The following is a 121896-nucleotide window of genomic DNA, read 5'->3' as shown; positions in this document are numbered from 1 at the left end:
ATAATACATGCCCCTGCCTTCCAAAAATTCATAGACTCATTGTGAAGACAAGACATACTCACAAATGAAACACTTCCAGAAAAACATCGCTTAGTATAGAAGAAAGGATAAGACTTGAAGTCAGGAGTAGAGCTGGGGACCTATTGGCTATTTACGTATTCATGACCTTGAACAAATAACCTCTCTGAACATGTTTCCTCTTCCTTGCTCCATCTAACTTACAGGGTTATATAGCAGTTCAGATAAGTGAGAGTATTTACACATGTGAGAAAAGTAAAATGCCATACTAAAGCACCACGTAGTTAGAATATCAAATTGCTATTGTGCTAAGTAGTGTGGCTCAGATTGTAGGTATGCCCTTTGACTGTACCATCACCACAACAAGAAACCCAGGCAGGAATTTCAACAAGAAAGAGGTCAGTTGCCTCCCCCCACCACCTTATTTACCATTTCTTAAAAACTATTTTCTGAGATATGATTGACACACAAAAAGCCGTATATATTTAATGCATGCAACATAATAAGCTTGGAGATAAGTATACACCCATGAAGCTATCACCACAGTCTATGCCATAAACATATCCATCACCTCTAAAACTTTCCTCCCATCCCCTTATTTATTATTTTTTATGATAAGCTAATATAAGATCTACCCTCTTAGCAAATACAATACAGTTTTGTTAACTATTGTATTGTGCACTACGCTGCACAGTAAATCTCTAGGATTTATTCATCTTGCATAACTAAGACTTTGTGCCCATTTCTCCCTCCCTTCAACCCCTGGTAACTACCATTCTACTCTCTGCTTCTATTGACTATTTTAGATTCCTCATATAAGTGGTATCATGTAATGTTTGTCCTTCTGTGTCTGGCTTCTTTTACTTAGTATAATGTCTTCTAGGTTCATGAGAATGGAGAGTTCTTAAGAAACAAATAACTCCTTGTCTCCTCCATTCTCTTTTCTGGCAGCCTCTCTCCACACACACAATTTATATCCAGATGAAATAAATTTTTAATGAAGGTTAAAGGTAGACTTGAAAAGTTGTGACAGGTAGTCACAAAAAGATATACCTTGAGGTATATGGATGGGAATTCCTAATGCCTTCTCCCTACCATTTCCTATTGGAGATAAAGAGATACTGAATCTGACCTAGGCCCTGCCTTTAAATAACTCTAGTTGGCCAAATACTTTCTGGGGTCCAAAGAAGTAATATAAATGAATTAAGATACCAGAGAGAAGACAGTAGGGAGTTGTAGAGACTATGAACTAGAGAACGTATGCTCCATATGATGACATTTTTATTTAAAACTTGGGGCAACAGTAAACCTGAACACTAAACCTCAAAAGACCTGTCCACTTACCCAAAAGGTCACCCTAGAAAGGTACTTGGTTGCTCTCTTGTCTCTTTCTTGACCAACTGGCACACACACAGCCTAATCCCTTTCCAACACTGCAAATTTTTAACTTAAAGAAAGTGGAGTCCAACAGTGGCAATGAGGATCATACTGGATTGGAAAACTGGAAACCTGAATTTTTAGCCTCAGCTTTGCCCCTGACTTTCCACATGCCTATTCCCAAGTACCTCATGCTTATTTCCAGGTACCCCAGCCTGAATATTCTGCCCAGCAAGTGAGGGTATGTCTTTGAGCCTCAGTTTCCTTAACTATAAAAACAAAGGATTTAGATTTGGATCCCTAATTGCCTTTTAACTGAGACATTCTATATTTAAACTTGGGGTGAGGAAGGTAGAGCACTGATAGTTTGTTTTTTTGTTACCTGTGCCAGCATTGCCTCCTTTCCCTGGTCTTGGGAACAGCCCAACTTAACTTTGAATTGGCTCAGACTTAGAGGAGTCAGCTGTCACTGAATAAAAATATTTTTTCCTTGCAACTTTCCCATCAGTCAGAGAAGAGGGCTACTCTTGCAAAAGACCAATCAATACCTCCTTGACCACCTACTGCTGCAAGCAGGGGAGAAGGATTGGATGTAGAAGGTGAAAATGAAGAAGTGACACTTGAGGAAAGAAATGGCAGTGGCAGTATGGAAGATCTCTAAGAGATCTTTGGCTTTGGACCCCTTTGCTCTGCAGTCATGTGGCCCATATCCACCTCAGTCATTTCTTAAGTTTTCTGCCAACTTTCACCTGGTGCCTATTGCAGAGTATCCCATCCTGTTTACCCCACCCAAAAGAAGCATGAAGATTGTTGTGCCAGGGGGAAGCCAGGTAGGGATTGCCCTGAGAATATGTGTATTTGGGGTAGGGAGACAAAAGGCAATGGAATCTAGGGGTCACCTCTCCTCACCACACAATGAACAATTAAAAGGCCTGGCTGATGGGGAGACTCTCCGGGGGGAAGGCAAGGGAACTTTACTGAGAAGGATGGCACCAATCAGGTTGAAGTGGGTGGTGAGTTCCCAGAGCCCATGGGTAGTTTATTTGCGCAGGAAACTCACAGGTCGGGGGTTGGGGCTGAAAGGGGGAATGTAAGTAGTTGAGCCTGGTCCAGGGGGCAATAGCTCAGAGAGATGGAATAGCATTGCCTCCCCTCCAAACTCTACAGGTAGTTCAGCTGCCTGGGGCAAACAAAGCTCTAACTCAGTAATGCTCTCCAACTCCAAGCATCTGTTCTCCATGGAGGGGAGATGTATAACTTTCCCTACAGATTCTGTTCTATCCTGGGGCTTGGTTAAGAACTTTTTAGGAAAATCACCATTCTCCAAGATTTACCTGTCTTAGGATGGAACAAAGGTCTATTCAGCATCAAACAAGGCAATCCTTCAACCCAAGAAACTGACCTTTCTCCAAGGGCTCCTAAAAGGGAAGTCAAGAGGAGAGTAGGGTAGCATAAAGTGCTGTCTTTACCTTGTTGTACAGCTCTGGGGCTCAACTTTCTCACTGATCCTTTTATTGGAGAATATGAGGCCAAAACTGATCAGTGTAGCTCCTGAGGCTTTTCTCACCACTACCCTCCTCAAAAAACAGGGAACAGATGCCTCGTGGAGAAGTTTTTATAAACTTCCTTTAGTTCCTCTTCTATCCTCTTCCCCTCCCCATCTAGAAATTCCTGTACTTTATTCCTCTTCTTTCTCTCTAACCTTTGTGCCTGTACTTCACATGAAGCCAAAACATCAAAAGAGGTGAGGCATTCAAGTCCATACCTTCTAATGGAAGGGCAATCTCCCCAGATCTCCATGGGTCTCCCTCCCTAGAAAATCCATCCAATGATGTGAAGTCAGAGGATAAAATCCCCTGAGGGAGTAAGAATGAGGTAAGGCAAAAGTATATTTTTTTTAGTCAGAAACGGCTATCTAGGAAAGACAGAACACACACACACACACACACACACACATTTCCCCTCTCTGTATGTGTCTTTATCTGCTGTGTGTGAATATGTGTCCAATGTTTATATATATGTGTATTAAAAGTATAGTGTATGTGATTATGGGGAAAGAATCTTAAGTTGTACATAGCATCGCTTTCTTGGCACTCTATGAGTTATGTCAATCATTTTTCTAGGAAGTGATTAAATGGCTCCAAGAGTTATTTTTTTCAGGTTTTCTAGGTTGATACCATAGCAAGCTGCCAGAAGTTGGTAGAAGAAGCATTACCAAGAGACAAGAGAGGTACTGTACTCGAATCCCCAAGGGCAGTGAGGGGTAGACTCACTGCAGCCAGGCTCAGCCAACCCTCTCCCTTATGAAGCTTTCCTCCCTTGGACCTTGACTCTGGGCTGATTACTGCACCAAGATCCACTAAATTTTCTGTGACAAATCAATGGGGATCCCAATTATCTGGATACCATTTTGAGAAGTATCAGCCTAGACCTTACATCTCCAAGGGATAGCCAGGTGTCCACTCCTAAGACTAGACCAAAAGCAGGGTGCTGGTGGCACTGGGTGGGAAAGGAGAAGTGAGCTTCAGGAAAATTAGAAAGCAGGTGAAGCTAAATCCTTGCATCTCTCCTTTCCTGAGACATGCATCTCTCTCAGGCACCTTGTCTACCCCCACCCCAATTTATTTACTTGACATCTAAAACCTAACCCATTTCCTGGCTATTAATGAATGGAATGTGGACCATTTTTTCCACTTAGACAGCTATTTCATATCTGAAAACTCTTAGAGATTATGTGTCCAGTTCCCCCAATTCTTATCTAAGAAATAATTCTATAATATGGACATGATTTGTCCAAAGTTACACAGCAAGTTGTAGAACTGCAAATGTCTCCTGATTCCTTGATCTATGTTTTCTATGACAACAACAGTGAATCTTGACCTCTGTTCTGGTGGTTAGGTGTGCCTTATATTTCCATTGGCTTTCCATGGGTGGGAGAACAGATCTATCTCCAGGTTCAGGATACCCCATTTATGTCTTTCAATGTAAGAGCTTGTTTTTACCTGTCTCCTCATTTTCTTACCTGTATGTATGTCACACTGGCTCCAGCAAAACTCATTTGCCTGTCAAGGCCCCAAGTGCCCAGTATGAGGAAGGAGGGAGGCTTTACAGTCACAACCTGGGAGGGTGACTGCCCTATATAACTCTTCCTATGGCTTGATTCCCAAGGGATTTAATAGACATGTCCTTGGAAGAACAACTGGTTCTGAAACTACAATAAATATGATAGGGAGTTGAAAGCCACCTATGGAGGTCCAGACTCCTCAATATTAAGACTGAGAACTGAGCAAGAAGGCCAGAGATTTTAGATGGGGAGCAAGAGATATTTCCTGTTTAAAACCTCCTTGACATTGCTTATCCCTTATGCCTGCCCCACAAAGTATAAAAATAGTGCACTTCACTTTACAAAAGACAAAATAAGCTCCAAGAGTTTTAGTATATTATTCACAGGCACACAATGAAATTACAATTCCTATTGAATCCCAATTCACTTCACACTTCTCTCCAGACTTACCTCCTAATTTACTCATTAAAGGCTTTACCCATTGCTCATTAACCAAAAAAGTCGAGATGCATGTCTGAGTGTTCAACTATCCTTGATTCCTGTTTCTCCAGCTATTTCTTCATTTAGCTTGAGTGGGTAGGTCATACTTTTCACCAAAAATACTAGATTGTTCCTTAGTGTTTGATGCCACAACCCTGATTTTAGCAAATAATGCCACTTCTTTTTTTTTTTTAAGATTTTTTTTATTTAATTGAGAGAAAGATCGAGAGAGTGAGCATGAGCAGGGCGAGGGAGAAGCAGGGTCCCCACTGAGAACTGAGGGGCTCAATCCCAGAACCCTGGGATCGCAACCTGAGCCGAAGGGAGACACTTAACCAACTGAGCCATCCAGGTGCCCTGCAAATAACATCACTTCTAAATGAAATCTGGAGAAGGAATGGGGAGGAGAGAAAACAGAAGAAAAGGAGAATGGGTTTGGAATATGTTTGTCTTTCTTCTCAGATTGATCTTTTTCTGATGAAGAGAAAAATTGCTATTCAAGTCAGCTCCCACATAGGGCTAGAGATTTGGGATTTTGAAATGGGGGAAAGTAAGGGATGAGAAAAGATAAGAAAGAAAAGAGGAGTGAGTGAAGATAAGGAGTGAGTGTGGATACAGGTGTGGGAAGTTAGTAGGGTAAAATGATAGGAGCAAGTGCTGAAGTAAATGTCCAAGAGTAGGAGGGGAGGTGTGGAGGAAGGAGGGAGAAGTGTTGAGGAAGGAGCTCTAAAGTTTTAATCCAAGAGCAAGTGCTGTACATTTGAGCCACTGTAGCTCAGAAGTACGTGTGTTCATGTGTGTGTGTGTGAGAGAGAGAGAGAGAGACAGACAGACAGACCAGACAGACCAGCCAGAGACAGAGATAGAGAGAGTTTAAAGGCTGGCATCCCAGAATTCAGAGGTGCTCACTGGGACACTCAGGAATGAATCTTTATTCAGACATTTTCTCAAGAAGTAAAACAAGAGAAAATGAGTTAGATGAGTCTGCAAGGTTTTTTTTTTTTTTTTGTAAGATTTATTTATTTGAGAGAAAGAGTGTGTGCGAGTGGGGGGAGGGGCAGAGGGAGAGGGAATCTCAAGCAGATTCCTCACTGAGTGCAGTGTCTGATGCAGGGCCCAAACCCATGACCCTGAGATCATGACCCTAGCCAAAACCAAGAGCCAAATGCCCAACTGACTGAGCCATCCAGGTGCCCTGAGTCTGCAGTTTTTGATTAGAGATTTCCACTTTGGATTTGTCTCAAAAACTTCCAAAATGATATAAACCTGATCAAAGAATTAGTGGTGGAAAATATTCCATTTGTAAATGTAGCCATAACTTTCTAGAGAGGAAGTTGTTTAGTGTTTGTTCAGACCAGCAACTACCTCCATACCCCTCAGCCAAGGAATTTAGAGATGGAGAGTAGGCAAGAACATGCAATATGGACCTGTCAGGTATTTTTCTTCCTTAATGCAGTAAGGATAACTTGTCTTTGTCTTAGATTTTCTTCTCCCTACATTCCTACCCAGGATACTCCTACCTTCAGCTCTACAATTCCAACTCAGACATCTGGACAACGTTGCCTATAAGAACTTCAGGCCAGAATCATGCTGCTCCAGGGGCATCTCTCTGGAGCCCAACCATATTTCATTTTACTTCTCTCCTTCACGTTCTTTTATATATGCAGGAGAACAGTAATGTTGTCATCTTCCCTGAGCAAATCAATTGTTCCCTCTCCTGGGCTGATGGGTTTGTCTGTGTTTACCCTGTCACTGACTATGAGAACTATGACCTCATGTGCCCCCTGTTTCAGAACAGTCACTTGATCAATCTGAGCCCCAACATCCCTACGTTGACTGGTAGCCAACAGGAGTGACATGCTGTGGAATCCCAGAAGGGATTATGTAGCTTCCCAGTGATCTGGATAGTATTTACTTCAAGCTCTCTGGCAGAGAGTATGTTTGATACTTCCCAGAAGCTATGTCAGGAGGTTCACCACAGGCATATTTAGCCTGCCTGACGGGGCCAACAACAACACTTGGGTCAGTGGGAGGTGGCAGCACTAACAGTTTGTGAAGAGCAGCAATGGGGGCAGTGGGGAAAAACACAGGAGGAGGCTCCTTTCTCACACCAAGTCCACCAACATACACACAGGCCCTGACCTCTAAGAGCAGGGCATTTATTATCCATACCTGAAAAGTCAGAAATGGTGAGCTGAGAATTAGAGCATTTTTCTTTCTCTTCCTCTGTTACTAAACTTTCTAAGTTTATGGTTTTCTGTTCTTATTGGTTATTTCTTATGGAAGCAGAAACCCTCTGAGAGGATCCATCCCTTCATACCTCCTGATGCCTTTCCATCAGACTACATCTTCCTTTGGCTTGGAAAGGGTAGAATTGGGTCCCCTGAAATTGTCACTATTGCTCAGTACTTTAGGGAACCCCCCAGTTGTGGCTGCTCTTTAGGTCTTCTTTTCTCTTTTCCGAATTATTCATTTATTTCTTAAGTCAAAGGTATGACCTTACTTCTGAGATTTCATTTGATTTCATCTCTTCCTTTCCTCAAGATGATCCCAAGGGTCTCCTTTCCAAAGCTGGTAAACAACTCAGCATCATGGTCTAGTGGTTCTGAAGTCATATTTTCCCTATTCCCCCCAAAGCCCTGTTGTGTTTTCTTGCTTCTGTTTCTTAGCTGTTTTTCTCCTGCCTATCACTCCTCCCAGTTTAAGTTCTCTGGGATATGCGTGATAAAATGAAGAGGGAATCTAGATGCAAGGCAGAATATTGCTATCATTCTTTAGCCTGGTATCAGCTAAATTTCTGTAAGCGTGTGTATATGTGTGCATTTATGAAGGGTAGTATTTGGCTCTTAAATTTTGATATTTTCCCAAATAAGTGGATGCAAGAAGAGGAACCATTAAATGGCAAATATATCTTGTTTTTCAATAAAATACATTATAGCTTTACCACTATCTTAGTGAGTCTGTCAGTTTGACTGAAATGCTATTTTTATGGAAACTCATACAATTTTCATTACTGATAAGAAATAAGAAGGGAAAGATGCTGAATAGGGTCCATCTGTTTGTATTTTTCAAGGTTTGAATAGACTTTATTGTCACAAGGAGGATCCTACCAAGCAGGGCCTTATAAACCAATATATGTAGTTCCAGGATGTCACCATGGAGAAATCAAGAGGTCATGATCGCAGAAGAGGTCACTATAATGGAAGGACATGATCCAGGGAAGGCCGGCCAAGAATGCAGCAGACATGATCAGGACAGGCCAGAAGTGGTCAGGTTACAGGGTGAGGGACAGGACAGCACCCTTCACTCCCACTTCTTATAGCTCTCCAGATGTGACAGGACCCAGCCCAATGGCAGGAGGAAACAGAGGAAGCAAGAAGTGAGCCCAATGGCAACATCCATGGTCCTGAGCTGCTCCCGTGGTGCCCAGGAATGGATCTGGGCACACAGCACCAGGAGCCTCCAGGCTAGGCCTGTCAGGCCCCTCAGCAGCAGCGGTGTCAGTACAGACATGACCACACAGAATAACTGCAGACACTGGCCACAGGAGCCCAAGATTGGGAACCATTTCTTTATTAAAGAGTTCCCACTTTGTGCCAGCCACTGGAACTGGAGCCAATGATACATTCATATATGAATAAGCCATGGCTCCTGCTTTCAAAGACACAGCACTGTAAGCATCCTAGAGATAATGCTATTTAAAAATTTTTTAAAGATTTATTATTTGAGGAGGGGCGGGGCAGAGGGAGGGAGAGAATCCTGAAGAAGACTCCCTGCTGAGCACAGAGCCCAAGGCAGAGCTTGATACCAGGACCCTGAGATCATGAACTGAACCAAAATCAAGAGTTGGCTGCTCAATTGACTGAGCCACCCAAGTGTCCCAACTAGAAATAATTTTTAAAATGCTACAAGAGTCAAGAGAAGGAAACAATTACTCATGATGTGATCATCAGAGAATGCTACAAGGAGAAGTAAGACTTGAATTGGACTTTATATTCAAGTGAGCACATTTCATGTAAAAGAATTGAAATAGAAAGATGCAAGGTTTGGCTGAAGTAGAAAGCACATATATGTGAAAAGTGGGAGATAAGTGAAAAAGGTGGAAAGAGCATAAGCTGGAAACTCAGAGCCCCAAGGCCTGTCTTATTCATGGTGCTGGTCCTTAATTGGACAAGCTCTAAAGCTCCTAGGGTCATTACCATAAAACTTTGTCCAGCTCAGATAAGTGACAGAAACTGTAGTCTTTGGCATAAGCTCAGTGAGTGGAATATATAAGGGTAAGCAGAGGGTAAGGAAGAAGAGTATTTGCATAGAAGAGGGCATCTGATCTGGGGCTAGTTAATAAATGCATTGGAGCCTAGGGTCCTGAAAGCTAGAATGAAGGCAGGGGGTTAGAAGCAAAAGAAACATGAACTTTCTCAGTACCACACAGAAATGCAAGCAGCAAAGAAGATAGTGTAAGGGGAAATAGGAAAACCACTGTTCTGGCTTTGCTAGAATTTGCTGCAGGACCCTGGGAAGGCCACTGCTTCCGTCTTGGCTTTGGTTTCCCCATCTGTGAAACAAAAAAGTTTATTCAGTAATCATTAAAATACCTTCCAATTTTGACATTGTATGTTGGGTAGTTGGAGACCACCTGTCTACAATGGGAGTATAGGAGTGGGACAGAGCAGCCCAGATAGCCCTGGTGCCTGCCTTAAATCCATTTTGTAGAGGACAAAGCCTTCCATCCATTATCGTATAAAGATAATGTCAGAAAAATCTTTCCTGAAACTCTGAAGAGAGGGATAAGTCCAGAACATTGCTGCTTGTGTGGCTCAGTGGGCAGGGAGCACCACAGGGAGGCCCAGAAATGAAAGTGTCTGTGCATGTAAATCAAACATCAAGTTAACAGTCTACCTTGGTCCCTTCTGTGATCCAATCAATCCCTCTACTGGTTATAGCAAGTCAATGAAGGGTTATCTGACTCCAACATGATTCCCAGAGCCAGGTGGTTGTGGCATACAACATCCTGTATCACAGGGTCAGCCCAAATATGGGAAGAATAGGCAGCCACATATACACACCTATATCTGGAATTCCACCTCAATCAGGTTTTGCCAAAATGCAAATATTTTGGGGGCGCCTGCCTGGCTCAGTCGGTAGAGTATGTGACTCTTGATCTCAGGGTCATGAGTTCAAGCCCCATGTTGGGTTAGAGCTTAATTTAAAAAAAAAGTTACAAAATGCAAATATTTTATCTGAGAGTGGTAGGCAAACGTATTAACTCATGATTAGTCATCAAAATCTTAGCTCTATTCAAATTCTCTGATTTGGCTTGAGGAAATGGTGCAGAACGGGTGGGTACAATTTAATAGAGGAGTTGGGCTGAAGAAATGTCTGAAAGGCTCTGGAACGTGGGACATTGGCTGGGTTGGACAGTATGCCAGAGTGCAAAATGGCATGAGGGAGGGGAGGGACTCCCCCCGTAAAAAAGGGAAGTATTTATTTATTTATTTATTTGCATAACATTATAGTTAATTTTGTAGACTGTCTTTCCAGCTGAGCTGTGAGTAACTTGAGGTTCTAATATGTTCATGGTTATTTCCACCAAGTGTCTAATCTGTTATCTCCAATTGCTGCTACTGAATTAGGAGATAAGCTTCTAAGATTCAGTCATGAATGCCTTTCATGGACAAAGGAGCTTGTACTTTATCTTGTAAGCAGGCTTAGAAATGGCTTCTTCCCTTTCTAGGGGTGCTTATTACTGTCTCCTCTCTGTCGGATTTTAACTTCCTGAGACCTCTTCATTAATCTATGATCTGAATAGAGATATTAAGAGTAGGACTAGAAAGGAGAGGATGACCACAAGAACAGTTAACAGCTTCCTACCTTGTCTACTTCCAATCAGTCCATCTTTTAAAAATATATAGTATATGTTTATTTACTTATTTTTAAAATTCCACTGTAGGGTGTTATACGCAACTGTTGAATTATTGAACATTACATCTGAAACTAATGATGTACTATATGCTGGCTAATTGAATTTAAATAAAAAATTCCAGATAATTAATATATGGTGTTTTAATAGTTTCAAGTGAACAATATAGTGATTTAACAGTTCCATACATTATTCAGTGCTCATCAATAACTATACTGTTAATCCCCTTCACCTATTTCACCCACCCCCCACTTCTCCTCTGGCAACCACTAGTTTGATCTCTGTATTTAAGAGTCTGTTTTTTTGTTTGTCTTTTTTTCTTTGTTCATTTGTTTTGTTTCTTAAATTCCACATATGAGTGAAATCATATGGCATTTGTCTTTCTCTGACTTATTTCATTTAGCATTATAACCTCTAGATCCATCCATGTTGTTGCAAATGGCAAGATTTCATTTTTTCATGGCTAAGTAATATTCCTGTGTGTGTGTGTGTGTGTGTGTGTGTTTATCACATCTTCTTTTCCCATTCTTCTATCAATGGACCCTTGAGTTGCTTCCATAAATTGGCTATTGTAAATAATGCTGCAATAAACATAGGGGTGCATATATCTTTTCAAATTAGTGTTTTTGTTTTCTTTGGGTAAATACCCAGTAGTGGAATTACTGGGTCATATAGTAATTCTAATTTTAATTTTTTGAGAAACCTCTATGGTGTTTTCCACAGTGGCTGCACCAGTTTGCATTCCCACCAACAGTGCATGAGGGTTCCCTTTTCTCCACATCCTTCCAGCAGTTGTTGTTTCTTGTATTTTTGATTTTACCTGTTCTGACAGGTGTGAGGTCAAATTGCATTGTGGTTTTGATTTGTGTGTCCCTGATGGTGAGTGATGCTGAGCATCTTTTCATGTGTCTGCTGGCCATCTGTATGTCTTCTTTGCAGAAATGTGTGTTCATGTCTTCTTCCCATTTTTAGTTGGATTATTTGTTTTTTTGGTTTTGAGTTGTATAAGTTCTTTATATATTTTGGGTATTGACCCATTATTGGATATAATCAGTCCATCTTGCCAGAAATGTCAGATTATTCACCCCAAGCACTGAAATCTGTTGATAAAAAAAACCCTCTTCTATACTTTTCCAATGCCTTCAGAATAAAGTTCATCACCAATTTCCAATAAAAGTTTTCAGGAAATGGGGAATAGAGGGGAACTTTCTCAACTTGATAAAAAAACATCTACAAAAACACCTATAGATGACATTATACTTAATGGTATAATGGTAATGGTTACTAAGAATGGGAGAAAGGAAACAATGTTTACTCTTATCATTCTTATTTGATATATTACTGGAAGTTCAAACCACTGCAGTAGGGCCAGAAAAAGAAATAAAAGTCTTTCTAATTGGAAAGAAAGAAATAAAACTGTCTCTTTTGCCAGAGGACATGATTATCTATGTGAAAATTCCGAGGAATCTACAAAAAAATCTCATAGAATTAATGGGTTCAACAATGCATCAGACTACAGAATCAACATACAAATATCAACTGAATTTCCATACACTGACAATAAATATGTAGAAATTAAGTTTAAAACACTATAGCATTTATAAGCACTAGAAGAAAATAAATAATGTTTAGGTATAAACTTAAACATTAACAGGATCTGTATGCTGAATATTACAAAGTATTGATGAAAAAAAGCAAAGAAGACCTAAATAATTGGAAAGACTTACCATGTTCATGAATTGGAAAATTCAACATAGTATGTCAAGTTTCTCTAACTTATCTATGGGTTTAATAACATTCCTATCAACGTCACAGCACATTTTGTAGACATAGAAAGATTATTCTAAAATTTATATGGGAGGACAGAAGCAAACCACATGTTTCACAGAGGACTAGAATATCTAAAACAATCTTGAGAAAAAATAGTCTACAAGTAATTATTCTACCTGATACATGCCTACTATCTATCTAGAGTAATCAGAACAACATGGTATTGGCAAGAGAGACAGCTACATAGATCAGTGGAAGAGAATAGAGAACCCAGAAATAGACAGACAAAAATACGTACAACCGGTTTTTGTTGAAGTTGCAAAAGCAATTAAATAGAGTGAGGATAACTTTAAAAAAAAATTTGTTTGGAGATTTATTTATTTATTTGAGAGAGAGAGAGAGCACAAGTGGGAGGGGCAGAGGGAGAGGGAGGGTGATTCTCAAGCAGACTCCACACTGAATCAAGAGTCACTTAACTGACTGAGTCACCCAGGCACCCTTGGTCTAGGATTTTTATGGTTTCAGGTCTCACATTTAGGTCTTAACCCATTGTGAGTTTATTTCTGTGTATGGTGTAAGAAAGTGGTCCGGTTTCATTCCTTTGCATGTAACTGTCCAGTTTTTCTAATGCCATTTGTTGAAGATGAAAGCCATTTTTTAAAGATTTATTTATTTTTTGAGAGAGAGCGAGAGAGCAAGCGAGTGCATGAGCTGAGGGAGGGTCAGAAGGAGAAGGAGAGAGAGAATCCTCAAGCAGACTCCCCACTGAGCCTGGACCCTGACGCCAGGCTCGATCCCAGGACCCTGAGATCATGACCTGAGCTGAAATCAAGTCAGCCGATTAACCAACTGAGCCACCCAGGCACCCCAATGAAAGCCATTTTTGAAGCAACTTTATGTAACGCTTGTTTTCTGTTACACTGAGTTGGCATACAGAGCATACAACACTAAATCTCAAAAGGCCATGGGGTTAAGCTCGGATGATTGTGTCACACGTTACAAATTTTGTAAAAGTATAGGAAAATCAGAAATTAATTTTGGTTTGGGCCTCCAAGGAAGCATTCTTAGACAAGGTAAGATAGAATTATGTTTTATGGGGAGGGTATGTGCTATGGTGAGTGCTGTGAATTATGTAGGACTGTTGAATCACAGACCTGTACCTCTGAAACAAATAATACATTATATGTTAAAAAAAGAAAAAGAAGATGATAGCAGGAGGGGAAGAATGAAGTGGGGGAAATCGGAGGGGGAGATGAACCATGAGACAGTATGGACTCTGAGAAACAAACTGTGGGTTCTAGAGGGGAGGGGGTGGGGGCATGGGTTAGCCTGGTGATGGGTATTAAGGAGGGCACGTTCTGCATGGAGCACTGGGTGTTATACGCAAACAATGAATCATGGAACACTACATCAAAAACTAATGATGTAATGTATGACGATTAACATAACATAATAATAATAATAATAATAATAATAATAATAATTAAAAGAAATGGAAAAGAAAAAAAAAGAATTATGTTTTAAAAAGGTGGAGTTGGGAGCTCTGAATTTAAGATCTTACTTTGTCTTTTTTTCCTTCCTGACTTTAAGAATCCACAGTAGGGCCTCATGTGGCAGTTTGGTGTGGTTGGCACCCATGGGATAGGATAGGTTTTTAGAGACGATGTGAAGTAGTGCTTCTATCATGGACTCTGGCATTAAGACAGATTAGGTTTAAATGTCAGTACTTTCCATTTCTAGTTTGTGTGATCCTGGGCAGATCACCTCACATCTCTGAGATTGATTTCTGCATCTGTATGTTGAAGACTACTTATAATGCCTTTTGTAAGCATCAAGTGGAATAATATATTTAAAACTTTTGCATGGAATACGTGTTCAATATATGGTGGTAGTTATTATCATTGCAGAGAAAGGAACCCAAAACAAACAACTTGAAATAATTCTGATGCTGCTGGTTTGCCGGACCTACCACTCTTTGAGAACCACTGACCTAGTCTATTAGCCTATTAGATTGGTAGATATATAAATAAAAATAGCTATGCGAAACCATCAAATATCACAATTTGAATAGAATTAATCTGAGAGGTGATAAGAAAGACTGTATATGCTTCTGAGTGGCAAGTATTGCCATTCTTCTTTTACTACTGATTGCCTATGCTACTCAGAATTGGGACCGGGTCAATTTCTGGTGGATTATTTTGTTCAAGGTTATGCTTATCTGTTGAATCCCTTTTTAAGAGGTGAGCTACAGGGGCACCTGGGTGGCTCAGTTGTAAGCGTCTGCCTTCGGCTCAAGTCATGGTCCCGGGGTCCTGGGATCAAGTTCCACATCGTGCTTCCTGCTCGGCGGGAAGCCTGCTTCTCCCTCTCCCACTCCCCCTGCTTGTGTTCCCGCTCTCGCTGTGTCTCTCTCTGTCAAATAAATAAAATCTTAAAAAAAAAGGTGAGCTACAGTCTCTTCCTATTTCATCCTTTCTGGAGGAGTAAACTTTGATGTGCCGTCAAATCACCTGGGGCTACATTATGTTTCTATTTTTTTTTTTGGCTTAAAACATCAACAATTCATTATTTCTCATGATTCTGTGGATTGACTAGGCTCAACTGGGCAGTTCTGATTAATGTGGCATTGTCTGGAGTCACTCACGCAGCTTCTTTCAACCAGGAGCTTGACTATGGCTGGAAAACCCAAGATAGTTTTGGTCACTGGTTTTGTACCTTAGCTGGGGTAGCTGGAATGGCTGGAAGCTGCTGGACTTCTCTCTATCAGGATAATCAAACTATTCAAATGGTGGATCAGGGCCTCAATATGTCCGTGACCTCCCCCATTTTTGTCAACATTTTCTTTTTTAAATTGTTATAAAATACACGTATCATAAAATTTACCATTTGAACCATTTTAAAGTGTACAATTCGGTGACATTTAGTACATTTGAATATTGTGCAACCATGTCCAATATCTAGTTCCAGAATATTTTCATGACCTTAAAGGAAACCTCTTCTATTAAGCAGCTCCCCATTCCCCTCACTCCCTCCAGCTCCTGGCAACCATGAATCTCCTTTCTGACTCTATGGATTTGCATTATCTGGATATTTTGTATAAATAGAATCTTGTGATATGTGGCCTTTTTGTGTGTGGCTTCTTTGAATTAGCATAATGTTTTTGAGGTTCATCTACCATGTACCATATCTCAGTACTTTGTTCTTTTTATTGTTCAATAATATCCCATTGTATGGCTATACCACATTTTGTTTACCCATTCATTAGTTGATGGACATTTAGGTTGTTTCCATCTTTTGGCTACTGTGCATAATATTCTTAATTTCCTTTTCAAATTGTTCATTGCTAATGTATAGAAATACAACTGATTTGGTATCCTGTATCATTGCTGAATTAATTTATTAGCACTAATAATATTTTTGATTGCTTTAAGATTGTACATATATATATCATCATGTCATCTATGAATAGAAATAGTTTTGCTTCTACTTTTCCAATTTGGATGTCTTTTATATCTTTTTCTTGCCTAATTGCTTGGGATAGATCTTCTAGGACAATGTTGAAAGAAGTGGTGAAAGTGGGCATTCTTGTCTTGTTCTTGGTTTTAGAGAAAAAAGTTTCAGAATTCTACCATCGAGTGTGATATTAGCTGTGGGTTTTTTTTAATTAAAAAAACAAAAACAAATGCCCTATACATGTTTAGGAAGTTCCCTTCTATTTATAGCTTGTGACTGTTTTTATGATGATAAAATGTTGGATTTTATCAAATGCTTTTTCTATATCAATTAAGATGATCATGATATTCAGGGATACCTAGGTGCCTCGGTTAAGCATCTGCCTTTGGCTCAGGGTCCTGGGATCAAGTCCTGCATTGGGCTTCTTGCTCAGCAAGGAGCCTGCTTCTCCCTCTGCCTGCTGCTCCCCCTGCTTGTGCATGGTCTCTCTCTGACAAATAAATAAATAAAATTTAAAAAAATAAGAAAGGTGATCATGATATTCAGATGTTGAAATACTCTTGCATTCCTGGGTTAAATTCCAATTGGTCATGGTGTATAAACGTTTTAAATGGTGCTGGATTTGATTTGTTAATATTTTACTGAGAATTTCTACATAAAGAATATTGGTGTGTAGCTTTCTTTTTTTTGTGGTGTCTTCATCTGGCTTTGGTGTCATAGAATGAGTTGGGAGGGGTTTTCTACTCTTGTTTTTTGGAAAAGTTTGAGAATGATTGGTGTTAACTTTTCCTCAAACTTCTGGTAGATTTCCCAGGGAAGCCCTCTGGTCCTGGATTTTTCTTTGTTGGGAGGTTTCTCATTACTGATTCAATCTCCTCACTTGTTATAGGTTTGTTTAGATTTATTATTTCTTCTTGAGGCAAATTTGGTAGTTTGTGTGTTTCTTGGAATTTGTCCATTTCATCTAGGTTATCTAAATTTTTGGCCTTCAGTTAATCATAAGAATCACTTATTACTATGTGATCATAGTGGTCACTTATTATGTGATAATAGTAACCACTTATTACAACCTTACAAAAATAGAAAAGGTAAGATCCAATATATAGGATCTTGAGCTAGTTCGAAGATCCTTACAGGGCATGGGACCCAACTTTTCTGTCTGATGATTCTCCTCATAGCATACCCATGAAATCCATAATTGGCTTTCCTACCTTTAGAGATTGTCATCTCACCAGTTTTGGGGGTAGTTTGTTCCATCTTTGGACAGCTCAGAGTATTCAGATATTCTTTTTTTTTTTTTTTTTTTTTTAAAGATTTTATTTATTTATTTGAGACAGAGAGAATGAGAGAGAGCACATGAGAGGGGGGGAGGGTCAGAGGGCGAAGCAGACTCCCCGCCGAGCAGGGAGCCCGATGCGGGACTCGATCCCGGGACCCCAGGATCATGACCTGAGCCGAAGGCAGTCGCTCAACCAACTGAGCCACCCAGGCGCCCCCAGATATTCTTATTTATATAAAGTTACACACAACAAAGCTCATCATTTTTCTCCCACTGTAGACAGTCCTTATGAATTGTAAAGAGCGCTTCTCCAAGTATACTCATGTCCATAATATGTCCTAGTTTCTTTCTGTTTTTCACTAATGATGGCTTTCAGGGCCCCCACCAGTCTGCTAATTTGACTCTGAATGCTTTATGAAAGTCCTCTTTAAGTGGCACTGCATTGAAGCCAAGGACAAACTCTCACTCAGGGGGACTGTTCAAATTAGAGGGATGTGAGTATTTTTCTTTCACTCTTTCTTCTGCTACTGAACTTGTATGAATAAGATGTTTCCCCCTTCAACTCAGACCTTAGTTGGGGTTACTATAAGACCTTGGCTCCTTTTCTGCCGTCTGGCTCAGTGTTTCTTTGATAATTTCATGCTGCCATCTGCTGGCTACATCAGGTAGTTCTTGCCTTTTTTTGAACTAGTTAAGCAGGGGAGAGGAAGTACAGGTTAACAAAATGACAAGCCTAGAAGTAGAGTAACTGGTTAGAAAGAGGTCTTGAGGGCGCCTGGGTGGCTCAGTTGGTTAAGCGACTGCCTTCGGCTCAGGTCATGATCCTGGAGTCCCGGGATCGAGTCCCGCATCGGGCTCCCTGCTCGGCAGGGAGTCTGCTTCTCCCTCTGACCCTCCTCCCTCTCATGCTCTCTGTCTCTCATTCTCTCTGTCTCAAATAAATAAATAAAATCTTTAAAAAAATATATTATTAAAAAAAAAGAAAGAAAAAAAAAGAAAGAGGTCTTGATTCCTTCCCCCTATATAATTCCTGTTGTATTCCATGCATTTGGGGCCCCAAAGTAGAAGATGTGGACATAGCTAGTGTATGGGCACAGAAAAAAGCCAAGTAGTAGTAAAGGCAAAGGAAAGAATGTGAAGTAAAGGACTGAGGTCTGAAGGTGGGGGTGGGGGAGGAATAATTAAAGCCCAAAGGTGATAAATGACAGGAGAGAACAGGGCTTCTCCAAAGCATGCACAATCTTAGGCAAAAATTTGGAGGAGACCTTTCTATGTAAGTAATTCAATTAACATATATTATAAAATTCATGGACCCATGTGAGGTGTAGTAATTTAGCAATGAAAATTTAGAATAATGGGTAGAAAGAGGTAGCTACAGATTTTTTTTTTTATTCAACAGTTGTGTGAAAATTCTTCATAATGACCATGTACCACCTCTTCCTTTTCAGGTCCAGAAACCATTTCTTCAAGTTCTTTACTGTCAAATGCACCATACCTGGCTAACTTTATACTTCCCATTATAAGAAAAGGTAGCAACACTATTACAGCTTCCAAGGCAATGACTCTTTAGAAACTTTTGTATCAGAAGAATATCGATTTCTTGTTTCTGCAGTTCTTTTAGCCTGTGTGGGTTGTGGATCTTAGTAGTCTAGAGCCTGAAAATGTCCTGTGTCTGATGTGAGTGAGAGTCGTCCAGAATCAGCATGTCGTCACAATTTTGGTGGTCTAATCTCACCCAATCGCATGAAAGAAATTACTGTGAGAGCCAATGGGAGTAATCTGCTGACTTGGCTGCTGTCCAGGAACCAGAGCCTGGCGGCAGAACTCCAGGACAACCAGTTTATAGCTTGTCTTTTACCTTTTAAGGTGTTTTTGTGAAACAAAACATTTTAATTTCAAAAAGTCAAATTTATCAATTTTTTGTAGTTGATGATCTGAGTCTTGTTTAAGAAAAACTTCTTTAACCCAAGGTCTAAAAAGTATAGAACATTACCACAATTGTAGAAAATTCTATTGGACAGAGCCGTATTAGGCAGGCCTAGTTACCCTAATGATTGGTAACCTATGCTAAAGACACAACAAGCTGAAACACATTAAATTCTATGGGGGGGGGGGTTCAGATTCTTGGTGATACTATTAGTTCATGTCCTATAGAAAAGGAGTTTAAGATTGGTTCAGGTGACCTGATAGTGTTGCTGCTGATGGTAGTTGGCTTGCTTTTTAAGTCCTACTGGTGAGTCCAGGCTGAGAGCCCAGGTGTTAAGGAACTAGTACTCATACAATCATTGTTTTTCTCTGATAACTGAGTGATATCAAAGTGGTTGTAAATACTGACTTTTACAGGTATGGTTGTTATTTTTGAAATACACCATGATCATTATGGTGATTTAGAACTCCACACAAATTCCACAATTCTCTCTAGAGAGATCTAATATACAAGGCAATGTTATCAACAGAATTATTTCACTAAAGTGCAACCAAAGCTATGAGTCCATTGACCTCTACTCTGGGATCCTCATGCTGTCACTAGCTTTTAAACCAAACGCAAAAACAAATAAACAAACAAACAAAAAAACAAAACAATATCCCTTGATCTCAATTTACCAACCTATACATTAAGACTCCTCTCCCCCTATTTCTTTCACTAGAAACTTGTGAAAACTTAAATTAGGGTGAAATCTTAAAGACATTCAGAATTATAATCCCATTTCCTGCCCCAAATCTGGGAAGCATAGCAGGTCTTGTTTGTAGGCTTTTGCTCTATAATTAATTTGGGGGTGTTCAGGAAGGCTCCCATGGAAAATTATCTTTCAGACTGAAATTCTGTTACTAGATTCCCTTTGTGTTAAGCATCGTCTTCTCAAGGGTACCACTTGTACAACACAATTTCCCTCATTTGGAATGACAAGTCAGATAATTTTTTTTGTGTCTGAACCAAGAGCACTTAGAAGATGGAGTGTATCCTTTAAGGAAAAAAAATTTACATACTTTATTATTTTCTGGAGACTGGAGGGCATGCTTACCTGATAGTATTTGGGTTAATAGTTACACTTTCTAGTTCAGCCAGTGAGAGGGCAATGTATCCTCTGACTTTCTAGGAGTCATTTTGTGATACTTAGTTTTCATTGTCTCCCTCTGGTTCTCCATTGTTTCTTTGATAAACAACACAGGGCAGTTTATGAGATTAAATGCTTCTCACTGAAATAGCCAGGTTTCTGGGGGGCCACTTTGACTTTTATATGAGCTTTTGCCTATCAGCTACTGCCATTGAATGAACTTCACTGCTGTGCCCTTATGATTGGTTCAATGTTGGGGGTCATCAGATTCATGGAGGAAACAGGAAAATACTAAAGATTAAGGACTCAACGGTTTAAAATTGCAAACAGAAAAAAAAAATTGCAAACAGGTCAGAAACAGTACAGCTTCTTGATTATTTAGGAGCCAAAATGACATTCTGTGAATTACCTTCTGTTCCTTCCTTTCTCTTGCTCACCATTTGACTTGGTGGGAGGGATGGGGTGGCTGGGTGATAGACACTGGGGAGGGTGTGTGCTATGGTAAGCAGTGTGAATTGTGTAAGACTGTTGAATAACAGACCCATACCTCTGAAACAAATAATACATTATATGTTAAAAAAAAAAAAAGAAAAGAAAAGAAGATAGCAGGAAGGGAAAAATGAAGGGGGGGGGAATCGGAGGGGGAGACGAACCATGAAAGACTATGGACTCTGAGAAACAAACTGAGGGTTCTAGAGGGGAGGAGAGTTCGGCGATGGGTTAGCCCGGTGATGGGTATTAAAGAGGGCACGTACTGAATGGAGCACTGGGTGTTATACGCAAACAATGAATCATGGAACACTACATCAAAAACTAATGATGTAATGTATGGTGATTAACATAACATAATAAAATAAAAATAAATAAATTAATTAATTTTTTTAAAAAAGCACTTCTAATCTCTATGACCAGAGGCCATGCAAAGGTTAGAGTGTTGAAGTAGAAAATACACTGACTCAAAATCATGCCGTGTGACCTCATGCATATCATGTAACAGCTTCATTATCTATAAAACATAGGAATAAACGGGCACTATCTCATTAGATAATGGAAGGGAAAGTCCCTTGGAGAGGGTTCTAACCTTAATGTAGTACCCTTCCTAGCTTCCTTGGTTCAAACGTTTGGTGGGGGAGTTACACATTCTGGCTGAAAGAGGTATTGGGATTCTTTATCAACATATCAAAGCTTTACCTCCCCCTTCTTCCCATTTCAAAACCAAACTAAATTAAAACCCTTTCACTTGCTATGCTATTTGTGGAGAATTTTAGCCTCAGTTATCTAATTTGATTTACTCAACGTCCCTATTTTATAGATAAGAACCCATTGAAAACCCATTGAATTTGTGGTCAAGAAATGAAGCCTACTTCCAGTCTAGTGTTCTTTCTAACATGTTGCTGTTTTCTTGAAATCTCCCTTTTTCTTGTTACTGGTTAAATTTTGAACCAGTTAAACCACAAAGATGTCTGGCTTTCAATCTTCTAGGCCACTCCTCTTCTACTCCCTCCGCCCTCAGGTCCCCTCCCCCTCACTTCTTAAAGCACCGCAATTTGCTGCTGCCGCCATATTTCTTCCCTTCCCGGCTTGGAAGCTCGATAAGAGTGGATATCTTTGCCCGTGTGGTTCTTTCTGGAACATTTTCCAGCCCCAACCACCTCTTATGGCGTATTTCTTTAAGAAAATTCACCAAAATTCCATAAAATATTTTGATAATCCTAAACTTTCTTCGAGTGCTTTCTTGACACCTCCTCCCTATTTTTCAGGTATTTGGGATATTTTTAGGCAATTTTCAGTTTTAAAGGAATTTTTCATTGGAATGATTTTTGGTTGATGTATCTTTTTTCGTGGTTTAGTTTTCTTTTTCCTTCTCTATTCTGTATTTTGCCCATCGGGGCTGCGGATACCGGGTTTCATTATTATCATCATCATCATCATCATTCTTATTATTTTTGCCCAACGGGGCTGTGGATACCTGCCTTTTAATTTTTTTTTTTTTAATTTGCCCATCGGGGCCGCGGATACCTGCTTTTATTATTTTTTTCCCCCTTAGCCCATCGGGGCCTCGGATACCTGCTGTGTCCCCCTCTCTCTCCCCAACCCCCTGGCCCATCGGGGCAATGGATACCTGCTTTAAAAAAAATTTACTTTTTGGCCCATCGGGGCCTCGGATACCTGCTTTTATTATTTTTTTTTCCCTTGCCCATCGGGGCCTCGGATACCTGCCTTAATTTTTTTTTTTTCCTTGCCCATCGGGGCTGTGGATACCTGTTTAGATTTTTTTTTTTCTCATTGCCCATCGGGGCCTTTTATGGATGAAAGTGTTGGTTGTGCTATCTGGAATGTCTACAAATTTATGCTGCTAATCGTTTGGTGTTGTGTGAGTGAACCTACGGCTTTGGCTGGGAGATGACTTTGCAGTTAGGCTAAGGGGTTAGTTAGGTTGGGGAGGAAAGATGGCGGCCACTTTAGCCGGTCGGTTGGGGGCTGGTTGTTTGTGCCAACTATAAATTAGGGAGCTAAGATGGATAGCGGGACAGGCAAAGGCAGTTATATGCGTTGCATTAGCTAAATGTTTTGAATGAGCTGATTTGGAGCTTGTTAGGAGCTTTGCATGAACTGTGGTATCATGGGGTAGAAAAACAGGATGGTCTTGTGTCATGTTACAAGAGGCTGGTCGAAAATGATAGGGAGAAGACTTAGGCACAGGGTTCAAAATGGCGATTTTGGGTTTGCGGCATTGCTCAGCATGGCTCTCTGCTTTGTTAGAGTGTCCAAAATGGCGGACCCAATTTTGCTGCAGTGTTCATGTGGCGGGAAGGCCACATCATGGTGGTGTCTTTGTTCTAGTACACAGCATGGCGGTGCAAATATTCTGTTACATAGTAAAAGATGGCGGCTGGAGTACTTGCCGCAGTGTAAAACATGGCGGGCTTTTTTCTTTGCCGTATGCATTTCCTGACAGGTTTTGCCGCAGGGACAATATGGCAGACCTTGTCATTTGGATATCATGGCAGTTTGTCACGTGGACGTCGTGGCGGGGATTTTTGCCCGGTACATTCTTGGCGGGCTTTGCACCAGGTGGGCCTGCCGCATTGTTAAAGATGGCGGGCGTTGTCGTGTTTGCCGCGAAAAGTGAGAGAAAGGTGGGATGGACAATGTTGGATTGCCTCATGACCCACCCAATCAGAAAGGGTGGTAGAATTGGGCATAGCCAATTACTGGAGGATGGAATTAGACTGTGTGAGTTAGCATAGCACCTCACTGCCGTCTTTATTCAGCCAGTCAGGAGGAAGCAGAGGAGCCATGTTTGTACGTCTTCTCCTCTCAGTGGGTGGTACCCAAGGTCTTTCCAAGGACACTTGCCTTTACCACTTCCCTCCCCTCTCACTTGCTCCCTCCCCTCTGATTTGCTCCCTCCCCTCCAGCACTGCCTCTTGCAGTGTTGGATGTTTGGCTCTGGGCTGAACCTAACCCCCATTTCTCTGCATTGGTGCCATGGCCTATGGCTAGTCTACCCCCCTCCCCCCGGGCCTTTGCTCTTCTGCAATGTGGCCAGGGGCAGTGCTCCATGCCTGCCAGGTGTGAACATGGTGGTGAGTCCTGGCAAGAACCAGAATGGATCACAGATGATCGTTGGCCAACAGGTGGCAGAAGAGGAATCCCTGCCTTCCTCAAGAGGAACACCTACCCCGTGGCTAATGCTGGGGTCGGATTTTGATTTATATTTATTTCTTGGATGTCAGTCTTACATAGTTTGATTATGTGGTTTGCTAGTTTTAGTTTTAAGCTTTAAGTGACTATTTTGGGAATGTATTTAGGAGCTTATTTGTAGAATTCAATTACATTAAATGAGTTTTCATTTTTGGGTTCCTTAAAATTCCTTAAAGTTTTCAGTTTCTTTTTTACAAATTGCTTAAACTATTTTTTTTGGCTTTAGATATTCAAAGTCAAATTGGCGTTTAAAAACTTTTTGCTACTTTTTTACTTTGAAATTGACTTAATAAACTACTTCCTTTTGGATTTTTGAAAAGTCATAACACAGAAATAATTAAAATTTTAACTTTATGGTTAAATGTAATAAGGAATACTTGAAGGTCCACTCCAGTCCAGGCCTTGCTTTGTTGCCATCCTGAATGCTGCACTAATTAATAACTTACCTATCAGGAAACTTGACTTGCTGTGGACTTGTTCCTCTAGTCAAACATTATTGAAAGTTAATGCCCACAGTTTCAATTTTCTGTGGTTCCTTGTCTCCACAGCCCCCAGATCCTCCCCAGCCCTCCTCCCAGCAACCGACCCCCCCCCCACCGCCGACCATCTGGCACCAGCCCTTCCCCTGCCCTGCGTCCTGCCCCAGCCCCAGCCCCAGCCCCAGCCCCAGCCCCAGCCGCCCAGTCCCAGCCCCAGCCCCAGCCCCAGCCCCAGCATCAGCCCCGCCCCCAGCCCCAGGTCCATCCCCAGTCCCAATCCCAGTCCCAATCCCAGCCCCAGTCCCAGCCCCAGGCCCAGGCCCAGCCCCAGCCCCAGCCCCAGCCCCAGCCCCAGGCCCAGCCCCAGGCCCAGCCCCAGCCCCAGGCCCAGCCCCAGCCATCACCCCTAAAGTCATTCCCAATTTGCATTGATTTGGTGCTAAAAATAAGTTGTCCATTGCTGGTCCATAAGACTGGAATACCCTATCTGCCTCTCTAGCATTGCTAATTTTCTGAGTTGACTACTTGAGTCATTTTCAATTAATGTACACAATCCCATTTGCCCACTGTCCCATGTTAGAACAAACAGTCCATGTACCTTTGTGTTAATGTTAGAAAATGTTATTTAAGAGCTTCATATCAGACACCTATTGTTCATAATTTTGGTTATTCATCATCTCTCCCGTGCCCTTCAGGAAGGAGAAACCATTCCTCTGTCATTGCTGCAGTAGTCACAGTCCCAGTTTTCTGGGCAGTGTTCATAAATTGTGCTGATCCACCTGAACTCTACACTGAGTGAAATTTTAATTGTCCATAATCCTGCCCATTGGATTAGATCCCAGTCCAATACCCTTGTGCTGAATTCAGGAGTGGGTGCAGAGAACATGAGTCTTTAAACGGTTAACATGCTCAGTCCCAATTGTATCAGCCTTGTTCATTAAACAAAGGCACCCTACCATTTTTGTCCTGCTTCTGGGATTAAAGTACCAAATTGTTATTGTACATCGTCTTGCCCAGTAATCAATGACCCTCCATCCCCTTTGCATTGCTACTAGGAAGTGCTGACTACCTGGGATCATATTCCTTGAATGAGTAATGAGTATAATCCCAATTGTCCACGCCCCTGTTCATTACACAAATCCTTTGCAACTTCTTTGCATTATAGCAGAGGTGCTCATCCTCAGAGTCCTTTAACTTTGGGATATTAATGAGTACAATTATTATTGTTCATGGTCCTGTCTGAAAGACAAGACCCACCCATGCTCTTTTCATTACTTCTAGGTAGTGCAGACTGCTTACTACCTTGCATTAATATATAAAATCCTCATTGCCCATGGCCCCACCAGTTAGTTTGGGATATAACCTTATCTTTATGCCATTGCTTATGAGGAGTTCTGATTACCTGAGGTCAATTCTTTTAAACAGTTGGTGTGCATAATTGCATATATCCATGGTGCTGTGCAATGAAAAATGAAATCCCACCCCATCCTAACCTCTTTGGGATATTGCTAGGGAGTGCAGATTATTCAAGAACTCAGTTCTTGGACAGTTAATTTGCACAGTTGCAGTTGTGCAGAGTCCTGTCCATTTAAAAGGGCCACTATATCCCATTTGCATGCTATAATGTGGGCTGATCACTCAAGGATCCTCTTGAATTGATAATTTTCATAATTGCATTGGCACGTATTCTGTGAACTAGCCACACGCACTCCCTTTGTATTCTAGCAGGGGACCTTTACTAAAGAACTATACACTTAGGATACTTTGTGTGTACAATATTAATTGATTAGACTGAGCCTTTTGTATTAGGAACTCTGCACCATCTTTACATCTAAAAGGTGCTAATTACCTAAGGCTCTTCTCCTAAAATTGTTCATGTGCAAAATGGCGATCTCCGATGTCTCCTGTGGTTAACCTAGAATCCCATTTCCACCTAACTCCCTTTGCATTACTGCAGAGGCTGCTTGGGCCCTTTAAGGGGCTTAAGGCAGTTATAGTCCCTTCTGTTAGTCTATGTTCTCATCCCCTCCTATTTCCTTTGCATTACTGCACTGAATACTTGGAAATGTTAATGTTCATAATTGCAGCTATAATTCCTTCTGTTAGTCTAGGATCCTGTCCCTTTCTACTCATTTTGCATTAGCATAAAGTGTACAATGGGACTGTTAACGTGCTTAAATGTAGCTCTGTCCCTTATGTTAGTGTAGGATTCCATCCTCTTCAACTCCCTATGCGTTACAGCTGAGGGTAGTTGGGATCTTTAAGGTCCTCAAAGGCGGCTATGGTGCCTTCTGTTAGTCTAGGATCCCATCCCCTCCTACTTCCTTTGCATTTCTGCAGAGGATACTTGGGACTGTAATGTGGGTAATTGCTGCCAGAGTTCTTTCGGTTTGTCTAGGATCCCAGTCCCCTCCCTCTTACTGAGTTTGCATTACACGGAGTACAAGGGACTGCTAATGTGCTTAAATGGCAGCTATGGTCTCTGTTAACCTAGGATCCCTTTTTCTCCATTTAAATGCAGAGGGTACTTGGGACTGTTGATGTGCATAATTGCAGTTATGGTCCCTTCGGCTGGATCCTATCCCCACCTACTCCCTTTGCATTATCATGAAGGGTACAATGGGACTATTAATGAGCTTAATTGTAGCTATAGTTCCTTCAGTTAACCTAGTTTCCCATGCACTCCCACTTCCTTTGTATTACAACAGAGGGTACTTGAGACTTTTAAGGTGCTTAAATGCAGCTATGGCCCTTTCTGTTTATGTTCCCATCCCCTCCTACTTTGCATTACTGCAGAGGATACTTGGGACTATTAATGTGCCTACTTGCCACTGTAGTCCCTTCTTTTGTCTGGGATCCCATCCCCTCCTACAGGGTTTGCATTACCACAGAAGTTACAAGGGCCTATTAATGTGCTTAAAGGCAGCTATGGTTTCTTCTCTTAACCTGGGATCCAGTCCTTGTCTAACTTCCTTTGCATTATTGCGAAGGGTACTTGGGACTGTTAATGTCCTCTAAGGCAGTTATGGTTCCTTACGTCACTGTAAGATTCCATTCTCTCTAACTCCCTATGCATTACTGCACAGGGTACTTGGGCCCTTTAAGGTGCTTAAATGCAGCTATGGCCCTTTCTGTTAGTTTATGTTCCTATCCCCTCCTATTTCCTTTGCATTCCTGCAGAGGCTACTTGGGACTGTAAATGTGCTTAATTGCAGTTACAATCCCTTCTGTTAGTCTAGGATTCCATCCCCTTCTATTCGCTTTGCATTAGCACACCAATGTGCATGGGACTGTTAATGTGCTAAATGCAGTTCTGTCCCTTATTAATGTAGGATTCCCTCCTCTCCAACTCCCTGTGCATTACAGCAGAGGGTACTTGGCACCTTTAAGGTGCTTGAATGTAGCTGTGGTGCCTTCTGTCAAGTCTAGGATCCCATTCCCCTTCTACTCCCTTTACATTACATGGCAGGGCATTTGGGACTGTTCTTGTGCGTAACTGCAGTTACAGTCCCTTCTGTTCGTCTAGTTTCCCATGCCCTCCTACTTCCTTTGCATTACAGCAGAGGGTACTTGAGACCTTTAAGGTGTTTAATTGCAGCCACGGTCCCTTCTGTTAGTCTAGGATCTCACATCCTTTAACTCCCTTTGTATTCCCTGGGATTGTCTTTGGGACTGTTAAAGTGCTTAGTTGCAGCTATGGTCCCTTTCCTTAGTCTAGGGTCCCATCCCTTCCTATTCACTTTGTATTACCTGGAAGTGGATTTGGGACTATTAATGTGCTTCTTTGCAGCTGTGGTCCCGTTTGTTAGTCTGGGGTCCTGTGTGTTCCAACTCCTTCTGCACACAACAAGGACTACTTGGGACTATTAATATGTTTAATTTTAGCTGTGGTCCCTTCCAGTAGTCTAGGTCCCCTCCATCTTCTATTCGCTTTGCATTAGCACACAGTGTACACGGGACTGTTAATGTGCTTAAATGAAGCCTTGTCCCTCATGTTAATGTCGGATTCCCTCCTCTCCAACTCCCTGTGCATTATAGCAGAGGGTGCTTGGCACCTTTAAGGTGCTTGAATGTAGCTGTGGTGCCTTCTGTCAGTCTAGGATCCCATCCCCTCCTGTTTCCTTTGCCTTTATGCAGAGGATACTTGGGACTGTAAATGTGCTTAACTGCCACCAGAGTCCCTTTAGTTTGTCTAGGATCCCATCCCCTCCTATTCAGTTTGCATTACAGAGTTTACATGAGACTGTTATTGTGCTTAAATCCTATCCCCACCTAACTACTTTTGCATTATACGTAATGTATATGAAGTCTCTTATATGCTTAAATGAAGCCTTGTCCCTCATGTTAATGTCGGATTCCCTCCTCTCCAACTCCCTGTGCATTACAGCAGAGGGTACTTGGCACCTTTAAGGTGCTTGAATGTAGCTGTGGTGCCTTCTGTCAAGTCTAGGATCCCATTCCCCTTCTACTCCCTTTACATTACATGGCAGGGCATTTGGGACTGTTCTTGTGCGTAACTGCAGTTACAGTCCCTTCTTTTAGTCTAGGATCCTATGCCCTCCCACTTCCTTTGCATTAGAGCAGATGGTGTTTGGGACTGTTAATGAACTTAATTACAGCTATAGTCCCTTCTGTTAATCTAGTTTCCCACGCACTCCTACTTCCTTTCATTTCAGCAGAGGGTACATGAGACCTTTAAGGTGCTTAAGTGCAGGTATGGCCCATTCTGTTTCTGTTCCCATCTCCTACTTCCTTCGCATTACTGCAGAGGCTACTTGGGACTGTTAATGTGCCTAATTGCCGCTATAGTTTTTTCTGTTTGTCTAGATTCTTATCCTCTCCTGCATGGTTTGCATCACCAAAGAGAGTACAAGGGACTGTTAAGGTGCTTAAATGCAGCTACTGTCTTTTCTGTTAACTTAGGTTCCCATCCCCACCTAATTCTCTTTGCATTATTGCAGAGGGCACTTGAGACTGCTAATGAACTTACCGTAGCAGTGGTCCCTTCTATTAGAGTAGGAACCCGTTCCCACATACTCCCTTTACATTGTCATGGAGGGTACATGGGACTGTTAATGTGCTTAAATGCATCCACAGACCCTTAAGTTTGTAGGATTCCATCCTGGCCAACTCCTTGTGTATTACAGCAGAGGGTAGTTTTGACCTTGAAGGTGCTTAAATGCAGCTGTGGCCCCTTCTGTTAGTTTATGTTCCTATCCTCTCCTACTTTGCATTACTGCAGAGGATAGTTGGGACTGTTAGCATGCCTAATTGCTGCTACAATCCCTTCTGTTAGTCTAAGATCACGTCTCATTCCACACCGTTTGCATTACCACAGAGGGTACAAGGGATTGTTAATGTGTTTAAACGCAGCTAAGATCTCTTCTATTAACCTAGGACCTGGTCCCCACCTAACTCTGTCTGCATTATTGCAGAGGGTGCTTGGGACTGTTAATGTGCTGTAATGCAGCTATGGTCCCTTCTTTTAGACCAGGATCCCATCCCTACCTACTCCCTTTGCATTATCATGGAGCATACGTGGGACTGTTAATGTGCTTAAATGAAGCCATGGTCCCTTATGTTAGTGTAGGATTCCATCCTCTTCAACTCCCTGTGTGTTACAGCAGAGGGTAGTTGGGTTCTTTAAGGTCCTCAAAGGCAGCTATGGTGCCTTCTGTTAGTCTAGGATCCCATCCCCTCCTACTTCCTTGCATTTCTGCAGAGGATACTTGGGACAGTTAATGTGCCTAATTGCCACTAAAGTCCCTTCTGTTGTCTATGATCCCATCCCCTCCCAAATCGTTTGCATTGCTACAGAAGGTACAAGGGACAATTAAGTGTTTGAATGCAGCTACTGTCTCTTCTGTTAATCTAGGATCCTGTCCTCTTACTGGGTTTCCATTACCACAGTAAGTACAAGGGACTGTTAATGTATCGAATTGCCACTACAGTCCCTTCTGTTTGTCTAGGATCCTGTCCCTCCTACAGGGTTTGCAATACCACAAAAAGTACAAGGGACTGTTAATGTGTTTAAAGGCAGCTAAAGTCTCTTCTGTTAACCTAGGATTCCATCCCCACCTAATTGCATTTGCATAATTGCAGAGGGTACTTGGGACTGTTAATGTGCTTAAGTGCAGCTATGGTCCCTTATGTTAATGTAGGATTCCATTCTCTCTAACTCCCTGTGCATTACAGCAGAGGGTAGTTGGGACCTTTAAGGTTCTTAAACACAGCTGTGGGGCCTTCTGATAGTCTAGGATCCCATCCCCACCTAACTCCCTTTGCATTACTGCAGAGGATACTTGGGACTGTTAATGTGCCTACTTGCCACTATAGTCCTTTCTGTTTGTCTAGGATCCCATCTCCTCCTACAGCATTTGCATTATCACCGATGGTGCGAGGAACTGTTAATGTGCTTAAATGTACTTATGGTCCCTTCTGTTAGACGAGGATTCCATCGCCACCTATTCCCTTTGCATCATGGAGGGTACATGGGACTGTTAATGTTGCTTAAATGCAGCTACAGCCCATATGTTAGTGTAGGGATTCCATCCTCTCTAACTCCTTATGCATTAACAGCAGAGGGTAGTTGTGATCTTCACGGTCCTCAAAGGCAGCTATGGTGCCTTCTGTTAGTCTAGGATCCCATCCCCACCTCACTTCCTTTGCATTACATAGAGGGTACTTGAGACCTTTAAGGTGCTTAAATGCAGCTGTGGCCCCTTCTGTTTATGTTTCCATCCTCTCCTATTTTGCATTACTGCAGAGGGTACTTGGGACTGTTGATGTGCCTAATTGCTGCTATAGTCCCTTCTGTTTGTCTGGGATCCCATCCCCTCCTACAGGGTTTGCATTACCACTGAGGGTGTGAGGGACTGTTAATGTGCTGTAATGCAGCTATGGTCCCTTCTTACAGACCAGAATCCCATCCCTACCTACTCCCTTTGCATTATCATGGAGCGTACATGGGACTGTTAATGTGCTTAAATGAAGCCATGTCCCTTATGTTAGTGTAGGATTCCATCCTCTTCAACTCCCTATGCGTTACAGCTGAGGGTAGTTGGGATCTTTAAGGTCCTCAAAGGCGGCTATGGTGCCTTCTGTTAGTCTAGGATCCCATCCCCTCCTATTTCCTTTGCCTTTATGCAGAGGATACTTGGGACTGTAAATGTGCTTAACTGCCACCAGAGTCCCTTTAGTTTGTCTAGGATCCCATCCCCTCCTACTCAGTTTGCATTACAGAGTTTACATGAGACTGTTATTGTGCTTAAATCCTATCCCCACCTAACTACTTTTGCATTATACGTAATGTATATGAAGTCTCTTATATGCTTAAATGAAGCCTTGTCCCTCATGTTAATGTCGGATTCCCTCCTCTCCAACTCCCTGTGCATTACAGCAGAGGGTACTTGGCACCTTTAAGGTGCTTGAATGTAGCTGTGGTGCCTTCTGTCAAGTCTAGGATCCCATTCCCCTTCTACTCCCTTTACATTACATGGCAGGGCATTTGGGACTGTTCTTGTGCGTAACTGCAGTTACAGTCCCTTCTGTTCGTCTAGTTTCCCATGCCCTCCTACTTCCTTTGCATTACAGCAGAGGGTACTTGAGACCTTTAAGGTGTTTAATTGCAGCCACGGTCCCTTCTGTTAGTCTAGGATCTCACATCCTTTAACTCCCTTTGTATTCCCTGGGATTGTCTTTGGGACTGTTAAAGTGCTTAGTTGCAGCTATGGTCCCTTTCCTTAGTCTAGGGTCCCATCCCTTCCTATTCACTTTGTATTACCTGGAAGTGGATTTGGGACTATTAATGTGCTTCTTTGCAGCTGTGGTCCCGTTTGTTAGTCTGGGGTCCTGTGTGTTCCAACTCCTTCTGCACACAACAAGGACTACTTGGGACTATTAATATGTTTAATTTTAGCTGTGGTCCCTTCCAGTAGTCTAGGTCCCCTCCATCTTCTATTCGCTTTGCATTAGCACACAGTGTACACGGGACTGTTAATGTGCTTAAATGAAGCCTTGTCCCTCATGTTAATGTCGGATTCCCTCCTCTCCAACTCCCTGTGCATTATAGCAGAGGGTGCTTGGCACCTTTAAGGTGCTTGAATGTAGCTGTGGTGCCTTCTGTCAGTCTAGGATCCCATCCCCTCCTGTTTCCTTTGCCTTTATGCAGAGGATACTTGGGACTGTAAATGTGCTTAACTGCCACCAGAGTCCCTTTAGTTTGTCTAGGATCCCATCCCCTCCTATTCAGTTTGCATTACAGAGTTTACATGAGACTGTTATTGTGCTTAAATCCTATCCCCACCTAACTACTTTTGCATTATACGTAATGTATATGAAGTCTCTTATATGCTTAAATGAAGCCTTGTCCCTCATGTTAATGTCGGATTCCCTCCTCTCCAACTCCCTGTGCATTACAGCAGAGGGTACTTGGCACCTTTAAGGTGCTTGAATGTAGCTGTGGTGCCTTCTGTCAAGTCTAGGATCCCATTCCCCTTCTACTCCCTTTACATTACATGGCAGGGCATTTGGGACTGTTCTTGTGCGTAACTGCAGTTACAGTCCCTTCTTTTAGTCTAGGATCCTATGCCCTCCCACTTCCTTTGCATTAGAGCAGATGGTGTTTGGGACTGTTAATGAACTTAATTACAGCTATAGTCCCTTCTGTTAATCTAGTTTCCCACGCACTCCTACTTCCTTTCATTTCAGCAGAGGGTACATGAGACCTTTAAGGTGCTTAAGTGCAGGTATGGCCCATTCTGTTTCTGTTCCCATCTCCTACTTCCTTCGCATTACTGCAGAGGCTACTTGGGACTGTTAATGTGCCTAATTGCCGCTATAGTTTTTTCTGTTTGTCTAGATTCTTATCCTCTCCTGCATGGTTTGCATCACCAAAGAGAGTACAAGGGACTGTTAAGGTGCTTAAATGCAGCTACTGTCTTTTCTGTTAACTTAGGTTCCCATCCCCACCTAATTCTCTTTGCATTATTGCAGAGGGCACTTGAGACTGCTAATGAACTTACCGTAGCAGTGGTCCCTTCTATTAGAGTAGGAACCCGTTCCCACATACTCCCTTTACATTGTCATGGAGGGTACATGGGACTGTTAATGTGCTTAAATGCATCCACAGACCCTTAAGTTTGTAGGATTCCATCCTGGCCAACTCCTTGTGTATTACAGCAGAGGGTAGTTTTGACCTTGAAGGTGCTTAAATGCAGCTGTGGCCCCTTCTGTTAGTTTATGTTCCTATCCTCTCCTACTTTGCATTACTGCAGAGGATAGTTGGGACTGTTAGCATGCCTAATTGCTGCTACAATCCCTTCTGTTAGTCTAAGATCACGTCTCATTCCACACCGTTTGCATTACCACAGAGGGTACAAGGGATTGTTAATGTGTTTAAACGCAGCTAAGATCTCTTCTATTAACCTAGGACCTGGTCCCCACCTAACTCTGTCTGCATTATTGCAGAGGGTGCTTGGGACTGTTAATGTGCTGTAATGCAGCTATGGTCCCTTCTTTTAGACCAGGATCCCATCCCTACCTACTCCCTTTGCATTATCATGGAGCATACGTGGGACTGTTAATGTGCTTAAATGAAGCCATGGTCCCTTATGTTAGTGTAGGATTCCATCCTCTTCAACTCCCTGTGTGTTACAGCAGAGGGTAGTTGGGTTCTTTAAGGTCCTCAAAGGCAGCTATGGTGCCTTCTGTTAGTCTAGGATCCCATCCCCTCCTACTTCCTTGCATTTCTGCAGAGGATACTTGGGACAGTTAATGTGCCTAATTGCCACTAAAGTCCCTTCTGTTGTCTATGATCCCATCCCCTCCCAAATCGTTTGCATTGCTACAGAAGGTACAAGGGACAATTAAGTGTTTGAATGCAGCTACTGTCTCTTCTGTTAATCTAGGATCCTGTCCTCTTACTGGGTTTCCATTACCACAGTAAGTACAAGGGACTGTTAATGTATCGAATTGCCACTACAGTCCCTTCTGTTTGTCTAGGATCCTGTCCCTCCTACAGGGTTTGCAATACCACAAAAAGTACAAGGGACTGTTAATGTGTTTAAAGGCAGCTAAAGTCTCTTCTGTTAACCTAGGATTCCATCCCCACCTAATTGCATTTGCATAATTGCAGAGGGTACTTGGGACTGTTAATGTGCTTAAGTGCAGCTATGGTCCCTTATGTTAATGTAGGATTCCATTCTCTCTAACTCCCTGTGCATTACAGCAGAGGGTAGTTGGGACCTTTAAGGTTCTTAAACACAGCTGTGGGGCCTTCTGATAGTCTAGGATCCCATCCCCACCTAACTCCCTTTGCATTACTGCAGAGGATACTTGGGACTGTTAATGTGCCTACTTGCCACTATAGTCCTTTCTGTTTGTCTAGGATCCCATCTCCTCCTACAGCATTTGCATTATCACCGATGGTGCGAGGAACTGTTAATGTGCTTAAATGTACTTATGGTCCCTTCTGTTAGACGAGGATTCCATCGCCACCTATTCCCTTTGCATCATGGAGGGTACATGGGACTGTTAATGTTGCTTAAATGCAGCTACAGCCCATATGTTAGTGTAGGGATTCCATCCTCTCTAACTCCTTATGCATTAACAGCAGAGGGTAGTTGTGATCTTCACGGTCCTCAAAGGCAGCTATGGTGCCTTCTGTTAGTCTAGGATCCCATCCCCACCTCACTTCCTTTGCATTACATAGAGGGTACTTGAGACCTTTAAGGTGCTTAAATGCAGCTGTGGCCCCTTCTGTTTATGTTTCCATCCTCTCCTATTTTGCATTACTGCAGAGGGTACTTGGGACTGTTGATGTGCCTAATTGCTGCTATAGTCCCTTCTGTTTGTCTGGGATCCCATCCCCTCCTACAGGGTTTGCATTACCACTGAGGGTGTGAGGGACTGTTAATGTGCTGTAATGCAGCTATGGTCCCTTCTTACAGACCAGAATCCCATCCCTACCTACTCCCTTTGCATTATCATGGAGCGTACATGGGACTGTTAATGTGCTTAAATGAAGCCATGTCCCTTATGTTAGTGTAGGATTCCATCCTCTTCAACTCCCTATGCGTTACAGCTGAGGGTAGTTGGGATCTTTAAGGTCCTCAAAGGCGGCTATGGTGCCTTCTGTTAGTCTAGGATCCCATCCCCTCCTATTTCCTTTGCCTTTATGCAGAGGATACTTGGGACTGTAAATGTGCTTAACTGCCACCAGAGTCCCTTTAGTTTGTCTAGGATCCCATCCCCTCCTACTCAGTTTGCATTACAGAGTTTACATGAGACTGTTATTGTGCTTAAATCCTATCCCCACCTAACTACTTTTGCATTATACGTAATGTATATGAAGTCTCTTATATGCTTAAATGAAGCCTTGTCCCTCATGTTAATGTCGGATTCCCTCCTCTCCAACTCCCTGTGCATTACAGCAGAGGGTACTTGGCACCTTTAAGGTGCTTGAATGTAGCTGTGGTGCCTTCTGTCAAGTCTAGGATCCCATTCCCCTTCTACTCCCTTTACATTACATGGCAGGGCATTTGGGACTGTTCTTGTGCATAACTGCAGTTACAGTCCCTTCTGTTCGTCTAGTTTCCCATGCCCTCCTACTTCCTTTGCATTACAGCAGAGGGTACTTGAGACCTTTAAGGTGTTTAATTGCAGCCACGGTCCCTTCTGTTAGTCTAGGATCTCACATCCTTTAACTCCCTTTGTATTCCCTGGGATTGTCTTTGGGACTGTTAAAGTGCTTAGTTGCAGCTATGGTCCCTTTCCTTAGTCTAGGGTCCCATCCCTTCCTATTCACTTTGTATTACCTGGAAGTGGATTTGGGACTATTAATGTGCTTGTTTGCAGCTGTGGTCCCGTTTGTTAAGTCTGGGGTCCCGTGTGTTCCAACTCCTTCTGCACACAGCAAGGACTACTTGGGACTACTAATATGTCCTCCTACACCTTTGTATTACCTGGTAGTATTTGGAACTAAAAAGTTCTTAATGGCACCTGTGGTCCCTTCTGTTGTTACAGGATCCCAGTGTTGGCCAACTCCCTTTGTATTACAGCAGAGGGCATTGGATTGTTAATAGGCTTAACTGTAGCTGTGGTCCCTTCTGTTAGTCTAGTATCCCAAGCCTTCCAACTGCCTTTGTGTTACCTGGGAGTGTATTTGGAACCGTTAAATTGCTTAATTGCAGCTGTTGTCTCTTCTATTAGTATAGTTTCCCATGTCCTCCTATTCAATTTACATTACAACAGAGGGTCCTTGGGATTGTTAATTGCTGCTGTTGTACCTTCTGTAATTCCTGGGTTCCCATCTCCTCCTACTCTGTTTACACTACCTGGGAGGATTTTTGGGACTGTTAGAAGGCGCTACACAACTAAATCGAGCATTTTTTGTTAGTATTGTTCCCATGCCCTCCTATTTTCTTTGCATTACAACAGATGGTACTTGGGACTGTTAAAGTACTTAATTGCAGGTGTGGTCCCGACCGTTAGTCTAGGATCTCATTCCCTTCTCCCTTTACATTATTGGGAGCAGATACGGGAATGTTAACGAGCTTAATTACAGTTGTTGTCCCTTCTATTAGTCTAGTTTCCAGTCCCTTCCAACTCCCTTTGCATTACTTAGGAACAGATTTGAGACTGTAATATGCTTACTTGCAGCTGTGGACCCTTCTGTTAGTCTAGCATCCCATGCCCTCTAACTTTCTGTCCATTACAGCAGAGGATATTTGGGACTTTTAATGGGCTTAATTGCAGTCCTGATCCCTTTTGTTAACCTAGGATCCTATGTCCTCCAACTCACTTTGCATTACCTGAGGATGTATTTGGGACTGTTTAAATGCTCAGTTGGAGCTGTGGTCCCTTTTGTGTGTCTAGTTTCCCATGCCCTCCTACTCTTTTGCATTATAGCAGTGGGTACTTGGGGCTGTTAAAGTACTTAACACTTAAAGTGTAGTCACTTTTGTTGGTTTAGGATCCCATCCGCTTCTACTCCCTTTACATTACCTGGGAGGACTTTGGGGATCGTTAAAGTGCTCATTTGCACCTGTGGTGCCCTCTGTTCGTCTAGGATCCGATGCCCTCTAACTCCCTTTGCTGTATTACAGCACGTGGTACTTGGGACTGTTACTGTGCTTAAATACAGGTGTGGTCCATTTTGCTAGTCATGACCACCTCCTCCCTTTATATTACCTGGGAGCAGATCTCGTACTGAAAGGTGCTTAATTGCAGCCGTGTTCCCTTCTGTTAGTTTAGGATTCTACACCTCCAACTCTGCATTACAGCAGAGAATACTTGGGCCTGTCAAATGCTCACAGCTGTGGTACCTTCTGTCTTGTAGGAACCCATGCCCACCAACTCCCTTTACATTATCTGGGAGTATATTTGGGGAGGATAAAGTGCTTAATTTTAGCAGTGGTTCCCTTTGTTAGTATATTTTCCCATGCCCTCCTACTGTCTTTGCATTATAGCAGAGGGTACTTGGGACTGTGAATGTGCTTAAATGCAGTTGTGGTCCCTCTTGTTAGTCTAGGGTCCCATGCCCTCTCACTCCTTTTACATTACCTCAGAAGATACTTGGGACTATTAAGGTGTATCCCATTCACTCACACCCTGTTAACGTTACAGTAGGGGTTTGCTGAAAACCAAGGCCCCCCCTTTTTTTGCATTGTTAATGTGCATAATTGTATTTGTTCCTTTTTCTCTGCAGTAGATAAGATTTCACTAATTTCCCATGTATTCAGTAGTGGATGCACTTTATTTAAGACCTTTGTACTAGGATAAAGTGAACCATAGTAGTTGACCACACTATGTCTTTCATTTAAGTCCTCTGTACTCTCTTGGAATTAATTACCTCAGTTACTTTTTTCCAGGACTATTTGTGTGCAAAATTCCAATGATTATGGTCCTTCTCTTTAAACTAATTTCCCACCTTTTTTATATTACATCAGGGGATGCTAGTATCTTAAAGTTCTTTTCTTGGGACTCTTAATGTGCATGTGCCCTCTTAATAAGCTAATATCCTTACTTCTTAGTATTATATGGGGGTACTGACCTACAGCCTTTCTGTTGGACAGTTAAGCCAAATTGCACTGGGATCCCACCCCCATAACACCTTCTCTGTGTCAGGGGTGCTGACCAACTATGACTGCTTCTCCTGTGCAGTTTAAATGTGCATAATTAGAGCAATCCATGCTCCCTTATGTTAGAGTAAGATCTCATTTCTTTGCCCAATTTACATTATTCCAGGGGCTTCTGACTAGCCAAGATTCACGCCCTTGGACTGTTTGTGCATACTTAACATTTGCTCTTATACCTGTACACCAGGTAAGCATCCTCCCCATACTATTTATATTCTAGCAGGAGGTGCCTACTACTCAAGATATTACACACTAATGCAGTTAAATGTGCACAACCTTGTTGTTTTGTACACACTCAGTTGTCCACAACTGTGCCTAAGTTCAGAACTTTGCACTTACTGAAACAGAGGTGACTGATCACATTAAAGCCTTTCTCTTGGGACTGTGGATGTGTGTAGTTTCAGTTGTCCACTGTTCTTTGAGTTAACTTGGGTCCCTGACTCTTCAGAACCTCTAAGCTTTACTGCATGGGATACTGTCAATTTAAGGCCTCTTTCTCAAACTGTTAATGTGCATAATGACAATTAAATTAGGATTCTTACCCTTCACACTGCCTTTGAAGTACTGCAGGAAATTCTGACTCATAAGGTCCCATTTCTTGGCCTGTTAAGATGTATGATTGTATTTGTCTGGGTTCCTGTGTACTAGAGAAGAACACCTCTCCCCACTCCCTCTTATCTATTATCTATTACGCAGGGAGTGCCCCCTCTACAAGGCTGTTACACTTGAGCAGTCAAGGAACACAATTGTAATTGACCACAACCATGCACCATGGATATTAATGTGCACAATTGCACATGGCTCATCCCATTTGAATAAGGTACTACCCTCTCAGACCCCTTTTGTAGTATAGCAGGGGTACTGATCACTAAGGCCTTTATTCATGGCCTGTGGTTATGCGTAATTGCATTTGCACATGTTTCTGTACACTGAATTAAGGACACCCCTCTCCCCACTCCCTTTACCTTTTAGCAGGGAGTGCCCATTACTTTAAGATCCTTATATTTGTACAAGGTACATGGTTTTAATTAACCATACCATATCCCTTAGGCATTAATGTACATAATTGCAGCTTAGTTCGTCCTACCCTGTTGTATGTCATTGCAGTATACCAAGGTTGCTGACCCCTAACTTGTCCTGTTAATGTGCGTAATTGCATTTGTCTGGGTTCTTAGGCACTAGATGAGGAGACACCACCCACCCCTACTTCTAAGCCTTCCAGTAGGTGGTGCCCATTGCTAAGACATTTACATTTGGATAGTTAATGCGCAGAATTGTAGTTTTCCACAACCCTGTCACTTCCAAAACTATCATACCTCCTTTGCACTGCTGCAGGGGATACTCTTTTCTCCCAAAGGTCCTTGTAGCAAACCGCTAACATTCATAATTGAAATTGTTCTCTTGTCTTCAGTAGACTAAGGTCCTATACCCTCACCTTCCCTTTGCAATACAGCAGAGTGTGCTGATGAACTAAGGCCCTCTTTTGGACTGTTAGTACGTGCAATTGCATTTTTTCCTGTTTTATGTACTCAATAAGGACCCTACCTACTTCCTTAGCATGTTTAGCAGGTAGTGTCCACTATTTAAAACTCTTTCACTTGGAAAGTTCATGTGTATAAATGCAGTTTGCTAAGCATGCCTTATACTAGAACCCCTGTACCCTCTTTGCTTTGGAGTAAGGAGATGCTATTTACCTAATGCCCTTTCTTTTGGACTTTAATGTGTATAATTGCAATTGTCCATCTTTTCTGTTGGACTAGGATTGCATCCCCTCAAACTCCCTTTGCATCAGGGGCATGTTAACCATAAATGAGCTCTTCCTGAGAGTATTAATATACATACTTGTATTTGTTTGTGGATTTGTGCAGTGTGAAAGGATGCTTTATGCCCCTACCATTGCCTTTGGATTGCTGCTGAGGACTGCTATCATGACCTCAGCTCTTGGACAATTAATATGCCCCACTAGCAATGATGGGACCTATGTACTCCCTTTGTATACATCAGGGGTACTGACTAAGGTCCCTTTCTTGGACAGTCAATGGGCAATTATCTATGTTCCCTTCTGTTAGATTTAGGATAACATTCCCTTAAACCCCCTTTGCATTACTATAGTAATTACTATACTATTATACTTTGTGCTGACCACACAAAACTTCTCCTGGGACTGTTAATGGGCACAATGGCAATTAGCAATGAGTTTTTCCTCCCTGGCCTTGTTAGGCAAACATTCCCAGCCCCAATTTTGCATGACATAATTTAAGTATAAACATTGCAGTATGCTGTGAACTTGTCTATCAAATAGCAACCCATACTCCCTCTCCTTTTGTATTGCTCCTATCTATAAAATTCCAAGTAGTCATGGTCTTCCCCTTATCCTCCCTCTTCCCAACCCGTGCTCACCCTTGGACCCTTCCTATGGACCTTTGTCACAGTTTCAGGTGTTCATCTATTCAGCCATTAAATAGATTGTCCCTCCCCCCCCCTTTGCATTATTGCTGGGGAATGTTGACTGGGCAAGGCCCTTGCTCTTGGACTTAAAACATTAACAATCCCTGTGTCATTGCCTTACCCACTTTATATTGCTGTAATGCCTCAGTTGTACTTTCCTTAGTCCCACCCATCGGACATGGACCCCTCCACTTCTTTGCATTGCATTGCTGACTACCCAAAGTCCCTTCTGTGTTATTGACACAGTACTGATTGTCCCATTTTCCCGCTCATCAGCCCACGATTTTCCTACCACTTTGATGTCAAGTGTGCAGTACTGACTACCAAAAGCAGACCTGAATTAAGTGGATGGGCCTTCACTCCTTTTTCTGCATTTGTTAGTGATCCAATTCCAGTTGTCACATTCTGGGACAGGAACCGTCCCTACCCACCTTTGTTACTGCTTTACTGAGCAAAATGCTCAAGGCAAGTCAGGCCTAGAAAGCCGGATTGCTGCCCTTTATTATGGATTTTCAATATAAGTATCAGTTGAAAATTGTCTCCCCAGGAAGAAAGGTTAGCACCATCTGTGCATTCTTCCTTCCAGAGCAGATTGCCTGGCCAAGAATCTCTCTTCCCCTCTTGTATATTGCTAGTGTACAGTGCCGGTTGCCAGGATACAAAAAAAAAAAATGCTGTTTGCAAGATGGAATTGTAAACCTGGTCATTTAATTTTTGAAGTCCAAAAACCCATTTATACTATGTACCTGATGACCAGTGTCTCTCATTTTACTATGGGTGGTGGGTCTGTGGATAGACCACTGTGAATCTTGCTATTTTCGTATTCCCAAGAGTTCTAGAGCAGAACTCTTCAGACACATATCTTTGGGCTCTACCACCATTTTAAAACCATTCTTTATTCGGGCTTTACCACCGTTCACTTTTAGAAAAACTACCTAAACTTTCTAATCCTTAAATTTCTTCATCTGGATCATCAGCCACACTTATTTCAAGAAGATTGCTATAAAAGAATGAACTGAGAGAACATATGCTGAGGCACTTTGGAAAACCATAGTTCACTTTACCTGATTAATCTATTACATAAATAAAATGCACCCTGTTTAATTCTGCTAATTTAAAGTAGCCTGAAGCACTACACTGAAGTGAGGACTTAGAAATGATGGGACCAATTTCCCTGTTTTATATTAAAGGAAAAATAAGCCAAGATCTAGTCATTCTTCTGGACATAAATTTTCAACAGTGAGATAGCTTCCTGGTAAAATGAATAATATCCTAGCCTCTAGTGTGCAGGGTGTGGCAGAAAAGTATCTAATATGGAACTGCTGAAGCAAATAACTAGTCCTCACAACAGCAGTTCTTTGTAATCACTGAAAAAGGATACTATTCCTCTAACAAGGATGTCAAAAGATCGGCCCAGCTCAGGGTGCAGTATGCACTACTAGCTCCTTGGACCGCTGTAAGAAGAGTCTCTGGCTCTTTAGAATACTGTAAGTACTACTTTGTAGTTATTAAGTAATCTTTTCCCTGTTCTATTTTCATTCTCTTAAAATGATACCTGTAGAAAAGTCAAGAGGGTCCTGTAAGTCTCCTTCCCTGTTCCTACCTCATCTGCAATTATATATATATACATATATATATCACCATATGAGTTAACCAACAGAAATACTGTATACCCCGCCCTATGCTGGGTTACACCAAAGTGAGGGGTAGAAATGATGTGGTCCTCTATAACCTCATTCCTGTGATGTATTGCCGAGGAGCTAATATAAGCACACTTGAAATACCTTTAGGAAATGATAATCAAGTGCTGCATTGTGTGAATTATAAGTTACAGAATTTTAAAAAGGGAGCCCACTAGGGTTTGAAGTTAGTTGGATAAACTTAAAGAGGGAAGTGGGTTTACTTTTTCGCTTTGGTCCAGGATATGATTTAATATTGCAGCCATAGGTATAGTCCAGTTGGTTTATTTTAATGTAATTTGGTTTTTACCTCTTTTGGAAGTATGAAAAGTGATTAAAGAGATAAGGCCTAGCTACTGTGTTTGGCTATATGCCAAGGCTGGGAAATTGTTCATTGTTAAATCTCATTATAAGCTTGAGCTTTTCAAGGTTCAGGGATTGGGGGTATAAATATGATATATTGGCCTTTTGTGCCTTTTTATTCTATCTCTGCCACAAAACATGAGAGTAGCGATGCCTTTTTAGTTGGAGGTATTTGTGGAACCTGTTTGGCAAGAAGGCAATGGAGAAGTATAAGTTTTATAAGAAAACTATGACATTGCCCACTTTATGAAGTCAATTATACCCTTTCCCCTTCATCTTTTTATACAGATACATTGGTAAGCTAAAAAGCTTAGTGTCCCTGATGTAAAACAAACACAGAGGTCCAGCTGAAAAAAATATTAACATCATATTTGAGACTTTTTGGTGCACATCCATGCATCCTGGCAGGAGCAAGAAGAACCATTTTGAGTGGCATTGCTTACTGCCCATTTTAATTCATATCCATATTTCCTCATGGCTTGTTTCCCACCAGTGCCTGAAGACATCCCCCAGTCTGACTGATTGGGGGTAGTGTAGTATACAAATGGTCCTGAGCCTTCTTGGAAATGTGGTCTATGCCATTGTTTCTCAAACTGAAGTAATTTGTCAGGATAAAATGCCTTTTAAAGGAACAAAATGTTTTGAGGAACACTGACTTAAAGTTATTTGAAATGTAAACGTTTTCCAGTTTTAAGATACCTTTATTAAAGATATAAATGTTTTATATAATTTATATAGGATTTAGGGATCCATGAAGATATATCCACAAACCCCCAGGGTTCTTATCACCCCAATTTGAGAAACACTGGTCTATGCTTATGAGATCTTCTATTGTTACTAATCAAATTATTCTATATTAATATACAAGTATAACTTTATTGGAATTTGTTTTAAAGGGATGAATTCTGAGCTGGTTTTGTACCTCCAGTCAAGAGGAAGGATGGATCAACTTTAAGTGGATTGAAGCCTGCACTAGACAGCATCCAAAGGTGAATCTTGGAGTTATATTTCAATTCATTGCTTGAAATAAAGTCTTTAGCATTTGTAAAATGGGATTCTCTGCGAATGTGGGCATCTTCAAAATTGAGATAATCCTTGTGTTAATTCCACAAACTTTGTTGGGTCACACTGGAATAAATAAAACCAAAGACATGATTCTTGATAAGGAGGATCCCCAAATTAACAAATCATTATGGTATTGGGCAATTTGATGTGTACCATAAAAAATGTTGGGAAGTTCTGTGGGGCACAGAGGAAGAAGAGTGGAAGAAACATCCTTAATGAACAAAGTGGCAAGGGGAAAATGAAAAGTGTGACTAGGGAGCACCCTGGTCAGTTTACTCGGGATATATAAGCTGAGGGTCTACAGACCCTACACCAGTATTTCTTGCTTTTTGCAAATGCATTTTAATGAAGCACATAATTTCTTAAATAGAGTGAATCACTTTTTTAAAAAGATTTATTTATTCCAGAGAGAGAGAGAAAGAATGTGAGGTTGGGGAGGGGCAGAGGGAGGAGGAGAAACTCAGACAGACTCCATTCTGAGCATAGAGCTTGATGTGGGGCTCAATCCCACCACCATGAGATCACCACCTGAACCGAAACTGAGTTGGATGCTTAACTGACTGTGTCACCCAGGTTCCCCTGGAATGAGTCACTATTTTTTTCATGGGTTTGGGGGCAGAAGGAATGAGATGCTGGCAAAATTATGAAAAAGTTCTGAACTGGGACTAAGAACACCTGACCTTTGGTTCTGTCTCTAACCTTAGATCAAATCACCATCCATCTCAACTTCAGTGTCTAGGGATGGTTGATGAATTAAGACAGAGACTTGAATTGAGTATCTCAATCTTTAAAAATGACATTTTGTCATTTGGAAAATTGAAGGCACTTAAGTTTCTTTCTTTCTTTCTTTCTTTTTTCTTTTTTTTTTGCATTTCCCTACATGGTTATTGTGTTTTCCTTTCTGACTTTCTTCCTTAGAGAACCTTAATATACAGGATTGGAAGAAGTTTTCTGACCCTGGTTTTGTGCATCTTCTCCCATATCCCCCTTTACTTTTTCTACCTATCTTTCTGTAACTTATCTACACATTTCTCTAACAACCTCCCTAAATTGTAGGAAATCGTAAGACCTGGGGCTGCTATGATAAAGCATTCATAATTTTTCAGGATATCTGGGCCCTGGTTAGCAAATGTATACCTGCATGGGAGTTTTTGACTTAAGAATTTTAAAAGTTGATCTCTGGTGGCTGCTAAAATGTATACCTGCATGGGAGTTTTTGACTTAAGTAAAGAATTTTAAAAGTTGATCTGTGGTGGCTGCTAAGATATTCTTATTTGTGAAAGCATCCTGGGAGAATTTTTTACCAGCTTAAAGAAAGAAGAAAACTGATAGCTGAACTGAGCTAACTGTTCCCCCAAACCTTATAAATTTGGATGGTGAAGACTACTGATGTGTATGATTAAACAGAGCTAATGCCTTCTTCTGCTTCGAGTCTTACAGATTGGATTGGATGAAAACTCAATTTTCTCACGATAGTTTTGGCTATAGACAAATAGCACTTAACACTGGTGTCCCTCAAAGTCCAACTCAAGTTGGATGTCAAGTATTTGAGACTTAGCTGATCCACTGAATTTAACAAGTTAAACTTCAGTGGCTCTGCACAGTTACATATCATTGTATTGATGGCATTGAGTTGCCTATTTTTATTGGTGATTTAGGCTTTACTTGATTTTCCTTGACCTCTCCAAATTAGAGCACTGAGACATTGAATATTAGGCTCCGTGTGCACCCTATACAAATGAGTTTGATAAAGAACTCTTTCCTTTACTATTTTGATGACTATGTTGGAAATGAGCTTTTGATTTCTTCATGTTAGGGTGAGAGATTGAAGGAAAATTTAAATTTTACTCATGCTAGATTTCTTAGATGATGGATAGACTTAAAGAATTATTTTGTTTGACCAACTGGAATGCTATTCTTCTAGTTTCCCTAGAAATATTAGAAGCTATACAATAGACCCAGTACCTTCTTATTGCATAAAATATGTAATTGAATGCTTGTAACAGTTTCAAAATAGGGATATGGCTGGGAGATCAGTGTACATTACGGGGTTTCATTATAAGATGTCTAAGTTACCTTATCCATAGCTCTGAAAACTTTTGGCATACTGTATTTTTACATTACTGGATCTAATTATAAAATATCTAGGTGACTTTAATCAATAGCTTTGAAAACTTTGGCATACTGTATTTTATGTTTGTTAGTATGCTTGCTGCTGTATAATATAATCGATATGCAGTTACTCTTATGATCATTAGAGTTTTCTGGCCTTACATGTCTCCCTTGACTGAAAACTGCTATAACTGCTACCTTCATTTTATAAAATGTATTGAGTAGGTCCTTCCATATGGTCTGTGATGAACAAGAACAAGAGTTCAAGTTGCTAATTTTAATAACTTTTTGATATTATGGATTCTTGATATTTGGGCCTCATATGTTTCAACTTAAAAACTGACTACAATTAAATCCCTATAAACAGAAAAGAAAAAGCAAGTCTTTAGGCCAGATTTGCCAACAATGATGTTACGTACTGTAGCAAAATCTGGAAAACAGAATTACCAGTTCTCAGGTTCCATTTTGCTTGCTTTTTTTTTAAATTTTATTTTATTATGTTATGTTAGTCACCATACAGTACATCATTCGTTTTTGATGTAGTGTTCCATGATTCATTGTTTGCGTATAACACCCAGTGCTCCATGCAATACATGCCCTTCTTAATACCCATCACCATGCTAACCCATCCCCTCGCCCCCCTCGCCCCCCTCCCCTCTAAAACCCTCAGTTTGTTTCTCAGAGTCCATAGTCTCTCATGGTTCGTCTCCCCCTCCGATTCCCCCTCCTTTGTTTTTCCCTTCTTTCTCCTCATGTCCTCCATGCTATTCCTTATGTTCCACAAATTAGTGAAACTATATGATAATTGACTTTCTCTACTTGACTTATTTCACTTAGCATAATCTCCTCCAGTCCCATCCATGTTAATGTGAAAGTTGGGTATTCATCCTTTCTGATGGCTGAGTAATATTCCATTGTATATATGAACCACATCTTCTTTATCCATTTGTCTGTTGAAGGGCATCTTGGCTCTTTCCACAGTTTGGCTATTGTGGACATTGCTAAGCAAGAAAGAACAAATGTTGTAGAGGTTGTGGAGAAAGGGGAACCCTCTTAGACTGTTGGGAATGCAAGATGGTATAGCCACTTTGGAAAACAGTGTGGAGGTTCCTCAAAAAATTAAAATAGAGCTACTCTATGACCCAGCAATTGCAGTACTCAGTATTTACCCCAGAGACACAGATGTAGTGAAGAGAAAGGCCATATGCTTACTTTTTTTTGAAAAACAAAAACAAAAACAAAAAAAAACCCAAAACCCCCTGCAATTTGTAAGCCTTCAGCATCTAGTTGGCAGATTTAAAAGAAAAAAAAACTTATTTTAGAGTATTACAGAATGGTTTTGAAGATAGTACAGAGAGAGTTCCTATATACCCCATACCCATTTTACCTTATTATTAACATTTTATAGTACTATGATACATCTGTCACAATTAGTGAACCAATATTGATACATTATTAATAACTAAGGTCCATACTTTATTTACATTTCCTTAGTTTTTCTGTAATGCTCTTTTTATGTTCCAGGATCCCATCCAGGATACTACCTTGCAGCTAGTAGTCATGTCTTCCTTAGGCTCTTAGTTATGACAGTTTCTCAGACTTTCCTTGTTTTTGATGGCCTTAACAACTTTGAGGACTAATGGTCAAGTATTCTGTAGCATGTCCCTCTATTGGGATTTGTCTGATATTCTTCTCATGACTAGACTGGGCTTGAGTTTTTGGGAAGAAGATCATAGCAGTACACTGCCACTCTTCTTTCTCGAGTACGTACTATCAGCGTGACATACCACTACTGATGTTGACTGTTATTACTTGGCTAAGGTACTGTTTGCCAAGTTCTTCCACTTAACATTTAAAATTATTTTTTTCCCCTTCCCATACTGTATTTGAAGGGAGGCCAGATGTGCTTAAAGAATGGGAAGTTATCCTCCACCTCTTTGATGGTTGAGTGTCTACATAAGTTATTTAGATTTCTTCTGCACAGGAAATGTGTCTGGTCTTCCTAAATTATGTATTTATTTGAGAATTCATTTATATCAATATCGTTTCATGAATATTTATATTCTGATAATAATTCATTACTACTTATTTTTGTTCAGATTGTTCTAGTTTTGGCCTTTGGGAGTTCTTTCAGTTGGCTCGTTGGACATAACCCCACCCTTGTGGGTTTCTTTTTTTTGTTTGAGCACTTTCTTTCTTTGTGGCATTACCAAGATGCTCTGGGCTCATTTGTATCTTTCTTATCCCAGTCCTAGGATCTACCATGTCTTCAAGGAGTCCTGATTCTTCTTATTAGAGAACAGTATTAGAAATCAAGATGTGATGAGTACTGGGTGTTATACTTAACTAATGAATCATTGAACACTACATCAAAAACTAATTATGTGGCTAACTGAACATAATTAAAAAAAAAGAAACACATTTCTAAAAAAAAAAATCAAGATGTGAGTGTTATGTGTGCTCATTGCTACTGGGGTGTCATTGCTTCAACACCTGAGTTGATAAGAATGAGGAGGTATACACATGCATATTAACTCGTGCATGTATTTATTAATATTTGTATATGTAATAATCTGTATCTATTTTAAGCTAAACATGGGTTTATACAGATGTTTCCAACTCTGATCTATTACCCCAGGAATTGTTAATAGTATCCTTTGCTTATCTGTTACTTCCCACTCCCAACAACCTGGCTTGGTTGGGAGATTTTTTTTATGTTCATGTTAGGGTAGGTGAGAACACTGACAGTTGTCTCTGTGGTTGAGTTTAGGGAGAGTTTAGCTATAGGTTGATTAAAAGTTCCTGAAACTAAAAATGACTAAGAGTTCCTGATGTTTCTTTTAGTTTTGAAACTTATAATAGGTTACAGAAACAAACCTTTCTTAAGAACTAAGATCTACCCAATTTCCAAATTTGCACCTCACTTTCAGATTAAATTACTCTGATACAGTTAGGTAATCTGTTCCTTGGTTATGCATTTATTTTCTCAGTTTTTTTTTTTCTGATAATTACAGTATCTTGAGAACACTGGAGGTGGGAGGAAGGAGAAAGACGTGTTCCTATGTGAGGTAGGGGGAATCCATTTAGTGATCTCCAGCTGGTTGTCCAAAGTACCTATATCACTCAAAGAGTAGACTTATTTCTTGGCAATATGTAATCCAATTGAGATTTTCAACAGTTTAATTTTATTTGATTTTATTCAAGCTAATGTATGCTAATTTTAAAGTGTTCTGATTAATGTTACAGGTATTGCATATAGAGTAGTAACAAAATAATACAAATTTGTATTGGGCATAATTTTAATATTTTATGTCAAATATTTGAGATACTTTCTGAAATCTGTATAACAAGTTTGACAGTAGGGAGCTGTTGTCTCAAAGTTTTCCTTTTTTCCCTCCAAAATTTATTATGAACATCTTCAGAAAAGTTGAAAAATTTGTTCAGTGAACACCAACATGTTCCTCTCTTAGATTCTACAATTACCATTTTGCTGTAATTTGAGTAAACATTTTTTTTTGTAATTTTGATTAAGCTTTTCCTTAAAAAAGTTCTTACGTCCCTTTGAGTTCATGGAAATAATTTTTTTTAAAGATTTTATTTATTTATTTGAGAGAGAGAATGAGATAGAGAGCATGAGAGGGGGGAGGGTCAGAGGGAGAAGCAGACTCCCCGCTGAGCAGGGAGCCCGATGCGGGACTCGATCCCGGGACTCCAGGATCATGACCTGAACCGAAGGCAGTTGCTTAACCAACTGAGCCACCCAGGCGCCCCATGGAAATAATTTTTAAGCTAAGGGTATGAACAAAATAAGAAGAAAGTCTTTCTGCTTAGGTCTATAGTACAACTGTAAAACAGCAAATGTGCAAAATAATAGTAAATAAATGGCTACTAAAATGGGTAAATGGTACTATTACCACATTGCTTCTTTGTAGCATGGCATGTCTCCTCTTTCATGTGCTTTGTTAATGCCCTTAACCAAATTATTCTTTTCAAGCTGCAGCAAGATCTTGTTATAGCACATACCAATGCTATTTTTTTTTTCATTTGGCACAAACCTCATTTATATATTGGTTTCTTCTGTTCTTTAAGCTCTAGGCAACAAAAATAGGACCACTTGCCACCAATCTGGCACTGGAATTCTCCATTATAAGGTAGTCATCTAGATGATCTAGACTGTTTTCATGGTGAAATATAAAAATGTTAAAAAATTTTATAGAAACCTCCTATACCCCTGAGTGTCCTTGCCCATATCCCAGAGGCAAAAGACCTGAATTGAGAGACGACATGGATTTAAGTACCATTTGGCCACCTACTTACTAGTTGTATAACACTGATGGAGTCTCATCTTCAGGGCTTCCAGTTTCTTTATGTAAAGAATGAAAATGTCTGATTACATGATCATTAATACCCCTTTTTAGCTGTGATGCTTCTGTGACTTGGCTAGTGTTAGAGTACTTGAACCAGATGGCCAGGTATGCCACTTGGTTTTTATGTCTAAAGTATTTTGACATTTTGTTGAACTATGAGATGACAAATCAGGAATTTCAAAATTCTTGTCAATGAATATGGAACCCTAATATATGGTTCTGTACCAGTTCCAAAATGTGACCACTTTCTCTGGCCTTAGTTTCCCTTTAAGGGAGAGGGAATCTCCTTGAATATTTCATCACTATAACAACAAACAAAACTAGAAGGCTTTGATCTAAAGCAGCCATACTCAGTAAATATGGTTCAGAGCAGCTCAGAAGATCTGGGGAGACTGGAATAGTCATTTCCTTTTAGGTATCTTAACTAGGGTGTGTATAAATGAATTTGTACTTCAATCCATTAATTTAAAAATTCTTTGGGTAAATTTGCTTGTACATGGAGTGTCCATTTACTGTCATTAATGGGATTTCAGGAAGGAGCAGAATAAATATGTATAAATATGTATGAACTGCCATGTTTAACTTGGAAGTCCATATTTGGAGATAAACTATCTAATCTTAAATAAGATAAAGATGGGGAAGGATGTTGCCAAGAGATTTTGAAGCCTGTTCTGCTCATATTGAGAACATCATAGAACACTGGTTTCACTGGACATCTTATCTAGAGAGTAGAGTTGAATAACTGACCTTTCATACACTACTGTTAGAACTTGTTTGATATTGATATAAAGGTCCTTATAATAAGGGAATTCCTGATCAGGAATCTGGAAACCATACCTGCTGCTTTCCACATCATACAAAGTGCTTTCAGGATTGCAAACCTGGCTTAGACCTGCTTCAGTGAGCTCCTATCCTATTGTAAAGGTGACTAGTGAATTAGTAAAAAAGATCAAGGCAGTTGTACTTTAAGGTAGTCGTAGCAGTTGGTCTGCTACCTTGTATCTTATATTTTCAGCAAAAGGATGACCCTTAGGCCACAAATTTGGTTAGCCCTTAAGGTGGGTATATAAACCCATATAAAAATATGAGTTTGACCCATGGTTTTCTTTTATTTTTCTGCACTTGCCTAATCCTTCTGTGATACTGCCAGTCCTTGCTCTTATAAGACCTTAGGGAGACCAGATAGGCTAAAGAGGAGAGACAGGACATGCCTATATCTAATACTTCAGGTTAATGCGTCCTAGTTTTTGTTTGTTTGTTTGTTTTTGAGGGTTTCTCAGCAGTTCTGGTATCCTCCTGAGCCCTGTCTTTCTTCTCAAGGACATTCAGAGCATGTGAAGCCTGAGGACTGCAAGTAGGTGTAAGCAGCTTCACATTCAGCAGATCTTTCTTTTTGAGAATCTGGATAAGCTCCAAATAATATTTAAAATGATGGCTATCAAGCCACCTGGGGAAAAAAAGGTAGTTTGGGGAGCTCATCGTTGTGGGAATTCTGTCTTTGGCTTTATAGACTTTAACTTCCTGCTGCTCTACTTTTTAAAACAGAAAATGAGCCAGTTTTTATCAATTCCTACAGTGGTTTTTTTTTTTTTTTGCATATACATATATATTTTAACATTACAGATGAGTTTGGCCTATCATTTCATTTATCCTTCTGAGTTAGGCTCCAGTGAGGTCTGTAAGGACAAGCATACTTGATCCCCATTTCATAAACAAAGAATGAGAGATGCAAAACAATAAATTACTTCCATTCACATCTCAAAGCTACTTAGCAGGAAAGACCAAACAAACCTATATCTGATTAGCAGCCCTTGAAATTATTTCCACCTTCCTTTAGCAGACTGGTAGTTAAGTGTTGTGGATTTGTTGATGCAAAGTACCAACTCAATATGTGTCAAAGCCCCGATTTGGCAGGCCCAATTCTATTGTCACTGTCATTTCCTTGTTTTAAAAAGTTGAGGGGGGACGCCTGGGTGGCTCAGTCGGTTGGGCGTCTGCCTTCGGCTCAGGTCATGATCCCAGGGTCCTGGGATCGAGTCCCGCATCAGGCTCCCTGCTCCGTGGGGAGCCTGCTTCTCCCTCTGCCTCTCTCTCTCTATCTCTCATGAATAAATAAATAAAATCTTTAAAAAAAAAAAAAGTTGAGGGTTGGGGTACCTGGGTGGCTCAGTTGGTTAAGCCTCCGACTCTTGGTTTTGGCTCAGATCATGATCTCAGGGTTGTGAGAATGATCGAAACCTGTGTTGGGCTCCACACTGGGCATGGAGCTTGCTAAAGATTGTCTCTCTCCTCTCCCTCTGTCCCTTCCCGCCCCCCCAACCTCCCTCCTTGCTCACTTTCAAAAAAACAAAACAAAAACAAAACTTGAGGGTTTTTTAATTTGAAGAATCATAAAATTGTTGAAAGGTGGAAAAACAAAGACCCAAGGGTCTGTGTAAGCTATTTATTGGTTTCCTAGCTTTCTGTATCTTTTTTCCTTTTGCATAGATTTGCTTAACTGTTATAATAACTGGTGTTTTATATGCCTGTAACCATTCTTGACTTCTCTGAATATCCTGGGACTCTGGTGGTGCCCCATTTACATAAGAGTTCAAGAAATGTACCATGTGGATTGAGTAGAAAACAGTTTTGTTTACCTTGGCAATGCTCCAGCAACTTACTGCTTGACATGCAAGTTTTAAAAGAGGGGAATGCTATAAAAATAAAATAGAATGAGAGGCCCTCTGATTGAGGTAGATCACTCAGTTCTTAAAATACTGCTTTATAAAAGAAGCCTGAGGCAATGTGAAGAAGAATTCTTAACCCATAGGGTCAGATCACATGGGAGCTTTTCTAAGTGACTTGATTGGCTCACTTGGTTGAGAAAACTTTATTTCTACTATTTTCAACTCCTTAATTTCTTGAACTCCACTATTTTATGATGAGAATACCAGGGTATTAATAATACCCTCTAGGGAAATGCTCATCAGTGGAGACAGTACAGTATGGGAATTTTGGTAATCAGCTCTAAATTGCTCCTGGAGATGAGGGGAGGTGCAAGGAATGGAGCTGGAATAAACAGAAGAATTTATGTGTTGCTAGGCTCGTAGCGAGGATATAGAGCACTAAATCTTCACCCCTCAATCCATCTGAAGCAAAGGGTAGACATTGTTTAATTTAACTACTAGTTGCTAATTGGGGCAGACTTTCCCAGTGTTCTGCATTTCAGTAACTTACTTTTCTTTGATCTCTTCTCCAGATCTTCCTCAGAAGAATAGGCTTGTTGCTCTATAGTGTTAGTGACCCGTTCCCTTTGACGATCCCTAGGTGGAGATGGGGCATGAGGATCCTCCAGGGGAAAAGCTCACTACCACTGGGCAACAACCCTAGGCCAGGAGGTTCTACCAAGATTCTTCCCTGGGCCCAGGGAGGAAGATGAAGTCTCAAAACAACCACCACCCATCAGAGGTGGGTAAGTTGTCTCTAAAAGCATAACTAATAGCTATTAATTCTGACCTTGTTTTATGCTGCACATAGCTTTCCACTGAGATTGTTTCCATCATTATCGACTGTGTCTGGTTTGGTAAAAATAGCTTCCTAACTAACTGTGTGTGAAATGGGTGAAAATGATGTGAAGAGAGTAGCAGGCTGCGTGAGTTAGGATATTTAGGGTGGGACTAGTGTGTGGTAGAAACTTACAGCTAAATTATTCTTTCTTTTAGGAGAACATGGGCAACAAGTGCCACATCTGTGACCTTGATCATGGGCAGATTACCATTTTGGACCCTCTGGTCCCCAGAGTCTTTCTTGAGGCCCTGTTGGGGAATTTTGACAATCATTTACATACTTCAAGATGGCTTAGGATGTCTTTGGGATAAAACACAAAACAAGCTGTTTGAGAAGATAAATAGGAATTGTATACTTGCTGATTAATGGAACCTGACCAGAAATGGCACAAAGTTTCTGTTGTCAGGTAAGAACCAGAACCTTGCATACTCTGTGTTGGTGATAAGAGAAGCTGATTGGGGGGTGCAGGTTGGGAGATGGAGGTAACCATTCAGTAAGTAGTAAACCCTAATTATACAGATTTTGTACAGATTATTCAACCAAAAGACTAAGACTGTGATTGATGGTGTTTCCAGTGACTCACTAAGTGTTATTAGGCAAGACATTTTCCTGTGATTACCATAGTTTCCTGTTTTTTTGAACAAAGAACTTGTATTCGTTTTATCTAAGGACTTAAAGGCTTCAACTTTATGTTTCTAAGCTTTGTAGAGATAGTTTTCTATAGCTCATTAATTTGAATCTTCCCATAACTCTTGCACAGTACTCAGTGAATACTTTTATATGGCATTTACATGGTTTCCCTCTCATTTTTTATAGCTCCTGATTGTTCCCTTCTTATCTGCCAAATCACTGTCTCCCAAAAGCAGTGCAGAGTGCAAGAAAGTGGAACATACCAAAGGAAGATCAACATGCCTGGCATGCTACCATTTTAGAACAGCAGAATGAAGTAAGTTGTTGGTGTTGTAATCCTGTGAGGTTCACTTTAGAGCTCATAGCTGTTTGTTGTAGGTTTGTATGGGATGAGGCATGATGGTCTAACATGGAGGGGGTGCCCAAGGTGAGATGTGAGGATAACCAGTAACCTGTATTACCAACTGGGTTCACTGAAGCAATTCAAAGATATTACAGTCTGCGTACCAGTTGTGTCTGAGTAATTGAGTCTCACCTTGTCTCTTCTTTGTCTTCACTGCATAAATGCTTTGCCACTCTTAGAGGCCTAAACTGTGGAAGCCTAAAACAAAAAGAGGGTTTTTTTTTGTTTTTTGTTTTTCCTGAAAGAGTGGCTCTTTCTCACCTCCTCTTGTGAAAGAAACTATCTGCAGTTAAGATTTAGTGTTAAAGGAAGCCCAGTCCATGAAGCTGCCATTATAGTTGTGAAGCATGTGAAAATGAAGTTAGTTTTTTAAAGGATGGAGAAAAACGAAGATATAAAGTGAGGTGATTGACTAGATGCTCTCTAAGGGCCCTTTATTATAATATTCATGCATGTGTGGCATCTTGTTTGGCTCTTTTGGAAATCCTTGTAAACAGTTGAAGCAGAATATTAAAAGTATACATTCTGTGTTTAAATCTTCTGCCACTCATTAGGTGTATGGCCTTTGTTAATTTAGAGTTTTTGGTTAGACTTGTAGGTGACAGTTAAGTGAAATCATGTATGTAAAGTGTTCAGTACAGTGTTTGGCCCATGGTAAGTAAAAGGTAACCCAAGAAGTTTTATAAGTTCATTTGGCACAATACAAGTGACCACAAATACCATCTAATGGCAGGCAGAGTTGGCATATTTTGGTTCTATGTAAGAAATTTGTAAGGTAAAAGTTTATAAATAGGAAACATCTAAGTTGGTGGTTGTTATTATAATTATTATTGTTAGTAATATAAGTAGTATTGGTACTAATAATAGCTAATTGTAACTATTAATGTACTTTTTGTTTTTCTTTTGTTGTCTTCTTTTTGTGATGCTTCTCATATGCCTTTTGTGCCCCGTACTGTATCTTGTCTTTACTTATCCTCTTCCTCTGAATGTCTGCCTTTGCTTATCTCTTTCACTCATAAGTGTGTATGTCTTTGCTTGTCTATTTCTTTCTTGAATCTCTTTGGTTTTCTTTCTCTGTCTAAAGTGTGTCTTAGCCATCCCATGATTCTCTTGCTAGTTTCTTCTCTGTATCTTTGTCTCATTTTGTTTTTTGTTCCTAAGAGTGGTCTGTGCCTTGTCTTAGATGTCTCTCTCTAGTTTTGTTGTTGTTGTTGTTGTTGTTACTGATTCTCTTTACTCTCCTAGAACTGGCTCTTCTTTCACTGTTCTTCCCTTTTTGTCTCTGAGTCACATGCTGTGTGCTTTTTGTTCATTTCTTGTTCTGCCTATACCTCTCTTCTTTTACTGTTGTGAACTCTTGATTGTTCGTCTTCCCTTCCCCTTGTTGTTGGTTTGACGTTTCACCTTTTTCTCATTCTGGCTTCCCTTCTGCTTTTTCTACTCATTATCTCACATTTCTCTTTTCTATATATTTGTTCTGCCTCTCTTGGCCATTTTCTGTCTTTTTTTCCCCTGCTAAGTGTCTCTTTGTTCTTTGTGATTTTCCATTTCAGCATTCATCTCTGTTCTTTGTGATTTACTATTTCAGCATTCATCTCTGTTCTTTGTGATTTACTATTTCAGCATTCATCTCTGTTCTTTGTGATTTACCATTTCAGCATTCATCTCTGTTCTCTTGTTTCTTCTCTGCTTTTCCCCTTCTGCTTACCTTTGAGTATTTCAGTCTCTGTATGTGTCTGTGTTCCCCCCCTTTGACTTTATGCAGTCCTCTCTCCTTGCATATTTTTGTGCATCTGTGTGGTCATGTGTGTGTGTTTGTAACAAAGGGGTTTCCTAACCCCTTCCCAATAGGTGCAGAGTGCCAGCTATCAAAATCATGCAGAGCTGTTCGTTATGCCAGGACACCTTGTGAGATGATCTAAGACCTATGATAGACAGAAGGTGGAAGACCCAGAATGGATAGAAGGCCCAATGGTTTGAGACTTGAGACCTGAGGACAAACATGGAAAACCTGTGTTTCAAGATAGATGGAATCCTCAGACTTGAGATCAACAAAGCCCTGACAGCTATGATGTAAAAAGGTGGCTCTTGTTGGAGAGAAGACCTGACTGAGTTGGATGGAAAGTTCAAATCTTGAGTTAGAAGTCCAAAGACCCAGAGTGGGAGACTGTAGGCCTAAGTGTGGGGACCCATGGAAGGCTTGAGACCTAAGACACAAGGTCTAAGACTTGAGATAAAAACCTAAGATCCAGGATGGAAGGCCCCAGACACACAAAAAGACCCAGGACTCCTGCCTGTCTAAATGGACAGAAGGCCGAAGAGAGAAAGATGTCTCAAGGCTAAATTAGGTGGGAAGCTGGAAGCCCATGACACAGCATCTGGGAAGAATAGAAGCCCCAAGACTAAAGGAAATCCCAAGATGAAAACACTAAACCCCAGCTTCTTTCTATTGCTACCCACCCTACCCCTTGACATTTTCAGTTCTCCCTTTCCAGTTCTTATGTTTTCATTTAAGCCCACTTCTTTTGAGGAGCCCTTTTTGATGTTGCTATTACCTTAGGAAACGTATCTTTAGATTGGCAATATTATGCGTGGGCCAGTCTTAAGCCAAATTTTATCACAGTTTTGAGCCATTTATTGTTTATTTTTTAAATTTCCATTTCTCTTCACCTCTGCTCCTTGAGAGACACATATAGGTAACATTGTATTTCAGTCCTCCCTTTTCCTTAGAAGCTCTAGCCTGATGAGCAAAGGCAAGCGTCAGGCTGTTGGGGGAAAAAAAGTGCCAGGCTATCTAGAGGAAATGTGAAGAGATGTTCCAGGCCAATGAGAAGAATTAGACAAGAAATACCCAGATATGCCATCCTGTTGAGAAGCACCAGCCTGCAACACCTTTCTTCTTTGAGCTTGGGTGAGCAGGATTCTTGGGGTTTGGGATTCCTAGTAATGGTTACAAAATGAATGATTGGGCCTGGGATGGGGTGAGGCTCCAAAGAGACAGTTTGAACTCCCTGCTTATAGTAGTGGCCTAATAATTTGGTAGATTGTGCTAGCATTGCTCCTGGGTTTAACACCCACCTCTAGGCTTAAAGGTGAGAGAACTTGGGAATATTAGCAGGTTTAATCCTTTCCTTGATTTTTCCCCCCTTACCACGAGGGCAGATAATTTAAATAACTGAGAATATACGTGAAAGCACTGTAAAGCACAGAAAAAACAAGGCATTCTCATTAATAGTATATTGGCAGCCATGCACAGCTAACATTTAAAGTGCACTGTCAGTTGTGAAGCATTATGTAAATCAGGAGTCATCACGCACTTTCCATAAAGGGTCAGATGGTAAATATTTTAGGTTTTGTGGGCCATATGGTCTCTGACACATTTTTTTCCTTTACAACCCTTTAAAAAGGAAAAACTATTCTTAGCTGGTGAACCAAGTAGATTTAGTCTGGGGGCCATAGTTTTTATCACCCCTGATGTAAATACCAGGGACTATGTGCTGAATAATAATATTTCTGTATGCCTGTCCCTGTGTACTAAGGATGCAATATTTATTTATGATCACATCCAGGTAACTTGAAGAAAAATATGTGAATGTGCTTTGTAAACTATAAAGCACTTAAAGATTTATGAGTTTCAGAGTTGATGAATGAATATTGATTACATAGTATCTATATTCTAAAAGAAGCCTGAATAAAGTACTTTGTCAAAAGTATATAATACTATGCAGATACTAGGAATTGTTTGAAAAATGAATAACTCCTATATTTTTGGCTATCGTGTTTCTGCTGCTCTGGTAATTTTTAGGTAAAAATACAGTATTCCAGGTAGCAGAGAAGCAAACACATGGAAACTGCTTTGAAACCATAAAATATACTGCAAGCACAGGGTATTAAACTATTGTGAGCCCTTAAAATGTGCCGCATACCATGGTAGGTGCTACAGATGTCAAAGGGAAAAGAAGTGTTCTCATTATGGAATTAAAAATTTCAGAGTATGAGGTGCATGTTAACGTGCTTTATATACTAAAGCACTATATAAAAGCCAGTGGGTTACATGTTTATGAATGGATGAATATTAATTGCCTTTTATGGGCCCGGTACTGTTCGGGTACTGTGAAATCTAAAATAATGCTCCCATGTAATAAGAGGGAGGTTTATGTCCTAGACTATTTAGATATAAGGAATTAGATATTGCTTGTTTTAATCAAGACTTTACTGGTCATGTCAAATTAAATGATCAGTATGTTTTCCCAGGTGACGGGAAAATGTAATGATTGAGATTGCCCTTGCACTTTCTAAAGTGCTCTATAAATATAGGACATTATCTATTTTCTGTGTGAATAAAACTTTCTGTGAGATAGGCATTTTCTGTACAAAATTCTCATTGTGTGCTTGACTATGATGAAGGTAGTATAAACAGTTATACAAACTGAGGGTTTAAATACTTGTTGAATGAATGAATATCATCAGTTGCTCACTAGGTAAACTCACTATTAGAGGCACTAAAGAGATAGACTTATCATTTCATTGTGCTTACAGCTGAGAATAAGGCAATACATGTGTAGTATTTTGGAAACTCTAAAGCACCTTGTAAGTTTAACTACTTATTTTCTAATTTGGTGCTGAGTACTAGGCTTATAAAATTATATTGCAGTCGTCATTATACTATGAAAAAAGTTGAAAAATTTTTGAGGAAAAATTACCTCTTGAACACTCTGAATGTAATATATAAAGGATTAAATATCTGATAAATATAAAACTGGATAATAATTGTCTATTATGTGCCAATCTCATAAGTCATTGGCGATGTGAAATTAGACCATCTTTATTGTGTCCTGGGTAGCAGCAGATAATGTATAAAATCAATTTATAAGTCTTATACTGCCAAAACAATATCTGCTGAGTGAACATTGATTATTTACTTTTATCCCCAGAGATAGCAAGTGGGGATGCAAAAATTCGTTATCAGAGGTGTGCAAATTTACAGAGCCTACTGTTCTATACAGATATAAGGAAATAATTTGGCTTAATGAATGATTACTGGTTACTTTCTATGAGGCTCAGAACTGTCCATGCCCTACGATACGAAAATGATTTTATCCTTATGGGGTGTTCATTGGAGGAAATAAGCAAATAGGTGGGAGATCCAGACTAAAAGTTACTTAAGCACTGCAAAGCTTATTTAATAAAAACATGGGGAAAATGGAATTGTGCCAGGCAGTATGCTAAATGCTGACCTCTGTGGAAAGATAAAATCTGAATCAGAGGTGTACTTGCTCCCTGACCTGGCTGAAGAGATGGGAAATATTTTTAAAAAGCAAGGTGTTACAGTTCTCTCAGTCTTTAAAATGCTGAATGCTGAAGGTGGAAGTGAATTCAGTCCACCCTGGTCTGGCTTGAGTCATTAAAGGAGTAAAAATAAATGACTCAGGAGTAAAAAGCAAATGGCTTTGTTTTTAGATTCATTTGAGATGAAAGACATCGTTCTAGGTCCTAAGAGAAGTGAAATGGGCCAAGTCTAAAGGGCATTAGAATACAGATTATGGATGAAGATAAGAAAATACTGAGTTTTGAGCAAATATTTGAGTGCCTGTTCTCCGGAACGTATTATGCTAGAAAAATTAGTTAAGTGGGTCTGGTCCAGAAAATGCACATTGACATGCCTTGGAGATTAAAAAAAATAGAAAAATAAGGCATGGTTCTTTTAATATTAAATGAAGACATTATTTCTAGTTCTAGAAAGTCCCAATGTCACTTGCTCATTGATCTAGTTTGAAGCCCGAAGACTGATACAAGGGCGCTTAGGACTTGTCCTTTTATTCGTTACTTTAATACTCTGTTTTTATTATAGATGAATGATTTAAGATGAGAATTAAGATGAAATAACTGGTTTTAAAAATATTTGCTCATTGACCTGGCTTAGATCCAGGAAGCCACTTGAGCAGATTTTTTCCCTACATTTTCCATATTTTGTAAAAATTTATTTACCCTGAATAAAGTACTGTTCTCAAATGCTGAGAATTAAGAAATAAAAGTCCTAGACCAAAATGTAATTTAATCTCAATAGTCTATGGTGGAAACACAAGAACAAATTTAATAAGAGACTGCAGTTCTTTTATTACTTGAATAAATGTTATTGAGCTTCTAGGATATTAAGACACTAAGAACAAGTGACCACCTTCTCTTTGGCATGTTTTGTAAAGTGGGAATAAGAGAGGGCTTTCTATTAATTCATACTAATACTGAAGGTGATGTTAAATTGGAACAGATCTGGTATAAAATGCACTTAGTTTATCTTGGAGATGCAATAAAACAAAACAACACAGAAAATGGAATGAAATTCTTCCTTAAATGGAAGTGTCTATTTAAAGGTATTCTGTTGCTAGACAGAAAACAAAAAAGATCATGACTGAAAGAAACTGATTTTTTATTAGCTTGGAGACTAGGATATAAGAGGTTACTGTTCATTTCTGCATTCTACAAGTATGTTTGAGTGCCTATTATGTATAAGGTTTTTTGCTATGTTCCCAGTTCTCCTCAGAGACACGAAGAAATGAATGCTTTCCTATAGAACTTTTAAAACTTTCCTTTTGGTCTGTTTTCTAATTAGGGGCATGGCTTAGTCCCTTAATAATGTTGTAGGTTTTAATTCCTGTTCTGTATTTCTTCTACCACTCTGGCCACTACAGTAAGCAGGGTTTTCTATTGAGCTAGCTCTTTAAGTGTGAGGAACTTTCCTTATAGTAGAATTACTTTATTTTTCTTGGCCCATTCCTCAGAAAAAATGGCTGTGACCACTGCTAGGCAGAAGGAGGGATGAGAAACAACCAATTCCCAAACCCCAGTCTCATTGGTACCAGCCTTGGGGAAACATACCCAAGCCACAGTTGGTTTTGAAACACATTTATCAGTTTTATTTGCTTTTAATTCTTTACATTTTACATTCTGACAAATATACACTGCCTAAATCTCTTTTAAGAACAATCTTCAGATGGTACATAACATAATGGGAGAGACATGATTTCTCTTTTGCAACAGCTTTGCAACTTAATCTTTAGAAATCTCACCATCAAAACATGTTCAAGAAAGGATCTCTTATAGTGGAATTATGTCAGTGAATAAAAATAGCTTAATTTTACCATATTTAAAATTATAAAATAATAGAAATTGGAAGTAATTGGCAAAAATTGGAGGTAAACAATAAAAAAATCCTCAATCTAGCGCCCAACTGGGCTTTGACCTTTTCTATTTTTAAATCACTCACAGAGGGTGGGATTAGGAGGAAGAGTGAAAGAGAAGGTCAAACCAGTTTTAAGGGCAGCCTGCTTGTGTTTTGGATTGGTTTTAAGAGCATTACTACCTCCAAATCAAACTAGGGGATTGCTTTTTTTAGTTTAATGCAATTCCAATAACTGGCCATTGTTGAGATGAAGACACAGTAGTTTTTGAGAAACAATTTTGGACTAAATGTTTATCAACTAAATACTAATGTTTGGCTTTTAATATGTGGTATCAGCTAGATTCTGTAACACTCTTATTTTCAGGTTGGGGTCGGGGATTACATTACTGGAAATTGGAAAGGAGAAAGTAACTAAAAGCCTTCCTTTCACAGTTTCTGGCATCTTAAGACTACTGCTACTGATAAGAATAAGAACATGCTGTCATCTGATTTTTATGGCATAAATGAAATTGTGGACAAATCCGTTTTTAAAGAAAATGGCTTCGTCTCTACCTTTCTACCTAAAAAGGAATCTCTGTCAAATGCTCCGATAAATGGGAAGATACACTTGGACTTGTGAACTGATGTGAAATGCAGAATTTTTTAGCTTTGAGTGTTTTGAAGATTGAAAAATCTTGCTCAGCATGGGTGACCACAAAAACAATCTAAAGCCATCTACATGTCACAACTGAGAGAAATTGGGGAATGTTGTCTAATGTCAAATAAAATGTACTGTTTTGAAAGTTTTGTATTTTGATGTGATAAGTTCTACCTCAGTGTTCCTAGGTACACTAGTAATCTCTCCCTCTCTCTCTTTTTTTTTTTTAACTACCTTAATCACCCACCATGGATAAATGGTTTGAGGTCTCATTTCTTTATTCCTTCAGTTGTTTTGGTCAGGGATACTGAGAAGTACAAACCCAATAGAAAAAAAGAAGCAAAAAACTATTGAGGTATGGGGGTGGTAGAGGAGTAAGGCATAATGAAACTTTGAAGGATGTGGGAAGTAAGATATTTTCAGGCAGGAAATGACTATAATTAAAGAATCCTGACTAGGGGAATGGATCTTTGGTGTTCCTAGAATTCTGAATGGCCAAATACCCAAATATTAGATTGGTGACTTCATAGGCATATGACTCCTTATAGTGCTTATAGGCAAGAGTTTATACTCCTTTTTGACAAAGTGACATATTGTTTTTGAAGAAAGTCTTAAGTCATTATGGGGTAAGTGACTTAAGTACATGTGCTTATAATACTGATGCCTGGAGAACTCATTATAATAACCATGTTATAAATGAGTAGGGTGTCAGGTGATAAAATTGACCCATATCATGGTGTGTTGCTTCTGAAAGGGAATGGACCTAGGTAGTCCTTGCTGTTTGTTTTCATTTCCCTGCAAGGCTAGGTGTGTGGGACAGAGATAAGTTGGTGGGGGAAAAGTGGAGAGGTTAGGAAAGAGTTCTCGCTGAGGTTATTTTTGGCTGTCTAATGAGACTCTGACTCCATTGGCAGCTCTGATTCCCTCATGGGCTGACTTACCAGTCTCCTTGTCATTTTGCTCTGCTTACTCCTGGGTTTGTGATACCATCAGTGCTCAAAATTCTGTTACAGTCCTCTTATGGAGAGGAAGTGAAAAGCACCATGTCTTCTGCTTAATGAGGAAAGGTCGGATATGGCAGTTTTAAAGGGGCAGCAGGAATATTTAGAAAATGTCAAAGCATATGGTAGTATTTTCCAGTTTTTGTATTTTCTATGGGATAAGGATGAGGTGATCACTGTGCTCCTAGTCATGTTTTGTTCTAGGCCAAAGTCACACCCACAGATTAACTTGTGCCTCCTGTCCAGTTACTCTTTTATTACCCTTGGTTATGAGACGTTTTCCTCAGTTATTTCTGGGATTATTTCCTCAGATAATGTTACTGGGACTAGTAGACATCGCCAACCTTCTACCATTTCAAATTGAAAATTTTATAATTTAACTTGGGTCTAAAATTGAGCCAGCCATTCTGTTCACAATGATTAGGCATAAAAATTGATAGTTAACGGTGCAAACTTATTTTTTTTTAATTTTATTTTATTATGTTAGTCACCATACTTAAAAAAAAAAGATGAAGGGGGCCAGGAATACCAATTGAAGGAACTTGAGACCATTCTTAGGAATTATGCCAAATGATGGAGCATCATGACAGTTAAATGGTAAATGGGGAAACCTATGAACAGGTCCCATACCTTTAATCTCTTAACTATATTGCTTCCCTTGACTTAATAAAGGTGATCTTTAAAAAAAAATAATATGAATATAGTTGACCCACAATGTTAATATTAGTTTCAGGTGTACAACATAGTGATTCAACCTCTATACATTATGTTATGCTCACCACAAGTGTAGCTACCATCTATCACCATACAATGCTATAACAATATTATTAACTTCTCTACTCCTCTGATATACTCATTCCATAATGAAACCTGTATCTCCCATTTCCTTTAACCTATTTTGCCCATCCTCCTTCCCCCCACCCTATGGCCACCATCAGTTTGTTCTCTATAGGTCTGGTTCTGCTTGTTTATTCTTTTTTTTTTTTTTTTAGATTCCACATGACTGAATTCAAATGGTATTTGTCTTAGTTTGACTTATTTCACTTGCATAATACCCTCTAGGTCCATCCATGTTGTCATAAATAGCAAGATCTCATCATTTTTATTGCTGCACAATATTCCATTGTATACATAATGCCACATCTTCCTTAACCATTTGTCTATTGATGGGTACTTAGGTTGCTTCCATGTCTTGGATAAAGGTAATTTTAAAAAATTTATTTAAATTCAATTTAACTAACATACATTGTATTATTAATTTCTGGGGTAAAATTTAGTGATTCATCAGTTGCATACAACACCCAGTGCTCGTTACTTCATTGCCCTCCTTAATGCCCATCACCCAATTACCCCATCCCCCTACCCACCACCTCCCCTCCAGAAACCCTCAGTTTGTTTCCTGTAGTCTCTTATGATATGCTTCCCCCTGTTTTCATCTTATTTTTCCTTTTCTTCCCCTATTTTCATCTGTTTTGTTTCTTAAATTACACGAGTGAAACCATATAGTTAATTGTCTTTCTCTGATTGACTTATTTCACTCAACATAATACCCTCCAGTTCCATCCACATTGTTGCAAATGGCAAAATTTAATTCTTTTTGATGGCTGAGTAATAGTCCATTGTGTATGTGTGTGTATACATATATATACATATACATGTTATCCATTCATCTGTCTATGGACATCTGGGCTCTTTCCATATTTTGGCTATTGTGGACATTGCTGCTATAAACATTGGGGTGAATGTGCCCCTTTGAATCACTGTGTCCTTTGGATAAATACCTAGCAGTACAATTGCTGGGTCATAGGGTAGTTCTATTTTTAACTTTTTAAAAAAACTTTATTTATTTATTTATTTTTAAAAATTTTATTATGTTATGTTAGTCACCATACAATATACCATTGGTTTTTGATGGGGTGATCCACGATCCATTGTTTTTGTATAACACTCAGTGCTCCATGCAGTACGTGCCCTCCTTAATACCCATCACCGGGCTAACCAATCCCCCCTCCCCCCTCCCCTCTAAAACCCTGTTTCTCAGAGTCCATAGTCTCTCATGGTTCATCTCTCCCTCCAATTCCCACCCCCCATTTTTCCCTTCCTTCTCCTAATGTCCTCCATGTTATTCCTTATGTTCCACAAATAAGTGAAACCATATGATAATGACTTTCTCTGCTTGACTTAGTTCACTTAGCATAATCTCCAGTCCCATCCATGTTGATGTAAAAGTTGGGTATTCATCCTTTCTGATGGCTAATATTCCATTGTATATATGGACCACATCTTCTTTATCCATTCATCTGTTGAAGGGCATTTTGGCTCTTTCCACAGTTTGGCTATTGTGGACATTGCTGCTATGAACATTGGGGTGCATATGGCCCTTCTTTTCACTACATCTGTGTCTTTGGGGTAAATACCCAGGAGTGCAATCGCTGGGTCATAGGGTAGCTCTATTTTTAAAATTTTGAGGAACCTCCACACTGTTTTCCAAAGTGGCTGTACCAACTTGCATTCCCACCAACAGTGTAAGAGGGTTCCCCTTTCTCCACAACCTCTCCAACATTTGTTGTTTCTTGCCTTGTCCATTTTTGTCATTCTAACTGGTGTAAGGGTACCTCAATGTGGTTTTGATTTGGATTTCCCTGATGGCTAATGATGATGAATACTTTTTCATGTGTCTGTTAGCCATTTGTATGTCTTCTTCAGAGAAGTGTCTTTTCATATCTTCTGCCCACTTTTTGACTTGATTAACTGTTTTTTGGGTGTTGAGTTTGAGAACTTGGATACCAGCCCTTTATCTGTAGTGTCATTTGCAAATATCTTCTCCCATTCTGTGGGTGGCCTCTTTGTTTTGTTGACTGTTTCCTTAACTTTTTGAGGAACCTCCATACTGTTGTCCAGAGTGGCTGCACCAGTTTGCATTCCCACCAGTAGTGTAAGAGGGTTCCCCTTTCTCCGCACCCTCACCAACATCTGTTGTTTCTTGAGTTTTTAATTTTAGCCATGCTGACTGGTGGGAGGTGGTATCTTATGGTGGTTTTGATTTGTATTTCCCTGATGATGAGTGATGTTGAGCATTTTTTCATGTGTCTGTTGGCCATCTGTATGTCTTCTTTGGAGATTTGAAAGTTTTCTGCCTGTTTCTTGACTGTTTTTTGTTTGTTTTATTTTTTGGGTGTTGAGTTTGGTAAGTTCTTTATAGATTTTGGATACTAGTCTTTTATCTGACAAGACATTTGCAAATATCTTCTCCCATTCCGTAGGTAGCCTTTTAGTAATAAAGGTAATTTTTAAAGTTTTTTTACTGCCATCAGTTCTTGGGTTTGCCACAGTCTTTCTCCCAGGACCAGCATTCCTAATGGTGATGCTCCATTTACCCACTCTGATTTCTTTTCCATGTGTACTCTGGATCAAAATCATAACTTCTATAGAGTGCTAGAGTGATGAAAGTTCTCATCACTTGAATACATAAGGAAAGGTAAAGGAATAGGGGAATATAGCGTAGGGTAGGAAAGAAGTTGGACTGAGCAGACTTGCAGATAGCTAACTAAATTAGAACTGTCATTTCTGTGGGGAACTCAGTGGTGAGGAAGCAGAATTTGCAGATAGAATGAAAAAACCTTATTTCTCTGGAAGAAAAATAAATGGAAGAGGAATGTTAAAGGTAGGATGGGTTTTGAAGGCCTCACTTTTTAATATACAAAAAACAATTAGATCTCCCCAGACTTAGAATAAATCCCATCCCCTTTCCCTTTCAGAATTTTTTTAACAGTCAATGATTCTAAAAATATCCCTGGAATGCCATCTATGTTTTGAGAATAGAGGAAGAGATGTGGAATCCATTTATGATGGTGAGCTACTGTGCCCTCCCATTCCCATGGGACATTTGGTGATAATGCTGGAGGTTAAGAAACTGCTCTTTTATGACTGCAGATAGACTCATCTTCATAGTGTGGTTTTATTCCCTCACTCCAATTAGATTCCATTGGATTTTGTGCAGGAGGGTGTTAGCCATGTAATTCTCAGAGTAATTAGAATTGTATATATAAATGCACATAATAAAAATGAGGCACCTGAAGTCCAGAGAACATGACTTGCTCAATGTCACAATATAAACATAGCTGAGGTGAACCCAGATCTAAGATCGCTTGATGTCTAAATTAGTCCTTTTCTCACTATATATTCCATATAGCCTCTCTTATGAGAGAGGAAACATTTTTATGAGAAGAGTTTGGATTATGAATAGCTTATAGTTGGGAATCGCTCTCCCTAATTATAACTAACCTTCAGCAGAGTACTTCATGTCATTATGTTCATGGAGAAAGTCTTACAGATTACCCAAAGGCTGGATTATAGTAATTGTACAGCATTCTTGGGAATCATTGCCTGAGTTTACATTTTGCTTTTGCAACATACTATGTCATTAAATCTCTGCTTTTGTTTCCTCATTAATAATATTGAGATGATGACAGTACCTATCTCATAGAATGTCAGTTTTAAATTTGGAAATGCATGTAAGTACAACAGTGTCATGTAGTAAGCAAACAAATGCTAGATATAATAATAATTTAACTATATGGTTGAAGTGGGTATGACCACTTTTTGATAATTCACCCAGACTCATTATAAGTGAATTCTTATTGGGATTGGGGGTTGAAAGACATAGCAAGGATTTTCCAAAGAATGGGCCAAAAAGCCTTCGAGAAACCACAGTTTGCCCATGATCTTACAGCTATTTTTATGCACATGGTCATCTTGGGCCTGTAAGGAAGAACTTGCCATTTTTACTGTGTGTAAAAACATTGTTCCAAGGGGACAGATACTATTCAAGTAAGAGAATTGTGAAAAATATGTGTCTATAAAGGACAGGATTTGGAACTCGGAGTTTTTTTTATATCTCTTCACGCATGATTCACATTTTACCTCAACTTAAAGCAGATGCAGGAGACTGCCTAGCAAATCTTGTTATAGACCAACTGGAAAAGAAATGCAGTGACCTTCAAATTGCTATGAGAATGAGGCACCTCTAGTTAAGATGAATCTTCCAATCTTAGAATAGGATTGAACCTGGAGTTGAAAGTCAAGGGGTCATGAAGGAACTCTTTTTGGCATTGATACAAATTTCTAGCCCCGAAGACATGGGCAAAAATGGATGATTAAAGAATCCCTAGAAAATGATTATAAATGTTGATCTTCCAGACACTAGAGAATCCTTCAAATGATGCCTCCTGCCTTGCTGAGTGGGGGTGGTGGTTGTTCAAATTTGGTGTCTAAAACAAAGCAGTCTGAACAGCTTGGAGAAAGACAAAAGTGTTCTGTCCATCCCCATTCCTCTGATCCCAGCCCATACCTCCTCTTGCTCAGAGGTAGGGTCTGAAGCAGGCAATATTTTTCTTCTATTACTACTAGGCAGCTGAAACTATCAAATTCCCTTTCTCCCCTCCACTTCCTCATTGTGACCTCCCTTTTTGTATCCATTTTTTACTTATATCACTACAAAACAGGACAAAAAGTGGCTGGGTGTAGGCAAGAATTGAACTGAGAACAGTCTGAAAAAACCCTTACTTGGACCTGTTCATGGTGAGAATCCAGTCATTGTGCTAGAGTACTCGCAGGTGCTACTGCCTGAAGAACTGGAGGCCTTCTCTGGCTTAATAACCAACCAATGGTATTCGGTATGTGGACATAAGAGAGTAGTTGAAACCGAGTCTGCAGGGAGGTAGTAAGACCATGAGAGAGGTAGTTGTCAGAGTACCTTGGATGAAACCATTTTATTATCCCAAATCCATCTTCTCACTGTCACCCCTTTCTTGCTTGAATAATCATTGGAAAGAAAAGGCTTGGCTAGGGTGTCTGGGTGGCTCAGTTGGTTAAGCGACTGCCTTCGGCTCAGTTCATGATCCTGGAGTCCCGGGATTGAGTCCCGCATCGAGCTCCCTGCCCAGCAGGGAGTCTGCTTCTCCCTCTGACTCTCCCCCCTCTCATGCTATCATTCTCTCTCTTTCAATAAATAAATAAAAATCTTTAAAAAATAGGGCTTAGCTGGGAATTAAGTTATTCTTGAACTCCAAGATGTGGTGAAAGATATAGACGTGGTTTTAGCTATCTTGTCTTTACTAAGCTATTGCCTTCAAAGGAAAGAGAATAAAGAATATAGCTGCCACCGACTAATATTGGCTCAACCACATTCTGAAGGAGGGGACCTTCTTTAAAAGCTACTACCTATTTCTTGATGCAGCAACTAACATTATTTTGGGGTTAGAACCCAAAAGCCCCCATTAGGACAAGGGCTCTGGCTGTGGGCACCTAAGGGTTGAGAAACAGGACATGAGATAAGGGACTTAATTGAACTATTGCCAAATAGAAATTACCACTGATTATGATAGATGGCAAGTTGGCTTTGGAGAAAACTCAGATTAATAGCAAATCCTGCCATTTTCAGCAAAAGAGAATGCTGGAATTCTACAACATTCACAGAAAATAGCTCTAGTAACAGCAGCCCCATTAGGCACTACGTTGATAACCAGTACCCAAAGATACAATAGTTATAACATTAGCTACTCTGGAAAGACTAAGAAAAAGCCAAAGCAAAGCCCTAACCATGACTTCCCTTCCATATCTAATCTGGAATCAGAAGTACCTTTATTTCTTCCCTTCTATTTCTTGTCCTTTCCCTACATTGCTAAGGAGAGTGCAATGGCCAGAAGACAGTCTGGATGATCTACAAACAGCCCCAAGATTAAGCAGTGAATAAATACACCATGTGGAAAATAAGCAATAGAATAGTCAGTATCATGATTATGCTTTCAGTCAATATCATGATTATGCTAAGTCAGGCACTTGTCCCATTTTATGCCTTTTGGGGGGGAGTGCAGTATTTTTTTTTAAATTTTATTTTATTATGTTATGTTAGTCACCATACATCATTAGTTTTTGATGTGGTGATCCACGATTCATTGTTTTCGTATAACACCCAGTACTCTATGCAGTACTTGCCCTCCTTAATACTCATCACTGGGCTAACCCATCCGCCCACCGCCCTTCCCTCTAAAACCCTCAGTTTGTTTCTCAGAGTCCATACTCTCTCATGGTTCATCTCTCCCTCCGATTTCCCCCTTCATTTTTCACTTCCTTCTCCTAACTTCCTCCATGCTATTCCTTATGTTCCACAAGTAAGTGAAACCATATGATAATTGACTTTCTCTGCTTGACTTCTTTCACTTAGCATAATCTCCTCCAGTCCCATCCATGTTGATGTAAAAGTTGGGTATTCATCTTTTCTGATGGCTGACTAATATTCCATTGTATATATGAACCACATCTTCTTTATCCATTCATCTGTTGAAGGGCATCTCAGCTCTTTCCACAGTTTGGCTATTGCGGGCCTTGCTGTTATGAACATTGGGGTGCATATGGCCCTTCTTTTCACTACATCTGTGGCTTTGGGGTAAATACCCAGGAGTGCAATTGCTGGGTCATAGGGTAGCTCTATATTTAATTTTGTGAAGCACCTCCACACTGTTTTCCAAAGTGGCTATACCAACTTGCATTCCCACCAACAGTGTAAGAGGGTTCCCCTTTCTCCGCAACCTCTCCAACATTTGTTGTTTCTTGCCTTGTCCATTTTTGCCATTCTAACTGGTGTAAGGTGGTATCTCAGTGTGGTTTTGATTTGAATTTCCCTGATGGCTAATGATGATGAACATTTTTTCATCTGTCTGTTAGCCATTTGTATGTCATCTTTAGAGAAGTGTCTGTTCATGTCTTCTGCCCATTTTTTGACTTGATTACTTATTTTTTGGGTGTTGAGTTTGAGAAGTTCTTTATAGATCTTGGATACCAGCCCTTTATCTATAATGTCATTTGCAAATATCTTCTCCCATTCTGTGGGCTGCCTCTTTGTTTTGTTGACTGTTTCCTTTGCTGTGAAGAAGCTTTTTATCTTGGTGAAGTCCCAAAAGTTCATTTTTGCTTTTGTTTCACTAGCTTTTGGAGATGTATCTTGAAAGAAGCTGCTGTGGCCGATGTCAAAGAGATTATTGCCTATGTTGTCTTCTAGGATTTTGATGGATTCCTGACTCACATTGAGGTCTTTCATCCATTTTGAGTTTATCTTTGTGTACAGTGTTAGAGAATGGTCGAGTTTCATTCTCTCCAATTTTCCCAAAACCATTTATTGAAGAGACTGTCTTTTTTCCATTGTATATTTTTTCCTGCTTTGTCAAAGATTATTTGACCATAGAGTTGAGGGTCCGTTGGTCTATATGTCTGTTTTTGTGCCAGTGCCATGCTGTCTTGGTGATCACTGCTTTGTAATATAGCTTGAAATCGGGCAATGTGATGCCCCCAACTTTGTTTTTCTTTTTCAACATTTCCTTGGTGATTCAGGGTCTTTTCTGATTCCATACAAATTTTAGGATTGTTTGTTCCAGCACTTTGAAAAATGTCATTGGAATTTTGGTCAGGGTGGTGTTGAAGGTATAGGTTGCTCTGGGTAGCATAGACATTTTAACAATGTTTCTTTTTCTGATCCATGAGCATGGAATGTTTTTCCATCTTTTTGTGTCTTCTCCAATTTCTTTCATGAGTGTTCTGTAGTTCCTAGAGTATAGATCCTTTACCTCTTTGGTGAGGTTTATTCAGAGGTAGCTTAAGGTTTTTGGTGCTATTGTAAATGGAATCGTTTCTCTAATTTCTCTTTCTAGAGTTGCATTGTTAGTGTATAAGAAAGCAGCTGATTTCTGTGCATTGATTTTGTATCCTGCCACTTTACTGAATTGCTGTATGAGTTCTAGTAATTTGTGGGTGGAGTCTTTTGGGTTTTCCACATAAAGTATCAGGTCATCCACAAAAAGAGAGAGTTTGACTTCTTTGCCAATTTGAATACCTTTTATTTATTTTTGTTGTCTGATTGCTGTTGCTAGGACTTCTAGTACTATGTTGAACAACATTGGCAAGAGTGGGCATCCTTCACGTGTTCCTGATCTTAAGGGAAAGGCTCTCAGCTTTTCCCCATTGAGAATGATATTCACTGTGGGTTTTTCATAGATGGATTTTATGAACTTGAGGATGTTCCCTCTATCCCTATACTCTGAAATGTTTTAATCAGGAAAGGATGCTGTATTTTGTCAAATGTTTTTTCTGCATCAATTGAGAGGACCATATGGTTCTTCTCTCTTCTCTTATTAATGTGTTCTATCACATTAATTGATTTGTGAATGTTGAGCCACCCTTGCATCCCGGGGATAAATCCCACTTGGTCGTGGTAGATGATCCTTTTAATGCATTGTTGGATCCTAATAGGTAGGATTTTGTTGAGGATTTTGGAATCTATATTCATCAGGGATATCAGTCTGAAATTTTCCTTTTTGATGGGGTCTTTGCCTGGTTTGGGGATTAAGGTAATGCTGGCCTCATAGAGTGAGTCTGGAAGCTTTCCTTCTGTTTCTATTTTTTGAAACAGCTTCAGGAGAAGAGGTATGATTTCTCCTTTGAATGTTTGGTAGAATTCCCCAGGGAATCCATCAGGCCCTGGACTCTTGTTTTTTGGGAGGTTGTTGATCACTGCTTCAATCTTGTTACTGGTTATTGGCCTATTCATGTTGTCAGTTTCTTCCTGTTTCAGTCTTGGCAGCTTATAGGTTTCCAGGAAGGCATCCATTTCATCCAGATTGCTCAGTTTATTGGCATATAGTTGTTGATAATAATTTCTAGTAATTGTTTCTATTTCCTTGGTATTAGAAGGATACTAACACCAACAACTTGGTGTTAGTCATGATCGCTCCACTTTCATTCATAATTTTATTAATTTGGATCCTTTCTCTTTTCTTTTGGATAAGCCTGGCCAGTGGTTTATCAATCTTATTAATTCTTTCAAAGAACCAACTTCTAGTTTCATTGATCTGATCTACTGTGTTTCTGGTTTCTAGTTCATTGATCTCTGCTCTAATCTTAATTATTTCTCTTCTAACTTGTGGATTAGGCATCATTTATCGCTTTTTCTCTAGTTCTTTAAGGTGCAGAGTTAGTTGGTGAATTTGGGATTTTTCTATTTTTTTTTTTTTAAGATTTTATTTATTTATTTGACAGAGAGAGACACAGCGAGAGAGGGAACACAAGCAGGGGGGAGTGGGAGAGGGAGAAGCAGGCTCCCCACCGAGCAGGGAGCCCGATGCGGGACTCGATCCAGGGACTCCAGGATCATGACCTGAGCCGAAGGCAGTCGCTTAACCAACTGAGCCACCCAGGCGCCCGGGATTTTTCTATTTTTTTGAGTGAGGCTTGGATAGCTATGTATTTCCCTCTTAGGACCGACTGCCTTTGCAGTGTCCCATAGGTTTTGGACTGATGTGTTTTCGTTCTCATTGGTATCCATGAATTTTTAAGCTCTTCTTTGATTTCTTGGTTGACCCAAACATTCTTGAGCAGAGTGGTCTTTAGCTTCCAAGTGTTTGAATTTCTTCCAAATTTTTTCTTGTGATTGAGTTACAGTTTTAAAGCATTATGGTCTGAGAATATGCAGGGTATAATCTCAATCTTATGGTATCGGTTGAGACCTGATATGTGACCTAGCATGTGGTCTATTCTGGAGAAAGTTCCATGTGCACTCAAGAAGAATGAGTGTTCTTTTGTTTCAGGGTGGAATGTTCTGTATATATCTATGAGGTCCATCTGGTCCAGTGTGTCATTCAAAGCTCTTGTTTCTTTGTTGATTTTCTGCTTAGATGATCTGTCTATTGATGAGAGTGGAGTATTGAGGTCTCCTACAATTAATTATTGTTATCAATATGACTCTTTATTTTGGTTAACAGTTGGCTTATGTAGGTGGCTACTCCCATGTTGGGGGTGTAGATATTTACAATTGTTAGATCTTCTTGTTGGATAGACCCTTTAAGCATGATATAGTGTCCTTCTATATCTCTAACTACAGTCTTACCTTAAAATCTAATTTGTTTGATATAAGAATTGCTACCGCAGCTTTCTTTTGAGATCCGTTGGCATGGAAGATGGATCTCCATCCCTTCACTTTCAGTCTGGATGTATCTTTAGGTTCAAAGTGAGTCTCTTGTAGGCAGCATATGGATGGGTCCTATATTTTGATCCAATCTGCAAACCTGTGCCATTTTATGGGAGTATTTAGGCCATTCACCTTGAGAGTGATTATTGAAAGATATGAATTTATTGTCATCATGTTGCCTATGAAGTCCTTGTTTCTATAGATTGTCTCTGTAAATTTCTGTTCCATATCACTCTTGGGGTCATTCTCCTTTTATAGAACCCCCCTTAATATTTCTTGCAGGACTGGCTTAGTGGTCACATATTCTTTCAGTTTCTGCCGTTCTTGGAAGCTCTGCATCTCTCCATCCATTCTAAATGACAGCCTTGCAGGATAAAGTATTCTTGGCTGCATGTTCTTCTCATTTACTACCCTGAATATATCTTGCCAGCCCTTTCTGGCTTGCCAGGTTTTTGTGGATAGGTCTGATGTTATTCTGATTTTCTTCCCTCTGTACATTTGGAATCTCTTCCCCCTAACTGCCCTTAAGATGGTTTCCTTGGTTCTAAGATTTGTGAGTTTTACTATTACATGCTGGGATGGTGGCCTGTTTTCCTTGATCTTGGGAGGGGTCCTCTCTGCCTCTAAGATATGAATGTTTGTTTCATTCCCCAGATTAGGGAAGTTCTCAGTTACAATTTGCTCAAATATATCTTCTAGTCCGCTCTCTTTCTCCACCCCCTCTGGGATTCCAATAATTCTGACATTGGAATGTTTCATGCTGTCACTTATTTCTCTGATTCTATTTTCACAGATTCTGATTTGTTTTTCCCTTGCCTCCTCTTTCCCCTTTTTATCTATTAAATTGTCTTCCAGGTCACTGATTCGTTCTTCTGCCTTACTTACCCTACCTGTTAGATTATCTAGATTAGATTGGATCTCATTGATAGCATTTTTAAGTTCTGCCAATTCAGCTTTCATTTCTGCCCTTAGAGACTCTATGTTGCTATTAATTGATTTCTCCATTCTAGCTATTGTCTTCACAATTGCTAGACTGAATTCCATCTCCAACATCTTGGTTATATCTGAATCCATTTGTAAATCTGTGGCATAAATCATAATCTCTGAGTCTTTCCTATTTTGGGGGTTCTTCCTTCTAGTCATTCTGTTGAGGGGTGTTTGAGGGAATGTATAGAGTCCAAATTATTGACCACAACCCAAGCAAGATGCACCTGTTTTATAGGGACCTTAGGGTTGCTGGCCTCTTGTTTTCCCAGGCTGTGTTCTGGGGGAGGGGCCTGTTGCACTGTTACTCAGGCAACCCTGTTTGGGCAGAATTGCCCTGGCCCCTATGGCAGGGGATGGGCTCAGTGAAAACTGGTATTTTGGGGCTTTTGTTCTCTGGTGGCTTTCCCCAGTGGTTTTTCTCATTTCTTCTAAGAGTCAGAGCAGAAGAGACTGTTTCTAACCCTCTGCTTCAGAGCAGAGAGATCGCAGTCTGTTTTTCAGTGAGCTCTCCAGGCCACACTATCTCTGTTTCTGTCTGTGCTGCTATAAACTGCTGCATCCTGGGTTGTGCATGCCTCTGCAATGTTCCTAGTCCTCGCTCCAGGTCAGAGCTTGTCTCTGCCCTTTGTGCTTCTGAAACAGCCAGCTGCCCCCAGCTCGCAGGCACACCCCCCCCTCCAGTTTCCATCTGGGGGGCTGCCCTAAAGTCCTTTCCCCACTGGTCTGCAAGTCTGTGCCCCATCCTCAGTGCAGGAAGCTACCGCTCACCAGCAGTGTAGGACCCCCATGGCCAGGCTCCCTCCTGCTGCCATTTAGCCTCCAATATCTGCTTGTGGAATCAGGGCTCCCCACTTCCTACCTCAAAACCAAACACCTGCGATATTCTGTTTGTAAAAATCCAGATCTATCTTCTTACATCTCAGGCTGATTTTGTGGGTGTTCAGAGTGGTCTGGTAGGTATCCAGCTCAATTCTTGGGACCAGTTGGAGTAGGGTCCCCTACTCCTCCCCATTTTATGCCATTCTTTTTTTTTTTATTTGAGAGATAGAGAGCACAAGTAGGCAGAGTGGCAGGCAGAGGGAGAGGGAGAAGCAGGCTCCCCTCCGAGTGGGGAGCCCAATGCGGGACTCATCCCAGGACCCTGGGATCATGACCTGAGCCAAAGGCAGATGCTTAACCAACTGAGCCACCCAGGTGCCCCCATTTTATGCCATTCTTAATTGAGTCAGAGACAATGCTCAGTTCCCTCTTTTGAATGCCAATCACTGAGCATTTTTTCCTCCATCAGGTTATTTTTTGATTGTTTTTTTTTTTTATCTGCCCATCTTTGGAATACGGCATGTTGGAGGAATGACCAGTCTTAGAGGAAATAAACCTATAAGGGAAGTTACAGAAGTGGCAGCAGGCTTTAGGATAGCAAGCCACAGAAGGACCCTGTTATCAAGCAAGGGCTCCCATATCCTAGGGGCCCAAAACATGTTAGTTTGGTGGGGAGGAGTGTGCACATTTATCTGATAGGCTGATTAACCAGATACCAGTGCCATTTAGTTGCCTCTATAACCCTGGCCTGTATTGTGACCCTTTCTCACCTTAGTGTTTATAGCTTTTACCTTGCCAAGTTCTGCCTGTCCATTTCTTAATATCTCTGGAACACCACAATCTCACTTTTATAGAGCTAGCATTGCATATAGGTAGAGCTATATAGTGCCTATGTGGTGTGACTTCCAAAGTATAAGAAGGCCTTATTTCTCAAACCTGTATTTCCCCTTCCTGGTAGCTGATGTCTGAAATCCCATTATTTAGAGATGAGTCATTGATTCTTTAATATGTGACAAAACGGACTATGTTTATTTCGTTTTTGTACCTGCACACAATCTAACAACAGTGCCTTGCCCATAGGTGATGCTCAACAAATATCTGTTGAATTTGACCTAAACTTCAGAACACGCTAGGAGAGAAAACATGATTTTCATTTCATACATAAGGCAAGATCAGCAAATATATCACAGTTTCTTTCTCCCAACCCATGGCAGATAGTATTAAACAATTTTGGCACTTACTCCTCCTACACTTAGTCCCTAGAGACTGCTAGTTGCCCACAAAAATACAATCTTCCTTTCTTGCTTGACATGTGGCTGTCCAGCTAGAGTATAATTCCCAGCCTCCTTTGCACTTATATGTAGGCAGATGATTGTTATAACCACTGAAATGTGAGTGGAAGTGATGTGTGCCATTTCTGGGCCTGGCTCTTGAGACTTAGCATATTATTACCTCTCCACTCTCTCATCTTTTCCCAGCACCTGCAACATAGACATAATAGATATCTACCTTCAACCATAAAGATGACAATCATTCCGTATGAGATGGAAGTACAATTACTTGGTAAGAAAGCAAGTCCCTGAATGACTAAGAAATAAAGCTGCCCCTCTGACCTGAATTTTCTACATTGGGAGTGTCATGTAGGAAAGAGAATATTTGTTTAAGTCATTGAATTGTGGATTTTCATCCTTACAGGAACCCACTCTTCTTCCCATAACTCAAAACAACTGGATACAGCCCCATAATCCTTTACATAGCATTTCAGGTAGTTGCTATTAATAATTTAGAGTTGGCATGCAACATAAAATTTACTTACCATCCTAGCACTAAAGGATAAAATTTTAAGAGCAGATCTATACAGAAGAATGAAACTCGACCATTATCTAACACCATACACAAAGATAAACTCAAAATGGATGAAAGACCTCAATGTGAGTCAGGAATCCATCAAAATCTTAGAGGAGAACATAGGCAGTAACCTCTTTGACATCAGCCACAGCAACTTCTTTCAAGATACATCTCCAAAGGCTAGTGAAACAAAAGCAAAAATGAACTTTTGGGACTTCATCAAGATAAAAAGCTTCTGGGGCGCCTGGGTGGCTCAGTTGGTTAAGTGACTGCCTTCGGCTCAGGTCATGATCCTGGAGTCCCTGGATCGAGTACCGCATCGGGCTCCCTGCTCAGCGGGGAGCCTGCTTCTCCCTCTCCCACTCCCCCCTGCTTGTGTTCCCTCTCTCGCTGTGTCTTTCTCTGTCAAATAAATAAATAAAATCTTTAAAAAAAAAAAAAGATAAAAAGCTTCTGCACAGCAAAGGAAACAGTCAACAAAACAAAGAGGCCACCCACAGAATGGGAGAAGATATTTGCAAATGACACTACAGATAAAGGGCTTGTATCCAAGATCTATAAAGAACTTCTCAGACTCAACATCCAAAAAACAAATAATCAAGTCAAAAAATGGGCGGAAGACATGAACAGATACTTCTCTGAAGAAGACATACAAATGGCTAACAGACAGATGAAAAAATGTTCATCATCATTAGCCATCAGGGAAATTGAAATCAAAACCACACTGAGATACCACCTTACACCAGTTAGAATGGCAAAAATGGACAAGGCAAGAAACAACAAATGTTGGAGAGGTTGCGGAGAAAGGGGAACCCTCTTACACTGTTGGTGGGAATGCAAGTTGGTATAGCCACTTTGGAAAACAGTGTGGAGGTGCTTCACAAAATTAAATATAGAGCTACCCTATGACCCAGCAATTGCACTCCTGGGTATTTACCCCAAAGCCACAGATGTAGTGAAAAGAAGGGCCATATGCACCCCAATGTTCATAGCAGAAATGTCCACAATATCCAAACTGTGGAAAGAGCTGAGATGCCCTTCAACAGATGAATGGATAAAGAAGATGTGGTTCATATGTACAATGGAATATTACTCAGCCATCAGAAAGGATGAATACCCAACTTTCACATCAACATGGATGGGACTGGAGGAGATTATGCTAAGTGAAATAAGTCAAGCAGAGAAAGTCAATTATCATATGGTTTCACTTATTTGTGGAGCATAAGGAATAGCATGGAGGACATTAAGAGAAAGAAGGGAAAAATGAAGGGGGGGAATCGGAGGGAGAGATGAACCAAGAGAGACTATGGACTCTGAGAAACAAACTGAGGGTTTTAGAGGGGAGGGGGTTGGGGGGATGGGTTAGCCCAATGATGGGTATTAAGAAGGGCACGTACTGCATGGAGCACTGGGTGTTATACAAAAACAATGAATCATGGATCACTACATCAAAAACTAGTGGTGTTCTCTTCTTCTTCTTCTTCTTTTTTTTACGTATAATGTATTATTTGTTTCAGAGGTACAGGTCTGTGATTCATCAGTCTTACACAATTCACAGCACTCACCATGGCACATACCCTCCCCAATGTCTATCACCCAGCCACCCCATCCCTCCCACCCCCCTCCACTCCAGCAAAAACAAAAACAAAACAAACAAAAAACTAATGATGTATTGTATGGTGACTAACATAACATAATAAAATAAAAAAAAGAGCAGATCATATTTTGAAGGAAGATGGTGAAGAAGCTGGAGAACAGAAGGCTTGTAGTCTCTGAGAGGACAGGAAAAGGGATGAACTGGGACAATATCAATTTTACCTTTAAAACTTTCTCTTAGGCCTTCTCTGGTTCACAGTATAAGTTGGAAAGGTGTGCTCAGAGAAATAAGGCCTTCAGTTGCAGACAAGTGGCCAGAGGGAAAAGAGAATGTCTCACCTGAAATAGATTCCTTTGATGGCAATGCTAAGGAGAAAGAACTTAGCAAATGGAAAAAAAAAAAACAACCAAAACCCAAAACCCAAACCCAAAAAGTATCATGTAGCCCCAACTCAGAAAGAAAGAATAGATATGTCTTGCAAGAAAGTCAAGTGAGTTCTAATATTTTGCCTTATTAATTTTTGAACAACATTGGAAAATAATAATTGGCATTGTTCATGCACTCCAGTGCCAGATCTACATAACCTGTGGGGAGACCTCATGGAAAGAAGATAATGGGCTTAAAATGAGTGGAGTATACTGTTTATTTTGTTTAGTCCCTTTGTGTTTGGTTTTCACAGCACTCCAGAGAGGATATTATCCAGGGTGACAATAATTTGAGGATCACTTTGTTCTGTGGTAAGGTTTATCTAGAAAACATTTGAAGCCATATCACCGTGTAACTGGTATCTATGAAAATGGAAAGTAGGAATTGTTAAACATTCTCAGGGCCAGGGGCTCCACTGGGAAGTGTGGATAAAGATGAATGTAAATTTTATACTTTATGTCCACAGATCTTTTCACTATTGGCAGTGATATTTAATACTAAAAGCATTAATCATGGTCACAGATAATCTTGGAAACTAAAAGTCAACATTGGGATGTGTTACAATTTATTTATTTATTTATTTTTTAAAGATTTTATTTATTTGCAAGAGAGAGAATGAGAGACAGAGAGCATGAGAGGGAGGAGGGTCAGAGGGAGAAGCAGACTCCCCGCCGAGCAGGGAGCCCGATGCGGGACTCGATCCCGGGACTCCAGGATCATGACCTGAGCCGAAGGCAGTCGCTTAACCAACTGAGCCACGCAGGCGCCCGGGATGTGTTATAATTTAAACAGTTTTAATACCCACTGTTTTGGATTGCTGACAGTCCCTAATGTAGATGCAAGCCATCAATCTAAAACAGTGGTTGGTCATCACAACCAGATTCTTAATTTATGTGATGTCTTCATACATCAAACCTCTCCAACCAGTGGCAGTGTCACCATATCCAAGGTCAGCTATTTCTTCTATGACTCCATTTACCTTTCCTTTTTTTCTTTCAAATTTTTTAAAACCAGTTTCTAAAGATCTTTATTTACAAATCAGTATAGTATTGTTGCATTTGAATGTCATATGTATGGTAAAACAGATTATGAAAAGTATCATATTCACAATGAAACTCTTATTTTATATAACTGAATCATCTGATATTGCTACCTCCAGCAGTAACTTAATGGACACAACTCTACCCTCTGAATGGACCACTTTTATGATTTTTCCTAGAAAGTTTTGAGTTTAGTTTCTTGCTGCTTCTTTCCATGATTCAAGGCTTAAGATAAAATCCTTGGAAACAAGCAATTATAACATGATCTCTCCAGGATTGAGGAGAGATAGGAGTGAGAAAAAGGGCATCTTGTCACTTTTTAAAGGTCCACAATTGCTATGCTTTGCAGGGAATGGGGGAGAGGAGTTCACAGTGGAGGAGGAAAGAATCAGTCCCAATGATCATATTAACATTTTATTTTTATTTATTTATTTATTTATTTTTTAAAGATTTTATTTATTTATTTGAGAGAGCGAGAATGAGAGACAGAGAGCATGAGAGGGAGGAGGGTCAGAGGGAGAAGCAGACTCCCCGCCGAGCAGGGAGCCCGATGCGGGACTTGATCCTGGGACTCCAGGATCATGACCTGAGCCGAAGGCAGTCGCTTAACCAACTGAGCCACCCAGGCGCCCCCATATTAACATTTTAAACTTGTCAATATCAAGAGTTAATTTCTAAAACACAAGTTTATAAACAGAAGCCATCCACCTAGCTGTTAACTGAAATGCATATGCAATGTAGTCAAAGGAATACTGTGCTTACAAAACCACATACCTCTTATTAGAGATGTCTAATTTTAAAATAATACATTCCCTTATTGGATATGCAAGTGAGCAATGGAGGAAGTGGTGCATTTGCAATACTAGCTGGTGCTAAGGATTTCAACACTTCCAGATGTGAGCTAGAGAACATTTTTAGGCACCAGAGGGGGTTTTTTTTCTCTAAGCCAAGATGTCTCCTTTTAAGTCACTTCTGAATTTTGTTTCAAGCTTATTTTGTGAAAATTCTAGTCTTGGTTGAAGATAGTCTCCAAAAGTTTCTTGAGTCACTCTCTGGACTCTCTGTTCTGTTTTCATGAATGATCACTGAATCCATGTATATATCCAGCTCAAGGGTTCTTTCTTGTAGAAGTGTAGTAGAGCTGTGAGTTTCAATGGTCTGATTATTCTTTTTAAATACAATAGACTTAAGAGAGCCCGGATGCTGGCAACTGAGGTCCATATTCACAATCTTATGGTGATTGCTAGCAACTATTAGTGCCTGACCTAGAAGGGGTATATTGCTCTTCAGCTGGCAGGAAGAAGTGAAGGCATAGAGAGTCTGGGAATAATACACCACATAAGTAGGTCTGCACTGGTTTGGCTTTCTATACTGTACCCCAGGCAACTTGAATCCATACTGCATTTTCCTCAGCATCTCTGAGGCTGACACACATTTTTTAATGCTCTCTGAAGAATTTTTTAAAATGAACTTTTGAATTGTTCCATATCAAAAAGGTTAATGTCTTCACCTGGTTCTTTACTAATCTGAAAAATATCCCAAGCTTTCTGGTGCCAATGAAATTAAGTATAAATGATGTCTAAAAGGGCTGCGTCATTGAGACTTGCACACTTCTCCTCCCAAAGCAGAACCAAGTCCTGAACAAAAGATTCCTTTCTCTGCTGGAAGTTTATGGTCTGCAGTTGATTTTCAGACAAAAAAATCTCGAGCTTTGAAGATCGTTATAATTTCAGTCATTGAGATTTTCTTATTTATTTATTTATTTTATTTCAAGTTTTTATTTAATTCTAGTTAGTTAACATATATGATAAAATTGGTTTCAGGTGTAGTATTTAGTGATTCATCACTTACATATAACACCCAATGCTCATCACAAGTGCCCTCCTTAACACCCATCACCCATTTAGCCTACCCCTGCCCGCCTCCCTCCATCAACTCTCGGTTTGTTCTCTATAGTTAAGAGTCTCTTATGGTTTACTTACCTCTCTCTTTTTTCCCCTTCCCCTATGTTCATCTATTTTAGTTCTTAATTTCCACATATGAGTGAAATAATATGGTCTTCTGGGAAGGGACTGCTGCCCTGGTTCTTAGGCCAACTTGCGCTAAGATGCACCTGCAAGGTGCAGGGGGGGCAGGCGTTGGTGTAAGTGGCTCCAGCTTCCATTGGGGGTGCTGTGTTGTTCACTGAAGTCTGTCAATGCTGTTGGGCATGGGGGAAATGGCGACGTCCCGCTCTCAAGTCGCTAGAGTGGGGAATTCACACCTGCCACTGTTCAGGAAACCCTCACAGAAGAGTGAACAATCTCCTTTCTTTTGTTCCCGGATTCCGTCAGATCCCTGCCTTTACCCTGGCTGTGTCTTAGCTGACTGCCTGCCAGGCGGCACAGTACGCCTGTGTTTTATCTCAGGCACACAGCAGTTTCAAAATTCCAAATTTTAGGGATCCTGTGAGCCGTGGACCCGCGCTGATTCTCTGGGGGAGGGTCTTCTCCTGCTGTGGCTGGTACCGGTTAGTTCTAGAGAAGCAGTTGCACTACCATGCTGGGGCTTGGAATTTATGGTAAAGTGCAACAAAAAGCTAGCACCAAGGTTTGCTGCCCTCAGCAGGTGTCTCTGTTCCTATGCTAATGACCAGGGCAGCACTTTAGTGTTCATCAGCTCTTTTGTCCCCTGAGAGGCTGTGCCACCTCTCCCAGGTGCACTCCAAGAAGGGGAAATTTCTCTCCCAATGTGACCCAGGGGATCCTCAAACCATGCTGTCCACTCCCAGGCCTCTGCCCTTCTTCCCCACAGGAGCACTGCTATGCCAGTCAGTCTCCACTTGGCGGTGGCACGGACTTCTAAAACCTCAGACTTTGAGCTCCCCTGCTTATAAAAACCCGATAATCAGCTGCTTTAGTTTTTCCAGTTAATTTTTTGGAGGATGTGTTTCTCTTGTGCAGTTCCCTGTGTGCTGCTTTTTCTCTGTTTCTCTCTCTCTCCAAGATCAGGGCTCCCTCCCCTCTGCAGCATCCAGGATTCTTTTCTACCCAGAATCATGTCTCCCCACATTCCATGATGTGGCTTCTTTACTCCCTCTAGTTCTGCAGTTTGTTCTCTCAGCATTTAGATTGATTTCTTGGGTGTTCAGAATGATTTGATATTTATCTAGCTGGGCTTGATGGACGAGACAAGCATAGGGTCCTCCTACTGCTCTGCTATCTTAACTCCTCCCCCAGTCACTGGGATTTTCAAGATGGTCCTCTTAAAAACTCAGCAACAGCTTCATTTCTTTGGCAGGTCCATCTTCGCCAGCAGTTTCTCCTCTCAGCAGTTGTTCCCCTTTCTTTTTTAAAAAATTGAAGTATAATTAACATACAGCATTATTAATTTTGGGCGTACAATTTAATGATTCAATAATTCTATACATTACTTAGTGCTCATCAAAGTAAGTGTTCGCTTAATCTCTTTTATCTATTTCACCCATCCCCTCACCTCCCTTCTGGCAACCACCAATTTGTTCTCTGTATTTAAGAGTCTGGTTCTTTCTTTTTTCAGTCTGTCTTTTTCTTTGTTCATTTGTTTTTAAATTCCACTTATGTGTGAAATCATATGATATTTGTCTTGCTCTGACTGATTTATTTCACATTATATTGTATACCTGAAGGTAGTATAACATTATGTTAATTATTATTGAGTTAAAAATATATACATTACTTTTTAAAATCACTTTTAGTTTCTTTTTTGAACTTTTACTTTATTGGATAATTCACTCTTTCATTATACATTTTTGTTAAATGTCATGTGGGTTTATCAGTGGGAAACAAAGAGGCAACATAAACACATGCTTTGTTCACTGCACATAAGCTAAGTATATGCTCAGTGACCAATCACCAAAAGACTGAAAACAAAATGTGATTTGTCATTAACCATAATGTACATCTGTTATTTGCATAATAATTTATGTACTGAAGAGCTAACAGTAAAGTTTGTACTTTATTCAATTACTGATAGTGTACCATGGTAAATGAAATTTGAACTCTGTGTTATTGGGGGACTGGTGTTATTTAACTAAAGTATGGTAACTGGAATCTATGCATTCTAGAACTGTGCAAAATGAGGACATTTTTACTATTTGCTTTGAATACTGATCACTTTAGTATTTTTACTATTTGCTTTGAATACTGATCATTTTAGTATGTATGTGGACATATATGTGAAATTGTCTTTTTTTAACAGTCAATTATAAGCTGGTAAGTTTTTTTTTTTAAATAGACCTTTTGTGGAGTATAATTAAATCTAGATTTCAATAGATGGCCTTATTTATATTGTACTAACTAACATATACTAGATATCTGTAGAGTAAGGTAAAAAAACGCTATCTTACTGTTTTAGGCATGCCAAGGCCAGTGTCTGCAAGGGAGAAGTCTGAGCTTTGTATATCCAGAATCTGTTACATGAAAACACCCACTGTTTTACAGCTCAGAGACCTACCATCAAGTTGTCCACAGTGTGGAATGAGGGAGAGGATGGACTAGGTTCATTGAGCCACAGACTTGGCACTGCTTAGCACAATAAGACTTCCAGCTGTCTTCAGTAAACCCACAATTAAAACAGTTGGATCAACCCCTTCAAATAAGCAATCAAAGCCCAAAAGAGCAGAAAGAGCTTGACTAGTGCATTTAGCAAATATTTATTGAATACTTACTAAATAATAGTAAGTGTTAAGTGCTGGTGAAAAAATCTCAACAGACATTGTCACTGACCAAAAGTAACTTAAAATCTATTGGAATAGACAGACAATATCAAGAAAACATAAACATACAATTATACATTGTGATAAGAATATTAAAGGGAAAGGGAAATTGGATGTAGTGTAAAAGAAGGGAGAGGGACATATTTACTTTAGAAAGGTGGCTAGAGAAGGAATCTGTGAAAAGATCACATTTAAAGCCAGACCTAAGGAGAAAGAAGTCAGCCACAAAAGGAATGGGTTGTACTTGTAATGCAATGTAAGTAAACTATTCTGGCTAGATAGAGGTCAACAAACTATAGCTCATGGGATGAATCTGACCTGCTGCATCTTTTTTTGTATGGCCGGCATCCAGAGAGTGGTTTGTATATTTTTTAATTATTAAAAGGAAAAAAATCCTGAAGAAAAAATATTTCATGTCATATGTAAACTATATGAAATTCAAGTATCAGTGTCCATATGTAAATTTTTTTTGGAATACAGTCAAACTAATTTATTTATTGTCCATAGCTGCTTGATATTATAACAGCACAGCTGAATAATTGTAACAGAAATCATATGGCCCAAAAGTTTAAAATAATTACTATCTAGTGTTTTACAAAAAAAATTTTTGCCAATCATTGGGCTAGAAAGTAAGAATAATGTCATGTGATGAAGCTGAAAAGGTAGGACGGAATAAAACATGGAGGATTTTAGAGAGAGAGAGAGAAAGACACACACACACACACACACACAGAGAATTAGTTTGTATTTTATTATTTTTTAAAATTTGCTATACAGTGGGAAACCAGTAAAACATAGGAAGCAAAGGAATGTCATGATCCAACTTATATTTTAGGAAGATCATTATGACATTTGATTTTAAATCATAGTATAGAAATAGTAAAAGACCACTATTCCCACTAGAAAAAAAAACCCTAAACAAATAAAATACAAACATCAAGAATTTCTAGTTCCACGTAAGATATAGAAAATTGGAAAAGGGGGTACTTGGGTGGCTCAGTTGGGTGTCTGCCTTCGGCTCAGGTCATGATCCCAGGGTCCTGGGATTGAGCATCGCACTGGACTCCTTATTCAGCAGGGAGCCTGCTTCTCCCTCTCCCTCTGCCTGCCACTCCCCCTGCTTGTGCTCTCTCCCTCTGTCAAATAAATAAGTAAAATATTTTTTAAAAAGTTGGAAAAGGTCAAGATCATCAAATAGCCACCTTCAAGAAAGGAAGATACAGAGGGGAAGATGGTAGTGGATGAGGAGGACAACCCTAGGCTTGCCTCATCCCATGAATACAACTAAATAACTATCAGATCATCCAAGATATCCCAGAAATCAATCTGAAGACTAGCAGAACAAACTCCACAACTAAAGGTAGAGAAGAAGGTAGGAAATGTGGAGACTATAGCTTGGGTGATAAGTGGATTGTTGCCATTGTGGTGGGGAGGGAGCTATGGTTGCAGAGAAGGGACAGAGACAGACTATCACACAAGGGGAGTGCAAAGGGAAAGTGAATCCCCGTAGCAATGGGCTTGGAAAGGGAGGCCAAATTTCATGAGTTCTGGCGATGAGCAGGGCTTAAAGCTTGGCATTTTAAAGGTCAACATGCTTTCTCTGAGAGAGCTGAGAGGACATTGGGGCTGCTCTTAGAGAAAAGGCAGGGCAAACAACCTGCGACATATGCCATGGAAACAGCTATCTGAAGAGCACATAGGACACACAGTGGGGAGGTTAGTTGCTCATCTCAGAGCATTTCCCAGAGAGGCAACATTCAAAGAGACCCCTCCAGGGGAGAAAAACCATAAAAGACTCTTAATCTCAGGAAACAAACTGAGGGTTGCTGGAGTGGAGGGGGGGATGTGGTGGCTGAGTGATGGACATTGGGGAGGGTATGTGCTACGGTGATCATTGTGAATTGTGTAAGACTGATGAATCACAGACCTATACCCGTGAAACAAATAATATATTATATGTTAATAAAAAATAAATAAAAAAAGAGACTCTTCCAGGAACAAAGGAACTGGTAGACACCATTTCCCTCCCTACCCTTCAGCATAAACACAGAGCCACCTGCAGGAACCAGTGCAGTGCCAACACTTGCTACCTAACTTGCTTACATCAAGCCCTGTCCCCAACCATGCTCTGGGAGAACTGTCCTTCCCAGTCATGCTTGCTTCAGTTCCAGCATGTTGGTCATCCTCCCCCCAGAAGACCAACCTAAACCACTGCCAAGACCAAGTCTCCTGAGCCAGGAGTTTTGCAGAGCCTCAGTTCAAGTAGCAGTGGTGACAGGTCTCATTTCACAAGCAGACCAGAGCACACCTAGATAAAACTTGCCACATTCAGGCCAGGGACCTAAAACTGCCCACAACAGGCAAAGGGAGCCTCTGTAGAAGACTGGCCTGAAGGACAAAGTGGCCAGGACACAATAGCAGAGCACACACAGCATACACTGGAGACACTTCCAGCAACACCAGGCCCTGGGGAACAGGAGATACTACACTGCAGGGCACAACAAGACCTCTTCTTCATAAAGCCATTACCCAAAGAACAGGAGAAGTAGCTGACTTTCCTTACACACAGAAATAGGCACAGAAGTTAGACAAAATGAGGAGAAATTTGTCCCCCCCCCAAAAAAAAACAACAGCACAAGGCCACAGCCAGAGATCTAAGTGAAACCAATGTAAGTAATACACCTGATGAACAATTCAAAGCAATGATCGTAAGGATACTCATTGGACTTGAGGAAAGAGTGGAAGACAACAGTGAGACCCTTAACATAGAAATAAGGGATAACAGCAAAGATAAAGAGATCAATAAACAAAATGAGAAACACACTTGATGGAATGAACAGCAGGCTAGAAGAAGCAGAGCAACAAATTAATGACCTAGAAGACAGAGTATTGGAAAGTTATCAAGCTGAAAAAAAGGGAGAAAAAAGAATTATGCAGAACCTGAATAGACTTCCAGAACTCAGTGACTCCATCAAATGTAATAACATTTGATTATAGGAATCCCAGAAAAAAAGAGATAAAAGGTACAGAGAATTTATTTGAAGAAATAATAGCTGAAAACTTCCTTAATCTGGGTAAGGAAACAGACACAAGAGGCACGAGAACCCCCAACAAAATCAACAAAAGCAGATCCACACCAAGACATACTGTAATTAAAATGGTAAAATGGACTGATGAATCACTGAACTCTACTTCTGAAACTAATAATACACTATATGTTAATTAATTGAATTTAAATAAAAAATAAATTAAAAAAAGAAAATAGTAAAATGTAGTAATAAAGAAAAAATATTAAAAGCAGCAAGACCAAAGACAGTTACATACAAAGGAAGCCACAGAAGGCTATCAGTGGATTTTTCAGCAGAAACATTCCAAGCCAGAAAGAAGAGGCATGATATATTCAAAATGCTGAATGGAAAACACCTGCAGCCAAGAATACTGTATGCAGCAAGGCTATCACTCAGTATAGAAAGATAGAGTTTCAGAGATAAACAAAAACTAAAGGAGTTCACGACCACAAAACCAGCCCTGCAGGAAATATTAATGGGGACTCTTTGGGTAGAAAAGAAAGACCAAAGACAATATCATGGTAAGAAGCACAGAAGCAGCCTCGGAGGAGAAAAGATGGCAGAGGAGTAGGGGACCCTATTTCAACCGGTCCCCTGAATTGAGCTGAATATCTACCAGACCATTCTGAACACCCACAAAATCAGCCTGAGATGTAAGAAGATATATCTGGATCTCTACAGACAGAATATCTCTGGTGGTTGGGCTCGAGGTATGAAGCAGGGAGGCGTGATTCTGTGGGCAGATATTGGAAGATAAATGGAAGGGGGAGGAAGCTGCCATAAGTGCTGGAGCCAGGAAGGTGTAATAACACAGGAGTGCAAAAACTCTTGCGCTGGGGACCAGGCACAGACTCTCAGACCAGTAGCAGTGGGGAAAGGACTTTAGGGCAGCCCCCCAGACTGAAAGCTGGAGCTTCAGGGGCACGTGTGTGAACCAGGGGCAGATTGTGGTTTTAGAAGCAAAAAGGGCAGAGATGAGCCTGGACCTGGAAGCAAGGGCTGGGAGTGCTGCTGTGGGGCACACAACCCAGGACCCTGCGGTTTTTAGCAGCACAGACAGAAATGGAGACGGTGTGGCCTGGAGAGCTCGGTGAAGATCAGACTGCAATCTCTGTTCTGAGACAGAGGTTTGGATACAGTCACTTCTGCTCTGACTCTTGGAAGAGACAGGGAAAGCCGCCAGAGAACAAAAGGCCCGAAAAACCGGTTTTCACTGAGCCCACCGCCCCCCAGAGGGGCAGGGCAATGCTGCCCGAACAAACTTGCTTGAGTAACATTGTGGCAGGCCCCTCCTCCAGAAGACAGGGTGGAAGAACAAGAGGTCGACAACCATAAGGTCCCTATAAAACAGGTGTATCTTGCTTGGGTTGTGGTTAATAATTTGGACTCTGTACATTTCCTCAACCACCCCTCAACAGAATGATTAAGAGGAGGAACCCCCAACAAAGGAAAGAACCAGAGAATGTGGCCTCTGCCACAGAACTAAAGGATATGGATATAATCAAGATGTCAGAAATTGACTTCAGAGTAACAATTATCAGGGCGATATCTAGACTTGAGAAAAATATTAACAACAATATAGAATCTCTAAGGGCAGAAATGAGATCTAATCAGGCTGAACTTAAAAAGGCTATGAATGAAGTGCAGTCTAAGCTGGATTCTCTGACTGCCAGGTTAAAAGAGGCAGAAGAATGAATTAGTGAGATAGAGGATAAAATGATAGAAAAGAAGGAAATCAAGGCAGCATGGGAAAAACAAATTAAAAACCAAAGAATCAAACTGAGAGAGATTAGTGACTCAATGAAACATTCCAATGTCAGAATTATTGGGATCCCTGAGCAGGTGGAGAGAGAGAGGTCTAGAAGATATATCTGAGCAAATTGTAGCTGAGAATTTCCCTAATCTGGGGAAGGAAACAAGCATTCATGTCCAAGAGGCAGAGAGGACCCCTCCCAAGATCAATGAGAACAGGTCGACGCCAAGACATATATTAGTACAATTTGCAAATCTTAGATCCAAGGAAGCAATCTTGAAAGCAGCTAGAGGGAAGAAATTTCTTACGTACAGAGAGAAGAACATCAGGATAATGTCAGACCTGTCCACAGAGATCTGGCAAGCCAGAAAGGGCTGGCAAGATATATTCATGGTACTAAATGAGAAGAACATGCGTCCAAGGATACTTTATCCAGCAAAGCTGTCATTCAGAATGGATGGAGAGACAAGGAGCTTCCAAGACTGGCAGAAACTGAAAGAATATGTGACCACCAAACTGTCCCTGCAAGAAATATTAAGGGGGGTTCTATAAAAGGAGAAAGACCCCAAGAGTGATATAGACCAAAAATTTACAGAGACAATCTATAGAAACAAGGACTTCACAGGCAACACGATGACAATAAATTCATATCTTTCAATAATCACTCTCAATGTGAACAGCCTAAATGCTCCCATAAAATCGCACAGGGTTGCAGATTGGATAAAAAGACAGGACCCATCCATATGCTGTCCACAAGAGACTCATTTTGAACCTAAAGATACATCCAGACTGAAAGTGAAGGGATGGAGAACCATTTTTCATGCCAATGGACCTCAAAAGAAAGGTGGGGTAGCAATTCTCATATTAGACAAATTAGATTTTAAGCTAAAGACTGTAGAGATATAGAAGGACACTATATCATGTTTAAAGGGTCTATCCAACAAGAGGATCTAACAATTGTATATATCCATGCCCCCAACATGGGAGCAGCCAATTATATAAACAAATTAATAACCAAAGTAAACAAACATATTGATAAAAATACATTTATAGTAGGGGACTTCAACACCCCACTCACAGCAATGGACAGATCATCTAAGCAGAAAATCAATGAAGAAATAAGAGCGTTGAATGACACACTGGACCAGATGGACCTCATGGATATATACAGAACATTCCACCCTAAAACAACTCTTGAGCACACATGGAACTTTCTCCAGAATAGACCACATACTGGGTCACAAATCAGGTCTCAACCAATACCAAAAGACTGAGATTATTCCCTTCATATTCTTAGACCATAATGCTTTAAAAGTGGAACTCAATAACAAGAAAAAATTTGGAAGAAATTCAAACACTTGGAAGTTAAAAAGCATCCTGCTAAAGAATGATTGGATCAACCAGGAAAGGAAAGAACTTAAACAATTCATAGAAACTAATGAGAATGAAAACACATCAGTCCAAAACCTATGGGATACTGCAAAGGCGGTCCTAAGGGGGAAATACAAGCCTCCCTCAAAAATATGGAAAAATCCCCAAAACACAAATTAGCTTTACACCTTAAAGAACTGGAGAAAGAACAACAAATAAAGCCTAAGCCCCGCATAAGAAGATTAGAGCAGAGATCAATGAATTCGAAACCAGAAACACAGTAGAGCAGATCAACAAAACTAGAAGCTGGTTCTTTGAAAGAATTAATAAGATCGATGAACCACTGGCCAGACTTATCCAAAAGAAAAGAGAAAGGACCCAAATTAATAAAGTTATGAAAGAAAGGGGAGAGATCACGACCAACACCAAGGAAATAGAAACAAATATAGAAATTATTACCAACAACTATATGCCAATAAATTAAACAACCTGGAAGAAATGGATGCCTTCCAGAAACCTATAAACTACCAAGACTGAAACAGGAAGAAATTGACAACCTGAATAGACCAATAACCAGTAACGAAATTGAAGCAGTGATCAAAAACCTCCCAAAAAAACAAGAGTCCAGGCCTGATGGATTCCCTGGGGAATTCTACCAAACATTCAAAGAATAAATCATACCTATTCTCCTGACCCTGTTTCAAAAAATAGAAACACAAGGAAAACTTTTGAACTCATTCTGTGAGGCCAGCATTACCTTGATACCAAAACCAGGCAAAGATCCCACCAAAAAGGAAAATTACAAACAATATCCCTGATGAATATGGATGCCAAAATTCTCAACAAGATCCTAGCTAATAGGATCCAACAGTACATTAAAAGGATTATCCATCACGACCAGGTGGGATTTATCCCTGGGATACAAGGGTGGCTCAACATTCACAAATCAATTTAATGTGATAGAACACATTAATAAGAGGAGAGAGAAGAACCACATGGTCCTCCCAATTGATGTAGAAAAGGCATTTGACAAAATACAGGATCCTTTCTTGATTAAAACTCTTCAGAGTGTAGGGATGGAGGGAATATTCCTCAATTTCATAAAAACCATCTATGAAAAGCCCACAGCAAATATCATGCTCAATGGAGAAAAGCTGAGAGCCTTTCCCTTAAGATCAGGAACATGACAAGGATGCCAAAATCTCGCCACTATTGTTCAACATAATACTGGAAGTCCTAGCAACAGCAATCAGACAACAAAAATAAATAAAAATATTTAAATTGGCAAAGAAGAAGTCAAACTCTCTCTCTTCACAGATGATGTGATACTTTATGTGAAAGCCCAAAAGACACCACCCCAAAATTACTAGAACTCATATAGCAGTTCAGTAATGTGGCAGGATACAAAATGAATGCACAAAAATCAGTTGCTTTCCTATACACTAAAAATGTAACTGGAGACAGAGAAATTAGGGAATCGATTCCATTTACAATAGCACCAAAAAACTTGAGATACCATGGAATAAACCTAACCAAAGAGGTAAAGGACCTATACTCCAGAAACAATAGAACACTCATGAAGAAAATTGAAGAAGACACAAAAAGATGGAAAAACATTCCATGCTCATGGATCAGAAGAATAAGCATTGTTAAAATGTCTATGCTGACCAGAGCAATCTATACTTTCAATGCCATCTTGATTAAAATACTACATTTTTCACAGTGCTGGAACAAACAATCCTAAAATTTGTATCAAACCAGAAAAGACCCCAAATCTCCAAGGAAATGTTGAAAAAGAAAAACAAAGCTGGGGCATCATGTTGCCTGATTTCAAACTATATTACAAAGCTGTGATAACAAAAACAGCATGGTACCAGCACCATAGATCAATGGGACAGAATAGAGAGCCCAGATATGGACTCTTAACTCTATGGTCAAATAATCTTCGACAACGCAGGAAAAAATATGCAATGGAAAAAAGACAGTCTCTTCAATAAATGGTGCTGGGAAACTTGGACAGCTATATATAGAAGAATGAAACTCGACCATTCTCTTACACCACACACAAAGATAAACTCTAAATGGATGAAAGACCTCAATGTGATACAGGAATCCATCAAAATCCTAGAAGACAACATAGGCAGTAACCTTTTTGACATCAGCCACAGCAACTTCTTTCAAACCATGTCTCCAAAGGCAAGGGAAACAAAAGCGAAAATGAACTTTTGGGACTTCATCAAGATAAAAAGCTTCTGCACAGAAAGGAAACAGTCAACAAAACAAAGAGACAACTCACAGAATGGGAGAAGATATTTGCAAATGACACTACAAATAAAGGGCTGGTATCCAAGATCTATAAAGAACTTCTCAAACTCAACACCCAACAAACAAATAATCAAGTCAAAAAATGGGCAGAAGACATGAACAGACACTTCTCCAAAGAAGACATAGAAATGGCTAACAGACACATGAAAAAACGTTCAACATCATTACCCATCAGGGAAATTCAAATCAAAACCACATTGAAATACCACCTTACACCAGTTAGAATGGCAAAAATTGGCAAGACAAGAAACAACAAATGTTGGAAAGGTTGTGGAGAAAGGGGAACCCTCTTACACTGTTGGTGGGAATGCAAGTTGGTACAGCCACTTTGGAAAACAGTGTGGAGGTTCCTCAAAAATTTAAAAATAGAGCTACCCTATGACCCAGCAATTGCACTCCTGGGTATTTACCCCAAAGCCACAAATGTAGTGAAAAGAAGGGCCATATGCACCCCAATGTTCATAGTAGCAATGTCCACAATAGCCAAACTTTGGAAGGAACGGAGATGCCCTTCAACAGATGAATGGATAAAGAAGATGTGGTTCATATACACAATGGAATATTACTCAGCCATCAGAGAGGTTGAATACCCAACATTTGCATCAATATGGATGGAACTGGGAGGAGATTATGCTAAGTGAAATAAGTCAAGCAGAGAAAGTCAGTTATCATGGTTTCACTTATTTGTGGGACATAAGGAACAGCATGGAGGACATTAGGATAAAGAAGGGAAAAATGAAGGGGGGGAAATCAGAGGCAGAGATGAACCATGAGAGACTATGGACTCCAGGAATCAAACTGAGGGTTTCAGTGGGGAGAGGGTGGGTGAATGTGTGAGCCTGGAGATGGGTGTTAAGGAGGGCACATACTGCAGGGAGCACTGGGTGTTATATGCAAACAATGAATCATGGAACTGTATGGTGACTAACATAACATATTTAAAAAATTATTAAAAAAAAGAAACACAGAAGCAGTAAGAAATTTTAATATTTTTGTAAAAAAATCAGTGAAGGGACTCACAAAATAAAAGGATGTAAAATATGACACCATATGCCTAAAACAGGGAGAGGAGTAAATAATGGGTTGAAATTTAAAGAATTATCAACAGGGGGGCGGAGCAAGATGGCGGAGGAGTAGGAGACCTGGATTTCCTCTCCTCTCAGAAATTCAGCTGGATAGGGATCAAACCATTCTGAACACCTACAAACCCAACAGGAGATCGAAGAAAGGAATAGCAACAACTCTTTGAACAGAAAAGCGACCACCTTCTGGAAGGTAGGAGGTGCGGAGAAGTGAATCCGCGGCGATATTCCGGAGGATAGACGGCGGGGGAGGGGCCTCCGTCGGCCGCTTCTGGCAAGTGATAGAGCTGCGGAGCACAAAATCGGAACTTTTAAAAGTCTGCTCCGCTGAGGGACGTCACTCTGGTGGCTAAGCTCGGGGTGGAACCCTCGCGGGACAGTGTGGTCTCAGGACCCTCGGGGTCACAGAAAGACCGGGGGTGCCTGAGGGTGGCAGAGCTCCCAGGTATCGGAGCAGGGAAGCCGGCTGCAGAGGCGGAGCCCAGGCGCGGGCTCTCAGCTCGGGGTGGCCATAAACCGTGATCCGCGGCCCAGTCGGGCCCCTGCTCCTCCAGCAGGGACCCTACAAGCGGCAGATCCAGGGAGACTCACCTTCCTCCCCTGGGAGGAGCCGCGCGGGAGTGCACCGCAGGGATCTGCTGGGTTCGGAGACTCCACACGGGGTCGGGTGCCAAAGATAGAAACGCGCAGTCACAGGCCGGGTGAGCACGGAGTGCGGCCGGAGACCGGGGAGACGGGAGTGACTGAAGGCTTTTCTCTGGGGGCTCACTGAGGAGCGGGGCCCCAAGTTCTCGGCTCCTCCGGGGCGGAGATTGGGAGGCCGCCATTTTCACTCTCCGCCTCCAAAGCTGTACGGAAAGCTCGCAGGGAACAAAAGCCCCGGAGAGCAAACCCGAGCAGATTACGTAGCCGGGAGGGGGCAAGGGCGGGGCAATTCCGCCTCCGGCAGAGACATTTGGAAACCACGGCAACAGGCCCCTCCCCAGAAGATCAGGGAGAACAGCCGGCGAAGACCAAGTTTACCGATCAATGAGAACGGCAGAACTCCAGCGCTAGGGGAATACTGCACATAGAATTCATGGCTTTTTTACCATGATTCTTTAGTCTTTCAAAGTTAATTTTTTTTAACTGTCTTTTTTTCTTTTTGAATTTTTCTTTTTCCCTTTTTCAACCAACATCTTATCAATCCCTTTTAAAAAAAAAAACATTTTATTTTTCATTTTTAGAGTCATATTCTATCCCTTCATAGTAGTTACCCATATTTTTGGCTTATATATATAAGTTGTTCTCTCTTTAAAATTTTGAGATAGTTTCTTCTAACAGATTAAAATATACCCTAAATCTCTAGTATATGGTGTTTTCTATTCCCCTGCCTGATCACATCCTCTCCCTTTTTTTTTCTTTTTCTTTTTTCTTTTTTTAAATCCTCTTCTTTCTTTTTTCAAACAACTTCTTATCAATTCCTTTTATAAAATTTTTTATAATTTCCATTTTTACAGTCATATTCCATCTCTTCATCATATCAACCCTTATTTTTGTACATATATAAGTTTTTCTTTCTTTAAAATTTTGGGAGGCACTTTCTTCTAAAAGACCAAAATACACCCCAAATCTAGTGTGTGGCACTGATCTATATACCAGCCTGATCATATTTGATCACATTCTGTTTTTTTTTTGTTGTTGTTGTTGTTGTTTTGCTTTGTTTGTTTTTGCTTTTATCTTTATCTTTATCTTTTTCTTTTTTTTCTTTCTCTTTTTTCTCTCTTTCCCTTTCTTTTCCCACTGCTTCAGGTCTTTTCTGATTTGTTTAGAGTATATTTTCTGGGGACGTTGTTACTCTGCTAGCACTTTGTTCTCTCATTAATCTATTCTCCTCTGCACAAAATGACAAGATGGAAAAAATCACCTCAACAAAAAGAACAAGAGGTAGTACCGACTGCCAGGGACCTACTCAATACGGACATTAGTACGATGTCAGATCTAGAGTTCAGAATCATCACTTTAAAGATACTAGCTGGGCTTGAAAAAAATATGGAAGTTATTAGAGAAACCCTTTCTGGAGAACTAAAAGAACTAAAATCCAACCAAGTAGAAATCAAAAAGGCTATTAATGAGGTGCAATCAAAAATGGGGGCGCTAACTGCTAGAATAAATGAGGCAGAAGAGAGAATCAGTAATATAGAAGATGAAATGATGGAAAATAAAGAAGCTGAGAAAAAGAGAGATAAACAACTACTGGATCACGAGGGCAGAGTTCGAGAGATAAGCGATACCATAAGACAAAACAACATTAGAATAATTGGGATCCCAGAAGAAGAAGAAAGAGAGAGAGGGGCAGAAGGTATAATGGAGCAAATTATAGCAGAGAACTTCCCTAATTTGGGGAAGGAAACAGGCATCAAAATCCAGGAAGCACAGAGAAACCCTCTCAAAATCAATAAAAACAGGTCAACACCCCGACATCTAATAGTAAAACTTACGAGTCTCATAGACAAAGAGAAAATCCTGAAAGGAGCTCAGGAGAAGAGATTTGTAACCTACAATGGTAGAAACATTAGATTGGCAACAGACCTATCCACAGAGACCTGGCAGGCCAGAAAGGACTGGCAGGATATATTCAGAGCACAAAATGAGAAAAATATGCAGCCAAGAATACTCTATCCAGCTAGGCTGTCATTGAAAATTGAAGGAGAGATAAAAAGCTTCCAGGACAAACAAAAACTAAAGGAATTTGCAAACACAAAACCAGCCCTACAGGAAATCTTGAAAGGGGTCCTCTAAGCAAGGAGAGAGCCTAAAAGCAACATAGACCAGAAAGGAACACAGACAATATACGGTAACAGTCACCTTACAGGCAATACAATGGCACTAAATTCCTATCTTTCAATAGTTACCCTGAATGTAAATGGGCTAAATGCCCCAATCAAAAGACACAGGCTATCAGACTGGATTAAAAAACAAGACCCATCGATATGCTGTCTGCAAGAGACTCATTTTAGACCCAAAGACACCCCCAGATTGAAAGTGAGGGGGTGGAAAATCATTTACCATGCTAATGGACACCAAAAGAAAGCTGGGGTGGCAATCCTTATATCAAAAATATTAGATTTTAAACCTAAGACTGTAATAAGAGATGAGGAAGGACATTATATCCTACTTAAAGGATCTATCCAACAAGAAGATCTAACAATTATAAATATCTATGCCCCTAACATGGGAGCAGCCAATTATATAAGGCAATTAATAACAAAAGCAAAGAAACACATCGACAACAATACAATAATAGTGGGGGACTTTAACACCTCCCTCACTGAAATGGACAGATCATCTAAGCAAAAGATCAACAAGGAAATACAGACTTTAAATGACACACTGGGCCAAATGGACTTCACAGACATATTCAGAACATTCCACCCCAAAGCAACAGAATACACATTCTTCTCTAGTGCCCATGGAACATTCTCCAGAATCGATCACATCCTAGGTCATAAATCAGGTCTCAACCGGTACCAAAAGTTTGGGATCATTCCCTGCCTATTTTCAGACCACAATGCTTTGAAACTAGAACTCAATCACAAGAGGAAAGTCGGAAAGAACTCAAATACATGGAGGCTAAAGAGCATCCTACTGAAGAATGAATGGGTCAATCAGGAAATTAAAGAAGAATTAAAAAAATACATGGAAACCAATGAAAATGAAAACACAACTATTCAAAATCTTTGGGATGCAGCAAAGGCAGTCCTAAGAGGAAAGTATATAGCAATACAAGCCTTTCTCAAGAAACAAGAAAGGTCTCAAGTACACAACCTAACCCTACACCTAAAGGAGCTGGAGAAAGAACAGCAAATAAGGCCTAAACCCAGCAGGAGAAGAGAAATAATAAAGATCAGAGCAGAAATCAATGAAATAGAAACTAAAAGAACAGTAGAACAGATCAACGAAACTAGGAGCTGGTTCTTTGAAAGAATTAACAAGGTTGATAAACCCCTGGCCAGACTTATCAAAAAGAGAAGAGAAATGACCCAAATCAACAAAATCATGAATGAAAGAGGAGAGATCACAACCAACACCAAAGAAATACAAACAATTATAAGAACATATTATGAGCAACTCTATGCCAGCAAATTAGATAACCTGAAAGAAATGGAGGCATTCCTAGAGATGTATCAACTACCAAAACTGAACCAGGATGAAATAGAAAACCTGAACAGACCTATAACCACTAAGGAAATTGAAGCAGTCATCAAAAATCTCCCAAAAAACAAAAGCCCAGGAAGAGATGGCTTCCCAGGGGAATTCTACCAAACTTTTAAAGAAGAATTAATACCTATTCTTCTGAAACTGTTCCAAAAAATAGAAATGGAAGGAAAACTTCCAAACTCATTTTATGAGGCCAGCATTACCTTGATCCCCAAACCAGACAAAGACCCCATCAAAAAGGAGAATTACAGACCAATATCCCTGATGAACATGGATGCAAAAATTCTCACCAAAATACTAGCCAATAGGATCCAACAGTACATTAAAAGGATTATTCACCATGACCAAGTGGGATTTATCCCTGGGCTGCAAGGTTGGTTCAACATCTGCAAATCAATCAACGTGATACAATACATTAACAAAAGAAAGAACAAGAATCCCATGATCCTCTCAATAGATGCAGAAAAAGCTTTTGACAAAGTACAGCATCCTTTCTTGATCAAAACTCTTCAGAGTATAGGGATCGAGGGTACATACCTCAATATCATAAAAGCCATCTATGAAAAACCTACAGCGAATATCATTCTCAATGGGGAAAAACTGAGAGCTTTCCCCCTAAGGTCAGGAACGTGGCAGGGATGTCCACTATCACCACTGCTATTCAACATAGTATTGGAAGTCCTAGCCACAGCAATCAGACAACAAAAAGAAATAAAAGGCATCCAAATTGGCAAAGAAGAAGTCAAGCTCTCACTCTTTGCAGATGATATGATACTTTATGTGGAAAACCCCAAAGACTCCACCCCAAAACTGCTAGAACTCATACAGGAATTCAGTAAAGTGGCAGGATATAAAATCAATGCACAGAAGTCAGTGGCATTCCTATACACCAACAACAAGACAGAAGAAAGAGAAATTAAGGAATCAATCCCATTTACAATTGCACCCAAAACCATAAGATACCTAGGAATAAATCTAACCAAAGAGACAAAGGATCTTTACTCAGAAAACTATAAAATACTCATGAAAGAAATTGAGGAAGACACAAAGAAATGGAAAAACGTTCCATGCTCATGGATTGGAAGAACAAATATTGTGAAGATGTCAATGCTACCTAAGGCAATCTACACATTCAATGCAATCCCCATCAAAATACCATCCACTTTTTTCAAAGAAATGGAACAAATAATCCTAAAATTTGTATGGAACCAGAAAAGACCCCGCATAGCCAGAGGAATGTTGAAAAAGAAAAGCAAAGCTGGTGGCATCACAATTCCGGACTTCAAGCTCTATTACAAAGCTGTCATCATCAAGACAGCATGGCACTGGCACAAAAACAGACACATAGATCAATGGAACAGAATAGAGAGCCCAGAAATGGACCCTCAACTCTATGGTCAACTCATCTTTGACAAAGCAGGAAAGAATGTCCAATGGAACAAAGACAGTCTCTTCAACAAGTGGTGTTGGGAAAACTGGACAGCCACATGCAGAAGAATGAAACTGGACCATTTCCTTACACCACACACAAAAATAGACTCAAAATGGTTGAAAGACCTCAATGTGAGACAGGAGTCCATCAAAATCCTAAAGGAGAACACAGGCAGCAACCTCTTTGACCTCAGCTGAAGCAACTTCTTCCTAGAAACATCGCCAAAGGCAAGGGAAGCAAGGGCAAAAATGAACTATTGGGACTTCATCAAGATAAAAAGCTTTTGCAAAGCAAAGGAAACAGTCAACAAAACCAAAAGACACCCGACAGAGTGGGAGAAGATATTTGCAAATGACATATCAGTTAAAGGGCTAGTATCCAAAATCTATAAAGAACTCATCAAACTCAACACCCAAAGAACAAAGAATCCAATCAAGAAATGGACAGAAGACATGAACAGACATTTTTCCAAAGAAGACATCCAAATGGCCAACAGACACATGAAAAAGTGCTCAATATCGCTCGGCATCAGGGAAATCCAAATCAAAACCTCAGTGAGATACCACCTCACACCAGTCAGAATGGCTAAAATTAACAAGTCAGGGAACGACAGATGTTGGTGGGGATGCGGAGAAAGGGGCACCCTCCTACACTGTTGGTGGGAATGCACGCTGGTGCAGCCACTCTGGAAAACAGTATGGAGGTTCCTCAAAAAGTTGAAAATAGAGCTACCATATGATCCAGCAATTGCACTACTGGGTATTTACCCCAAAGATACAAAAGTAGGGATCCGAAGGGGTACGTGCACCCCGATGTTTATAGCAGCAATGTCCACAATAGCCAAACTGTGGAAAGAGCCAAGATGTCCATCAACAGATGAATGGATAAAGAAGAAGTGGTATATATACACAATGGAATATTATGCAGCCATCAAAAGGAATGAGATCTTGCCATTTGCAATGACGTGGATGGAACTGGAGGGTATTATGTTGAGTGAAATAAATCAAACAGAGAAAGACATGTGTCATATGATCTCACTGATATGAGGAATTCTTAATTGTAGGAAACAAACTGAGGGTTGCTGGAGTGGGGGGTGGGGTGGGAGAGATGGGGTGACTGGGTGATAGACACTGGGGAGGGTATGTGCTCTGGTAAGCGCTGTGAATTGTGCAAGACTGTTGAATCTCAGATCTGTACCTCTGAAACAAATAATGCAATATATGTTAAGAAAAAAAAAAGAAGAAGAAGAAGGTAGCGGGAGGGGAAGAATGAAGCGGGGGAAATCGGAGGGGTAGACGAACCATGAGAGATGATGGACTCTGGAAAACAAACAGGGTTCTAGAGGGGAGGGTGGTGGGAGGATGGGTTAGCCTGGTGGTGGGTATTGAGGAGGGCACATTCTGCGTGGAGCACTGGGTGTTATGCACAAACAATGAATCATGGAACACTTCATCTAAAACTAATGATGTAATGTATGGGGATTAACATAAGAATAAAAAAAATAAATAAATAAAATCTTTAAAAAAAAAGAATTATCAACATAATATAGACTGCTATATGCAGATCATGATATATACAAAGCTAATGAATACTATAAATCAAAAACCACTAATAAATACGCAAAGTATAAAGCAAAATAAATTCAAATATATCACTAAGATTCCAGCAAACCAGGAAAGAGGGAAAGACAAGAAATGATCAGAGAAAATCTTCAGAAACAACCACAAAAAGGTAACAAACTGTCAACAAATATATATCAATAATTAGTTTGAATGTAAATGGACTAATTTTTATAATCAAAAGATATATGGTGACAGAATGCAGAAAAACAAGACCAATCTAAATGCCACCTACAAGAGACTCATTTCAGACCTAAAGACACCTACATATTCAAAGTCAGGGTGTGGAGAAACATTTATCATACAAATGGATGTCAAAAGAAAGCCAGAGTAGCAATGCTTAAATCAGATAATCTAGACTATAAAAAATAGGACTAACAAGGGACAAGGAAAGGGTACTATATAATCATAAAGGGGACAATCAAATAAAAGATACAACAACTATAAATACTTATGCATCCAACACAGGAGCACCCAAATACATAAAACAGTTAATAACAAAAATAAAAGAACTAATCGATGATAATACAATAAGAGTAGGAGACTTTGGGGCGCCTGGGTGGCTCAGTCGTTAAGCGTCTGCCTTCGGCTCAGGTCGTGATCCCAGGGTCCTGGGATCGAGCCCCGCATCGGGCTCCCTGCTCAGCGGGAAGCCTGCTTCTCCCTCTCCCACTCCTGCTGCTTGTGTTCCCTCTCTCGCTGTATCTCTCTCTGTCAAATAAATAAAATCTTTTAAAAAAAAAAAGAGTAGGAGACTTTAATACTTCACTTATATCAATGGACAGATTATCTAAAGAGAAAATCAACAATGAAGCAATGGCTCACTTCAACAGCTGCACAAAAAGTATTTAACAAAGTACAATATCCATTCATGATAAAAACCCTCAAAAAGTAGGTTTAAAGGATGGGCGCCTGGGTGGCTCAGTTGGTTAAGCGACTGACTGCCTTTGGCTCAGGTCATGATCCTGGAGTCCCGGGATCGAGTCCCACATCGGGCTCCCTGCTCAGCAGGGAGTCTGCTTCTCCCTCTGACCCTCCTCCCTCTCATGCTCTCTGTCTCTCATTGTCTCTCTCGCAAATAAATAAAATCTTAAAAAAAAAGTAGGTTTAAAGGAAACCTACCTCAACATAATAAAGGCCATATATGAAAAACCCACACTGAACATCATACTGAATGGGGAAAAACTGAGAGCTTTTTCCCTAGGGTCAGGAACAAGACAAGATGTCCACTGTCACCACTTTTATTCAACATAGTAATGCAAGTACTAGCCACAGCAATCAGATAACAAAATTAATTAAAACACATGCAAATTGGTAAGGAAGAAGTAAAATTTTTACTATTTGGAGAAGACATGACACTATATAGAATACCTGAAAGACTCCCCCTAAAATTACTAGAACTGATAAATGAATTCAGTAAAATTGCAGGATAGAAAATAAACGTATAGAAATCTGCTGCATTTCTATACACCAATAATGAAGCAGCAGAAAGAGAAATTAAAGGAACAATCTCATTTACATTTTCACCAAAAATAAGATACCTAGGAATAAACCTAACCAAAGAGGTGAAAGAACCATATTCTGAAAAGTATAAAACACAGATGGAAGAAATTGAAGATGACAACAACAAGTGGAAAGATATTCTATGCTCATGGACTGGAAGAACAAATGTTAAAATGTCTATACTATATACTACCCAAAGCAATCTACATATTTAATGCAACCCTTATCAAAATTCCAACAGCATTTTTCATAGCCTTAGAACAAACAATCCTAAAGTTTTATGGAGCCACAAAAGACCCCAAATAGCCAAAGCAATCTTGAGAAAGAACAAAACTGGAGGTTTCACAATTCTAGACTTCAAGTTGTATTACAAAGCTGTAGTGATCAAGACGGCATGGTACTGGCACAAAAATAGACACATAGATCAACAGAACAGAATAGAAAATCCAGAAATGAGCACACAACTATATGATCAGTTAATCTTTGACAAAGCAGGAAAGAATATCCAATGGGAAAAAGATGGTCTCTTCAACAAATGGTGTTGGGGAGACTGGAGAGCAACATGCAAAATAATGAAACTGGACCACTTTCTTATACCATGCACAATAATAAATTCAAAATGGATGAAATACCTAAATGTGAGACCTGAAACCATAACAATCCTAGAGGGGAGAACAGGCAGGATCTTGTCTGACATCAGGTGTGGGAACATTTTTTTAGATATGTACCCTGAGGCAAGGGAAACAAAAGGAAAAATAAACAATTGGGACTTCATCAAAATAAAAAGCTTCTGCACAGTGGAGGAAACAATCAACAAAGCTAAAAGGAAACCTATAGAATGGGAGAAGATATTTGCAAATGACATGTCCAATAAAAGGTTAATATCCAAAGTATATAAAGAACTGATACATCTCACCACCTAACACCAAAATAATCTGATTAAAAATGGGAAGAAGACATGAACAGACATTTATCCAATGAAGGTACACAGATGGCCAACAGACACATGAAAACATGCTCAACATAACTCATCAGGGCAATGGAAATCAAACCTACAATAAGATACCACCTCACACCAGTCAGAATGGCTAAAATCGACAACACAAGAAACAACAGTTGCTGGCAAGGATGTGGAGAAAAAGGAATCCTTTCTCAATGTTGGTGGTGATGCAAGCTGGTGCTGCCACTCTGGAAAACAATATGGAGTTTCCAGAAAATGTTAAAAATGGAACCACCCTATGATCCAGCAATCGCACTGCTGGGTATTTACCCAAGGAATTAAAAAAACACCAATTATTTACAATAGCCAAGATATAGAAGCCACCCAAGTTTCCATCAAATGACGAATGGTTAAAGAAGATGTAAAAAAAATACACACACACACACACACACACACCGGAATATTATTCAGCCATCAAAGGAATGAAATCTTGCCATTTGTAATGACATGGATGGAGTCCAAAAAGAGTATAACACTAAGTGAAATAAGTCAGTCAGAGGAAGACAAATATATATGACTTCACTCATGTGGAATTAAAGAAACAAAATAAAAATCAAAGCGGGAAAAAAAAAGAGAGAGAGAGGCAAACCAAGAAACAGACTCTTGACTATAGAGAACAAACTGATAGTTACCAGAGGAGAGGTGGGTTGGGATGGCTTAAATATGTGATGGGGATTAAGGAGCACACTTATGATGAGCACTGTATGATGTATGGAAGTGTTGAGTCACTATATTGTACCTCTGAAACTAAAATAACACTGTATGTTAACTAACTGGAATTTAAATAAAAACTTAAGAAAATAAAGTAATTATGACTGACAAATTCCCAAAATTAATGATAGACGCCAAATCACAGATCCAGGAATCTTAGCTGACAATAAGAATACAAAATTTCTACACTTTGTAGAATTAAATTAAGGAGGAAGAAAAAATATTGATAAAATTTAGAGGAACAAAACTCTTTAGTTGTAGAACAGCAAGGATATTAATTACACTGGAGTTCTCTTCAGAAACCATGCAGGCAAGAGGAAAGTCCAGTACAATATTTTAAAGCATTGAAAGAAAAAACATACCAATCTAGAATTATGTATCCAACAAAAGTAACTTTCTTTTTTTAAATTTTATTTTATTATGTTATGTTAGTCACCATTCATTACATCATTAGTTTTTGATGTAGTGTTCCATGATTCATTGTTTGTGTATAATACCCAGTGCTCCATTCAATACAATACGTGCCTTCCTTTTTTTTTTAATTTTTATTTATCTATATGACAGACACAGCGAGAGAGGGAACACAAGCAGGGGGAGTGGGAGAGGGAGAAGGCTTCCCGCTGAGCAGGGAGTCTGATGCGGGGCTTGATCCCAGGACTCCAGGATCATGACCTAAGCCGAAGGCAGACGCTTAACGACTGAGCCTTCCTTAATACCCATCCCCAGGCTAACCCATCCCCCCACCCCCTCCCTCTAAAACCCTCAGTTTGTTTCTCAGAGTCCATAGTCTCTCATGGTTCATCTCCCCCTCCGATTCCTCCCCTTCATTTTTCCCTTCCTACTATCTTTTTTTTATAAAACATATAATGTATTATTCCAACAAAAGTAACTTTCATAGGTAAAAGGTAAATAATCACTTTCTCAGACCAACAAAAATGGGAAGAGGTTGTTTCTAGTAGACCTCTGTTTTAAGAAATGGTAAAACTTCTTCATGAAAATGGAAATTTTTGTAAGTCAGAAAGACCCAGATAGAGAAAGAAACAGTATTACAGAAGGAATAAATGAATGTAAAATAAATACTTTAGTTAGAGAAAGTAAAAAAAAAATGTGAATGATAAAGAATCAAAAAGAAAGAACAAGGACAATGAACAGAAAACAGTAACAGATATGACATATATTTCAAGTATATGAATAATAATTTTAAATAGCGATGGTATAAATACACTAGTTAACAGACAGAAACTGTTATAATGGGAAAAAATGCTGAAGAGCCAAATATATGTTGTTGACAAGAAACCAACTTAAATAAAGACACAGATAGGTTAAGTGTAAAAGGATAGAGGAAGATGTGCTATGCTAACACTAATGAAAAGGTAACTGGAGGAGCTATGTTAATTTGAGTTAAAGCAGTCTTCAGAACAAGAATAATTATCAAAGATTAGGTGGGGCATTATACAATGATAAAGAGGTCAATTCTCCAAGAAATCATAACAGTTCTTAATGTGTTTGCATCTAAGAACAGAACTCCAAAATATCTGAGTCAAATCTGCAGATGAAACTGCAAGTTGATAAAGATGAATCCACTATTACAGTTTGAGACTTCAGCACTCTACAATTATTAATGAACTAAACTAGCAGGCAGAAACATTAGTAAGAACACAGTTGAACCATGCAACCTCACCAATCAACTAGATTTAATTACCATGTATAGAATATGTCATCCAAGAACAGCAGAATACATATTCTTCTCAAGTTCACACAAAACATTCTGCAAGATATGCCACACTTTGGGCATTAAAACCTACCATAACCAATTTAAAAGAATAGATATAATAAAAAACATGCTCGAGGGTGGTTCAATATTCATGAATCAATGTGATACGTCACATCAATAAGAGAAAGGATAAAAACCATATAATTTCAATAGATGCAGAAAAAGCATCTGATAAGTACATCCATTCATGATAAAAGCCCTCAACAAAGTAGCATTAGAGGGAACATACCTCAACACAATAAAAGCCATATATGAAAAACCTGCAGCAACATCATACTCAATGGGGAAAAACTGATAGCTTTCCCCCTAAGTACAGGAAAAAGACAAGAATGTCTTATGTCACCACTTTTATTCAACACAGCACTGGAAGTCCAAGCTACAGCAATTAGACAACAAAAAGAAATAAAAGGCATCCAAGTTGGTAAGGAAGAAGTAGAACTTTCCCTATTTGTAGATGACATGATACTATATATAGAAAACCCAAAAGAACCACCAAAAAACTACTAGAACTGATACATGAATTCAGTAAAGTAGCAGGATACAAAATCAATGTGCAGAAATCTGTTGAATTTCTTCTTTTTTTAAATTTATTTATTTGACAGAGAGAGAGACAGTGAGAAAGGGAACACAAGCAGGGGGAATGGGAGAAAGAGAAGCAGGCTTTACCCCGAGCAGGGAGCCCAGTGCAGGGCTTGATCCCAGGACGCTGGGATCAGGACCTGAGCTGAAGGCAGATGCTTAACGGGTGAGCTACCCAGGTGCCCCAATCTGTTGAATTTCTATGCACCAATAATGAAACAGCAGAAAGATAAGAAAACAATCCCATTTATAATTGCCCCAAAAATAAGACACCTAGGAATAAACCTAACCAAAGAGGTGAAAGAACTGTACTCTGAAAACTACAAAACATTGATGGAAGAAATTGAAGATGACATTCCATTCTCATGGATTGGAGAACAAATATTAAAATGTCTATACTACTCAGAGCAATCTACACATTTAATGTAGTCTCTATCAAAACACCAACATTATTCACAGAGATAGAACAAGCAATCCTAAATTTTGTATGGAACCACAAAAGACCCCAAATAGCCAAAGCAATCTTGAAAAGAAAAACAAAACTAGAGGTATCACAATTCTAGACTTCAAGTTGTATTATATTACAAAGCTGTAGTGATCAAAACAGTATGGTACTGGCACAAAAAATAGACACATAGATCAATAGAATAGAATAGAAAATCCAGAAAGGAACCCACAATTTTGTGGTCAATTAATCTTCAACAAAAGAGGAAAGAATATCCACTGGGAAAAAGATGGTCTCTTTAACAAATGGTGTTGGGAAAACTGGACAGTTACTTGCAAAAGAATACAATAGGACCACTTTTCTATACCGTACACAAAAATAAATTCAAAATGGATGAAAGATCTAAATGTGAGACCTGAAACCATGAAAATCCTAGAGGACACAGGCAGTAATGTCTCTGACATCAGCCATAGCAACATTTTTCTGGATATGTACCCTGAGGCAGGAGAAATAAAAGCAAAAATAAACTATTGGGACTTCATCAAAATAAAAACCTACTGCACAGTGAAGGAATCAATCAACAAAAGTAAAAGGAAACCTATGGAATGGGAGAAGATATTTGCAAATGACATATCTAGTAAAGGGTTAGTATCTAAAATATATAAAGAACTTATAAAACTAGGGCGCCTGGGTGGCTCAGTTGGTTAAGCGACTGCCTTCGGCTCAGGTCATGATCCTGGAGTCCCTGGATCGAGTCCCACATCGGGCTCCCTGCTCAGCAGGGGGTCTGCTTCTCCCTCTGCCCTCTTCCCTCTGGTACTCTCTGTTTCTCATTCTCTCTCTCTCAAATAAATAAAATCTTTAAAAAAAAAAGAACTTATAAAACTCAACACCTCAAACCCAAATAATCCAATTAAAAAATGGGAAGAAGACATGAACAGACATTTCTCCAAAGAAGTCATACAGATGGCCAACAGACACATGAAAACATGCTTAATATCACTCATCATCAGGGAAATACAAATCAAAACTGCAATGAGAGATCACCTCACACCAGTCAGAATGGCTGAAATCAAGAATACAAGAAAAAACAGGTGTTGATGAGGATGTGGAGAAAGGGGAACCATCTTGCACTGTTGGTGGGAATGCAAACTGGTGCAGCCACTCTGGAAAACAATATGGAGTGTCCTCAAAATGTTGAAAATGGAACTACCCTACAGTCAAGTAATCACACTAATGGGTATTTACCCAAAAATACAAAACACTAATTCTAAGGGATAAAGGTACCCCTATGTTTATAGCAGCATTATTTACAATAGCCAAGATATGATAGTTGCTCAAGTGTCTGTCTATTGACTAATGAATGGATAAAGAAGATGTATGTACATACAATGGAATATTACTCAGCCATAGAAAAGAACGAAATCTTGCTATTTGCAATGACATGGATGGAGCTAAAGAGTATAATGCTAAATGAAATAAGTCAGTTAGGGAAGACAAAGATCATGTGATTTCATTCATATGTGGAATTTAAGAAACAAAGCAAATGAGCAAAGGGGGAAAAAAAGAAAAGAAAGAGAGACAAGCCAAGAATCAGACTCAACTATAGAAAACAAACAGATGGTTACCAGAGGAGAGATTGCATAGGTTGGGAGGGGTGAAATAAGAAATGGGGATTAAGGAGTGCCCTTGTGATGAGCACTGGGAGATGTGTGGAATTGCTGAATCACTAAATTGTATGCCTGAAACTAATATAACACTCTATGTTAACTGTACTGGAGGGAGAGGAATAAAAATAAAATAATAAATAAAATATAATATTTAAGTCTTGGGTATGAAAAATATAGCATAGAGAATATAGTCAATAATATTTTAATAACTTTGTATGGTGACAGATGATAACTACAGTTTTTGTGGTGAGCACTACATAATGTATGCAAGTGTTTAGTTGCTATGTTGTGCACCTGAAACTAACACAGTGCTGTATGTCCACTACACTTAAATAATAACAATTAAAAGTAATTTAAAAATAAAAAAAGTATGCTCTGAAACCACAACGGAATTGAATTAAATTTCACTAAGTGACAGACATCTGGAATACCCTAAATACTTGGAAATTAGATTATATGCTTCTAAATAACATGTTGATCAAAGAAGTTTCAAGAGAAATTTTAGAAGTTTGAAATAAAATCAGAAGGTTCTGAAAGAAGAAACATTACAACTGATGCCAAAGTAATATAGAGTATCAAAAGTGACTAGAGTGAACAATTATACACCAACAAATTGGTAATCTAGACAAAGTGGATAAATTCCTAGAAACATACAACCTATCAAGACTGAATCATGAAAAATAGAAAATCTGAATAGACATATAACTAGCGAGGAGACTGAAATAGTAGTCACCCCTCCCCCCCATTAAAAGTCCAGGATTGAACGGGTAATAAAAAACCTCCTAACAAATAAAGGTCTTTACTGGAGAACTATACCAAACATTTAAAGATTAACATCAATTCTTTTGAAATTTTTCCAAATAATTGCAGAGAAAGAAACACTTCAAAACTTATTTTATGAGGCTGGCATTAAAGCTGGAGGCATCACACTTCCTGAATTCAAAATATATTTCAAAGTTATAGTGATTTAAAAAGTATACTAGCATAAAAACAGACATACAGATTAAAGGAATAGAATAGAGGGCCCAGAAAAATGCATATATGTCAAGGGTGCATATTTTAGAAGAGTGTCAAGAATATACCATGGGGAAAGGACAGTCTCCTCAACAGACGGTGCTAAGAAAACCGGATAGCCAGGTCAAAAATGTGAAATTGGGCCCATGTACTACCCCACAAATACAAATCAACTCAAAATGGGTTAACATTTTAAACATAAGGCCTGAAACTAAAATTCCTAGAAGAAAACATATGAGAAAAATTTCATGATACTGAGCTTGGCAATGATTTCTTGGCTATGACACCAAAAGCACAAGAAGCAAAAGCAAAAATAGACCAGTGGAAATACATCAAACTCAAAAGCTTCTACACAGGAAAGGAAACATTTAAGAACATGAGAGGCAACTTATGGAATGGAGAAAATATTTGGAAACAATTTGTCTGAAAGGGGATTAGTATTCAAAATATGTTAGAACTCTTGCAACTCAATATAAAAAAAAACAACTTACCTGATTAAAAAATGGATAAAGGATGTGAATACACGTCTCTCCAAAGAAGACATGCAAATTGCCAATAGGTAGATGAAAAGATACTCAACATCAGTAATCACCCAGGCAATGCAAATCAAAGACACAATGAGATACAACCTTACACCCCTGAGGATGGCTATAATAATACTTTTGACAAAGCAAAAGACAGTATGTGTTTGTGATGATGTGGAGAAGTTGGAACTGCTGTACACAGTTGGTGGGAATGTAAACTGGTACAGTTTCTATGGAAAACAGTGTAGGGTTTCGTCAAATAATCAAAAATAAAATTACTGTATGATCCAGCAATTCTACTTCTGGGTATGCATCCAAGAAAATGTAAAGAAGGATCTCCAAGAGGTATATTGCACTTCCATGTTTATTACAGCATTAGTCACAATGCCTAGATATGGAAACAACCTAAATGTCTATCAACGGATGAATGGATAAAGAAAACATGATATATAAATAACAACAGCACATTATTCAGCCTTAAAATTGAAAGAGAGCCTTCCATATTTGACATGGATGAACCTGGAGGACATTTTAAGTGAAATGCACCAGTCACAGAAGATTAAATACTGCATGATTCCATTGAAATGAGGTATATAAAATAGTCACAATCAGAAACAGTAGAAGCTAAGGGGAAGAGAAAATAGGGAGTTGCCATTCAAAGTGTATAAAAGTTCATTTGTTGTTTTCTGACTTGTAAATTTTAGCCATTCTGACTGGTGTGAGGATGTAGAGAAAGGGGATCCTTCACACTGTTGGTGGGAATGCAAGCTGGTACAGTCACTCTGGAAAATAGTATGGAAGTTCCTTAAGTAGTTAAAAATAGAGTTACCCTATGACCCAGCAATTGCACTCCTAGGTTTTTACCCCAAAGATACAAATGTAGTGATCTGAAGGGGCACGTTCATCCCAATGTCTATAGCAGGATGCCGACAGTAGCCAAACTATGGAAAGAGCCAAGATGTCCATCGATAGATGAAAAGATAAAGAAGATATGGTATATATGGTATATATGGTATATATGGTATATAAGATATGGTATATATATACAATATATACACTCAGCCATCAGAAAGGATGAATACTTGCCATTTACATCGATGTGGATGGAACTGGAGGGTATTATGCTGAGTGAAATAAGTCAATCAGAGAAAGACAATTATCATATGGTTTCACTCATGTGGAATATAAGAAACAGCACAGAGGACCATAGGGGAAGGGAGGAAAAACTGAATGGGAAGAAATCAGAGACAGAGACAAACCATGAGAGACTCTTAACTATAGGGAAAAAACTGAGGGTTGCTGGAGGGGAGGTGGGTGGGAGGATGGGGTAGTTGGGTCATGAGCTTTAAAGAGGGCATGTGATGTGATGAGCACTGGGTGTTGTATGCAATTGATGAATTATTGAACTCTACATCTGAAACTAATGATGTACTATATGTTGGCTAATTGAATTTTAAATTAAAAAATGGAAAAAAGGGAAAAAACCAAAGGGTATAACAAGTTCAGTTATGCAAGATGAATAATTTCTAGAGATTTGGTATCTCTAGATTGTGCTTATCATTAATGATAATGTATACTTAAACATGTAAGACTTTAGATCTCACGTTAAGTGTTCTTACCACAGTAAAATATATTTTGAACTAAATGAAGAAAATACAAGTCATCAAAATTTGTGAGATACAGCAAAATTAGTGCTTAGAAGAATTATAGTATTAAATGCATATGTTAGAAAAGAAAAATAATCTAAAAGCAATAATCTAAGCTTCCATTTCAGGAAACTAGAAAAAGAAGAGCAAAGTAAATCCAATATAAGAAGAATAAAAGAAATAATAAATATTAGAGCTGAAAGGATGTCTGCCTTTACCACTCCTATTTAACATTATACTGGAATTCCTAGTTAATCCAATGATATAAGAAAAAGAAATAAACGTATATAATTGGGGAAGAAGAAATTTTTTTTCACATTCTATGATTGTCTATATAGAAAACCTCAAAGAATCAACAAAATGTCTCCTGGTACAAGGTTTTTTTTTTTTTATGTTATGTTAATCAGCATACATTACATCATTAGTTTTTGATGTAGTGTTCCATGATTCATTGTTTGCGTATAACACCCAGTGTCCACTCAGTACATGCCCTCTTTAATAACCATCACCAGGCTAACCCATGCCCCCCTCCCCTCTAGAACCCTCAGTTTGTTTCTCAGAGTCCATAGTCTCTCATGGTTCATCTCCCCCTCCGGTCTCCCCCCCTTCATCTTTCCCTTCCTGCTATCTTCTTCTTCTTCTTTTTTTAAACATATAATGTATTATTTGTTTCAGAGGTACAGGTCTGTGATTCAACAGTCTCACACACTTCACAGCACTCACCATAGCACATACCCTCCCCAAAGTCTATCACCCAGCCACCCCATCCCTCCAATTCCCAGAAATCCAGCAATCCTCAGTTTGTTTCCTGAGATTAAGAATTCCTCATATCAGTGAGATCATATGATACATGTCTTTCTCTGATTGACTTACTTTGCTCAGCATAATACCCTCCAGTTCCATTCACGTCATTGCAAATGGCAAGATTTCATTCCTTTTGATGGCTGGCTGCACAATATTCCATTGTATATATACCACCTTTTCTTTATCCATTCATCTGTCGATGGACATCTTGGCTCTTTCCATAGTTTGGCTATTGTGGATGTTGCTGCTATAAACATCGGGGTGCACATACCCCTTTGGATCCCTACATTTGTATCTTTGGGGTAAATACTCAGTAGAGCAATTGCTGGATCATATGGTAGCTCTATTTTCAACTTTTTGAGGAACCTCCATACTGTTTTCCAGAGTGGCTGCACCAGCTTGCATTCCCACCAACAGTGTAGGAGGGTTCCCCTTCCTCTGCATCCCCACCAACATCTGTCATTTCCTGACTGTTAATTTTAGCCATTCTGACTGGTGTGAGGTGGTATCTCATTGAGGTTTTGATTTGGATTTCCCTGATGAGGAGAAACGTTGAGCACTTTTTCATGTGTCTGTTGGCCATTTGGATGTCTTCTTTGGAAAAATGTCTGTTCATGTCTTCTGTCCATTTCTTGATTGGATCATTTCTTTGGGTGTTGAGTTTGAGAAGTTCCTTATAGATTTTGGATACTAGCCCTTTATCTGATGTCATTTACAAATATCTTCTCCCATTCTGTCGGTTGTCTTTTGGTTTTGTGGACTGTTTCTTTTGCTGTGCAAAAGATTTTTATCCTGATGAAGTCCCAATAGTTCATTTTTGCCCTTGCTCCCTTGCCTTTGGTGATGTTTCTAGGAAGAAGTTGCTGCTGCTGAGGTAGAAGAGGTTGCTACCTGTGTTTTCCTTTAGGATTTTGATGGACTCCTGTCTCACATTGAGGCCTTTCAACCATTTTGAGTCTATTTTTGTGTGTGGTGTAAGGAAATGGTCCAGTTTCATTCTTCTGCATGTGGCTGTCCAATTTTCCCAACACCATTGTCAAAGAGACTGTCTTTTTTCCATTGGATATTCTTTCCTGCTTTGTCAAAGATGAGCTGACCATAGAGTTGAGGGTCCATTTCTGGGTTCTCTATTCTGTTCCATTGATCTATGTGTCTGTTTTTGTGCCAGTACCATATTGTCTTGATGATGACAGCTTTGTAATAGAGCTGGAAGTCCGGAATTGTGATGCCACCAGCTTTGCTTTTCTTTTTCAACATTCCTCTGGCTATTCGGGGTCTTTTCTGGTTCCATACAAATTTTAGGATGATTTGTTCCATTTCTTTAAAAAAAGTTGAAGGTATTTTGATAGGGACTGCATTAAATGTGTAGATTGCTCTATGTAGCATTGACATCTTCACAATATTTGTTCTTGCAATCCATGAGCATGGAACGTTTTTCCATTTCTTTGTGTCTTCCTCAATTTCTTTCATGAGTATTTTATAGTTTTCTGAGGACAGATCCTTTGCCTCTTTGGTTAGATTTATTCCTAGCTATCTTATGGTTTTGGGTGCGATTGTAAATGGGATCGACTCCTTAATTCTCTTTCTTCTGTCATATTGTTGGTGTATAGGAATGCCACTGATTTCTGTGCACTGATTTTATATCCTGCCACTTTACTGAATTCCTGTGTGAGTTCTAGCAGTTTTGGGGTGGGGTCTTTTGGGTTTTCCACATAAAGTATCATATCATCTGCAAAGAGTGAGAGTTTGACTTCTTCTTCCTTGCTGATTTGGATGCCTTTTATTTCTTTTTGTTGTCTGATTGCTGTGGCTAGGACTTCTAGTACTATGTTGAATAGCAGTGGTGATAGTGGACATCCCTGCCGTGTTCCTGATCTTAGGGGGAAAGCTCTCAGTTTTTCCCCATTGAGAATGATATTCGCTGTGGGTTTTTCACAGATGGCTTTTATGATATTGAGGTGTGTACCCTCTATCCCTATACTTTGGAGTTTTGATCAAGAAATGATGCTGTACTTTGTCAAATGCTTTTTCTGCATCTATTGGGAGGATCATATGGTTCTTGTTCTTTCTTTTATTAATGTATTGTATCACATTGATTGATTTGTGAATGTTGAACCAACCTTGCAGCCCAGGGATAAATCCCACTTGGTTGTGGTGAATAATCCTTTTAATGTACTGTTGGATCGTATTGGCTAGTATTTTGGTGAGAATTTTTGCATCCATGTTCATCAAGGATATTGGTTTGTAATTCGCCTTTTTGATGGGGTCTTTGTCTGGTTTTGGGATCAAGGTAATGGTGGCCTCATAAAACAAGTTTGGAACTTTTCCTTCCATTTCTATTTTTTGGAACAGTTTCAGCAGAATAAGTATTAATTCTTCTTTTAATGTTTGGTAGAATTCCCCTGGGAAGTCATCTGGCCCTGGGCTTTTGTTTGTTGGGAGATTTTTGGTAACTGCTTCAATTTCCTTAGTGGTCATAGGTCTGTTCAGGTTTTCTATTTCTTCCTGGTTCAGTTTTGGTAGTTGATACATCTCTAGGAATGCATCCATTTCTTCTAGATTATCTAATTTGCTGGCATATAGTTGCTCATAATATGTTCTTATAATTGTATTTCTTTGGTGTTGGTTGTGATCTCTCCTCTTTCATTCATGATTTTATTTATTTGGGTCATTTCTCTTTTCTTTTTGATAAATCTGGCCAGGGGTTTGTCAATCTTGTTAATTCTTTCAAAGAACAACCTCTTAGTTTCGTTGATCTGTTCTACTGTTCTTTTGGTTTCTATTTCATTGATTTCTGCTCTGATCTTTTTTATTTCTCTTCTCCTGCTGGGTTTAGGCTTTATTTGCTGTTCTTTCTCCAGCTCCTTTAGGTGTAGGGTTAGGTTGTGTATTTGAGACCTTTTTTGTTTCTTGAGAAAGGCTTGTATTGCGATATACTTTCCTCTTAGGACTGCCTTTGCTGCATCCCAAAGATTTTGAATAGTTGTGTTTTCATTTTCATTTGTTTCCATGAATTTTTTTTTAATTCTTCTTTAATTTCCTGGTTGACCCATTCCTTCTTTAGTAGGATGTGCTCTAGTCTCCATGTACTTGAGTTCTTTCCAACTTTCGTCTTCTGACTGAGTTATAATTTCAAAGGACTGTGGTCTGAAAATATGCAGGGAATCATCCCAATCTTTTGGTACCAGTTGAGACCTGATTTGTGACCCAGGATGTGATCTATTCTGGAGAATGTTCCATGGGCACTAGAGAAGAATGTGTATTCTGTTGCTTTGGGATGGAATGTTCTGAATATATCTGTGAAGTCCATGTAGTCCAGTGTGTCATTTAAAGTCTTTATTTCCTTGTTGATCTTTTGCTTAGATGATCTGTCCATTTCAGTGAGGGGGTGTTGAAGTCCCCCCACTATTATTGTATTGTTGTCAATGTGTTTCTTTGCTTTTGTTACTAATTGCCTTATATAATTGGCTGCTCCCATATTAGGGGCATAGATATTTTTTTTAAAGATTTTATTTATTTATTTGAGAGAGAGAATGAGAGAGAGAGAGCACATGAGAGGGGGGAGGGTCAGAGGGAGAAGCAGACTCCCCACTGAGCAGGGGGGGCATAGATATTTACAATTGTTAGATCTTCTTGTTGGATAGACCCTTTAAGTAGGATACAGTGTCCTTCCTCATCTCTTATTACAGTCTTTGGTTTAAAATCTAATTTGTCTGATATAAGGATTGCCACCCCAGCTTTCTTTTGGTGTCCATTAGCATGGTAAATGGTTTTCCACCCCCTCACTTTCAATCTGGGGGTATCTTTGGGTCTAAAATGAGTCTCTTGCAGACAGCATATCGATGGGTCTTTTTTTTTATCCAATCTGATACCCTGTGTCTTTTGATTGGGGCATTTAGCCCATTTCCATTCAGAGTAACTATTGAAAGATATGAGTTTAGTGCCACTGTATTGCCTGTAGGGTGACTGTTACTGTATATTGTCTGTGTTCCTTTCTGGTCTATGTTACTTTTAGGCTCTCTCTTTGCTTAGAGGACCCCTTTCAATATTTCTTGTTGGGTTGGTTTTGTGTTTGCAAATTCCTTTAGTTTTTGTTTGTCCTGGAAGCTTTTTATCTCTCCTTCAATTTTCAATGACAGCCTAGCTGGATATAGTCTTCTTGGCTGCATATTTTTCTCATTTAGTGCTCTGAAGATATCATGCCAGTCCTTTCTGGCCTGCCAGGTCTCTGTGGATAGGTCTGTTGCCAATCTAATGTTTCTACCACTGTAAGTTACAGATCTCTTGTCCCAAGCTGCTTTCAGGATTTTCTCTTTGTCTCTCAGACTCATAAGTTTTACTATTAGATGTTTGGGTGTTGACCCATTTTTATTGATTTTGAGGGGGGTTCTCTGTGCCTCCTGGATTTTGATGCCTGTTTCCTTCTCTAAATTAAGGAAGTTCTCTGCTATAATTTGCCCCAATATACCTTCTGCCCCCCTCTCTCTTTCTTCTTCTTCTGGGATCCCAATTAATCTAATATTGTTTCATCTTATGGTATCACTTAACTCTCGAATTCTGCCCTCGTGATCCAGTAGTTGTTTATCTCTTTTTCTCAGCTACTTTATTTTCCATCATTTGTTCTTCTATATCACTAATTCTGTCTTCTGCCTCATTTATCCTAGCAGTTACAGCCTCCATTTTTTATTGCACCTCATTAATAACCTTTTTGATTCTGAGTTGGTTAGATTTTAGTTCTTTTATTTCTTCAGAAAGGGTTTCTCTAGTATCTTCCATGCTTTTTTCAAGCCCAGCTAGTATCTTTATAATCGTCATTCTGAACTCTAGTTCCAACATCTTACTAATGTCCGTATTGATTAGGTCCCTGGCAGTTGGTACTGCATCTTGTTCTTTTTTTGAGGTGATTTTTTCTGTCTTGTCATTTTGTCCAGAGGAGAATAGATGAATGAGAGAACAAAATATTAATAGGGTAACAACGACCCCAGAAAAAGATACACTAAACGAATCAGAAGAGTCCTGAAACTGGGGGAAAAGAAAGGGAAAGAAAGAAAAAAAAAAGAAAAAGATTAAAAAAAAAAACCAGAATATGATCAAATATGATCAGGCTGGTGAATAGATCAGTGCCACACACTAGATTTTGGGCGTATTTTGGTCTGTTAGAAGAAAGTGTCTCCCAAAATTTTAAAGAAAGAAAAACTTATATATGTACAAAAATAAGGGTAAATATGATGAAGGGATGGAATATGACACTAAAGATGAAAATTATAAAAGATTTTATAAAAAGAATTGATAAGATAAGAAGTTGGTTGAAAAAAGAAAGAAGAGGATTTAAAAAAAAAAAGGGAGAGAATGCAATCATGCAGGAGACTAGAACAAAGCCATACCCTGGAGATTTAGGGTATATTTTGGTCTGTTAGAAGAAACTGTATCCCAAAATTCTAAAGAGAGTACAACTTATATATATATACCAAAAATAAGGTTAACTACTATGAAGGATAAACTATGACTCTAAAAATGAAATATAAAAAGGATTTTATAAAAAAGGGATTGATAAGATGTTGGTTGAAAAAGGGAAAAATAAAAATTCAAAAAAAAATTAAAAGAAAATTTAAAAAATTAACTTTGAAAGACTAAAGAATCATGGGAAAAAGCTATGAATTCTATGTGCTGTATTCCCCTAGCCCTGGAGTTGTGCCGTTCTCATTGATTGGTAAACTTGGTCTTGGCTGGCTGTTCTTGCTGATCTTCTGGAGAGAGACCTGTTCCAGTGATTCACAAATGTCTTTGCCGGAGGCGGAATTGCCCCACCCTTGCTGGGGGCTGGGCTAAGTAATCTGCTCGGGTTTGCTCTCGGGAGCTTTTGTTCCCTGCAAGCTTTCTGTACAGCTTTGGGGGATGAGAGTGAAAATGGCAGCCTCCCAATCTCTGCCCCGGAGGAGCCGAGAACTTGGCACTCCACTCCTCAGTGCGCCCCCAGAGAAAAGCAGTCAATCATTCCCATCTCCCTGGTCTCTGGCCACACACTGTGCTCACCTGGTCTGTGACTGAGCATTTCTATCTCTGGCACATGACCTCGTGTGGAGTCTCCAAACCCAGTAGATCCCTGTGGTGCACTCCTGCTCCGTTTCTCCTGGGGGAGGAAGGGGAGTCTCCCCGGATCTGCCACTTGTTGGGTCTCTGCTGGAAGAGCAGTGGCCCGACTGTGCTTTGAATCATTGTTTATGGCAACCCCGAGCTGAAAGCCCACTTCTTGGCTCCATCTCTGCACCTGCTTCCCTGCTCTGACACCTGGGAGTTCTGCTGCCCTCAGGCACCCCCAGTTTTTCTGTGACCCTAAGGATCCTGAGACCACACTGTCCCAGTGAGGGTTCCACCGTCCTCTTAGCCACTGGAGTGACATCCCTCAGTGGAGCTGACTTCTAAAATTTCTGATTTTGTGCTCTGCTGCTCTATCACTTGCCAGTAGCAGCCGACGGAGGCCCCCTCCCCCGCCATCTATCTTCCCGAATATTGCCTCAGATTCACTTCTCCACACGTCCTACCTTCCAGAAAGTGGTCGCTTTTCTGTTCAGAGAGTTGCTGCTATTCTTTTCTTCGATCTCCTGTTGAGTTCATAGGTGTTCAGAATGTTTTTGATCCCTATCTAGCTGAATTCCTGAGATCAGACGAAATTTAGGTCTCCTACTCCTCCGCCATCTTGCTCCTCCCCTGGTATAAGGTTAATATACAAATGT

The 121896-nt window shown here is 39.8% G+C and overlaps 1 protein-coding gene, 1 long non-coding RNA gene and 1 pseudogene across 7 annotated transcripts; 1 reads left to right on the top strand and 2 right to left on the bottom strand.

Moving 5' to 3' along the window:
* Positions 1-8242: 8242 nt before the first annotated feature.
* Positions 8243-8452, bottom strand: LOC123858895 (cytochrome c oxidase subunit 8A, mitochondrial-like). Its single transcript, XM_045896271.1, has one exon. The coding sequence runs from the start codon at positions 8450-8452 to the stop codon at positions 8243-8245; it is 210 nt and encodes a 69-aa protein (XP_045752227.1).
* A 13537-nt stretch (positions 8453-21989) lies between these two features.
* On the top strand, positions 21990-63317 carry LOC123847837 (uncharacterized). 6 transcript variants are annotated; one of them, XR_010406157.1, is made up of 7 exons: positions 24127-42677; positions 44129-44221; positions 49424-49477; positions 54015-54227; positions 54478-54728; positions 55139-55268; positions 56376-63317. It is a non-coding gene; the product is annotated as an uncharacterized LOC123847837 (long non-coding RNA). The 6 variants fall into 6 exon arrangements; XR_010406154.1 differs by lacking the exon at positions 49424-49477 and having other exon boundaries at positions 24128-42677; positions 56376-58266; positions 62968-63317; XR_010406155.1 differs by lacking the exons at positions 24127-42677; positions 49424-49477 and adding an exon at positions 21990-24120.
* A 19370-nt stretch (positions 63318-82687) lies between these two features.
* LOC123855375 (centromere protein N-like) lies at positions 82688-83644 on the bottom strand (annotated as a pseudogene).
* Positions 83645-121896: the final 38252 nt, after the last annotated feature.

The sequence above is a fragment of the Mirounga angustirostris genome, unplaced genomic scaffold, assembly GCF_029215605.1.
Source record: "Mirounga angustirostris isolate CCGP_5_RB_7025 unplaced genomic scaffold, mMirAng1.0.hap1 SCAF_11, whole genome shotgun sequence".
Classification (NCBI taxonomy): domain Eukaryota; kingdom Metazoa; phylum Chordata; class Mammalia; order Carnivora; family Phocidae; genus Mirounga; species Mirounga angustirostris.
The sequence above is the reverse complement of the archived record's forward strand: the minus strand, read 5'-3'. Positions and strand labels throughout refer to the sequence as shown.

Bases quoted from the DNA above. Each gene is read 5' to 3' on its own strand.
- LOC123858895 (XM_045896271.1), bottom strand. From the start codon at position 8,452: ATGTCTGTACTGACACCGCTGCTGCTGAGGGGCCTGACAGGCCTAGCC.